Source organism: Sus scrofa, chromosome 2, assembly GCF_054392235.1.
Source record: "Sus scrofa isolate SSC_HxYL_T2T_F1_AM1 chromosome 2, Sscrofa_HxYL_maternal_Yorkshire_Landrace_v2.0, whole genome shotgun sequence".
Classification (NCBI taxonomy): domain Eukaryota; kingdom Metazoa; phylum Chordata; class Mammalia; order Artiodactyla; family Suidae; genus Sus; species Sus scrofa.
Genome location: NC_139384.1, coordinates 161,594,859 through 161,729,983, shown reverse-complemented (window position 1 = coordinate 161,729,983; position 135,125 = coordinate 161,594,859). Strand labels below are relative to the sequence as shown.

At 63.1% G+C, this 135,125-nt stretch overlaps 4 protein-coding genes, 2 long non-coding RNA genes and 1 other non-coding gene across 22 annotated transcripts; 4 read left to right on the top strand and 3 right to left on the bottom strand.

Annotated features, from left to right (window-relative positions):
- The first annotated feature begins 14,994 nt into the window (after positions 1–14,994).
- Positions 14,995–20,905, top strand: ARSI (arylsulfatase family member I). 2 transcript variants are annotated; one of them, NM_001444364.1, is given in 2 exon segments: positions 14,995–15,086; positions 18,684–20,905. In NM_001444364.1, a coding segment is annotated over 1 exon segment (1,287 nt). In that variant the 5' UTR covers positions 14,995–15,086; positions 18,684–18,801; the 3' UTR covers positions 20,089–20,905.
- Positions 20,906–26,939: 6,034 nt separating this feature from the next.
- Positions 26,940–87,367, top strand: CAMK2A (calcium/calmodulin dependent protein kinase II alpha). Of its 13 annotated transcripts, XR_014836415.1 has the most exons (20): positions 26,950–27,159; positions 40,795–40,889; positions 47,313–47,372; positions 53,262–53,316; positions 54,453–54,518; positions 54,627–54,699; positions 57,404–57,506; positions 59,056–59,139; positions 59,338–59,432; positions 60,464–60,586; positions 60,929–61,012; positions 62,697–62,739; positions 65,307–65,347; positions 68,315–68,423; positions 70,104–70,136; positions 71,077–71,125; positions 77,843–77,918; positions 80,332–80,426; positions 83,971–84,199; positions 84,456–87,367. XR_014836415.1 is itself a non-coding variant. In NM_001444365.1 (19 exon segments), coding segments are annotated over 19 exon segments (1,470 nt in total). In that variant the 5' UTR covers positions 26,940–27,097; the 3' UTR covers positions 84,460–87,367.
- Positions 87,368–93,255: 5,888 nt separating this feature from the next.
- Positions 93,256–97,065, top strand: LOC102162290 (uncharacterized). Its single transcript, XR_001305428.3, has 3 exons — positions 93,256–93,369; positions 95,731–95,833; positions 96,916–97,065. It is a non-coding gene; the product is annotated as an uncharacterized LOC102162290 (long non-coding RNA).
- Positions 93,707–112,794, bottom strand: SLC6A7 (solute carrier family 6 member 7). Of its 3 annotated transcripts, XM_003124097.7 has the most exons (14): positions 112,507–112,794; positions 107,484–107,664; positions 105,837–105,968; positions 105,498–105,732; positions 103,802–103,940; positions 102,351–102,485; positions 101,468–101,571; positions 101,222–101,346; positions 100,502–100,614; positions 100,166–100,297; positions 99,673–99,772; positions 99,440–99,540; positions 98,697–98,864; positions 93,707–94,947 (listed from the first exon to the last, which is right to left on the bottom strand). In XM_003124097.7, exons 1-14 carry the CDS (start codon positions 112,537–112,539, stop codon positions 94,732–94,734), a joined length of 1,914 nt encoding a protein of 637 aa, XP_003124145.4. In that variant the 5' UTR covers positions 112,540–112,794; the 3' UTR covers positions 93,707–94,731. The 3 variants fall into 3 exon arrangements, with proteins under 3 accessions (XP_003124145.4, XP_084871244.1, XP_084871243.1); XM_085015118.1 differs by lacking the exons at positions 107,484–107,664; positions 112,507–112,794 and adding an exon at positions 106,715–107,037; XM_085015117.1 differs by lacking the exons at positions 107,484–107,664; positions 112,507–112,794 and adding an exon at positions 106,427–106,708.
- LOC146405838 (U1 spliceosomal RNA) lies at positions 96,913–97,073 on the bottom strand. Its single transcript, XR_014839237.1, has one exon. It is a non-coding gene; the product is annotated as a U1 spliceosomal RNA (small nuclear RNA).
- On the top strand, positions 106,637–115,392 carry LOC110259540 (uncharacterized). Its single transcript, XR_002342023.2, has 4 exons — positions 106,637–107,157; positions 108,476–108,611; positions 109,185–110,423; positions 114,251–115,392. It is a non-coding gene; the product is annotated as an uncharacterized LOC110259540 (long non-coding RNA).
- A 3,227-nt stretch (positions 115,393–118,619) lies between these two features.
- Positions 118,620–132,979, bottom strand: CDX1 (caudal type homeobox 1). The gene is made up of 3 exons (XM_003354358.4): positions 132,416–132,979; positions 119,492–119,637; positions 118,620–118,977 (listed from the first exon to the last, which is right to left on the bottom strand). The coding sequence occupies exons 1-3, from the start codon at positions 132,852–132,854 to the stop codon at positions 118,771–118,773; spliced, it is 792 nt and encodes a 263-aa protein (XP_003354406.3). The 5' UTR covers positions 132,855–132,979; the 3' UTR covers positions 118,620–118,770.
- Positions 132,980–135,125: the final 2,146 nt, after the last annotated feature.

Sequence of the window (135,125 nt, the reverse complement as noted above, 5' to 3'; positions counted from 1 at the left end):
ACCTGCTTGCCTGTTTACCTGCCAGGAGCCTCTTTAGAATGTCGGCCCGCAAGGGTGGAGATCACGCCCGTCCCCGTGCCTGAACCTGTCCCCGTCCCCGTCCTGGTCCCTGTTTTCTCTGCTCAGTCCGGGCCTCAGCCATGAATTTCAGCATCGAGGTGACTTCCCATCTTGGAAAGCCCTCTTCCCAGCTCTGTGCCACCTGGTGAGGGCTCAGTAAGTCGTGGTGACGTGGACGAATGGGCGCATGCATAAAAGAAGAAAGCCCGGCCAGAGCCGGGGTAATGCTTCCTGTAACACTCGATTCTTAAGAGCGTCCCCTCGGCCAAGGGGCCGTGAGCTTCCAGGCCTGCGCAGCTCTGCGAGGTGGGTACTGAGAAGTCAGTGACTTGCCAAGGTCACATGGAGGCAGGCAGAGCTGTGCCTCCAATGGCAGACCGGGTTTGTCTCGTGGAAAACTCGGGGTGTTTTGTCCCCACCCCGGCACTCAGAAGTGGGGAGCGCCTCGCTCAAGAGACGACGAGGGGAGGTCGGAGGACTTTCTCACCGACCCCTCCTCTCCCAGTCCAGGCAGTTGCCAGGGCCTCCCCCTCCAGGCCCCTCCACAGAGGGCGCCCAGGGTCAGCGCCCAGCGTCCGGGCAGCACAGAGGCAGCTGCGGTTTCTGAGTCATCCAAACGCCAGAGGCCCCACAGGTCAGCTACCAGGCGGTCAGGCCACGACCCGAGGCCCCAGCTGGCTGACTCTCGAACATGCAGCGCAGCTGGAGGACGTGCCAGGCTCACCGAGGCACAGGGCAGGGCCCTGTGGCCGCGCGGTGCTCTCAGCCCCGAAGAATGCCGCTGACTCACAGCAGACAGGCTGGCCTCTGTGCCTCGGGGGTGGTGCAGGCGCGGCTCTCAGGATGGAGACAGGGTCTCCGGGTGGGGCCAGGCCAACCCTGGCGTGGGCCCGACTGCCATGTGGTTCTCTGCACGGGAGCCATGGAACCCTCCGGCTCCGCGGCCTCGGGCAGCCCTTCCCTCCGTGGGCCTCGGCGTCCCCGTCCCCGTCTGGGCACGAAGCAGGGGGCAGAGTATAATCCGCGACCGGCCATCCCCCAGGGAAGGCTACCACCGTGGATGAGAACTGGGTGACACAGGGCCTCAAGGGCCGGCGCGAGGAGCCCACAGCCTGCGCTGGGGCTGGGGCCCGGGGTTCAAGTCTCCCCCTCCACACCGACTCATTGCCTGCCTTCCGCAAAATTACCCGCCCTCTCTGGTGGCCTCAGCCGTCAAGGCCGGCTCCTAGTGGGCAGACGGGACAGTCGTTGACCCACCGTTTGTCCGCACTGCCCCATCTGCTGCAGAAGCCCTGGCCTCCGTCTGCCTCGTGATCCTTCAAGGCCTGTTCAAGTGCCACTTCATCGAAGGAGCCTTTCCGAACCTTCCACTCAAAAGTCATCTCTCACAGGTATTAGAACGATGGAAGATGATGGCGTGGAATCTACATCTGATGACATAAAATATCCAAAATAGATTAAGCGAGAAAACAACAGGAGACAGAATAAAATGCATTAAAGGCATTTTTATCCATGTGTATGTGTCTATAACCGGAATTATATTTTTTAAAGTCTCCTAGGACACTATCTATCTATAAAACGTTAACCGGGGTAATCTCTGAGTCACGACAGTCCTGGTGGCATTTATTCTTTCTTACTATTTGTCAAGCTTTTCTAAACTGTGTGCCCCAAGCGTGTTGCCTTTACAAATGGAACGGCATTCGAGCTTCTGTCCAATTCTCTTTGAGCTCCGATCTTTGAAGAGTCTCTTATTTATTAAAGTTCCATTTTCTCAGAAGAGCAGCCCATCTCCTGTCTCTGCAGGAAATGCGACTTCCCCCACCTGCAGCCATGTGACCGCCGAGGGAGCTGCTGTCTCTGCAGAGCCGCCGCTCGTCCCTGAGGCTCGGCCAGAGTGGGCTCCTGACGCGAGCTGGGCCAATCACGGCTCTTCTGTGGGACGTTTAAATCGCCTTGTGGTGAAATCCACATCAGCGGCGTTAACCTTTTAGCAGGGAGTGAACAGGGCCACTCTGTGGGGTGCAACTACCACCTCTATCCAGTTCCACCCTTTCATCGTCTCCAAAGCAAATCCACACCAGTTGCAGCCTTGCTCCTGACTTCCCCTCTCCGGTGCCCTGCCAACCACCCATCTGCATTCTTCTTTTTTGTCTTTTTAGGGCCACACCTGCGGCACATGGAGGTTCCCAGGCTAGGGGTCTAATCAGAGCTGCAGCTTCCGACCTACACCACAGCCACAGCAAAGCGGGATCTGAGCCACCTCTGTGACCTACCCCACAGCTCACAGCAGCGCCGGATCCTTAACCCACTGAGTGAGGCCAGGGATCGAACCCACGTCCTCACGGATGCTAGTCGGGTTTGTTAACTGCTGCGTCACGACGGGAGCCCCCCATCTGCCTCTGTGGATTTCCCTCGTCTGGATTTTTCACATCAATGGAGTCAGGTCATGCAAACTTTGCGGTCTAGCTTCTTGCACTTGGCACTTCAGTTCTGAGGTCATCTGCACGGCAGTGGGTCCGTGCTGTCCTCTTTTTCATGGCTTAGTCGTATTCCGCTGCGTGTGTCCCCTGCAACGTGTGTATCCATTCACCCCTCGGAGGTGCCCTGGGCCGTGCCACCTTTTGGCTCTCGTGAGCCGCGCGTGACGAGCGTCCACGTCCAAGTGCAGGTCTTCAGTTCTTTGGGTGCAGAGCTGGGAGCGGAGCTGCCGGGTCACATGGTGATTCTGTCTTGCTTTTTGTTCTCCGCAGTGGCTGTGCCATTTTACCTTCCTCGCCACAACATGTTTGCAAAGTCTCCGGGGGTTGTTAACCTGGCCCCTAGAAAGAGTGGCTCTGAGCTTCCTTCTGGGGAATCTGGGGGGTACACTTGCCTGGAAAGATGAACATGACACCCACAGAGAGAAGAACCCAAAGATGACGAGAACAGCAGTCACCCCGGAGCTCCCGTCTGCCTCCCCGCCCTTGGTCGTGGTTGCACAAGGAGGAAAGTCCCCTTTGGCCTAAGCTGCCGGCTTGGGTTTCTCGGCCCCGTGGGTTTGGACAGGTCCCCTCCTCTCCGTGCTGAGTTCAGAGCCTTGACGCTCAAGCTGGGTTGGAGGCTGCAGACACCGCCCTTCACATGGGAGCCACCGCAGCCCGCCTGGACCCTGCAGCCCGGCCGCTCACCCCAAACGTCCCTCTGCGGCTCCCCAGGTCCTTGTCCCAGAGCCCAGAGAGCTCCTGAGGAAAACGGACCCCTGGCTGGTCCTCCGATGGGAGAGTCCGCCAAGGAGCCTGGTGATCAGGCGGGGTGGGAGGTGGGTGACAGGGAGAGAGCAGGGCAGGTGCCCTGAGGACACAGGGGCAGGAACGGAGGCTGGAGGCCAGGCGGGGCCGGAGGTGGGGGGAGAACCGTGGAAAGAAAAACCCAGTGGAATCGCCAATGTTTAGATGGCCTTTCACAGGGTAATTGAGGCAGCGCGTCTGTGGCCAAACAGGAAGGCAGCGTTTCTTCAGGTTCTTCTTCTTGTTTTTTTTAAGTTTGGTTGATTTACAATGTTGTGCCAATTTCTGCAGGACGGCCAAGTGACTCAGTCATACATATATACACATTCCTTTTTTAAACATTCCTTCAGGTTCTAAGAGGCAGCAGCTCCGATCTTGTTTTCTGGGTGGGGGCGGCAGGGAAAGCGGGGGAGAGGCCGCTGTTGGCGAGGGGGTCTGGGGCCACGCTGAGCCCTCCGTTCCCCGGAATCTCAGATCTGGGATCTGGGCCCGTGGGAACAGAGCCCAGCCCGTTGCTTGTCTAAACAGGGTCTGGGAAGCCCATGCTGGCCCCCGGGATGGGGGCTCAGGGCTCGAGGTGGGGGAGGCCTCGCCGTGGACAGAGGGAGAAAGTTCGGGGCGGTCGGAGCGGTGGCCCCAGGGGCCGAGGCAGGTCCCTGGTGCCATCGTAGTTCACTCTGGGTAGAAAACCGATTTGTTTGTTTTCTATTTTCAACTTTATTTCATGTTCCAGTTTTACTGAAGCGCCCGTGATTTGCGGGGTTGTGTTCATCTCCGCTGTAGAGCGAAGTGACGCAGTCACACACACACACACACACCCACACACACCCCCCTTCTTTTTCTCCTGTTGATCCGCCGCCTTCCACCCCCGAGATGGGCCGGGCGTCCCCGGCTGGGCAGCAGCACCGCCTCCCTTGTGCATTCTAAAGGTCCCGGGGCGCCTCTCGGAAGAAGATTGGGTGACCGTTTTCTCTGGAGACGGTAGAAAGGTAACCCCCCCTCCGTCTGGCAGGGTTGGTTGCCGTTTTCTTTCTAGCTTCCGACGGCGGGAACGCACACGACCCGGTTCGGGGGGGGGGGGGGCCTCGCACAGGAGGCAGCACCGCTCATGGGGCTGCTGGGCTTCGTGGCACAGACGCAGGGCTGCTGGTGAATCCTCTTCCCCGGTGCATTTGTCCACCGGGGCCGCCGGAGCAAAGGCGCACAAGCCGGTGGCTGGAACACCGGCCGCGGATAACGGTCTCCCATCTCCGGGGGCCTGAGGTCTGCCATCAGGGCGATTTCTGAGGCCCACGAGGGCGGGTGTGCCCCAGGCCTGTCCCCAGCTCCCCGGGCTTTGTGACAAAGGCTGGTGGTCCTGGGCTTCCGGAGGCCTCAGTCCGTCCTCTGCCTTCACCTTCTCTGGAGCCCTCCCCGTGCGCCTCTGCGTCCACCTGCCCCTTTTCATCAGGACGCGGTCGTGTTGGGGGAGGCCCCGTCCTACGACCTAATTTCGACCTGAGAGCCTCACTAAAGACCCTTTTCTCAAATGGGGTCACGTTCTGAGGAACCACAGGTCAGGGCTTCGACGTATCTTTCTGAAGGGCGCAATTCAACCACTGACACCATGATGCTCATCAAAAGCGGGAAAGAAGCTTCTGGAGCCTCCCGGCTGAAGGAGCTGGGTTGCAGGTGACATTCCTGCCCAGAGCGAGCCTCCACTTTGTCTCAGCATCTCTAAGCACCAAGTCCTCCCCTCACCACTGGACGAGCCTGATAATTGGAAGAATTTTCCAAAGCCTGGTTTCTGGCTCCTTAAATTTCAAGTGGTCTTTCCTCTCCAAGACACACAGTTCTGTTGGCAGACAGACACCACCGTGGGAGTTCCGAGCCTGTTCTTTGTGCAGGTTCGTCGGCTTGGGGGACAGAAAGAGGCGCCTGTAAGGCGGTTCTCTACCAACACAGCCGACGTAACGAGACACGGAACCGGCACAGCCACCAAAAGCAAACTAGCCGTTTCCCCAACTCACTTTCCCCTCAGCCAGACCCCGCCATGCTCTAACGCCATCTGACACCAGGAAAACATGCAGCCGGGAAGGAGGTCAGCGTGGAGGCAGTGATCACAGCCATGGGCGTTCAAAGGACGCGCACAGATTTCCCAGAAGCTGTGCCCATGTGAACACATGGGCCGGGCCCCTCCCGGGGACCAGGGCAGGACCTGTGCCAGCCAGCGATCCTGACGCTCAGGTCATGCTGGTTTCGGGGTCAGTCTGCCCGGGGATGGGCGCCCCTCTCCATCCTAGCCCCACAGACATCCTGGGGAGAAAAGCTTGCTCATGTATCGTCTGCCAGCCCCCGAGCCAGACGCGGATGAGGCCGAGGCAGGCCAAGCCCGCTGAGCGCGAGTCACCTTCCAGACATCGCAGCCGCCCCGAGGGCCCGGCCGCAGAGGCTGGGCTTTGCCGGCACGAGTCATCGAACGGCGCTGAGTCATCGAACGGCGCAGAAGAAGTAGCCTCAGCCCAGGCTGGAGAGAGGGCCCCTTCCTCTGAGAAGGGTGCTGAAAGCTCCCGGGAGAAGAGGCCTCCTCCTGGATTCAGGCTCCCAGGCCCATCTTGGCGCTGGAGAGACTTACGAATCAGAGCTCCAGCTCAGAAGGAGAGGCTGTCCATGAAGCCAGCAGCATGGGACTTAAATCCCCCCAGGCAGGTCTCAGAGCCACGCCACCCCCAGGGCAGGTCTCGCGCCTGGCGTCTGAACCCGGGGACCAGAGCCTCAGCCTCTGCATTCGACCCTCAGCCTGGGCCCACATGCTTCCTGCTCTGATCTGGGATGAGCAGAAATTCAGGAACCCCTAAACCAGGGCTTCCCACCCGTGCCCAGCCAGGCCCACCTGCCTGCCTCGGCTCCTGCCCAGCTCTGCTCGGACCTTGGCCTCTGTGTCCTCTGCAGGGGCCGTGCTCCAGGGGGTCCCTTTCCCGCTCCGGGGCTCGGTCTCTGCGGGGGAAGGGGGATGAGCCTGTGGAGGGACACCTGCAAGCTGGCAGGGTCTGTCTTGTCCCGTGGCTCGGGCCGGGCGAGCAGGGCACACAGTCCATGCTCAAGAGGTGTGCACTGCGGGAAGGAACAGGGTAGGAGGGCCTGGACTTCTGCGGGAGGCGCGACAGTGGCCCTTGTGCAGGCGCCAGGGACAGACGTCCATGCGGAGGGGCTGAGACCGCTGCCACGGTTCCCCCCACGCACGTCCAGGGGGCTGGGTCTGGCCTCAAGGGCCTCGCCTTCTAGCGAGGTTGTTGTGGATCCCGTGTCTCCGCCTCAGCACTTTGCTTTCCTGTCAGGGTTAATCCCAGCAGATCCACGCTTAGAGCCCAGCAGAAACGAGATAATCCTGTTCTCAAAAACCGAAGCAGAGATCTTAGAGTCGAGTCTCATTGGACAGACGTAACCCCCTGGCCCTCCCTGCCCTCCTCGCTGGGCCGGGGGGACACCTGCGACGCTCCTATGGACAGAGCCTGTCCCCGGGGTTGTCCCCCCGGTGGGGAGGAGCCGTTCTGTGACGGAAAATCTGGGTTCTGTCACCAGGAAAGGGGCAAGGGCGCCGAGCCAGACAGCAGGTGCCCCCTCAGCACTGATGGAGTTGGAGCAGGTGGGCCTCGCCCCTCTCCGGGCCCAGGCTCTCGTGTGCCGCTGATGACAACGCTGACAAGAGCCCTGCCCTTCCTCGTACCCTAGAGCTCTGGTGGGGCCCCCGTGAGACCATGGGTTATGGTTCAGCCGCCTCTGATGGAGGCCTCTTGAGGCACCGGGCCCTGTGCTAAGCCAACCTTTTCCACGTTTATTTTCACATGTCCAGCGATCCGCTTGACGGAGGAGTTGCAGGTAGGAGCCGTTCCGTTCCGAGGCTTGCAGGCTGTCACACAGTGAGCGAGGGTGGAGCTGGAGTTGAAAGCAGTGCCCTCAAGCATGAAGCTATATATAAACTGTAAATAATTTTACAAGCATAAGGGATTATTAGTAATGGGCTGTACTGTTAATAATAGTAATTTTTTAAAACCCTGAAAGGGAAATTGAAATAAATTCAAACAAATGTTTGTTTAGCACCTACTATGGGCTGATCACTCACCAGGGGCTCAGAAGGAGACGCATAAATACCTTGGAAACAGGCAGACTGTGATCGAATACAGTCGTAAACACGCCCCAGGGGAGCGTGGGGAGTCAGAGGCCGCCTCCCCCCGGGGCAGGGGATGTGGCGAGGTCTCTTTGTAAAGGGTGGGGTTTGAGCTGAGCTTTCAAGATCAAAGGACTTCAATGAAGGGAGAAAGGAGAAAACTCGGCTTTACAAGGACCTAGAAGGGTCTGAGGACCCGGGGCAGAGTTTCTGGATGCGAGTTAAGCCTTTCTTTGCAGGATAACTTTCACACCAGCAGGAGCTTCCAAAAGTGATTGGCTAAGTGAGCGCAGCAGTTGCCATGGGAACAGAGGCACATGCGCGCCTGTCATTCCCCAGCATCACTGCCTTGGAGCTGTCTAGCCAAGGCCAGGAGGCGGCGGGGGCTGGGCTGTGCTGCCCCCGAGAAGAAAAAGCCCAGTGAAATCGCCGCCCAGGGAGGCTGACTCTTGTTTCACAGGCAAACTGAGCAGACGGGTGACATCTGGGTCTGAGAAGATAGACACCCAGGGACACCTCTGCTGTGAAGGGCTCTGGGACCCTGAAGTCACTGGAGCAGACAGAAGGGCCTCAGGGTTGGGAGTCTGAGGACAGGGGCCAGGCTCGAGAGCAGGCTTCCCAGGTGGCTCCTTTCCCCTTGGGGCCTGCGGGGCGAAGCGGTGTGAGAGGCGGCTCTCGGGGTGACATTTCTAGGCCCATTCAGACCTGCCAGGGTCCCTGGGACTGGACCTCGGGGGCATTCCACGGCACTGGGAGAGCTGGCATTTCACCGCTCACGTGCAGGGGGGAACAGATGTGAAGACACCACTGGTGGCTAAGGGTCCCTAACGGGAGGGAGAACAATGCGCTATGTAACACAGCAGGGGTTCGTCTCAGACCTAGGTTCAAATCCTAGCGCCGACACGTCCCAGCTTCCTAGTTTTTCCCTCTGTAAGATGCAGGTGATATAAATAATTTTACCTGCGTCACGGGACAGACAGCTGTGAGAGAATGGCTGCAAGGAGTCCTGCACGCTACCAGGCATGTGCAGATCTAGTCTTTTATCACCGTGACTTTTGAATTTCCATTTGGTATCGACTCAGGCTTTCCCCACCAGCTTTTGGTGCTAAAAGCCAGGTTATGCAAGGGGCACAGTGGATGATGCCAACAACAGCCCTAGCGTCGTGATGGGACCCGGTTACCTTCCAGTGACCGCTGTGAAGGAGGAAGGCAACGTCCCAGCCCTGGTGCTGGGCCCGGCGAGCCAGATTTTCTACGGCAGGTCAAGTCTGGTAACCACGAGCGTTTTGGAGGAACAGCGTGGCTTGATCGGGGTGCAGATTTCTGTTGCTGAGGCTGTACCCTTGCAGGAACAGACTCTGAGGATAATGACAACAGAGTCTAAGTATAGCCACAATAATAACAAGAGCTCTCCGTTTGCTAGAGCTTCTTCTGTACCAGGCACTGTGCTCAGCGTTCCACTTGCCTCGCGCTGGTTCCCAGTCTTGGGAGGTGGGTACTCTCACGCCTTGCATTTGACAAAACGAAAACGGGGGTATCGAGAGGTTAATCCAGACGACTAAGCTACGCGGCTCGCAAGTGGCAGAGCTGGGCTGAACGCAGGCCGCCTGGCTCTGGGACCTCACGTTTGACCTGAACACTCTTGCTGTCCCCGACCCCGAGGGGCGTGGGGCCCCGGGCTGGGGAGGGCCGGCCGTGCCGGGGGTGGGGTGGGGTGGGGGGGCCACTGGCCATGCTCCCGATGAGAAGCGCCTCCGTTTGTCTGGATCTCAGCGCCCCGGTCTCCATCTGATTCCCTGACCTTCTCCGCTCGGTCTGAGAGGTGCTCGCGTGTGTGCGTGCGCAGGGGCATGTGTGAAAAGAGAAATGCGAGCCGCTCGGGGCAGACAGGAGCCTCTGGACATCAGAGTGGGCAGAGCCTCGGATGGACGGATGGATGGGCTGGAGGCGGGCCTGGGCCCGCGGGGCTGACTCCTCGCCAGGCCGGCAGAGGCCGTGGCCGGGACTTCTGGGAAGGCGGGGAACCAGCCCGGGACACGGGCTCCCTTTGAGCTGGGCTCCAGGTGGGGCCGGGGTCGGGCGCTGGAGGGTGGGGCATGTGCGGAGAGGCGAGGCCGCAGTCGGGCTGGGCAAACAGATTGGGCAGCGGCTGTGAGCACAGAGCACCCATTGTGTACCCAGAGCTCTGCTTTCAATAATCTCCTCGGAAGAATGTTTCACGGCGCGCCAGAAAAAGGAGCCATTGAAATGCCCAGGGCCGGGGCCCCGGGAAGGGTTAAAGGCGAGGGGCTGGTGGTGCCCAGGCTCTCGCCACCCCAGGCTCAGATGTCGGATGTGGCGATCCGGACAGGCCAGGGGCACCGAGACCACCAGGAGGGCCTGGAAGCAAGGGTCGGGGGTCGGGGGGCTGTCTCCCTCAGAAGTGCTCGGAGGGACCCCGGGGTCCAGGACAAAAGCATTTTCCCTCCCCAAACCACTTTGCCCAAACAGAGCAAATCCAGCAGGAACTGGGCCTCAGCGGCCCTCAGCCTGCCCACCGGTTGCTCCCTGGACTCCTAACTCACCGCGAGCTAAGGCCCAGGTGCTGTATTCCTCAGGGGGCAGCCAGCACGCCCTTCTTAAACAGCCCCCTAACCAGGAGTTAGCCACGCTCACCCGGTGTGGGCAGCAATCGTGGACGGTGCGCCACGTGAGAGCATGGGCTCAACGCCAGAACCAGGGTCCCCAGGCCAGGTGACCAAGGCGCAGAAGTCTCCGCGGCTCACCGGGGACGCACACTCGTGTCGGGAAGGGCACCAGCCATGGCATCTGTGCTTGGGTCCGTCACCCCTTTTCCCTGAGTGCCACTCTGCCCTTCCAGCCGCAGAGGCCACGGGGCTGGAAGAGCAGGGAGTAGAAGGCCAGCAGCGAGTGCGGGAGCGGGACCTACCTCTGTGGAGCGTGGGGCGGCCGCTCCACCCTCCAGCATCACGGCAGTGTGGCCTCGCCCTCCACACGGCCCGCCACAGAGGGTGCTGCCGCCCTCAGGGAGAAGGTTTCACAACCGCCACGCACTTGTCATAATAACCACTGTGGATGGAAAGAGTTGCTGTTGTCCCCAGCCTTCTCGAAAAGAGGCTTCTGCACAGGATTTCAACTCAGGAGGGCGACCCGCTGTCCCCTTCGGTGCTGGCCTGTGATTTGGTGATGGCCTCGTTCCCGCTCGGGTGGGTACGGCTCTTTGCTCCTGCACCACGTGGCCCCAAGCTCGCAGGCGTTAGGGATTCTTCAGTCTGATTTTGTGTTTGCTGCTCTGTTTCTCCCTAGTGTTTCCACCTGAAACCGTCAAACGGTTGCTACAAAACAGGCCGGCCCCTCAAGCCACCTTCTCACGGAGGCCGGCTGAGATGCTTCCACGGCTCTTGGGCTGGGAGGCGAGGTCGGCAGGCTTGTAGGAGTCGTGTGCCAAGGAGGAGGCAGCAGGCGTGGAGGGAGGAAGGCCTGTGCTCCCCGCAGGCGAAGGGGTGAATCCGTGACGGTCCCATCCGTTCGGAGACCTTCTGTGCTTTCCTTCCGGTCCTCGATTTGGTCCAGCCTGGACTCCCTGACTCCCAGAGGGAGCACGGCCTGCCTGGTCTGGGCACAAGATCTCTGCCAAGGGCAACGAAGGCAGAAGGAAATAATATCCTTACTAAGATGATTTTAGCTCAAAGATGGCCACACACACACACACACACCCCTACACAAATACACACACACACACACACCACACACAGCCACCAAAAAAGACTCACCCGTTTTTCACTGTTCTCTCTGCGTGTCCTCAAAGATTTTCTGGGGATAAAGAATTGGAACCATACATTTTTATGTTGGGAAGACCTTTCTGAGGCCTTTAGCTCTGCCTCCACTTCAGCTCAGGATCTTGCCGGTCGCCCCTGGACAGAAGGCCCTTTTTCCCTTCTTGCCTAGTTCTAGAAATGACAGGTTCAGGGCTTCACGAAGTCTGATTGCATCAATGGGAATCGCGGGCAGGAAGTGGCACTCTACCTGGCCACGGCCCGTGGCGTTTCCTGTGCGGTGTTAGGCTTCTTGCAGGGCTTTCGTTCACGGTCCTTGGCGGTTACGGGGTGAGTGTGCACCTGTTGGGGGGACGGATCTGGCGGCTACTCCCCATGTCAACCATCCTGGAGACAGGTGGGTCCTGAGACAGAAACTGCAAGGCTGGTGTAGCTGGAGAGGGCCCTTCTGTCTCCCTGAGCTTCCTGGATCTGAACTTGAGACACCTTGGAGTTGTTGAGAGTCTACTGGATGCGGCAGGGCGGACGGACCTGGTCTCAGGGGAGGGGACAGGGAGCCGTGCGGTGGAAAACACAAAGGGAAGACGAGCGAAGCCACATCTTGAAAGGGACACAGCCAGGATTCACGTCACTCTTTGTGTTTCCTCCCCCTTGTCCACCCCGAGCCCTTGGAAAGTCCAGCCCCGCCGTGCGCCGGCTGTAAAGGCAGGGCTGAGGGCAGTGTTTGCTGCCCTAGAGCCTTAGAAGCGGTGGAGCCTCTGAAGCCACTGCGGGTTTCCATGATCAACCGAGGGACTTGTAAACGAAGCGTGGGTATGGGGACAGGGGTCCCCCCACGGTGACTCACCCGTCACTGCCGTCCATTTACTGAGCGAGCCGCCAGGTCTCCTGCAAAAGGAACCCCTTAAATTGGACTGAAACCTGTTTCCTGGTAACTTTGCACCCACAGGGCTGAGTCTTTTCTCTCCAAGCCCAGAGAACAGTCACCCAGCGGCTCACATGCCCTGAGTGCTTCCCGCGTGCTGGGCCCCTCCTGAGCGCCTGGTCTATCATGTGTGTGGCGACCCCCATTTCCACATGAGGGCATTGAGGCCGAGGCCCTAACTTGCCCAAGGCCTAAACTCTAGGAAGGGGCAGTATGTGAACTCAGGCAGGCCGATGTCAGAGCCCACGGTCTCGAGCTCGCGGAGCGTCTGCTTGTCTCGTCGGCACAGCCATCTGGCTCCATGGCCCTGCTTCTTCCAGCCTGCCTCCCCACCCTGTCCCCTTCTGCCGGCTGTCCTTGTGCTGGTTCTCCAGCTCGTGCGGACCACGGTCTGGGACAATGCAAAGACTACAAAGCCCACGTCCCTCCGACCTCCTGGGACCTGTCCCCCTTGGGCCCCCAGGGACAGCCTCAGGCTGCAGCCTCCGGAAGCAGCGCTTAGCAGCCTTCCACCCCGAGAGGCTGTATTTTTCCTGTCTGTGCTCAGCGTTTCTTCTGCCAGAACAACAGGCTCAGTTTTCCCTTCCGATAAATCTGGCCGTCCTAAATATGGGGGCTCTGAGCAAGCGGGAGCGGCCGGCCCCACGCAGCCTCATTTCACAATGCAGATTCACCCGGGCTGCTATTTTGGTGGTCCAGTTTCTTTCCCCACACACAGTGGTTTTAAGGAAAAGGGAGGGATCATGGCAGAATGTTGGCAGGGAAAAGATGCCGGGCGAGAAGACCCACCTGGGCAGCCTCTGTTTTTCAAAGTTCCCCAAACAGTAGCCTCCCCCTGCCCCCGCCGCCCAAGCTCTGGGAAAGCGAGGTTCCTTGGTCCCTGTAAGCCTGAGAAGGACGGCTTTCGCGCCCCCACTTCGGGAGATGGGCGTGTTAACGACCGAAGCTCTGGTGGTAAAAGCGTAACTGGTTTCGCTTATTTCAGTTTCCCATGAAAAAAACACAGCCTAGTTAACATCGCGAAAACAATGGTGCAGGGGGCAGCTGGAAACGGGCGCCCGGCGGGCCAAAACCTTCCTCAGAGAGGGCCGCTGTGGCCTGCACCGAGCTGCAGTTTTGCTGTAAATTAGTTAGCAGCTCTTAAGGACGGGACTCTTTCTCACAGCAATCTGGAGTTGGGTGTTCCCGTTAGATCAGAAGATCTGGACGCGCTGGTCCACCCCCCGCTCGACGGTGGATGGTCAGGACTCAAGGCTGACCGAGGTCTCTGGTTCCACGCAGGCCCTGCCTCTTCCTCGGTCAACAGAGCGGCTCCCGCCTCACTCATTTGCGATTCTTGCCTGGTCGAGGGTCCCCCAAGCTTGCCTCCCCTGCGGTGGAAGATTTCCTTGGGTGGGTGTTGGCCCGTGTGACCTCGGAGGCTCACTTCATCCATTCATGACCACAGGACATGTGGCTTGGGCGTCTGGATGCCATGGATACCGTGATGGGTACAACAGCTTCTGCCCTGTGGATTCCAGCGGAATCGGCCTAAGATGCTAGCCTCGAGGTGCAGCATGAGGACGGGGAGGGGGTGGGGAGAGCGGCAAGGCCAGAACCTGGTTGCCTGATTTCTAGCCCAGGGGAAAGCCTTGCCAACGTCTTCCTTCTCCTCCACTGCTGCCTCTGCTGCCACCCGACCGGCCCCTGGGAGCACCCCCCACCCCCCAGAAGCCGCTAACTTGTTCTGTGCTTTAGAGGGGGGCTGGGCCATCTCGGGGCCTCAGTTTCTTCAGCTGTACAATGACCCGGTTGGAAGAGAAAATTATGCGCGACGCCTCCAGGCCTGGCACTCAGAGAGGCGAACACTCCATCATCAAGGAATGTCTGACCCGGCCCTTCCAGAGCGGCTCCATCCCAGTCCAAGCCGCCCCCTCCCTCCTTCCGCGGTCGGGGCGGGGAGGAGGCTGGAGCCGAGGGGCCCCCGGGCCCGGGCTCCCCGCCCGGGGGCGGAGCCGCCGCCGGACGCCCCGCCCCTCCACCTGGGGCTCGGCCGGCAGATGTGACAACTTTCGCTCAGTCTCTGCGGCGTGTCCCGCGCGGACCCGCCCCGGCCGTGCCTCGCTCCGCTTCCCCGCTGGGGTCCTGCCCACTCCCCGAGCCGGAGCCACAGCTCGCGGGACGCCGGGCGGGGCGAGAGGCCGGGCCGGGGGCCGGAGGGTCGGGAGGAGGAGGAGAAAGGGAAGGCAGGGGCGAGAGAAATTAGGAGGCGGGATAAATCGAGGCTTAGAAGGGGAGGCAGAGGATGGTGGCGAGCATCTTCTGGAGGCCGCCACGACGAGTCTCCGGCTGGCCCGGCTGAGCCGGGGAAGGGGGAGCCAGGGCGGCGCAGGGCCGGTGCCCAGGCGGCGGGAGGCAGTTCGGCGCGGGCCTGACCTCCCTGGAGCGCCCCGCCGCGGCCGCGCACGTCCGGCCTCGTCGTCCCTCCCGGCCCGGCTCGGCCCTTGGGCCGCCCCCGGGGACGCCGAGCGCTCTCGTGGCGCGCGGGCCGTGCGCCCTGGGCGCGCGAGGCGAGGAGGCCCTGGCAGCCCTGCGCGCCGGGACGCGCGGGCCCGCATGGCGATGCACGCGCTCGCCGGTGTCTCTCTGCTCAGCCTCCTCAGCTTCGGCTACCTGTCCTGGGACTGGGCCAAGCCCAGCCTGGTAGCCGACGCGCCCGCAGAGGCGGGCGAGCCGCCCGCGGCCGTGCCCTCCCAGCAGCCCCACATCATCTTCATCCTCACCGACGACCAGGGCTACCACGACGTGGGCTACCATGGCTCAGACATCCAAACCCCCACGCTGGACCGGCTGGCGGCCGAGGGTGTCAAGTTGGAGAACTATTACATCCAGCCCATCTGCACACCTTCGCGGAGCCAGCTTCTCACGGGCAGGTAGGCATGGCCCAGGCCGCTGCTGCCGGGGGCCCAAGCCTCAGAAAAACCCCTCTGGGCACCTGGGAAGCCCGCGCGCCAGGCCAGCTCTGTCCCCCCTCCCCCGCCCCCGTGGCCGTGTGATCATCAGGAAGGCCTCGCCCTTCTGGAGCTTCCGGCTCCCCATCTGGGCTCTGAATGAGATGGGCCTCCTTGGGGTCTCGTCCCTCTGATGTCCCCGCACCCGCCCATTCCACAGCACGTGAGGGAGACCTCTGGTCACCCCCGTGTTAGAGGAACATGGCAGCCTCTGACACTTGGGTTGGACCGCGGGTTCTCTGAACACATCCCAAGGCCCCGAGCCAATCATTTAACTTCTCTGAGTCTCAGGCGTCCTGTCTATAAACTGGGATGAAAAGTTTTTAATCTTGAAAAGAGACGGTGAGGCTGGAACAAGTTGCATGTAATCTGCTTGGCTGCCAGTGTACGGCAGCCTCTGTGTCACTGGAGGGATTTGGTCCCCGCATTGCTGGATGACAACGTCAGGAGGAAACCGAGGAGTTGATAGGTGGAGAAGCACACACGGGAGGCCGTGACCTGTGTGGCCTCAAGCGAGCTCTCTTCCCCAAGCCCCTGTTTTTTCATCTGTGAAAGGCTCCCGAGTTGGCCGGGAGCCCCAAGGAGACAGACATGCTGCTGTCTCCGTGCAGCGTTGTCCACGGCAGGGTGGTAGGACTGCAGGATTAAAAGAGCAGGGAACAGGAGGGGGGTGTGGAAGGCAAACTCTGGCCACTTAGGGGAAAATCCTTTGGCGAGGCTGAAGCTAATCCTCCTTGGATGGGGTCCAAGGCCTGCTTTCTCCCAAGTTCCACCCAGAAGCCGTTGGCGTGACGTCAGAAGCCGGAGGCATGGCCTGCGGGTCTCGTGGAGAGACGGAGGCCCAGAGCGAGGGAGGGCCGGCCTTTGCAGGCTCTCTGGGAGGGGCTGGGAGGCCAGGTGCTCCGTGGGGTCCCGGAGCCGGGCGTCACAGAGGTCCCTTTGCTGCCTTCAGCTTGGCGCTCGGCGTGTAGCTCGAGGAACTGGGAGAGAGAGAGCAGGAGAGAGGAGGGAGAGTCCGTGTGTGTTGGGGCTGGGGTCCGAGGGCAAAGACCCCCTGTCGACCCCCCTGCAGAACAGCGAGGGGGAATCTGCCTTCCTAGACTTGCGCCCAGGTTAGTGTTTTGAGGGGTGGCTTTTGGTTTAAGTGGGGGAGCGAGCCGCCTGCGGGGCCGCGTTCCAGCCCCAGATCTGCAGGGTGAGCTGAGCGTGGCCGTGGCCGGGCGGCATCTGCCCTCGGCCCCTGCAGCTGGCTCCCTCAGACGATGCTGCCGGCTCTCATTAGTGCTTGTTGGTGCACCCAGTCGTGTCCGGTGCAGCCGGAGAGAGCCCGGTCCCCTGTTACTCACTTGCAGACGGGCTGCGGCGGCTCGTAGCTGGTGCATCCCCCGTACAAAGCAGCTCCGTGGCGCGCAGCCCTGATGTGGAGAGGCTCGCTGCATCTTGGGGGCCTAGGGTACTTCTTGTATCAAATCGAATCGACCATTCGCTTGACAGGGGTCTGCCGAGGCTGCAGCCCCGAGAGCTGAGCCCGAGTTGCATCCACCTGGGTTCTCAGCTCAGTTCCATGGGCTGGGCAGTGGTCTGAGCGCGCGGGCCCGTTGCTGTACTTTTGGGAGCCTCAGTTTCATCCCCTGTAGACTGGGGATAATAATAGCCTTCCCTGTAGACTTTTTATGCAGATGAAATAAAATAGGAGATGCAGGTATACTATTAAAAATGGAGGCAGGAGCTAATGATAGCTGACAACCAAAACAGCTTTAAGTCAAAGAACCCGAAATAGAAAAAGCCCCGCCGGTACTCGGCTTACAGGTGTCAGGGATTTAGGTCCTGGCTTAACCCGTTCTCTCCCTTGGGGGAGAGGAAGGGGTGGGGTTCTAACGCCGTGTGGAGATGAGGTCTGCTGCTCCAGTCCAGGACTCGTAAGAGCTGAGCGAGGGCCAGATGCCCGAAGCAGACCGCGGGGCTCAGACCACGGGAGGAGGAGCCGGTGTGACTGAGGAAATGGGGCGGAGACGCCACTGACCCCTTGCTCCTGCCTCAGGGCCGAGCCTGTGTGACCCACTTGGATCCAGAGGCCACATCGGCCTGTGGGCAGGCACGTGAGAACGGGCCTCATGCAGGCTGGGGATTGGAAGGTTTTTAAAGTGTCCCGTTCCAGGCGACTCACGGCTCCCGCGAGCAGACCGAGGTCTCCGTGGGGGAAGGGAAGCGGGCCTCATCTGCCAGCAGTGTGCCTGAACTTGAACCTGGTTGGATTCATGTTCAAACACAGCTCTGTTCCTGACCGCTGGGTGACCGCAGGCCAGGTCTTTCTCCTCCTGCAGACATTGGTTTTTTTTAAGTCAAGACGAATAAAGCAGAAAATGACTTGGGTCCCTTCTGGCTCTAAAATCCTTGAGTGTCCTTCTTCATTCATTCATTCATTTCATAAGTAATCAAATGTCCTTGAAACACCGCCTGAGTGCTGGGAACACAGGCACGAGTGAGGGACAGCCACTGGGCCCCAGAGCACGCGCGTCCACCTGCGCAGACCCTCTGGCCTGGCTGGACCAGCGAAGGTTTGTTTTATCCTAAATGCTACGGAAACCCAGCAGCAAACGTGCCTCCTTCTTCCATAGAGCTGTGAGGAACTTTGCACTGAGGGTCACATTTGGGTTGGACTTTTAAGACCGAATAGGAGTTTTCCTGGGACGGTGGGACTTGCTGCAGGTCCCGTGGCCCGTTAGTGGCTTGGAGTGTGGGGAGTGTGACATCAGCAGTCAGACTGCTCGGGGAACAAATCCCAATTCCAGTGACTGATGGCGCGAATCTTTGGGCAAATCATTTCATTTCCAGAGCCTCAGTGTCCTTAGCGGGGAGATGGGCCTGATGATAAGGACATGACCCCCCCGCCCCGGCTGTGGTGGGGATTTAGTGAGATAATTCACACAGGGGGCTTAGGTTCCGCTGAGCACAAGCAGCGAGTGCTTCCCGTCAGCTGTTGGTGTCATTGTCACGACTCGCCTGTGTTTTTCTTTTTTACAGCTGCACCTGCGGCATCTGGAGGTTCCCAGCTAGGGGTTGAACGGGAGCTGCTGCTGCCGGCCTCCACCCCAGCCACAGCCACGCGGGACTCAAGCCACGTCTGCGACCTACACCACGGCTCAGGGCAACGGCGGATTCTTAACCCACTGAGCGAGGCCAGGGATCGAGCCCGCATCCTCATGGGTACTAGTCAGGTTCTTCACCCACCGAGCCACAGCGGGAACTCCTGTGTTCACCTCTTCGCCCCCCACCTTCCTAGCTGTGTGATTGTGCGCGAGCGGCTTAACCATGCTGAGCTTCAGGCTCACGTGTGAGAGAATGGGAATTCCTGCTTCAGGCGACTTGGAAGGTCGGTCGGTGGAGCATTTGCAGTGGACCGTACCTCCTGGTCACTGTCCTTTGCTGGCCGGTAGTGCTGGGGCCAGGGGCGGGCCTGGGGGGCTGGAGCCGGGGATCATAGCTCACCGGTGCCTTCTGCACCCCCCTTCCCCCCAGATACCAGATCCACACGGGCCTTCAGCACTCCATCATCCGCCCTCGGCAGCCCAACTGCCTGCCCCTGGACCAGGTGACGCTGCCGCAGAGGCTGCAGCAGCTGGGTTACGCCACGCACATGGTGGGCAAGTGGCACCTGGGCTTCTACCGGAAGGAGTGCCTGCCCACGCGCCGGGGCTTCGACACCTTCCTGGGCTCCCTCACCGGCAACGTGGACTACTACACCTACGACAACTGCGACGGCCCGGGGGTGTGCGGCTTCGACCTGCACGAGGGCGAGAGCGTGGCCTGGGGGCTCAGCGGCCAGTACTCCACCCTGCTCTATGCCCAGCGCGTCAGCCGCATCCTAGCCGGCCACAGCCCCCGGCGGCCGCTCTTCCTCTACGTGGCCTTCCAGGCCGTGCACACGCCCCTGCAGTCCCCGCGCGAGTACCTGTACCGCTACCGCGGCATGGGCAACGTGGCGCGGCGCAAGTACGCGGCCATGGTCACCTGCATGGACGAGGCCGTGCGCAACATCACGGGCGCCCTCAAGCGCTACGGCTTCTACAACAACAGCGTCATCATCTTCTCCAGTGACAACGGGGGCCAGACCTTCTCGGGGGGCAGCAACTGGCCGCTGCGAGGGCGCAAGGGCACCTACTGGGAAGGGGGCGTGCGGGGCCTGGGCTTCGTGCACAGCCCCCTGCTCAAGCGCACGCGACGGACCAGCCGCGCGCTGCTGCACATCACCGACTGGTACCCGACCCTGGTGGGCCTGGCAGGCGGCACTGCCTCGGCGGCCGACGGGCTGGACGGCTATGACGTGTGGCCCGCCATCAGCGAGGGCCGGGCCTCGCCACGCACGGAGATCCTGCACAACATCGACCCCCTCTACAACCACGCCCGGCACGGCTCCCTGGAGGGCGGCTTCGGCATCTGGAACACTGCGGTGCAGGCCGCCATCCGAGTGGGCGAGTGGAAGCTGCTGACCGGAGACCCCGGCTACGGGGACTGGATCCCGCCGCAGACGCTGGCCGCCTTCCCCGGCAGCTGGTGGAACCTGGAGCGGATGGCCAGCGCCCGCCAGGCCGTGTGGCTCTTCAACATCAGCGCCGACCCCTACGAACGGGAGGACCTCGCGGGCCAGCGGCCGGATGTGGTCCGGGCCCTGCTGGCCCGCCTGGTGGACTATAACCGCACTGCCATCCCTGTCCGCTACCCGGCTGAGAACCCCCGGGCCCATCCGGACTTTAACGGGGGCGCCTGGGGGCCCTGGGCCAGCGACGAGGACGAAGACGAAGAGGAGGGGGCGGGCAGGGCGCGGAGCCTCTCCCGGGGGCGCCGCAAGAAAAAATGCAAGATTTGCAAGCTGCGATCCTTTTTTCGTAAACTCAACACCAGACTGATGTCCCAGCGGATCTGACGGCGGCGGCGGCGGCGGCCGGGGGTGGGGGGACGTCCCCCTGCGAGCCTGGCCCTGCTCTTCTCCAGGGAAGGGCCCCAGCTCACGCTCTCATCTGCAGGGAGGTGAAGGGCGCAGAGCTCCTCCGTTGGAGGGTGGGGGGCCGGTTTGGGATCGGGGGAGAATAAACTGAACTGGGGGTGCCTGGGTCCCCGGCTCGCCTCCACTGACTTGCTCTGTGACCGCCTGGGACCTGCGTGAGCTCTCCGGGCCTCAGTCCCTCGGCTGGAGAGGGAGCTCTGTGGTCCAGACGTGGTGCCTGCGGCCGTGCTGGTGTTCCCACCGCCTTCGTTACCTCCCAGCTGGTTGAAGGTCTTGCGCCGGAGCCCTGGCCCTGCCCCGGAGAGCTTCGTGGCTAAGGGGACCACCCAGAGGCGGTTCCAGGCCTGGACCCCAGCGGAGGCGCAGTGCTCTGGCCACTCTCTGAGGGGGGCCTGTGTTCTGAGTGCGGAGGTGCCAGGCCCCCGGGCGACCTTCCTGGATCTGATCCCCACATGGCCTGGGCCAGTCCTGGGGCCAGGCTGGTGGGGCAGGGGGCAGTGGAGACGAGCGCCCCGCCCTGCAGAGGGAGCTCCGCACCGGCCACCAGGCCATCGGCCATCAGGGCTCTGCTCCGACCTTGGCTCAGTCCTTTTCCTCTTGGCCTCCATGTCCTGCCTGCAAATGGGGTGCGGGCCCTGGCCCTGCCTGCTCGCCGGCCTGTAAAGGACCAGCCGAGGTAGCGGTTGGTTGTGGGGGAGCCCGTGAACGCGATTAAAACACGGTGATGCACAAGCGAGGCCTGCAGTGCTGTTGGGAGCCCACGGAGGGTGTGCGCCTGTGTCCTGGGCCCGTGTGAGTGGCCTTCGGCCCCGTGAGCCGGTGGGGAGCGGGCCTGGATGGAGGCAGAGCGTAGGGTCTGGCCTGGCCCTTCCATAGATCCACCCTGTGGCCCGGGGCCCATTCCAGCCCCCTGGCCCCTGTCCCCCTGTCGCCCTGTGTACAGCGGGTGAGCTAGGAGCCCCTAGGCTCTGGTAGGTGTGTGCTGGGGCCACAGGCAGGGCGGTGGGGAGAGGGTCGTGGGCTCCGGGCGCGGGCTGGTGGCGGGCCTCTCCCCACACCGCGTTCTGCTGCTCTCCCTCTGGCTTCCAGTCGGTGCGGCGTGTGTAGGCGAAAGCCCTGCTGTGAATTTTGAAAATAGTTATTTTTGTCTCCGGCAAAGGAGGCCTGTTAGGACTCGTCAGCTTGTGGATGAGCGGGATGGGATGGGATGGGTGGGGTGGGTGGGGTGCGGTGTGGGGGCCGGGGGGGAGGTTCCAGAATTGGTTGCAGAGCTGCCTGCCTGTTGCCCAGGCGGCTGCGCCCAGCCCTGAGGGTCTGGCCTGGGGCTGCACGCAGAGGGGACCCTTGCGTCCTGGGCCCCGCTTCATCCCAGCCCTGCCCTCTTCACCTCCCCCCAGCTGGAGCCTTTCTCTGCCTCCAGGGTAGGGATGCCTGGGTCCTGTTGCGGCCAGGAGACGCTGGTGGGCCCCAGGCCCGACATTCCCTGGGGGCTCACTCCCAGTCTGCTGTCACCAGCGTACGCCAGGTCTGCCAGGTCCTGGCCCGGCTCTGGGCTCGGCCCTCCAAGGAGCAGGGTGCCCGCCGGTCCACGCTGACACAAGTTACATGGGGGCCTCTTCGGAGCCTGCTGCGCTGCCCTGCCCGGGGTGGCCCAGCCTGCGGCCCCAACCCTGCCTCTCTTCCCGGGTCCCTGCCTTTTGGGGCCACCAGTGTGGGACCATAAAAGGCCTATTTCTGCTCTTTCTCAGGCACCAAGGCCTCACCCTCTGTGGCCAACTGGGGCCCAAACACAGAATCCAGCTGGGGCCGGGGCTGGGGCAGGTGCCCTGAGAAGGAGGCACCATCTAATCTTGAGCCCGCAGCCTCGAGCACATCTGCCTCAGTCCTGCCTGACCCAGAACTCAGCCAGCAGCCCAGGGCCCACTCCAGCTTCAGCCTGTGATGCTGTCCATGGCCCTGGAATCCTCCTAACGGGTGCTGGCGGCTGGGTGGGCCTGGGGTGGGTGGGAGGTCTCAGAATGAGGGGCAGCTCCGGGCACGGCGCGTTGTGACAGGAGGCTCAGCCTGCTCATGCGGCTTCTGCTGTGCCCCTTCGTCACTGTGCTCCTGCCCCCTCCTTCCACCTCCTGTGGCTCCTGCCTTCCTCCCCAAACCGCGCCCCTGGCCCCCGAGCCAGGGCACCTGGTCTGGACTCTGGGTCAGGCCCCCAGGGGCATCACGAGGCAGGTGCTTGCACCCCCTTTGGCGAGGCGGGATGGAAAGAAGGGCATGTCAGGGGCAGATCTGGGCTCTCGGGGCACGGATCTGCAGGAGGGGAGGCCGCAGGTGCTGCAGGCCCCCACTTTCCCCCTTGCCTGGACCAGATGGGTTCCAGCCAGGGGCAGCCCTGCCCAAGCTGGGCCCTGTCTGGAGTCCTGGCAGGGATGGCAGGTGCTCTAGAAACAGCCCTGCTCCGGCTGCAGGAGCACGCTCTGAGCCCCCAGTTCCTCCTCTCCCTTGGTGCCTGCTGGGAGCCCCGGGACCTGGGCTGGTGGCCCTGAGTGCGGGGTCGGGAGGGAGCCCTGCTGGGGAGCCAGCCCCTGCAGAGGTCATCCTGTCTGCCTGAGACTTGGGCTCCTGTGGGAGGGCAGCTGTGTCCCCCAGGGCCTCCGCGGCCCGTCTCTGAGGGGTCTTCCAGCCCTAGCGGGGGCCAGAGAACACACAGCAGGGGTGCCGACATCCCGCAGACCCTGGATGGGCGAGTCCTGCCCCCTCTCTGCCAGTCGGGCGCTGGCGGTACCTCTCTCACGGACATTTGCTGGGAGGTATAAATAGGACGATACGGAAAGTGCTTAGCACAGGGCTTGGCTCTGAAGTGGAAAGAACTATTTCTCGCGTCCTTGGAGTCAGTGAGGGAACATCTTGTCTTTACATTTCTCAGGAAGCAGTGGGGGCCCCGGGGGAGGACCTGCCATAAGCATTCCCAACGGCAGGTCTGGAACGGAGGCCCTTGAGCTGCGGGTGGCGCTGTGCCGACGGGGGCCAGGCCGCTGGTGCCCTGGGCCCCTGGGCCCCTGCTTCCCTCTCCCCCGTGTGGGAACCTCAGGGGACAGAGCTGCTCCCCGACCCCCGAGCTGTCTCCCTTCGGAGTGGGAGCCTGGCCTTCCTCCCCGCAGTTGACGAAGCGAGTGGCCGTCCGCCGAGACCCTTTGCCGGATGCTGCTGTCTTGGCCCACTTTCCGCCCGCTCTGCCCCCGTGCTCGCTGCCCTTAATGGAACAGGCCTCGTGGGGACCGTGCTGCTGGCACGTGTTCTGTGGTGCCTGCCCAGGCCCTGCAGGACCCTGAGCCCTCGGGCACGTGCGTGTGAGCCTGTGTGTAAGCTGGGGAAGGTGGGACTTCAGTTGGCTGTCCCCCCCCCCCCCCACCGCCGTGGCCCAGGAAGTTGGCCCTGCTCCCGGTTCGTCCCCCCAGCTCTGTGGGGTGGAGCCTGTGTCCTGTTCCTTCTCCTAGCGTCTCAGAGCCGGCCCGGCTCAGTGCCCTCCCTGGCCCCGCCCGCGGCCACCGGCTATTGAGCACCCCAACTGGGGGCACAGTGCTGGCTCTCCTGCCTGCCACCTCCCCAGGGAGCAGGGCGTCTGGTGGGAACAGCCCCCAGTGCAATCAGAGGCTCATGCTCTCAGCGCCGTGGAGGCAGGGCCAGCTCTTCACTGCCGCCGCCACTGGGCCCAGCTGCCAGCCTCCTGGGCACAGGGGAAGCAGTGAATTAGTGGTTGTGCCTCCTTGGCAGGGTGGCTGTTACAGCCAGGATGGGATGCTCGTCTGAGGCAGCGCTCACACCCCTGTGCTGGGCTCTTGAAGGTTGGGAGGGGCGTGTGTGTGTGTGTGTGTGTGTGTGTGTGTGTGTGTGTGTGTGTAAGAGGGTTGCCAAGGAGACCTTGTCCTCGTCCCCCTCGTCGCTCTCCCTCTCGCCTCTCCAGGCCTCTCTGCACTGATCCTGCAGCCCCGGGTCCTGCCCAGCCCCAGGACCGCGCGCACAGGGTCCAGAGAGGCACGGGGACGAGAGAAGAGTGACTAAGGCTGAGAGAGTGAGGAAGGAGGTGGAAGAGAAAGGGGGTGAGAGGGGCCAAGGATGGGGGTGCCTTCGAAGGAAGGGCTCTGGGGGGAGGAGCCGGGCGAGGGCAGAGCTGCAGGCAAAGCTCCAGGCCTGCAGGACCATCACCTCCTTTGTTCAGAACATTAGACCCCTCTGAATACAGCCCCAGGGCACCCTGGCGCGGTGCGGTGTTGAATGTCCTGGATGAGCTGGCGCCCTTGTGACCCTGTCCTCAAGCCGCAGTCCTTCCTTCTGCAGGAATCCTGCAGACCAGGCCCGGGCAAACTGATGTTCAACCTCGGCGAGCTCAGCGCCACTGGGGACACAGAGCACGGCACCCGGAGCGTGGGACTTGGAGATGGTGACGCCGCGCACGTCACGTTCAGAGAGTGCGTCGGCAGGAGCCAGGGATGTCTAGTCCTTTAATGAGAATCACTGCCCGTTTATGAGCCCCCAGAGCACGTCAGCCGCTGAGCTCATCCCCGGAGCCCTGGAGCCCGGCCCCGGAGCCAGGGAAGCTCTGACTCCCTTTTGCAGACCAGGAAGCGGAGACGCAGAGGAGCTAGGATGCCCAGCCAAGGCACACGGCTGCTTGGTCTTGGAGCCACGGTGCCACTGCCCAGCACCGCCTCGCCTCCCCTCTTGGCGATGCCTGTGGTGGCCCCGGGGCCCCTAAGGACTGTTCCAGTGCTTCCCTGTGCAGGAGGCATGCCCTCCTGGGCATGGGGCAGTGGTGGTGCCCCCCTTCCTCCACTCACTGCCTTCACCTCTAGCCTCGGGCACTGCTCCTGCCCTGCCCACTGCCCACTGGCTGTGCAGCCCCCAGCAAAGGCCTCTCTTCTCTGCCTCGGAATTGCAACGTTGGCGGCAGAAGCGGGAAGCATATTGTGCACAGAAACAAAACTGAGTGGTTTTTCCTTTTTCTGAAGGTGGTAATGGTGCAATTAGTGGCTAAGCCACCCCCCGCCCCCCACCGGCTCGCCTCCCTCCCTTCTCTCTGCCTCCCCCTGTTTCTTTCCTGGGAAGAAGTGGCAGCATCACAGTACCAACCCCATCATCCGCTCCCGCTCCCAACTCCCAGGAGGACGGGCAGAATTGGGGGGCTGTCCCCAGGTTTCTCCAGGGGGCTCCTGGACCCAAGACAGTGAGGCAGGGATCTGCTGGGGTCGGAGAGCCCCAGCAAGCAGACGAGCCCAGCCAGTGGAGGAGCCAGTAATGCAGACCCGAGGCTCTGGAGGTTCAGCAGGGCCGGGCAGGAAACCCAGAGGGTCTGGGTCCCGGATCCTTCGATCCTGTCCTCGTTGTGGACAAGCGCTGGCCCGAGACCTCAGCCTGGTGGGTGGTGGTGAGCTTGACTGGAGCAGGTGAGGGGCTGAGCCTCCAAGTTCAGGTTTGAGTGAGCGATGGGGGTGGTCATGGGCCCGCTGTAGACCTTCCTTTTCCTTTTCTAGAAACTAAAAAAGGCCTCGTGTTTACACACTTCCCAAAGGCCTCCACCGTCCTCAGCCTACTCTGTCTTCGCAGCCTTCCTCTGCACCAGCAGCTGCGTTCTATTTTGTAGAAAAGAAGCTGGCGGCCCAGAGAGGGGCTGTGACTTTCCCAGGGGCACACAGCTAATGTATGCCAGGACTGGAACCGAATTCAGAGCTTTAAATGCCAGTCCTGCTGCTTCTTACCCCCCCGACCCCAGGCCTTGGGGTGAGATATGGAGGCTATAGACACGGCTGCTGCCCTGGAGGGCAAGTGCCCGCGAAATTTGGGGGTGAGGATTTCAGGGCAGGTCCATGGCCGCTCCCCTCCAGGCCAGGCCATGGTCCCCTTCCCACCGCCACCTCTGCCTCTTTCACCTTGACTCCAAGTAGAAACTGGGACATGAGCCCCGGGAGACCAGATCTCCGTGGCCCCTGTGGGGGCCTGGGGGAAAGGAGTGGATGTGGAAGAGACTTCAGGAGGGACCGGCTGTCATTGGGAGGGGTGAGGGGTGAGTGGGCAGCCAGGGATGTTCCTTCCAGAATCCCGGTAGCTCCCGGTACCTGTCCTCCGAGCAAGAGCCAGCGAGATGGACCAGGTGGCAAAGAACAGAGAGAGAGCAAAACAAGGAAGAGAGAAGCAGAGGCAAACAGAGAAGCAGAGAGAGAGTTGGAGGCTGCCGTGATCCGCCGAGAGAGATCCCCGTGAATTAGCCGTCGTATCCCTGTAAACCTCAGAACCTGGCAGTTGCCAGGGCAACGGGGCAATACCTGTCTCTCCAGAAGGGAGGAAGTTGCCAGGGTAACTGCATCCTGTCTTTCCTGGGGACTATCCCGGAACGTGGCCCCCACTGGCCGTTGCCATGGCAACTGCCTTTTGGCCCCACTTAGTCCCATCGTGTCTGTTAAAAGGGCCCCACCGTTGGAAGTGGGGGAGGTGGGAAGCTGAAGCTCACTTGTCAGCGAAGTTTGTTCTCCTCCCCCTCCTGCAGCCCCTCCCTCAGTCCACCACCTCGGTGGGGGGCTGGGTCCACCGCCCCCAGGCCCACACAGGCCTGCAGTATTGTGAGCGGCAGGGCCAGGGCGTCCGGGAGCAGGTTTCGCAGTGGAAGGCAGGCAGGTGTTGGGGAGGCAGTTACCGAGGCAACGGGAACAGGGCGTTTCGGAGGTGGTTGCCATGGGGACCTGGATGCTGACGAAGGCTCGCGAGGCTGTGAGCAGCCCCAGTGCTCTGCTCAGAAACCCCGGGCTCGTCACTCAAGCCGGTTCTCAGTTCGCACTTGGCAGCACCGGCAGGAGGCTGGCTGCTAGGTCTGGGAGCAGAGCAGCAGCGCCCCAGTCCTGGTCCCGCAGCCCCAAGCCGCACCTGCTCGCCCGGTGCCAGGATGGCCACCATCACCTGCACCCGCTTCACGGAAGAGTACCAGCTCTTCGAGGAACTGGGAAAGTGAGTTGCACTTCAGAGAGTCCCGGAGGGCTCAGGGGGTCGGTGTCGTGGCTCAGGGGTCTGCACCTACGGTGCTTCCAGGGCGCACATGGGGCGCTCGTGTGTGCAGAGTGCCCAGAGCTGGGTGCAGGCATGTTTGCCAAGGCCAGCCGGGCGAGTGTGTGTGCAGGGGAAGGGTGGAGAGTGTGTGCACACACACACGTACACACATACTTGAGTGCATATGACCTGGGTGCACACAGCTTCTTAGAAACTCAGGATTAAAAAGGGATCTTCCTAGTCAGCTGAGTCCAAGGCTGGAATCCCCTGTTGAGTTTCTCTGAGGTGGCCGTCTGGCCTCAGTTGGTTACTTCTGGTGGCAGAGGGCTCACCACCTCTCGGGTAATCCTTCCTGACTTTGGGTACCTATGACGGCTGTGCAGAGCCAACTTCTCCCGGTAAATATGTCCCCTCCCTGCCTTCTTCTTGCCAGCTCCCGCCAGGGGTGAGAGCACCGGTGTGGCAGGGGTTAATGACTGAGCCACTGGTGAGGCTTCCTGAGTGTTGGGAGGAGGGGAGGGCTCTCAGGCGAGCTGTGGGGGGCATTGCTGTTGCAGGGGCTGGTGATGTGCAGGTGTGCCGGCTCTGGTCCCCTGGCAAAGTTGTCCAGCTCCAGAGCTCGCTTCCTGCTTCTGATGCCTGTGCAGGGAAGGGCGGGAGGGTGCGGGGAGCAGAGAGCCCCTGGGGGCAGCCCCATAGGTCATGGGGTGTCAGGCAAGTGTTCCCGGATGCTGCCAACCAGGTCTGTGGGGTACAGTTTGGAGGCAGAGCTGGCCTCATGGGCAAAGCAGCTCCAAGCCCTGGGTGGTCCCCTCCGTAGCAGCAGGAGTGGCAGGGAGAGAGCCCTGCAAGCAGGGACGTGCTGGTGCCAGGTCTGGATGCGTTTCGACGTGTGTTGTGTGAGGACTGACGCTGTTGTGTTGCGGCACGCTTGTGTCTACTGAACAGGTGTGCAAAGTGTTCACGTGTGTGCACGGGGGAGACGGGGAGGTATGCTTCGTGTGTCAGGCCTGAGAACTGCAGGTGTGCCCTGCAAGGTGGAAGGATGCAAGGACTCAGGGGGTAGGTGCTTTGCAGGTGTGCTCCTGCGTCACTGGGTGTACACACGTGTGGCTGGTCAGAGCCGTGTGCACATATATGTCTGTGTCGGGTTGCACATGTGCGACTTGGGCTCCGTGGTGCTCCTAGGAGGTCTGGACACACACAGCTGGGAGGGCTGGGGGGCATGCCTGCGGGAAGGGGTGTGTGTGTGTGTGCGCGCGCGCGTGCATGTGCGCCAGGCCTGGGCCCGCGGGCTCGGCTGGGAGTGTGGGTGGTGAAGGCATGTGTGAGCTCAGGCTGGTGTCTGCATGTGTGTGGGAGGTGGGCCAGTGGCTGTGCACCAGCAGGCTGCCTGGGCACACACACACTCAGGCACTTGCATACAGGCTGTCCTGGCCCCTACAGGCGCAGACCCATGTGCAGACGTGTGCTCACACCGGTCTGCAGGCCTCCTGTCTTGCCGAGTGTGTCTGCCCTGGGGTTGGGGCTGGGGGTCAGGGGACCACAGGAAGGAAGCGTTTAGGGCTGTGCCCGAGGACCGAGGCTGGCTGCGGCCCGTGTGCCGGGACCCTTCCCAGCTGGGTCCAGTGCCCACTGGAACCCAGGCCTCCCCGATCAGCTGGGAGCTGCCTTGCAGCGGCAGCCAGGGTCCGTGCTGGGAGGACTGCATCACAGGGTGCCGTGAAATGGAGTCAGATGTGACTCGGGCACTCAAAGTGACAGGAAAAGGGCTATCTTGCCCCAGGAGGGGATGGGGACCGCCAAGACGGTGCCGTGGAGGCGACTCGGCAGAGAGAGCCCTCCTGAGCCTTCCTGGCCCTGCCGTCAGCCAGGGCACTTGGAGGGACCCGAACGCAAGCAGAATCTGAGGGCGACAGGGAGCCCTTTTGTGGCCACGGCAGGAAAACTGAGGGTGACAGGCATGGCCAGGCTGATGCAGTCACTCTCAGCCCTCTTCCTTCCACTGGGGCTCTTAACCTTTTTTGGGTCACGTGTTCCTCCGGGAATCTGCTGGAAGGCTCCGTCTACCTCCCCTAGAAAAATGCACGAGCCAGTGGCATGCTGCGGGCAGTCAGGACTCGCAGGATGTCAGGAAGGCTAGGGGTGGACCTGGGTTCAGGATGCTGGAAATGCAGAGGAGGGCCTGAGGCCCCACCCCTCTGATGCCTGGGTTTAAAAGGCCAAGGTGCCCAGGAGGAGGCAGGGCTCCCCTGCTCTGCACGCAGCTGCAGCCCAGGTGCCCCCTGGGGCAGATAGCGGCAGCGCCTAGCGCAGGGCACAGGGTCTGGACCTCACCGCCCCGAGCACTGTGACGCTGCGCGGGCTGTGGCACCTCTTTCCCTGCCTGTGACTCGGAGATGGGAAAGGGCCTGGAGGTGCAATGGGATCGTTCTCACGAAGAAAAACCTAGTGACAAGCCTAACGCCGGGGTCATCGTGGCTCTCAAAAGCCAGAAGGGCTGCCCCCCCAGCCCGGCTGGCGGGGATGCAGCAGCTCCCGTTCTGTTCGGATGAGCCAGGAAGATGCCCGCAGGGCCAATCCTTCTGTTGGTGACCCCCAGGTCCCTGCCAGCTGGGGCACTGCTGTCGCCACCCAGAAGCTGAGCCCCGGTTCCGGGAACCCACTCCAGATCACTGGCACAGTGGCAGCCAGAGGCAGCTGAGCTGGACCTACCAGGGCACCTGGGGTCTTTGGACCTCCTTCTGCAGGGCCCTGGCCGCCCAGCTGCAGAGGAGGGCACGCACCTTGCAAGGGCTTCCTGGCGTCCTGCCCAGTGAGGCCGGGCTCCTGACTGCAGGCCTTCGAGGGGCCCCGTGAGGCCTGGCTCTGAGGGGACCTGTCCTCCCAGCCCAGTGGGCGGCCAGCTGAGGGCTGTGGGCTGGAATCAGGGCGCTCGAGCCTCCCGCTGCTGCTTCTGGACGAGGGTTCCACTGCCGTATATGATTCAACAAGCCTGGAACCTGATTCCAGTTCCCCTCGAGGCCTGACGGTGGTGGGGGTGGGGGTGTCTTCTGCTCCCTTCCTTCTCCCTTGACCCCAGCCCTGCCTCCTCCCAGGGCTGAGAGACGTGGGAGCCCAGCCCTTAGAAGTGCAGGAGCCCATATGGAGACAGGAGGCAGGCTGCAGCGAAGCCAGCTCCAGGATCAGAGTGGCTCCGGGAGAGCAGGGTCAGAGGACAAGGTCAAGTTCCAGGAGCTGGAGAAGGAGCCCCTCCTCCGGCCTCTGTCGTTTTCCCAGCTTTGATCCCCGTCCCAGGAGGGGTTCCGGCAGAAGGCCCCTGCTGCACAGAAAAAGCTTTGGAAGAAGGAGCTTTTGCTGGAGGGAGGGGAGGGAGGGAAGGGAGGAGGCTGGAGACAACTGCAACCCACTCGCTCTGCTCTAGAAACAGATCTGAAACTGACTCCAGGGTGGAGTTGGCGCCGTGGGCGGGGCTGCAGGGGCCAGAAAGGTTACTCCAGGGAGGGGGAGCCGGCTCTGGAGGGCCCTCCCTTCACCTCCTCAGCTTTGTGTGATGCACCCCGCTTGGGCTGGCCTGATCACCAGGGGGCACTGGGGCCCAGAGGCAGCTCCCCACTCTGGGTGGGTGGGGGAGGGTGGTCCAGGGTCCTGGGTGCTCAGGTTCCCTCTTGGGACCCAAGCGGGAGCATCTGCCAAGCGTGTTGCGAGAGCCCGCCTTTTGCTGGCAGAGCTGTTAAGAGGATTGGTGGATGGTGTGGTGTTGGAGGGGGAGCAGCCGGGCACTGACGCGCCCCAAAGACGGGTGTTGTGCGTCTGTTTTGCTTCTGATAACCTCTGGGGTTCGCAGCCCTTTGGGAGGCAGGGGATCAGCAGGGGCGGGGGGGGGGGCGGTGGTGCTTGCCCATCTTGCGGAGGAGCAGACGGAGGCTTGGCAAGGTGGGATGTCCGCCCAGGGGACTAGGGGCCATGCTTAGGCTTGCGTGTGGGTCTCCAGCGCCCTGCGTGTGCGGGGAGGGTTGATGACAGGGACCGCTCCTGCCTCCGGGTCTGGGGCCACTGTCAGGATCGAGGGGCCGTGGCCTCCTGGGGAGGGAACTCTGAGCTGTCGCTTGTTTCAGTCATGATTCTGCCTCTAACTTACTGCACCACCCTGAGTGGCTCCTTTGCCCTTTGTCTGCCTTAGCCTTCCCACCTGTGAGATGGGTCAGGACACTCCCGTAGGTGTTGAAATGCGCCTTTGGAGTTGCTTCCCTCTGGCCCCCTCTCCGGACGCACCCAGGGGAAATTGCAGGCTCAGGACACCAGAACTGGGAGCACGGGTCGGGGAGCCAGTGCCCAGGGAGAAATGGTTTGCCCGAGGCCCTGGAGAGAGGCAGTGGCAAAGCCAGGGCAGGGGACCAGATGGTGCGCAGGGGCCGGAGAGCCCGGATAGGAAGCTGAGGACAAATGGGACGAGGGAAGGGGACAGCCTTTCCTCCCTCCACTCCAGGCCACTGGAGCGGAAGGCACGCCCATGTGCTGGTGCCTGTCGCAGCCGCTGCCCCCTCACTGCCGCCCCCGCCCAGGCGGAGACACACTGACACCGCGGAGCCTCCCGCTGCCTGCCCGCCTCCCTGCAGAGGCTCTCGGTGACTGCCGCCAGCGCCCTGCAGTCGGGGCTCCGGCCCTCTCAGGGGGTGAGGGCAGCTCCCACATCCTGCTGCTGGTGCACGCGTGCATGCTCTTGCGTGCTCACGCACGCACAGGCCCGGGCGCCGAAGGATGTGTGTGCACATGCACGTTGGCCCCAACAGGGCATCGAGCAAGAGTCCACCTCCCAGTGCTGGGAGGGCAAGGCGGCACCGGCTGGGCTTCTGGGCCGTCTCAGTCTCTCTGTCTCTCCTTCTGTCTCTCTCTCCCTGTCTCTGTCTGTCTGTCTGTCTCTCCCTCTGTCTCCCTCTCCCTCTCTCTCTGTCTCTGTCTCTCTGCCCCCCTCCCCTCTCTCTTGTGTGGGTCCCTTGGCCACAGTCCACCCTTCCTGCTGGCACATTGCCCCATCACAGGCTCTTCGGAGCCTCCCTGAGCCGTGATAAGAAGCCTGCCCCTTCCCAGCCTGGCACAGCCCCCAGACCATGTCACAGCCTGCCGAGGCCCAGTCCAGGCCGTGGATCTAGGCCCTCTCGGGGCTTGGCTGCCCACCAAGGCGTCAGGTGGGGCTGTGGGACCGGCGGGGCTTCATGTGCCGGGGAGGCTGAAGGTCTTGCTGTCGTGGTGAAACGTGAAAGGAGGAACGTGTCTGGGACTCGTGCATCCGTTCAGCGAGTGTGTCCTGAGCACAGACTCTGTTCCCAGCCCTGGGCTCAACCCAGCAGGTGTCACGTGCCAGACTTGTATCAGACTCTGTCCCCTTGGGGCTCGTGGTCTAGTGGGAGGCTGGCATTAATTAAATCACTTTGGATATTAGTATTTCAATGCAAGTGGATAAGGGCTGTGAGCGCAAACATAGCTCAACTGGTTGGATTGAGGGAGTTATCGTGGAAGGCTCCCCTGAGAAGGTGACACTGGAGAGCTCGAAGCTGCTTAAGAGTCGGTCACAGGGAGGAGGCTGGAAGAGTGTTCTTCAGAGTGGGAACAGCACAGGCAAAGGCTCTGAGGTATGTATTTTTTTTCAGCACCTGTGGCATATGGAAGTTCCCTGGCTGGGAATCGAATCCAAACCGCAATGCCATCTGTACCTCAGCTGTGGCAAATCCAGACTTTAACCCACTGTACCGGGTCAGGGATCAAACTCGTGCCTCTGCAGCTGCCCGAACCACTGTCGTCGGATCCTTAACCCACTGTGCCACGGGGGGAACTCCTGGGGAGTGTATTTTGATGGAGCGTATCAGCCCCTGGGGGTGTGGGGGTCTCACTCTTCTTAGGCCCACTCAGCTTGCCTCCCGCTTTCGGATGCTTAGGGGCTGGAAGGGGTGTTAGCAGACCTGCCACTGTCTTGGAGTTCCCTGGTGGTGCATTGGGTTTAGGATCTAGTGTTGTCCCTGCCGTGGCTTGGGCCTCCAGTGTGGCTCCAGTTCAATCCCTGGCCTCGGAACTTCCTCACGCCACGGGCACGGCCACCGCCCCCAAAAAAAAGCCCAAACAAACAAAAACCTGTAAAGCATCTAGAAGCGGGGGGCAGGCGAGGTGGTCGAGGTCTGGAAGCCACATCGAGTGAGAGCAGCTGGGCAGCTGGGGCCTTTCGCACAGAGAGGGGACACATGGGTCCCGTCCCTCAGCTCTGCAGGGACGTCTAGGGTCCCAGAGACCAGAAAAGCCTGCTCTGCGTGGCTCTGGAGGGCACAGCAGGGCCCAGTGGGTAGAGGGGCCAAGAGGCGGATTTGAGCCCAGAGTAATAAGGAAGAATTTTCTCAGGGCAGGGCCGCTCCTCTGCCCCCGCCCCGGGGACAGGGCCGCAGCCTCCGGAGACGGGATGCGGGCGCTCCCGCTGCCCCTCTTCCCTGCTCGGCCTCCGTGGCCCTCCCGGCCTCGGCCACCTGTGGGCCGCTCTGCTGCCCGCCTGAAGTGGGAGATGGTTTAGGGGCCGGAAGAGCCTCCGTTCTGCACAACACATCAGCGTGAAGAGCCCTCCCTGTCTTACCTGGGGGAAGTAAGGCCTTGCCTGTGGCCACACCAGCCGGTGGCAGGAGCATTGGCATGCCGGTCTCTTGCCAGCCTTTTATCTCTTGCAGCCTCCATCCGAACCCCTGAAACCTTTGGGGTGCATGTGCAGATGGAGCCAGGCAGGAGCTGGCCTGGGGCTGGGGAGGCAGCAGCCCCCGGCGTTTCCCTGCTTTCCCGGCTCTCATCCTCTCGCCAAGCGCGGGGGTATTTTTTAATTTTCCTTTTGTAACCCATTCAAGGAAACCCAGGCACAGCCAAAATAAGAAGTATGTTGGCACTTCTGTGGGCTCAGTGTTCCCTGCAGCAAGCAGAAGCTTCCGGCTCCCAGGCCTTCTGTGTCCCCCACGAGACTTCTGCTGGGTTGGTGTGGGGCAGGCCTGGGGGCTGCGGGGCAGCTGGAAGACAGTGCGTGCCCGTGGCATCGTCTGGAGGTTGGGCGTGGGCGGCGGCAGCTGGCTCAGGAGGAGGGGAGACAGGCGTCCCCCCCCCCACCCCACCCCTGGCAAAGTCCTAGGGTTTTCTGGCTCTCCGTGCTGGAGTTTGTGGAGTTCGGGGCAGAGCTGCTCTGCATAGCTGTGGGCAGAGAGAGGAAACGGGGCACAGGGGTCCTGGGCTCCCAGCCCCTGTATCCTCTGCTCCATCTGCCACCCGGGGACCTGCATAGCTGCGTTTTGTTTGTGTGTTGTCTTGCCGCCCCCGTGGCATAGGGGGGTTCCCAGGCTAGGGGTCGAATGTGCCAGCCTACACCACAGCCACAGCCCCGCCAGATCCGAGCCGCGTCTCTGACCTATACCACCGCTCACAGCAACGCTGGATCCTGAGCCCACTGAACAAGGCCAGGGATGGAACCCACGTCCTCACGGATCCTAGTTGGGTTCATGACCGCTGAGCCAAGACGGGAACTCCCTGATTCCAGCTTTTTAGTCGCTGGAGGGTCTCGGAGCCTCAGAAAATCTCTCGGGGCCACAGCCACTCCCTCCAAACACACCGACTCCAGCTCGCAGAGTGTGGGATATTATTTTCACACATGCCCGACCCTCAGGCCCATCTGTGGAGCCCAGGGCAGGGCCTCTGGCCTGAGGTTGTAGGAGTGGGACGGGGCAGTGGATGGTGGGTCAGGAGTCCCGGGTTCAAAGCCTGACCTCAGTGTCCTTACCTATAGAATGGGGAGGGGGTGGGCTTCGGGGGCAAGACGTCACCGAGCGCAGCGGCTTCTGCTGCAGTGCACGCGGCCCGCACTCCCGTGGGACTGACTCTCTGTCCCTTCTCCCAGACGGCCTAACCCCATCGGCTCTGGGTCGCGTGACCCGGACCTTGCTCTGTGCCCGGGGATCAGACCAGCCAACCTGGGCTGTGCAGGGCTGGCCCCCAAGAGCTGTTGGATGCGAGCCCCTCCCCGACAGCAGCTCTATCCGCCTTTGAGGGGGGGCTTTCTCACCGCAGCCCATCCGGTTGACGTCAGATGCCCAAGTGCAGTAGCTGAGGGGAGACCTGAGGGGGGAGACCAGCCTCTGATTAGGAGGTGCCCATCCCGGAGCAGCCAGGCATGACGGGCAGGAGTTGGACAACTGGGACTAGAATTCTGAAGAGGGAGGGGCTTTACCGGGGCAGGTGTCCGTCCTGGGTGATGGTCCGTGGCTTTCGTCATTTGGGGAGGAGGTCAGAGAATCCTTTGTGAGGCTGTGAACAACTCGCACCCTCTCCCCAGACCCAGCGCGTGGCCCTGGGCAGAGGGATGAGGGAGGTGGTGAGAAGTGGGGACGGGCCAGTGATGGGAGGGGGGCGAAGACATGAAAGCACTGTCGGGGGGGAGGGGGCTGCCGGGGGAGCGCAGCGACCCTGAAACACGAGGGAAGGCGGGTCTCAAAGCTGGGCCATTGATGGGGACAAGTGCCACCTGGAGAGGGGCAGGCGAGGCTGCGGCTCTGGCCCAACAGGGGCTGCAGGGCTGCGGGGGGCACTGGGTGGGCGGGCCTGGCACCGCTTTTCTTCCAGGGAGCCCGGGGGCGGGAACCAGATTGCTGTGGGGGGTGGGGGGGCGGGGAGGTCGGACGCTGGTTCTGGAAGTTTGCAGCAGGGAAGGGGGGCAGGACGCGGCTGCTGGGTCAAGAGAAAGCCTCTTGGTTCTTTGAAGTCTTTCTGTTTGGGGGAAGGGCGGCTGCTCTGTTTCCAGAACGAGGAGACTTGGGTATGTGAGGAGGCAGCCGCTGAAGGGAGCCCTGATGGGCGGTCAGGATGCCCCCGGGGCTCAGAGGGGAAGCGGGGCTCGCGGGTGGCGCTCCGGTCTGCCGACACCCCAGGCCCAGCGGGGAAGGCGGGGAGGGTCCTGTGGCGGAAGCTGTGGCCACCGCCAGGCTGGGCAGCAGGGCCCTCCCCCCAGCGAAGCAGAGGCTCCTCGCCCCACCTTTCCCGTGGAAGCCGAGCTGAGTGAGGACCCCTCGAGCGTGCCTGGTGCTATCGTGTCAGCATCTGGGGGTGTTTTAGGCCAGAGAGGGTGACCGGGTCCTGTGGGCTGGGAGCCAGCGACTCCCAGGACACCATGCCTGCCAGGCAGCCGGAAAGCAATTTCTGGCTTTTCACGGCCCATTAGCACTCTCCCGCATTCTCTGCCACCCCGTGCCCTCCCCGTCTGTCTGTTAGGAGAAGCAGGTGCGGCCTCCCTGCCCGCACACATCCAGGGCAGGTGGCCCGGGGGGCACCCTCACGGTCCCCACACACCTCCTCTCCCAGCCTGATCTTCCCCGAGCCTGGCAAACCAGGTCCATTTTGCTGCTGCTGATGCCAGCTGTTCTCGTCGCTGGGAGATAATGATGCCTATAAAAGGCGCTGTTTGCTGAGCATTGCCGTCCTCCAGGGACGGGGCTGAGCCCACTGCACCCCTTCCTCTCTCACTGAGCCCTTGAAGCGATGGCTCGGGGTGGGTTCCGTTCTCACCACACCTTACAGGGCAAGGGCTGGGCTTGCTGGGGTTAAACAACCTGCTCGTGAGCAGCCAAACCACGGCCGGAGCTCTGCTTGGCCTGGCTCAGGACGGCTGTTCTTATCGCACACACGGCTTCATCGTCCGATGTGATGGTCGCTGCCCACCTCCGATGATTGAAATGACGTCAAATTAAAACTTCAGTTCTCGAAGTCCCCACCGTGGTTCAGCAGGTTAAGGATCCAGCACCGTGTCCCTGAGCCTCGCGGATCCCTGGCCTCGCTCCGTGGATGGGGGGTCCCGTGTCGCTGTGGCTGTGGTGCCGGCCGGCAGCTGCAACGCTGCATCGACCCCCCAGCCCCGGAACTTCCCTCTGCCCCAGGCGCAGCCCCAAAGAGGCTCTTCCGTCCCACGAGCCACATTCCAGTGCCTGTGGCCGTGTGAGGCTGGCCACTGTCCCAGTGGCCAGCACAGGATGTGTCCATCGTCACAGAAAGTTCTGCGGGACAGCCCCGCTCTAGAGTGTTCGCGGGCAGAAAGTCCTCTGTGCCACTTAGCCCCGCATGCCCGCCCGCGCGCCCGCTGCACTCGAGGGGCTGAGGCCTGCGCGGGGTAGACCCTGCCCCGGTCCGCCGACTGGGCTGAGGCCCGGGTCCTCCCGCCCGCGTTCCGCGAGCCTCTCCGGGCGAGGGTACGCGCTTCACACCCAGGGCGCCCTGTGTGTGCTTTGTCACACCTAGAGCCTCTTGGTGCCACGTGCCCCAGGGCCCTGAGAGGTGGCTGACGCACCCCCGCGGGCAGCCCGGCCCTGAGCCCGTGGCACCCCGCAGGCCATCGCAGGCAGGCCTCATCCCTCCCTCCGACCGTCACTCCCTCCGCCCCTGCCCCCGCCCCGGGCCTCCTCCCCTCTCTGCCCGGTCCTGTACCCAGGCTCCCGCCCACCACCCACTGGCCACCTGCTCAGCTCAGGGCCGTGGGAGGCGTGGGCTGGCTCTTCCTTTTGCCAAGGCTGCTGGGCTGTGGCCACTCGCTCACGCAGGACGAGAATGTAGGAACATGCCTTTTTTAAAACAAAAGATGAGAGAGGGAGGAAGTCGGGGCTGCAGGCTCGCTGCCCACGCTCAGCCCTGCTGGAGACACTCCTCGGGCCTCGTCTTCCTGATCCCCAGCCCCGGGGGGGCAGGCGGGCAGGGAGCCGCCTTTCCGCGGTGGACGGGAACCCGGGGCCGCATAGGGACAGCGAGGCTCCTGGCCTGGCCCTTCCCTCGCGCGTCCGCGGATCTCTGTGCCGGCTCCGCACGTGTTACCGCTCGGAACCTCCCCGTGACGCGACGCGGATGTAATTACTGCCCCGTTTTACGGGAGGGAACGGGTGAAGCGCCACGTTCAGTACCACCCAGTTGGGGCTCGGTCGTGATCAGACCACAAGGCTTCGGGAGCCCAGAGCCCCTGCTTTCAAGAGTCACACTCTCCTGCCTTTGGCGGGGTCGGAAGGACACGGGCAGGTGACGGGGTTCTCTGCGCGCCTCCAGGGGATACACCTGCTCACTTGAGGCATCGCGGTCGCCCGAGCTGTGAAGGGGGGGATCGTGACCCCCGCCCCGCAGGGCTGCCGTCAGGGTCAGGGAGCTCGGCGGTGAAACCGCCTTTGGAGGAAGGGCCCACCTGCATGTGAGAGAGGCCAGGGTCCGTGGCCTTGCCCTGGCCTGGGGAGACGCCTCCTTCCGAGCCCCTGCCGAGGTCCATGCATCCTTTTGCCCCAGAGAAAAGGGCACGTGGCTTCGTCCTGAGGCACAGGCTACCCTTCCGGGGAGACAGGGTTCCTGCAGCTGCTCTGCCGTGACGTCCACCCCTGGGTAGAACCTGGGTCTTTGCAAAAGCCTGGCCCTGGCTTCTGAGGAGGAGGTGCGGCAAGCATGCTCTCTCTTGTTTGACGGACAAGGCTCTCAGGTCCTCGGCTCCTGGGACAGAGCCCAGGGTCACGTGGCCTGCCCAGCGTCTCTGCCCAGAGCCCCACCTGAGGGCCCGTGGGCGCTGATTCCAGGTGGGCATCTAGCAGGACTCATTCCCAGAAGCGGGCAGGGCAGTACCCAGCTGGCTGGGAAACCATATCCTGGGCAGCGTGTTAAAGGAAAATACAGATTGCCGGACTCACACCAGAAATTCTGGTTTGGTGGGTCTGGGTAGAGCCTAGGAATATGCATTTTTCAAAGATCCCCAAAGGGGATCCCCAAAGGGGTCCTGAAACAGCCAGTGTGACCCTCATTGATCCAAAGCCTTTCCGTAGATTGTTCTCCGCTGGAGAAACGATGCACCTCCCCCCTCCCTCCCCTCTTCCTCCCTCCCCCCTTCCTCCTCCCTCCCCCCCCACCCCCCACCCCCGCCCCTGCAGTTCTCAGCACCTTTCCTGGAAATGGCCCCTCGAGACCTCCTCTCCCTGGGGCTTCTGAGCATCGAGGCCTCCCCTGGGCAGGGACCTGAGGGTCCTTGCCTGGGTAGGGTGGGCACCTCTGGGAGGCCCTGTGATTTGGGCCTGCCTGTGTGCTTATGGAAGAGGCCCCGGGAGGCGGGAGGACCTGATGGCTCGTGGCCGTGGTGGGCCCCCGACGTGCAGGCCGGGAAGCAGCAGGCTTGCTGGGCGGCGGCAAAGCCACAGCCCTGGGGGTGCAAATGTCGGAGTTGTAGGCGCGGCACAGCCTGTAACTGGCTGCGTGACCTTGAGCTGCACGGAAGCCATAGTCTTGGCTCCGCTTCACACTTAAGGAATCAGAAGCTGCCTTCTAGCCAGAGGCCTGGGTGATTGCCACGCACATGAAGATTGGGGAGGCTCCCAGGGGACCTGGCCTTGCCACTGGCCTGCGGGGAGGGTGCTTAGGGCGGAAGCCCCGGTCCGCGTCTGATCGGGACCTCCTCTGGGACACGAAGGGGTCGCATCAGATGACCCCTGTGGTAGAGGATGTGACCCTGCATCTGGGTGGCAGAGCGTGACCTCAGACTAGTTCCGTTTGGCAAAATACTAGGTTTAAATTTTTTGGAATAAAGTGCCAGTATTTAAAAATTGGAAATGTGGGAGTTCCCATCGTGGCTCAGCAGTCGACAGACCCGGCCAGTAACCATGAGGATGCCGGTTCGATCCCTGGCCTCGCTCCGTGGGTTCAGGATCCGGCGTTGCCATGAGCTGTGCTGTAGGTGGCAGACGCGGCTCAGATCTGGCGTGGCTGTGGCTGTGGTGTAGGCCGGCGGCTACAGCTCCAACTCGACCCCTAGCCTGGAAATCTCCAAATGCCGCGGGTGTGGCCCTCAAAAGACAAAAAAGACCAAAAAACAAAACAAAACAAAACGAGTCCTCGAGTTTACCTGCGGGCACTGCACAGCTGGGCAGTGTAACGCGGGGCCGTAGGAGGGCCTGTGGGCAGCGCTGGCCGTGAGCAGCAGCGGGGAACGGCTGGGGCCGTTGCGGGACAGCCACAGGACGGAGGAGCAAGGACCCCCTTGCGCTGGATGTGGAAGAGGGTCTCTAAACACGTTTCGGCAAAGGGAGGGCGCCGAAGAGCAGAGGCAAGGCCGGTCCCCGCCTGCGCTGGGGAGACTGGCCGTGCCAAGCGCTCTGGGAAGGGGCTTGGCATAGGGTCTTTCACTGCCGATACTTTTGGATCTTTTGAAGTTTGCACCATGCCCGTGTGTTCCCTACTCAAAGAATTTCCAGGGACCCAGTTTCTGTGATTCTCACAGGGCCTGATGCTAACGTTTCAGAAGCTGGTGAACGTACCTGACTGCGACTCTGAAGGCGCGTCTCTCACGAGGCCTAAAGCGCCTCACACTTAGCCCCCGGCTTCCCCTGGGTCCCGGGCCTGGTCTGTCCCCAGGTCCCGCCAGTGCGGCTCTGACGGGCGCCATGGGCTCTAGAGGAGGCTCCTCCCGGTGCGGTGCTGCTGCGGGGCACGCGGCGTCTGCTGGGGTCTCCGCACAATGTCACGTCTTTTTTGGAAGAAGTTCGATGCAGCCCTCCCTCACCGCCTCTGCCTCCTCTGCCCTAGGGGAGCCTTCTCCGTGGTGCGCAGGTGCGTGAAGGTGCTGGCTGGCCAGGAATATGCTGCCAAGATCATCAACACTAAGAAGCTCTCGGCCAGAGGTAGGTGGCGGGTCCCTGCCTGGGCCCCCACCCCCGGCCCCCCTCCTGTCACCCTCCCTCTGCCCCTTGGGTTGGACCCAGGACCTGGGTTTGCCCCCCGCCAGGGCGATGCGGCCGCCAGAGGCGGGGGCTCTTCTCCCCGTGGGTGGGTGCTGGGTGCTCACAAAGCCAGGCACACCCTTGGGAGTCAAGGCTGGGCCCACGGCCTCCTCGCAGGCCAGGCTCTCTGCAGCCCCCCCGCCCCAGGGGGAGACCGAGGTCCCGGGTGGGCTTCCTCCCCCTGCTCTTCGGCCCCGCGCCTCCGCTCGCAGCGCCAGGCCTCTGCACCTCCCGTTCACTCGGGCCGGGTGCCCTGACCCCGCTCCTTCCAGGATTGGCTCTTTCATCAGCCTTTAGGCCTCAGCTCAATGTCACAGCCCTTTTTTTTTTTTTTGTAATAATTCGATGAATTCTATTATACTTATAACTACAGCCATCATCACAGCCTAATTTTCCAGCGTTTCCATCCCAAACCCCCGTCCATCCCTCCCAGCCCCCCGCCTGTCCCCTTCGGTAACCGTGAGTCTTTCAATGTCTGTGAGTCTGTTTCTGCTCCACAAGTAAGTTTATTTCGACCCCTTTTGTTAAGACTCCACACAGACGTGAGAGCACGTGGTGTTTGTCGGTCACACCCCTTGAGAGCCTCTCCGGACCTGCAGGTCTGAGGGGCTCCCATGTGGCAGCGTCTTCCTTTGCTGCGGCTTCTCCCCTCCTGGTCTTATCCCATGTGCCGGCTGGGGGCCTTGTTCACCACCCGTCTCCCTCTGGCGCACGAGCACCAAGAGGAGGGGACGCGTCGAAGGTGCCCTCTGCTTCGGCCAAACCTGTCCACCCTGTGGTCCCTAAGACCCGCCTGAACAGGGGCTTCCTAGCCAGTCCTCGTCCTGGAGTCTCCTGGCTTCAGATGCGCGCCGGGCCTGGATCCCACACCCAACCTCGGGATTTGGCACGTCTGCGCCGTGACCTGGGCGTGGGAACCACTTCTAGGTGATTCCAATTAGGAAGTGGTTGGCGATCAGCGGTGCCGGTGGCCCCCGCAGGTGGTTGCAAGGGTAGGCTGTGACTCCCCGTGGAAGGAATCGGGGGGGGGGGTGTCCTCAGTGAGGCGCTGGCCGTGCGCTAAAACGTGGGTCGCCTGCCCAGGAGCGCCGCCTCTTGCCCTGAGCGCGGGGTTCGGGCGGTGGTGCTGGTGGCCGTGGTCGGCGGGTGGGGAAGGGTGGTCTTCGAAGGTCCCGCTCTGCACGGTGGGTCTGAGCTGCCTTGGGGTCCCCCGGGGCGGACGGGAGCCACTCTGATGGGCGAGGTGGGGACCGAGCGGCCCGTGGCGTGGGCGGCATGGGAGAGGCCGGGCGGGGGCCCAGCAGGTTCCGTGTCGGCCGTGCGCTTCTGCTTTGCTGTGTCTCGCTCGGCGTGGCCGGGAGCCTGGAGCACGGGCTAGTTAGCCGGTGCCGCACGAGGCAGACCAGCGTCCTGCGAGGAGAGCCGGGGCTGGGGCTGGGGGCGCTCTGGTGGGGAGGGCGAGAGGGGCCCAGCCGGGGCAGCGGGCAGGGTGGGCAGGAGGGCCGCCTCCCCTTTGCCGTTGCTGTGTGACTGGTGGTCTCTGGTCTCCCCTCTCTGTACTTAGAGTCCCTGGTCATCAAATGAGGTGATGACCACAGCCTGGGGTGACAGCTTGGGTCCCCCCAGACGAAAGGACAGGAGCCAAGGTCCTCCCTGGATGCGGGGCCAGTTCCCCAGACAGCACCACATCCACACACGCACGCGACGGACAGACAGGCTTTTGGGGGCAGGGGAGCGGAAGGGGCATTGGGTCTTTTCTAGAAGGTTCCCCAGGGTGGTGTAGACTCTGGGAGATGCCGGGCAGTGCCTCTGGCCATTTGTGGCCCTTTGACCCCCTGGGAGGAAGTGCCAGGCCCAGGTGAATGTGAGGGTGGCAGTGGGGAGGTTCTCAGGGGAAACTGCCAGCTGCCAAGGCGCTTCTCCCCCGCGGGGGAGGAGGGTAGAGCTGCTGTGAGCAGAGTCTTTGTTTGCCACTCACGGGGCCTGGGGGGGCGAGCGGTTTGATGTTGAATATTTGGCAACACACTCGGAGCTTCTCCTGCTGGCACCCCCGGTGCCTTCGGCAGCTCCCGGCAGGCATCCGCGCCCCCCGCAGAGAGCTGTGGCTTCCCCTTCCCCACGGGCCCAAACCCAGGAGATATTTTGTGTATGTATTTTTAACTTACTCTTTTATATAAAATGCTCAGAGTATAAACAACTCCGAGAAGCCATAAAGACATGAAATGAAAGGTGAAAATATTTTCCTGCCCAATCCCTGCCCAATCCCCCCAGGAGCCTTTGAAAGATGCAGCCGCCCCAGTTTTAGCCTGAGGGTGGGGGACTCAGTGGGTGAGGCCCAAGCGCCTGCGTTTATAGAAGTCCTGTGTCAGCAGGCACAGCAGCGAGTACACACTCCCTGCCAGGGGCTCTGGATGCTTCCGAGCCTCAGCCTCACCAAGCGGCCCACACACAGGCTTCATCAACATTTCAGGGCATGCGGGCGCCTGGACGTGGCTGCTGCCACCAGAGGGGACGGGCCCCATGTGGCGACCTCCATGGCTCCCACTGTCCATCCCAGCTTGGAGGGGTCACCTCCTCGGCTCCCTGGCCCCAGCCCCCAGGACCCCGGGTGCCTCTGCGCTTCCGGTCCGTCCAAGGGAGCCCGGGAGGAGGCGGGGAGACACATCTTCTCCGTCTTTCTCGTCTCCCTCTCCAGCCGGCCTGGCGCTCTGGGTCGTCGAGCTGACTTCCCCAAAGCCTCCCGACGCCGCGGACGCTGAGTAGCCAAAGCCCTGTGGGGAAGGGGCAGTTCCTGTCCCGAGACTCAGGGTCTCTTTTCTGCCCGGGTTCCTGTGCTCCCAGCCAATATTCTGCTGCCCGCCCGCCTGCTGGAGCCCACCTCCCCGCAGGCAGGGCCCTCGGGCTGCCTGGCTGCCCTTGCCCAGGCCCTGCCCTGCCCGGCCGCCCGGCCCACCCCCGGGACCAGGCTCCCCAGGATTTCCACCCGCCCGTTGCCTGTCGAGCCCTGGGCAGGGCCGACCCCTGAACCCCAGCAGCCAGGAGGCCGGCCCCAGGGAGGGAGGGAGACGTTTCACAGGCTTCCCTCCTTAAGGGCGCTGGGAGCAGGCCCCCGGTCCCCGGGCGGCTCGGCGTCGCGGGGCTCCCCTGGCCTGGCCGGACTGACCCACCCGTCACCAGGACAGGAGGCGAGGTAGCGCGCTCATTGCGACTGCGGCTGCGATCCCAGCTTGCGGCTCCAGGGCCGCGGGAACTTGGACAAGCCGCTGGGTGGCTGCAGGCCGTGGGAACACGGTGGAGACCAACGGACAAGGTCTTGCTCTCGCGGCACTGTTTGCTCGGGGAGCCTGAAAAACACATTAAATACCCAGGTAGTCTGGGTAACCTCAGGTGGTGATGAGCGTTACACAGAAAATCAGGAGTTCCTGTTGTGGCGCAGCAGAAACAAACCCAACTAGTAGCCATGAGGACACAGGTTTGATCCCTGGCCTCGCTCAGGGGGTTAAGGATCCAGCGTTGCCCTGAGCCGTGTGTCGGTCACAGATGCAGCTCAGATCCCGCGTGGCGGTGGCTGTGGTATAGGCTGGTGGCTGCAGCTCTGATTTGATTCCTAGTCTGGGAACCTCCGCATGTCAGGGGTGCGGCCCTTAAAAAAAAGTCAGAGCGGGTAACAGGGAAATGATGGGGCTGGAGGGACTTTCAGAAAAGGCAGCCGGGAAAACTCTCTGAGAAGGTGGCCTTGTGTCAGGACCCTCCTTGTCTGGGGGTGGGTGCATAGCCCTGAGACGGTGAGGAGTAAGGGGTTTCGGGCAGAGGACACGCGAGTGTGAAGGCCCAGGGCTAGGAACGGCTCTCGGGGCACCGAGGGGCCTGTGCGGCTGGAGCTTCCGGCCGAGACGAGGCAGGACCCCGACGGTGTTGCTGGCTGGCTGGGGAGCCCGGACGGTGTTCTGTGCACATTAGGAAGCTGGCGAAAGTTTGGGGGTGACGGGATCTGATTTACATTTTAACAAGCGGCCGCGGGCTGTGGGGAGCCTTCAGCAGCGCCTCCTCCGCGCGCTGAGCTGAAAGAAGCCTTCTGCCCACCTGGGTTTTGGTAGAGAGATGGGTCCTTCCTCACTGGGCTCGGGCTCCCCGTCTGTGGGACGGAGCGCGTCCTCCACGGCCGAGAGGAGCTCAGGCCTATGTTTCTTGAGGTTCCTTGGATATTAGAAAATGAAAACACTTCAGCGTTACAAAAATTCATGTATAAAGTATGTTTACTTCCAACAGATGAACGCTTTGCACAGGGGAAGTTGCCGTGCAGTATCATTGCACGGACACGATTATAAGGTTTAGAAAGACGATGAGTTCGGAGCCTTTGCAGCCGCGAGGTCTGGAACCAGCTGCGCGCCCGACGCCCTGGGGCGGTTTGCGTCCCTCAATCCTGTCAGTGTGACTCTGCCCCCGGCGACCTCATGGGGAGAAAACGTCCGCCTTCCGGGTGTAGGTGCTCGGCCCCCTGAGTGTGCAGCCTGGGCCAGGAGGCTCCCAGCCCCCTCTGCCAGGCCCCGCTTTGAGCTGCCTGGTGTCTGGTTCTGCTGGGGATGTGTGGCGGTGGGGACACGGTATGGTACGGGGGGCCCTTGGGCCGCTCTTGCTGGGGATCCCCCCTCTTCGCTCAGGATGCCCCCCCCCATGCCTGGGAGGACAGGGAAGGAGGCAGAGAGCGAGGGAGAAGCAGGGGAAGCCCCCCAACCCGCACCAGCCTCCCCGCCGCTGCCCTGCGGCCGCCTTCAGCCTGGGAGTGGGGCTTGCCTTCTGCAAAAGAGGGTCATGCTTAATTGCTTTGCTGGTCGGAAAGCCACGTCTCAGCATTGATCTTGGCGTCTGCAGCCCCCGGAGGACAGCTAGTGATGCTGTAATGGAGGCTGGCTGCCTGGGGACAGGCTGGAACGTCCACCAGCCTCATCGCCCTCCCTGTACCCACCTGCTCTGGAGGAGCCATTCAGAGATCGGGGCTCCAGGCCTGCGCTGCCTCTGAGCGCCTGTGTGCCTTCCCTCCTGTGAGCCCTGACTGGGGAGGGTGGTGCTGAGTCGGGGCAGCGCAGGGTTTTAAAGCTCCCCCTGCCTGGGTACAAACGCAGCTCCACTGCTGGCCACAGGGTGACCGGGCACCTAACCTCTCTGAGCCTCCGTTTCCTGCCCCCACCCGCCCCTGCCAAAAGCCAGCACAGTGGGAGCTCCACCCTCGGAGGCTGGTGGGCAGGGCTTGAGAGGCATATAAAGTGCTCTGCAGACCGCGTGGCACAGTCAGCATTCTGCATTTGTGACTGGCCCCTTTGGTTACATTAAAACAAAACAAAACAAAAACCAAGGCATTCAATACCGAATTAAAGCACCAAAAAGGGAGTTGAGGAAAGCATAAGTGGGTGCGGTGATGCCCACAGGCCAGGCACATTAGGGGACTGAAGGGTCGTAGGCAGGACTGCTCCCCGCAGCCCCAGAGACAGAGACCGTGGTGTTGGAGGGCGGGGGAACCAGAGGGTTCGGGCAGGAGTCTGGGAAACAGGTGGAGGGCCCAGGGAGCCCCCGGGCGGCTGCAAGTTAAACCCTCAGGGTCTTTGGGGCGCTCTGCGTCCTGGCCCCGCGTCCTCTCAAGGGAGCCAGCTTGTGTGAATTAACGCAGTGCTTCTCCTGCAGAGAACGCCCCTGACTTAGAAAGCTTCACTCAGTCGACTGGTCGTCTGTTCAGTTATGTATTCGGCACCTACCACGTGCCAGGCATGTGGGTCGGCGCCAGGGCTGTAAGGGAGACTGAGTCCTTGCCCTCAGGACCGCAGCATTCCTGAGACAGAGTGGGGCGTGCTGTCCGGGGCCCCTGCCCATGTGGCCGTCAGGGCGGGCGCCGCGGCAGGATGGCAGGTGAAGGGCAGGCGCGAAGGCCCTGGGGTGCGGGCTGAGCAGAGGGTGCCTGCAGAACTGAGGTTCAGCATTTGGGTCCAGCTGGGGTGCAGCGTGAGGGGCAAGGCTGCAGGGGGTGCGGCCGGAGCCCCATGTGGGGTGGGGGTATCCCAGGCCGCTCGGAGCTTGGCTCTAATGCCCCTCCTTTGAGAGCCCTGGAAGCTGAGGCCCAGAGGAGGGGGGGTCGTCTGAGGCACCACGACCCCTGCCCTTCTCTCCCCTGCATCCACACCTTTGCAGAGAGCCCCGGGTTCTCCCAAGAGGCCAGTGTGCCCAGGCCCGGGGCCGTCCTGGGAGGTGGTGGCCACCTGGGGCTGCCAGGAGGGAGAGGTGGGGCGGCTGGAGGTCCCCTCGCCTGGGCTCAGCTGGGCATCTGCGTTTCAGATCACCAGAAGCTGGAGCGGGAAGCCCGCATCTGCCGCCTGCTGAAGCACCCCAACATTGGTGAGTGGGGGATGGGCGAGGGTGCGGGGGGCTGGCGGGTGTTTGCGGGGTGTGGGGGGCAGCTGCTCTCTTTCAGGCCTGGGCAGCAGCAGAGGGGGGAGAGGGGTGTTGGTGCGGCTTCCACACCCCACAGCGAGCAGCTGGGTTGCGGGGAAGGTGAAGAGGGGCCCCTCCTCCCCGCTCACGCAGCCGGCAGCCTCCTTCAGAAAAGCTGTTTCTGGAAAGCTCCCGAAGCTCTGAGAGCTGAAAATAGGCCAAGCTTGGCCTTGACCAGTGCAGCCCACTCCCCAGGCCCACCCCCATGCTGAGTCAGCCTGGCACCATGGCCATGCCCGCCTGCCTAGACTTGTGGCACCAGCCTCGGCCTCTCTGAGACAAGCCTCAAGGCAGCCCCTGCCCCCGGGTGGACCGAGCCCAGGCTGCGTGGAGAGGCTGAGCCAGAGTGGGTGGCGTGGTGCCCCCTCCCCCGCCCCGCCCCACTGAGGGTGCATCCCTGCCTGGCGGGTTCTGAGTCATGGAGCCGAGGGGATGCAGGTTCCAGATGCGGCTTGTCAGGGAATGGCTGCGTGACCTGGGGTAGGAGCAGGGCCCCTCGGAGCCCCCTGTCCCCATCCTCACACGGAGAGGGACCAGCCGGGCAGCTCGCTCAAAGGCAGGTGCTAGTTGAACAGGTCTGGCTGGGGCCTGAGGTTTTGTGTGTCTGACACACTCCAGGGTGGTGCCAAGGCAGCTGGCTCCCTGCCCACCTAAGGAGCGAGGTCCCAGGGCCTCTGAGAAATCACACTCCGACTCCGAGAGCCCCACGCCTTCCCCCACAGGAGACACGCATCTGCCAGGGCCCCAAGGGTTAATTCTCCTTCTGGAGAGAGGCATCTCTGTCTGCTATTTATACCCAGAAGGCACCTCCTAGTCCCTGTGCCTGGGAGGCGGGCAGAGCGGCACACACAGCCGCCGAGGCTCCAGGGCCAGAATCAGAGAGGGGCGCAAGGCAGCTGGAGGAGAGCAACCCTGGGTGGCCCCAGCCCTGCCCCGCAGTGGCCTTAGGAAGCTTCTCCCCTGGGCCTCCCCTCCCCCAGACGCACAAGGCGGGGGTGGGGGCGTTGGGAGCGCCCTCTGACTCTCAAATCCCGTGGTTCTTAGAAAGGCCTTCAGCCCTGGAGGTAGGAGTGTGTGTGTGCGTGTGTGTGGCATGTATGCGTGTGCACAGGGCTCTCTCAGGTCAGAGCTGCCGTCTCCTTCTGCTCATTCCCAGCTCCGACGGGGCGCAGTAAGGGGCCGAGAGACTGCAGCTCAAATCCTGGGTTTGCTGCTTCAGGACTGAGTGGCTGAGGACAGGCTGCTTCACTGCTCTGCAGCTCAGCTTCTCCTCTGGAAAAATGGAAATGATACACCTTGTCGGGCTGCGATGGTCAAATCAAGCGCAGTTCAGTGTGTGCCCCTGTAACTGCTGCATGATCACGAGGCTGCGCCCCTTTTCTCAGCCCGCACGCCCCCCAGAACATTACCTGACGGCTTAGCCTCCTGCCTGGGTCTTCACGTAATTCTCGTTCCTCTGAGCCTTCAGGATTTGGGGTCCTCAGTTTGGGGTGCTACAGGTAACACGGTAGTTAAGATAGTCAGGGCACCCAGGTTCAAATGCCAGCTCTGCCTTCTACTCGCTGCTCGAGCTTGGGCGGGCTGTGTGCCTGTCAGACTCCACATCCTCCTCCGTGAAATAAGCACATACGCATGGTACCCGCTTTGTAGAACTGTTGGGAGGGTTGAATGAACTATTGCAAGCACAGCCCTTGGCACAGGCCTGGCTCGTGGTGACATCTCAGAAAAGGCACCCATGGTTGAGTCTTTTACGCTTTCGTTGGTCCGTCTAATGTCAAGGGCATCTGAGGCCCTATCGTGTGCCAGCGCCTCTGCTGGTCTCTGAGGATGTTCAGAGGAAATGAGACCGAGGGGCTGGTGAGGTGGCCAGCGGACGGGGCGTGGGGAGCAGAGCCGAAACCCGGAACGGGAAGGTGCCTGGGCAAGCCTGAAGCCGTTGTCAGGGCTGGAACGGTCCTTCCAGGGTTCCGTTTCCTGAGCCTCCAAGTTCCTCCGTTCAAAGCAGACTGTAATTTGCCCAAAGGCGGGCAAAGAGGTCCAGATGTGTCTACAGAACCTGAGAGGTGGGTCAGAACCCAGAGAAACCAGGCTGAGTCCTACTCAGCCTGCTTGGAAAGTCCAGCCAGATCACTGGCTGCTGCCTGCGTGTGGCCACTGCCCAGTCCCCAGGGCCCTGATCCCAGAGGTCCCTGCCTCAGCAGAGGTGGGTCCAGCTGGGAGCCCAAAGCATTGACTTCCTAGATCCTGTACTGGGGAGACAGTGGCCCACCCTCTGCATCATTAGCACCTGCTGATAAGGCAGACCCGCCCACCCCCACCCCACACCACCCCGGGGGGCAGGAGCCGAGCTGAAAGCTTAGCAGGTGACTTGGGGCATCCAGGGCAAGTGAGGCTGGTTGAGGGTGAGGATGAGAGTGTGCTGGTCTCTGAGGTTCTTCCCAGCGCCGGGCGCTGCGCTGCATGCCTCGCGAGCATCCTCGCGGTACCCACAGCGGTCCGGTGCCACCGGGAGAAGAGGCTCACGGAGGTCACGTCACTTGCTCCAGGTTACACAGCAGCTGAGAGGTGGAGCTGGAAGGGAAACCCAGCGAGGCTGACTGCAGACAGAGCCCAGGTTCTCTGTCCTTGTGTGAACGTCAGGGGCAGTGGCCGGGGGACAATAGGACCCTTCCGTTTCCAGGGAGAAAACGGTGACTGCTGGAAATGTGACGGGAGGTCAGAACTTCCCGACTCCAGCCCCACAGATGAAAACTAGGTTGCAGATGTGTTTGTTCTAGGACACGTGTTCAAATGTCAGGCAGCGACAGCATAAATCACGGAGCCCAGGGCGCCGAGTCTCCACAGGGCGAGACTCTCACGGCCCACGGCCTTTGACTCCTTCCCTCTTGGGTTCTAGGCTGCGTTTTTCCACCGGTGGGAGGGGAGGTTTTGTGGGTGGAACGGCACTGAGAGAAGCCTGCCTCCTGGGCTGGGAGCCCTGATGCAGCCACCTCTGGCGGACTGAAGCCAACGCGAGCACCGTCCCGCAGGTGGGGGCTGGAGTCCAGCGCACAGGCCCTTCGCCTGGACGCTCAGAGGGCCGGCTTTCAGGCTTTCACAGTCCGCACAAAGGCACCAGCTGACTAGACTCAGCTCTGCAGACACCACCCCCACACCCATTCTGTCCACTTCCCTGGGTCCTGAGGAGCTTCTCCAGAAGGGGCTGAGGCTCCTGCAGGCTGGGCCTTGGCCCCAGTCTTCAAGGAGCGCCTCCCAGATGGCTGTGACCCGGTTCTGAAAGCCCTCTGATGGTCAGGATGCAGCCTGGCTTCTCAGGGCTCCTCGCAGTCAGGAAAGAGCCATTAAAGGCTCAAACGCCTGAGCGGGCAGGCAAGGCGGGCTCTGCGCCCTAAGGATGCTCTGGGAGTAAGGGGTCTTTTCCACACCTTGACTGGGATACCCGAGGGTGCAAGTCTGCAGCGGGCAAGTGAGGAGACAAGCATCTCCTCTGAGCTCAGCAAATAGAGCCAACATGGGTGGCCCAGGCTCCCGGGTGCTATTTGATGCCCTCCCACGTGCACCTTCTCAGGTCAGGTTTCTATAAGCGGAGCCCGAGGCAGGGATTCCGCTGCCTGTGGTTTGCTGAGGGCCTGAAAGCTTAGCAGGTGACTTGGGGCGTCCAGGGCAAGTGAGGCTGGTTGAGGGGGGAGGGGGCGCTGTGAGGGAAGAGAGCCAGGGAGGAACTGAGCAGGAATGTAGCCGCCAGTCGAGTCCAATTGTGACCTGATCCCGGGGTGGGTGGGGAGTGGGGCGACTCCTGGACCATAAACCCCATCCTGGAGTTGCCCCTCCTGGGGGCAAGGAGACTGGCTCTTTGCAGGGACCCCGTCTCCCCACGTTACTCCATCGTCGTCTGGAGGCTGGAGCCAACCTTGGGGGCAGAGTGGCTCCGTCAGCAGCAGGCCGTTCTCCAGAGAGCTGTTAGCCCACCTGCCGCAGCTGCAGGATGGCTGTGCCAACTTGGTAAAGAGGACCTGGGCAGGACACCAGTGCAGGGATGTCAGATTCTGCACCCAAGACATGCAGGGTGCCCAGTTCAGAGCACCTGTACGTTTCCAAAGGCAGGCCTGGCTTTGCTTTGAAATGCATTATAAATTGAAACAGATTAAAGACGGAGGCCATAGGAGTTCCCGTCGTGGCTCAGTGGTTAACGAATCCGACTAGGAACCATGAGGTTGCGGGTTGGATCCCTGGCCTCGCTCAGCAGGTTAAGGATCTGTGAGCTGTGGTGTAGGTCGAAGACGAGGCTCCGATCCTGGGTGGCTGTGGCTGTGGTGCAGGCCGGCAGCTACACCTCCGATTCAACCCCTAGCCTGGGAACCTCCATATGCTGCGGGTGCTGCCCTAAACCCCCCCCCCCAAATATATATATCATTTAAGATTTAAAATTTTTTAAAACCATAAACTTCTTTTTTTCTTTTTGTCTGCTCCACTGCCCCACTGGAGTTCCCTGGCCAGGTTTCAGATCCAAGCTGCAGCTGCGACCTACACTGCAGCTGCAGCAATGCTGGAGCCTTCACCCCCTGTGCAGGGCTGGGCATTGAAACACTCCAGGAACACCACTGATCCCGGGGTACCACAGCAGGAACTCCTAACAATTTTTAAAAATTTAAATAGGTGCCCCCTTCACCCACCATCTCGGGCCCCCATCTCCCCTCCCCCAAGGTGGGTACCCCTCCGGGGTATTGGATGCCTGCCTCTCCAAACCGTATGTGAGATACTAGCGCCATAAGCTAGGGGGCTCGGTACTGGGTCAGAAATAGACCCGCGGCAGGAACTTGGAGGGCTCCAGGGCTCAGAGTGAGACGTCTCGCCAACCCACAGCCCCGCTGCCCCAGTACCCTCCTCGGCGCGCCGTCAAGGCGCACAGCTCTATACCCGGCCGGAGCGGTTTGTGCCACACACAAGCTGAGATACGTCCTTTTGAAAGAGGACCGTGCACGCTGCCTTGCCCTTTGCTTTTCCACCAAACCACAGAATTTCCAGATGATTCCGAGCCAGTGGATACAAAACTGCCGCCTTATGGTAACGGCTGGGTCGCTGTCCGTTGTGCGACGTCGCATAAATGTGCCAGCCCTCGCCCTCCACGGACATTTTAGGTTGTGGCGAAGGGAGGCAGGCCCTGGGCGGGCAGGCCTCGGGCTCCTCCTCCCAGAGGCTCAGAGGGTAATCTCGGCAGCTCGGGGCTCCGGGGGCTTTGCCTCTGTTGCTGGTGGATGAGGTGCGCAGAGTCTCCAGCGCGCCAGAGGGCAGGGGCCGCGGGCAGGCCCTCCTCCACCGGCGCTGTCCCCAACTCAGGCCTGGACCCTCAGGGCCAGCCGGAGCCGGCGCCGACCGCGCGCCCCAGGGAGTTCTCACCACGAGCCTGCAAGGCCAGGAGGTTAGTCCTCCTGGGGCAGACAAAGAACGCACGGCTCAGAAAGGTGTAGCCCCTCGGCCAAAGTCACACAGCGAGCAGGTGGCTGCTATTTGGGCCGCAGGCTGTTTCCGTGGCCGGCCTGCCCCGCAGGGAAGCCGAGGGTTGAAGGGGAGGGGACCCACCTGGAGCAGAGCCGGGGTCTTTAGTCCTGAAGCCGGGCCTCTTCCGGGGATGCCGGAGGTCAGGGAGCCTCGGCTCGGCTGTACGTGTCAGAGCGCCCGGTGACGGGCCGTGCTCAGCGATTCTCCGCGGGGGCATCGCTGGCCATGGGGGCGAGCGGGGGGCTGGGCGGGGGCGCGTGTGCTGTGTAACCGGTGGCCTTGGCCCTCCTGCAGTCCGGCTTCATGACAGCATCTCCGAGGAGGGGCACCACTACCTGATCTTCGACCTGTGAGTCTGCCCCCCGCCCCCAGAGGTGCAGAGGGTGGGGACGGCCTTGGGGGGGGGGGTCTCGCTGGGTCCCGGCCCTCTTCTGAGACGGAGTCTCCCCAGATGCGGCAGGCCCGCCCCCCGCGCGGGGCAGGCGGTTTCCTGACACACCAGCAAACGCTTTTAACTTTCGTCCCCATATATTTAGTTGTGTTTCTATTCGCGGCTGGTGGTGGTGGTGTTCCATTTCTGGTGGGGATAGAAAGTTTCCTTTTGGAATAAATTTAAAGTTTTTGAAGTTAGTCCATTGAATGAAAAGCAGTCACGCACTGACAGGGCTCAGCGCCTCCGGTCTCATCTGTGACAAACAGCACTCGGGACCACAGGGGAGCAACGCTCCCCGTGGGGGCAGCGGGTTTGTGGGAAACTGGGTCCCTTCTGCTCGATTTTGCTGTAAACCTAGAGCTACTCTAAAAAGTAACCGTCTCCGAGTCCCCGTTGTGGCGCAGCAGAAACGAATCTGACGGGTACCGGCAAGGACGCGGGTTCGATCCCTGGCCTCGTGCAGTGGGTTAAAGATCTGGTGTTGCTGCGGCTGTGGTGTAGGCCGGCAGCTGTACCTCCAACTCGACCCCTAGCCTGGGAACCTACATAGGCCATGGGTGTGGCCCTAAAAAGCAAATTAATTAATTAATGACATAAAAAGAAACAGTCTCTTAAAAAGAAGAAAGGAGTTCCCTGGTGGCTCAGCTGGTTAAGGATCCGGCCTTGTCACTCTTGTGGCTTGGGTTGCTGCTGTGTCATGTGTTCGATCCCTGGCCCTGGAATTTCTGCATGCCGCAGGCACCGCCAAAACATAAATAAAAGCAAAAGAAAAACAAAAAAGCCCCAGCCCTTGGGTTTCCAGGAGCCTAATGAGTTTCAGTGTCGTGTTCTCTTGTCTCACCCCCAGTCCCATCCTCAGCCCCGCTCTGGCTCCGAAGAGGGCTCGGGAGGGGAGCGGAAGGCTGGGCCGGCCGGCAGTTGTGGCGGGAACAGTGGCCTTTGGGGCTGAGGTTCTGAGGTCCCTGGGCTCCATCCTTAGCTTTCTGGAGACTTTTCCAGAAGACGCAGCCCCTGGGGCCTCTGTCGGAGGGTGACTCTGCCTGTCTCTGTAGGGTCACCGGCGGGGAGCTGTTTGAGGACATTGTGGCCCGCGAGTATTACAGTGAGGCCGATGCCAGGTAAGCGCCGGGTGTGGCCTGGCAGTGGTGCCCGAGGGGCCGGGCACTCCCTCCTGCTACCCCCGTGGAGGCCCGCTCTCATCTCCCGGCCTTCCTCTCTCTCCCCAGTCACTGTATCCAGCAGATCCTGGAGGCCGTGCTCCACTGCCACCAGATGGGGGTGGTACACAGGGACCTGAAGGTGAGCGACCCAGCCGAGGGTGCCGCCCCGTTGGCGTCCCTGAGTGGGGCTGGGGGAGGGGTGCCCCCTACTGTCCAGATGAGGGAACCAGGCTCAGGGAGGCCGAGCAACTGAGCTCGGGGCCCGGGTCTCCCAACTCCCAGGCTCAGGTGCCCTGTGCCAGGCCGGGTGAGGGGCAGCTGGGCCACAGGGCTGCTCTGGCGCGGTCCAGATCCCAGCTGGGCCACTTTCTAGCTGCCCAGCCTCAGCTTCATTGCAGTGCGGTTGCCATAGCAACCTTGGTTCGGGCGGGGAGGCGGTCCGAGGAGACGGCTTGGGGCCTGCTGCCCAGCGCGTTGTTCCTCTTGCCTCTGGGTCTCTGGAGGGCATCGGGGTGGGGAGGTAGACAGGCTCGGGGGCCTCCGAGTCCCCCTCCTCCCATCTGAAGGAGACGGATAGGACTAAGCTCGCGTGGGGTGGAGGCTCGGCACCAGCCGCCCGGCCTTGCCCAGCCAGCACGTACTTCAGGCCCTCTCTGGGCCTCCTGGCATCCGTGGCGGCACAGATCGCCCCCATTTGGCAGAGCGCGAAACGAAGGCCTCAGGAGTCCAAGGGATTTGCCCGAGAGCATGCATCGCGGTTGCGCCTGGGCTAGGATGGCAGCCCCGGCCTTCCGACCCCAGATCCGGTGCCCCTGTTGAGCTGGAGGCAAAAGCCACTCCCTGCACCTCTTGTTTGTGCAGCAGCCCCTTCTGGGCGACGCCGCCGGTCACCTCTGCCCTCTGACCTTCAGAGGCTGCAGACGCACTTCTGCAGGTCGCCCCTGGAACTGTTAGCAGATGTTCCTTCAATCTTTCCCACCGTGGGGGCTTCACCTGTGAGCCCCGGTCCTACCCTTTGGGGCTACAGGGAGGGCGCGTCTGCAGCTCAGAGCAGCCCTGGCTTTGGAGCAGCTCCTAAGATTTCCGCAGGCGCTTCTCCCCCGTTAGCCCCGGGATGGGATCTCCAGGCCTTCCTCATCCTGGGCGCCCTCCGGTCCGTCTAGGTCCCCATCTGGGGTACAGTACTCTGAGCGCGTGCTTCCCTCTGACTGTCACGAGCCTTCGCTGGCTCCACACCTGAGCCCAGGTGAGCTCTCTGTGGCTCAGTCTAGACCCGCAGACAAGTGCAGACACGGAGAAGGTCTCTGGCCAGCCTGCAGGCGGCGCTCCCCGAGGGCCTGCTCCCATTAGAACCACAGCCCCGCGCGGGAGGAGCGACCGTGAGAGGCGGCGCAGATTTAGGCCACTCTGGGTAGATTAATTAGTGGCACATTCATCAAATCAGGGCAGAACAGCTACTGGGACCCAGGACACGTGGGGTGCACCGTCCCCAGAGGCCTTAACAAAGGAGCAGGTGGTGCTTGCATCCTGCCCAGCTTTGGGCAGTGAAAGGTCACGTGTGGGACCCTCTCCCAAGCCTCAGTTGGGAAGGGGGGTCCCCGGAAACCAGCCGACTCCAGAGACTGGAGCGCCCCCTCCCCTGAGTCCTGAGGCCGACCAAGCACTGCGGGCCACCGCGTGCGGGCTTTGCGGTGACTCTCACAGGGGGACCACAGCCACCCACGATGGAGGCATCCCCCCCTTCTGAGAGGAAACTGAAGTTCGGGGGGGCGTATTTGACCCAAGTCCCACAGCGCCGAGGTGGCAGCAGGGGGACCAGAAGCTGGGCCTTTCTCACGGGCGCATTTACACTCTTACCACCCTCTGTCCCAAGGAGGGGACTTCCTGTCCCCCAGACCTGGCTCAAGCCGGCGCCTTGCGGCAGGCCAGGTAGCACCTGGGGGCGTCACATCTGTCAGCCTAGAGTGGGTTCAGAACACGGCTCTGGCGCCAGACTCTGTCTCGATGCCGCCTGTGTGACGTGCTGAGGCACTTAACGCTCGGAGCCTCAGTCCCCTTGCCTTGTACATGTGACGGATGCCACGTGCTGCTCAGTCTTAGTGACACAGTGGTGCACACGGCACGTCAGCAGCTCCCGTGCTTCAGGGGTGACAGATAATGGACAAGGACACAGAGCAGCGGGGAGAGACATGACACTGCGAGGAGGTCTGTGAAAGTGACAGCAAGGAGCTAAGGCCGGATGCCCGGGGCTCTGCCTTTAGCCCGCGCAGTCGGGGAGGGCTTCTTGGAGTCGGTGCGGGGCAGCTGAGCGCTGGATGCTGCGCAGGAGCCAGATCTGGGAGGCTCGGAGGGAGAGCCCGTCAGGTGGGAGAGCAGGAGGTGCGAGGACCCCGCTGGGAGTAAACGTGCCAGTTTCAGGGGCTGCAAGGAGGCCCCCCTGGAGCAGGGGGCTAACCAGGCTTTACCCCAAAGGGCTGTGCGGTGATAAATGGAAGGGTGTGTGCCAACCCTTTAGCCCGGTGGCTGGCACGTGTTAGGGGCCCCAGAAACGCTGCTTCTTTTTCCCTACTGTGGCGGCTCCTCCCTCTGGCCCCCGCACCCTGTCTCAGCCCAGCCCCTGAAGGAAGGAAGGAGTGCTTGCTGGGTGGAAGGGCTTTGGCAGAAGTCGGAGCACCAAGTCGGGGGGTCCCCTCTCTGAGGAGCTCAGGGTCCCGTGCTTGGGGTTGGCGGGGCGGGCAGGGCGCCTCTGCGTCGCTCAGCCCCTCCTCCCATAAGCCCAGGACCCCCGGCCCCGAATCTGCTGACTGTCCCCTCTGGCCTCTCCTCTTCTCTCGTCCTGGCAGCCGGAGAATCTGCTGCTGGCCTCCAAGCTCAAGGGCGCCGCGGTGAAGCTGGCGGACTTTGGCCTGGCCATAGAGGTGGAGGGGGAGCAGCAGGCATGGTTTGGTGAGTGGGGACGGGGGGCAGGGGTGTCGGGGGCCAGCCTCACGTGGACACACGGGGCTCTAGAAGCCGTCTGCCCGAGCGGGGGCGGGTCAGAGACGGCCGTGTAGCAGCCAGGGCGTGGGGGGCAGAGGCCCCACCCAGCCAGCGGGTGTCACCCAGGTGAGCTCTCTGGCGGCCAGGTGCGGGGACGTGGGTGCGGCTTTTTCACACGCACACCCAGATTGCAGGTGGCGAGGGGCCACCACGTGTCCCCTAAGAGCCTGGGTGCTGGGGGCCATTGCCCCGTTTTGCCGGTGAGGAGCAGGGGCTACGAAGCTGAGAAAAGTTCCAGGGAGATTAAAGCCAGGATTTAAGCTCAGATGACCAGGGAGCGCTGAGGTCTTGGCGTCAACGCATCCTTTCAGCTGTCTGGGGATACTTTCTGGGGGTGACACTGATCTGTCGTTAAGAGCCAGAGTTCCGGGTTCAAATCCCAGCTCTGCTGCTCACAAGGTGTGTGGCTCTGGGTGAGTTGTCTCCCTGCGCCTCGTTTGCTCCTCTGTAAGATGGGGTGAGATGTGTGTGGTGTGGGGGTGCTCACAGTACGTCCCTCGGGGCTGTGACGAGATCAGAGGAGATCGGGCCTGGGGCGTGCTCAGCCCTGCTCAGCGCAAACACCCAACTAGTCCCGCAGTGACTCGTTCAAACACTCTGAGTCCCTTATTTCACCTGCTCCTCCCAGGGCTGCTGGGAGGTATGAGGACACGAGTCCCTGAGCCCATAATTGACAAACGTGGAAACTGAGGCCTAGAAGGAAAAGAGACTCAGGGCGAAGCCAGAACGATGGACAGGCCTCCTGCCGTCCCTTGACTGGCTCTCGGAAGGGGTGGGCGGCGGGCAAGGGTCCAGCACAGCCTGGAGCCGACAGGCAAGGACTTGGCACCTCAGGGCCGCCGGCATCTGACCGGAAGTGGTTGCAGGGAGGGGAGGTTGGTCACGGACTCAGAGTCTGTGGGACGGACCCTGGGTTGGATCGAGGGTTCTGCCGAGGGGCGGGGGTGACGGGCGGCCTCTGTCCTTGTGCCCTGTTCCAGAGGCCTTGCTGGCTTTCCAGGCTGGGGTTCTGGCTCTTGGCAGGCTCTGGGGGGCAGGGGGCATCGTCTCTGTCTCTAGCGACCCTCGTCCCTCCCCCAGCAGGACTCGTCCCAGGTTGCTTACATGCCAACCTCTGTGTGTGTGTCTTGTGTGTGTGTCTGCCTGTGTGTATCTGTCTGTGTGTCTGCCTGTCTGTGTGTCTCTCTGCCTGTCTGTGTGTCTGTCTGTGTCTGTCTGCCTGTCTGAGTGTCTCTGTGTCTGCCTGTCTGTGTGTCTGCCTCTCTGTGCGTCTGCCTGTATCTCTCTGTCTGTCTGTGCCTGTCTGTCTGCCTGTCTGTGTGTCTGTGTGTCTGCCTGTCTGTCTGTGCCTGTCTGTGTGCCTATCTGTGTGTCTGTGTGTCTGCCTGTCTGTGTGCCTGTCTGTGTGTCTGTGTGTCTGCCTGTCTGTGTGCCTGTCTGTGTGTCTGGGGAGCAGGCTTCGCAGGGACACCCGGATACCTCTCCCCGGAAGTGCTGCGCAAGGACCCGTACGGGAAGCCTGTGGACCTGTGGGCCTGCGGTGAGTCCACCCAGGGCCCCAGCTCCCTTGCCACTGCCCCTCGGGTGCCCACTCTCTTTGCTGTCGCTCTTCTCCTGCCCCCGTCTCTCCTGCCCGTGGGGTTGAAGGCCCTTCTGGTCCCCCCCCTCCCAGGGGTCCATCCTCTTCATCCTGCTGGGGGGGGGGTGTTGAAGGCCCTTCTGGTCCCCCCCCTCCCAGGGGTCATCCTCTACATCCTGCTGGTGGGGTACCCCCCGTTCTGGGATGAGGACCAGCACCGCCTGTACCAGCAGATCAAAGCCGGCGCCTATGACGTGAGTGCCGCCCCTGTCTGCAGCCTCCCTGTGGTCCCCGGGGCCCCTCCAGTGGGAGCCAAGTCTCGGTGAGGAGGGCTCCCTCCCTCCCTCCAGCCCATTCGGGGGCCCTGCCCCTCCCTGGTCACGGCTGAAGAGCAGGTGGAGCCTGAGGGCTGACGGGGCCCGGCGATGAGCTGGCCGGGCTGGGGACCAGGCCTCTCAGGGGTGGCGTTGGGTCCCCAGGGCCCCCCGGGCAGAAGCAGCACCGAAGTGGGGTGAGGGGTGCAGGGTGGGTGTCAGGAGCCAGGTTCTCTGCACACATCCATGGACGGTGGATTCACAGCCGCGCCTGTTACGTATCTCTCTCACACACACACACACACACACACACACACACACACACACATATGCCCACACACGTGCGCGCGAGGAGCAGACCCTCACGTCACTGCGGTTCAGCCGCCTCACGCCCGTCGGGACGCAGGCATTGTTGCTGCTCTCTTTTACACAGCGGAAGCTGAGGCTCAGAGGTTAACTTGCTGCCCGTCGGCTTAGCTAGAAGTGGCAGCGGTGCGATGTGGCCCAGGCGCTCGGGACCCCAGCGTCCGTGGCTCTAATTCCCGGGCTCCCCTGCTTCTCTCCCAGCTGACTCCTCCAGGCTGTGTGTCCTACCTTCATGTCATACTGAGGCCTCACAAGCTCTCTAGGCACCGCTCAAGGGGTCGTGTGACACACCCAAGGTCACACAGCCCAGGAGGCCGAGCTGGGGCCTGAACCGACCCTCTGATGCTGCCGTCTGGGCTCTGAGCTGGGGTGGCTGCTCTCCGGAGAAGGCGCAGCCTCGGGGAGCAGGGGGAGGCCCCTCTGGTCCTGGCCATTGTTCTGCTTTGTCCCGGGCGCCAAAGGCCGAATCGCAGGTCCTCCTGGTGGGGGGCACCCGCGGGGATGGGCAGTGGGACCCCTGCCTGCTCCCCTGCCAGACAGGGGCTGGGGGATCGCAGGGGTGGTCCGGAGCAGGCTGGGCAAACCTGGCCCCCTGCCCCTTCCAGTTCCCTTCGCCGGAATGGGACACCGTCACCCCGGAAGCCAAGGACCTGATCAACAAGATGCTCACCATCAACCCCTCCAAGCGCATCACGGCCGCCGAGGCCCTCAAGCATCCCTGGATCTCGGTGAGGCTTTCTCGGCGAGGCCCCTCCCAGGAGCCCCCCCGGCCCCCGGGTCAAGCCCCCGACGGGGCCCTGGCCCCGCCTCTGGCCCCTCGGGCCCACGAGGCCAAGGAGGCTTCATCCGGAGACACCGCCCCTGGTGCAGGTCCTCACGGGGCCAGCGGTGACGGGAGGTCTGTGGGGTTGGCCTCGTGACGGGGGACGCCGCTGGCACAGAAGGCCAGTGCCAGGACGCTCACGACACCCCCTAGACCCAAGACCCCCCAACCCCAGAGACAGGCTCCTCTGTGGGGCGGGGCTGGGGCTGTCTGCCTTCGGTGTACCGACGTCTGTCCCCTCCCCCAGCACCGGTCCACCGTGGCCTCCTGCATGCACAGACAGGAGACCGTGGACTGCCTGAAGAAGTTCAACGCCAGGAGGAAACTGAAGGTAATGGCGGGCCCTCGCCCCGGGCCCCGGCCGTGGGAGGGGCTTGCCTGGGGTCTCCCCGGCGGCCAAGACACCTGCTGGTGGCTAGGTCTTTCCCGCGTCAACAAGCATTACTGGGAGTTCCCGTCGTGGCGCAGTGGTTAACGACTCCGACTAGGAACCGTGAGGTTGCGGATTCAATCCCTGGCCTTGCTTCGTGGGTTAAGGATCCGGCATTGCCGTGAGCTGTGGTGTAGGTTGCAGACGCGGCTCGGATCCCGTGTGGCTGTGACTCTGGTGTGGGCCAGTGGCTACAGCTCTGATTTGACCCCTAGCCTGGGAACCTCCATGTGCCGCAGGAACGGCCCTAGAAAAGGCCAAAAAGACAAAACAAAAACAAAAACAAAAAAAACCCACAAAAAAACAAGCATTACTGATGCGGCTCTCTGGGCTGGGCGGTGAGTGGTGGGAGGACAGACAAGTGACCGGGCCATTACGGGGCAGTGGTGGGTGCCTAGCAGGGCCACGGAGCCAGTCTGGACCGACCAGGGAAGGGTCCCAGAGGCCTTCCTGGGGACCTGGCCCTTGAGCTGGGATCCCGAGGGGCAAGCAGGCATTGGCCTCGTGGAGTCAGACCAGGCGCCTGTGCCAGACACAGGGAGGCTGCGCCCCCATCTGGGAGCGTGACCTTGACCCCTGGGGACTGCAGGTATTCCAGAGTGGCCGGGAGAGGTTTCGGGGTGACGGTGACGGGGCGAGAGACCCCAGCTGCCGAGCGCGGGAGGGGAATGGCCCCAAGGAAGCCACATGGCCATGACAGCCCCCTGCCTGGAGCTGGCAGGGGACATCACGAGCAGGTGGGAAGAGCTGGAGGGTCCCCCGCTGGTCAGAACAGAGAAGCCATCACACGCTGAGTGGCGGCTGCTGGGTGATGGCTCCTTCTCACTGACTGCGCCCAGGCCTGGCGCGGTGGCTCAGGACGGGGACATGGGCCAAGGGGGTGGGGGCCAGGAGACCTGAGTCCCCTGCAGCCCCTGGTGGGAGCTGTCACAGAAGAAGCCTCAAATTGTCAGAATTAGGGAAGCTTAAAATCAGGAACTGTTGGGCTCAGAGTCCGAAGCAGACAGCGTCGGAACCAGAAGGGCCCCAGCCAGGCGCCGGTAGAGGGGCCTTCTCCTCATGGAGCCTCCAGGGGTCCGAGCTCAGCAACCGCGCGGGGCTGACCTCGTTTTGGACTGAGGAGCTGAGCGCCCCGCTCAGAGGGTGGGGGCAGGGGGGCACGAGGGGCACATCCTCACCCAGCAGGAACCGTCCTTGGCCTTTACGAGCCCCCACGGACAGCTGTCCCCGAGCTCACCCCCAGCTCTGGCCGAGCCAGTGGCACCTATTAATATCTGCTCCTGGGATGGCCCCGTCCCCAGAGCCGTGCCCTCTAAGACCCAGCTCACCCCGACCTCTCCAGGGAGGGGTGGTCTCTGGGCTGCAGGGGTGGGAGAAGTGGAGGCCCGGCGGAAGGCTTTGGCTTTGTGTCAGAACGGAGCCCCGCCTCTCCTCCCCCGACTTCTCTGCCTCCCCCCATTCCTCTGCCTCTCCTGCCCCCTCCCCTCCCATTTCTGCCTCTCCTGCCCCCTCCCCTCCCATTTCTGCCTCTCTTCTCCCCCCACCTCCGGCCTCCTCTCCCCAAACCCCCTCTTCTCTGTTGCAGGGAGCTATCCTCACCACCATGCTGGCCACCAGGAACTTCTCTGGTAGGTGGCAGGACCTCACGCTGCCCTCACATCCTGCAGGAGTGGGGACCTTGCTCTGTGGGACACCTGGTGCCCTCAGGCCGCCGGGGAGAGTGGGGGCTGTGGAGGACCTGTGGCTGGAGGCTTCGCTCATCTGATGCAGACCTCGGAAGCAGAGGAAGCCCATTGAGCCGAGGGCCCACCCGGAAGGGTTCGAGGATGTGGCTGCCTCGTCACCTCTCACTGGGTTCTCGGGCTGGGCTGGCCTGGGCGAAAGGCCTCCCGTCCTTGGCTGTGGACTCAGGAGGAGCCGAGCCAGGCCCAGGGACTAGCCAGCCCCGACGCCCTCGCTTAGGTGGCCTTTGCGACCAGGCCATGGCCACCTGTTCTCTGAGTGAGGAAGCAGAGGCTCGGGCAGGTTTAAACCCTGATTAGCCCCAGGTCACACTGCCTGAGGGATGCATGCAGGGCAGGGTTTTTTGTTTGTTGGTTTATTTGTTTGTTTTTGCTGCTTAGGGCTGCACCTGTGGCATATGGAGGTTCCCAGGATAGGAGTCGAATCTAAGCTGCTGGCCTACACCACAGCCACAGCCAGGTGGGATCTGAGCCGGGTCAACGACCTACCCCACAGCTCGCGGCAATGCAGGATCCTTTAACCCACTGAGCAAGGCCAGGGATCGAACACACGTCCTCATGGATACTAGTCAGGTTCTTCACCCGATGAGCCACAGCGAGAACTCCGCAGTGCAGGTTTGACCAGCCCCAGAGCAAGTGCCCTTCCTAGGCTGGGTCACCGATGCGTCCAAGGCGGGAGCCTTCGGCCTTGGCCTGTTAAGGCGGGGCGTCCTTGCGCCCGCAGCATGTGGCCCCGAAGAGAGAAGGGGAAGGGTTTAGCGCTGGGGCTTAGCGAGAAGCTCCCCTGGCATGGTGGCGAGTGCCGGGGCCAATGCCCGCCAGAGGCTTGGCTCTCGGGAGCCTGGGGAGGCTGACAGGGCAGCCGAGCAGATATAGCCAAGCTCACCCGAGGGGCCCTTGGGCTACCGTGGGCACAGGGCCCGTCCCACCACCAGGCCTGGCCTCTGGGAAGCTCCGGCCCTGGCTTTGCCGAGAGGGTCCATCTGCCCGTTTTACCAGCTGGGACAAGACCCGGGGCCAGGAAACTGCTGGAAGCTGGGCTTGGTGCTCTCTCCCCGACCCCTGCCCTGCCTTCCCGCCCCCCACCCCCAGACCAGGATCCTGCAGTTCCTTCAGCTGAAAGATGAGCCGCCCGGCAGGCAGAGGCTTTTTTTAACAACTGAAGCGCCTGGAGAACTCCAGTCCAGAGCTCACACCATGGGGTGTCTGGGTAGCTCCCCTCCCACCATGTGCCGGGGGGGCCAGTGGTGGTTAAAAAAATCATGGGGGGCAAGCGCTTAAAAGCCAGGAGATTTCATAGCAACTCCCAGATTTCTGACTTCTCCTGAAAGTCAGAATGTGTGGCCTCACGGGCCCCGCAGTGCCGGAGCAGCGGGCTGGGGCCCCTTGGAGGCCGGAGGGGCAGGGAGGTCCCGAACTGGCCCACAGAGCCCGGGGGGGGGACAGCCGTTCCTCTCGGCCTCGGGACCCAGGGGCACTCACTGCCCCCCGCCCCCAACTGCTTTGCAAGAGGGAACCTCGGTCTGAGAGGCCGAGGGGGCCCAGAGGTGGGAATGTGGTGACGGCCGGGGGGCTGAGCCCCGTCCTTCCACGCCTCGGGGGCGCCGACGCCCCGGGCCCCTCTCCTCCCCGGCTCGCCCTCCCCGGGCTGCCGGGACGAGGACCTTCCGTGGCGGCCGTTGACTGAGCATCTGCTGCGTACGCATCGGGAGCCGTGTCGGGAGCCGTGTCAGGCGCTTCGGAGATACGGTTGCGTTTCTCTCGAGGCCGTTTGCTTGGGGTCTGAAGCAGCCGGGGGCCCGGGCCCGGGCTGGGCATTCCTGCCCTTTCCCCCAAGGGCTCAGGCCGGGGGCGACCGGGAGGGCAGGGCAAGGAGGGCAAGTGTGGCCTCCCCGAGAGCTGTTGCTCGGCCGCCCCCGCGTGGGGCTCGGGGCTGGAGGCAGGGAGGCCTCTGCAGGGGAGGCTGCTCTGCAGGGGAGGCCCCAGACAGGGGGCACCTGCTTCTTCTCACGGGCGAAATGCGGCTCGCAGCTGTCGAGAGCGAGTGGGCAGGGCTGACACATGACCCGCAGCAGCATGGGGCTAAAATTAGAGCGGGCCGGAGGGGAGGGAGCCGCCAGCCCCGGGCCGGGCAGCCGGGCCTCCGGGTTGGCCTCCAACAGCTCGGGGGGCGACCGGGCTCTAGAGGGAAACCCCAGACTGAAAGAGCAGCTCCACGGCCCCGGGACAGGCCGAGCACCCACCGCGGCCCATGGGGCCCGAGGGTCACACTTGAGATCGCTGCCAAGGCGGAGCCCAGCCCACCCGGGAAGGAAGAGGGCCCAGGAGGAGGCGTCCCCACGTTGCCGGCCGGCCCCGTGCCTTCCGCTGCCCGTGGATGCTGCTCTTCCTGGCCCTGTGGGCCCTGGTGCCCTGCCTGGTGTTGCTAAGCCTCTACTTTTACTCCTCTGCAGGTGGGAAGAGTGGCGGAAACAAGAAGAATGACGGCGTGAAGGTAAGGCCCGGAGAGCTGGCAGGGCCTGCCTCCGGGGGCGCTTCCGCCCTCAGGGCCCGGCTGGCAGGGCCAGGGGCAGAGCCAGGCCTTGCTCGCGGTGTTCTGGGCAGGTTGGTCGCCCGGGCAGACCGGCGTCCCCAGACCCAGAGACCCGGGCTTCCGGGCCCCCGTTCCCGCCAGGATCGGGGCAGGGGGAGGGGAGGGCTGAGGAGCGGGGGAGAGGCAGGTGGCCTGGGGTTGGGGTGGCCCTAAGGACGGAGGCCGAAGGAGACTCTGTGGTTCTCCAGGGCTAGAGGGCTGGGGAGCTAGGGTGCAGAGAGGGCTGGGTGCCGGGAGCCGTGCCTCCCTCTTCCCGAGTGGGGGCTGGCGGCCCGGGGCCCCTGACCCGAGGCACGGCCTGTCCAGCCTACGAGCCCACAGAGGATGGGCAGCCCAGCCTCTCGGCTTTGACATCCAGAGGCACCCATCCCCACGGAGGCCTGCCAGTTCAGCGCCAAGAATTCCGCCCCTCCCCGGACCCAGGCCGCCCTGTCCCACGCCTGCTGCCCGAGCCCCTTGCTCCACACCCGCCTGACATCCGTCCCCTCCCTCCGCTCGCCCTGCCCTCTGGGGCCTGGTCCCCGCTCTCCGCAGCTCCCTCCTCCCCTGCCACTGGCTCGCCTTGTGGGTTCTCCTCTCTTGAGACGCTGCCTTTTGCTGGGCTCGGACCCTGCCCAGCCAGGGCCCCAGGGCAAGGCTGTGCCCGGGACACTGAAAGCTGTGGCACGCTGTCCAAACACAGCCACCCAGGTGGGCCGGTGGCTTCATGGCTTGGTTTGTAGTGGTGTTTAGAGTCTCAGGCCCCTGTCTTGGTCTGCCGGGGCTTGGAGGGAGGGGAGCCGGGCTGTCTGCCTGAGGCCGGGATCTGGGCCCTGCTACTCTTAGGGCTTGAGGTTCCCCGTGGGTACAGTGGTGTGAAAGGGGGGTGAACCCATGACTTCCAAGATTTTGGCTTAAAGAAACAAGAATGAAATGGGGGCAGGCTCGTTCTTTAAGGCCTTAGCCTGCTGTGGCCCTCTTGGGCTGGCCAAGCAATAAAGCTCTTTTTCTCCTTAAAAAAAAAAAAAAAAGTTTGGAGTTCCCATTGTGGCTCAGCAGAAAGGAATCTGACGAGCATCCATGAGGACGCAGATTCGATCCCTGGCCTCGCTCCGTGGGTTAAGGATCCCGTGTTGTCGTGAGCTGTGGTGTAGGTTGCAACACCTGGCTTGGACCTGGCATGGCTGTGGCATAGGCCAGCAGCTGCAGCTCTGATTAGACCCCTAGCCTGACAACCTCCATCTGCCGTGGGTGTGGCCCTAAAAAGACAAAAAAAAAAAAAAAAGTTTTCCCTTCTCATCTTGGGTGCTTGAGGAGTCTGTAACTGTTCGGTTATGGGCCAAAGCTCGTGGTTTTCCAGTGGACTCCTGGGTCTGGGGAGGCGCCTCTGGCAGCAGGTGGGGACGATGGGAGAGGGGGCGGCCCAGGAGAGAAGGTTTGGGGCGTCTCCCGCCCACTGCAGACAAACAGCTCCGTGGACCATGGCAGTGGCGGAGAGCCTGGGTGAGCGGACAGCGGTTTTCCGCCCCCCACCCCCGAGCCTGTACCCCTCATCGTGCGCTGGGAGGAGAGGGGCTCCGGCCTGCCAGGGCCGTCGTGAGGCGGCGCTGAGAGGCCGCGCGTGGAGGCCGGTGCTGGCGTGTGGCATGTGCCCTCCAGGTGCCAGTCAGTGGCATATGATCTTTTCCGCTTTGTGAGTTGGGCTTGTGGGTAGGAGTTCTCGTGAAAGCTCAAGGGAACTTTGGGACCACAGCTCTAAAGCCAGCCTTGCATGTGAGCTGAACGGGCATCCATCCCGAAGGCTGTAAGGGAGTCCAGCTTGGGCTTGCGCTGTTTGGGGTTCCCTGTGAGTCCCCTCTGAAAGGGCGGCGGAGGGACGAGCCGTGTGCTGGGGCCAGGCGTGGAGCAGCGGGGGCCCAAGCTGGCCCCAGTGGTAGGTCGTTTCTGGGGGAAACTCGTGCTGGGGGCTACGGGGCAGAGGCCACGGACGCTGGCGGGCGCTGGCCCAGGTCGGTTCCTGGAGGAGGGGTGTCTGAGGGAGGCGACTGGGGTCCTCTTGGCCCTCGGCTGTGACCCTGGCCAAGGCTGCCGCCAGGGGCGGGGTCAGGGCCTCCCTCAGGCCAGGTCTTGGGACGAAGCTCTCGTCTGGCTCCGGGTGAGGCTGCCTGAGAGCGAGAACATCTCGCAGCGTGGCGGGGCTCTGGCTGGTCCCCGCGGGGCCCCCAGTGGGCACAGGCGAAGAAAGAGCCGCTGCTTCCTGTGGTGCAGGAGGGGCTGTGCCTTCCCGGGGGCCCTGTGTGAAGAGGAGACCCTCCGAGGCCCTCCCTGGCCCGACCTTCTCTCTGCAGCTCGGCCTCCTCCCCTTCCTTGGGGTGGGCGGCGGGGGTTGGGGGGGCATCAGGAAGGTGAGAGTAACCCAGAGGCTTTGCCCGGGATGTGGGGAACCTGGCCTGCAAGGTGTCGTCATTGTCGGGGCGGGGGGGGGGTTCCACTCGCGTTTCTGCTGTGACTGAAGCTGGATGTCAACCCAAGAACTGAGGGTCTGAGCCTGGGCCCCCTGTGCCATCCTTGGGGCCCCCGGCCATCAGTTCTGCCGTCTGCGCGAGAGGGGAGAGGCGTTGTTTTCGGGGGGTCTGCTGGAGCCGCCTCATGATGTGCGCGGGTCCCGCCCAAGCGGGAAATGCCTTCTCTTCTGCACCCTGGTCCTTGGAGACAGGCCCCTGAGTCGTCTGGGGCTTATTGAGAAGCCGTGATTGGGTCCAGCGCTGGAGGAAAAGCGGGCCAGTTGGGGTTAAAGACACAACACAGTGCTGAGCTTTGTGGGTTTTAAGGGCTCTCTGAGGCTCGTTTTGACCACATTGCGTTTCTGTCGTCCTTGCCGACCTCAAGGTCTCCCGGTGGTTGTAAGAGCTATGATTCTACTTTTGGTGACAAAATGAAACCTGCCGATCGGCGGAGGGTCTAACTAGCGTCACCACCCCTTTCCGAGTCAGGCAAAGTGAGTCTTTCTCTCACCCAGAAGCACCGCCCACCCCACCCGCCCCGCCCTGCCAGGCTCTCATCTACGAAGCCTTCCCGCCCCTCAGCCGCACTCACTGCCCCTGTTGGTGTCCCATCCGTGCTGCGTCGTGCCCCTCTTCCCCATGTCCCATCCTGTCACTGTGCGTCCGAATCTGATGCGGTCTCTGCTCTATGTTCCCTCCTCGTGTCCGCCTGGAACCTCCGGCCCCCGCAGGGCTCCTCGGGCATCACACCGCGCCTGGCCAGCCGGGGTGAGGGGAGGGGAGCCGGGCAGGCTGCCGGCAGCCACGCCCCGGGGCCAGCTGGGCAGAGGCAGGGGGCTCGGCTTCCCGCCGCAAACGCCCCCTGAGCCAGCCAGCCGGGCCGGCCCTGGATGGAGAGCACAGGATTTGAGGCTCCGGGATGCGGTGTCAGAAAGCCCAGCATTAGACCCTCAGAGAATAGCCAGGGCCGCCCCCTCCCCCAGGCGAAGGCTACCCAGACGGCATCTGAGGCCCCTCCTTGGCTCCCCGCACAGGGCAGTGAGGGGAGTGGCCTCCCGGCCTCTCAGATGTGCATGCTTCCAGGTGCAGCTTGGAGGAGCCGTCAGGCTGTCGGTGCCCCGACCCCCGGACAGAGGAGAGGGCCCGGCCCAGGGCTTTCGGCCTCCCTTTTGCTGGCATCTGGCTGAGCGGCCCTGGGCGGATGCTGGCCATCCGCGGGGTCTCTAGGCGCCGGGGGCCGGGCAGGTACCAGCGTGGGTCTGCACCCATCTCTGAGTGCATCTTTAGGATGCTGGCTTGGAGCTGGAAGAAGGAGGAGGGCACCTGCGTGCCCCTCCTTCCGTCTCTCCTTCCCTCGGCCCCCAGCCCATAGGACGGGGCGCGCCAGGCCCCCAAAGCCAGAGCAGGCCGAGTGGCAGGGCCCAGACACACGAACCCTGGCTCAGCTGTGTGTCTGCCTGTGCCCCCGTCTCTCCATCAGCATAAAGGAGCCGAAGGCCGGCCCCTGGGGCAGTGCGGACACAGGCAGGCTCCCCGAGGCCGCCTGGAGGCCGGGTTCTCAGGGCTGAACCTGCTTTGGACCCACCTGGGGGTGTCGTTTAGAAAAAAGACACCTCGGCCCCAGCCCAGACCTAGTTATCACCTCTTTGCAGGGCCTGGTCATGTCTCTCTTGGACCAGTTCCCCGAGGGACCGTGACACTCAGCCAGACCAGGAGCGGGGTCCTTCCAGCAGAGCGGCCCGGGGAGGGCAGGAGGAGACCTCGGGCCTCGCCTCCCGGCCTGGGCAGCTCTGGTCCTTCCGGAGCTTTGGATTCCGGGGGCCTTAGACAGCCGCAGGACCCAGGATTTGCTCGCTCCGTCGGAGCTTGGCGTAGGGCTGCCCTCGCCCAGGAGAGCCTTGGCCTGGAGCTTGGTGCTTGGCTTGCTGAGTCCCCGGCAGCTGCGCCCCAGGCCCCAGACCTCTGAGCTGGGCAGCTGCGCCCCAGGCCCCAGACCTCTGAGCTGAGCGACCAGGGCCCGATTCCTTGTCCCGAGGTTGCTGGCGGCAAAGGGTCCACCGAGGTGTGACCCCGAGGCCTGTCCCCCTTCCAAGCCTCCCTGTCGTCCGTGCTCTGCTCCTCCCGTTTTCATGCCGTGTCTTTTCCTGTCCCATCTCTTCTCCTTGTTTTTCCAGAAAAGAAAGTCCAGTTCCAGCGTTCAGTTAATGGTGAGTGTCTGCCGTCTCCCAAACGCCGGTAAATCCTGGGCCTCCAACCCTCGCCCCCGCCTCCCTCCTGCAGGCTGCTCTGGGCACCCGGGGCGGGGAGAGGGCGCTCAGGGCGTGCTTGGTACGTGTGCCTCGTGTGACAACATGTGTGTTGTGTGTGCGTGTTGTTGGCGTGTTTCTGTTGACACCTCCAACTCCACGGCCCGGGCCAGCAGCCCGACGGGAGACCCCAACTCCCCCGGAGGCGCAGGTCGATTTGAACCCCATCCCACCGCCCACCGTGGCTTCTCGCTCCCCCCACCCTCTGCTCTGGAACTCAGCTCAGGGCTTGGTTTGTGCCGGCTGTGGCCACTGGGGGGCTTGGTTTGGCCCAAGCGGTGGACGCCGCTGGCTGTCGAGGCCCTTCTTGAGCTTCTGCAAGGCTACCCAGGGCGTGCCGGTGGCAGAGGAGCCACCAGCCGCTGCTTCTGTTGAGGGGTTCCCGCAGGGGCTCGGGCGCCCTCTCCGGACTCCATCGCTGTCTCCCTCGGTTGTGGGGATTTTCTCCCTGACAAGCCCAGCCTCTCTCACCCTGGGCCTCCCCGCTCTGTGCTCGCCTCCTCTCCCGCCGGTGTGCGTCCCGCCCCATCCTGCGGCCGCCACCTGCCTCTCTGTCGTCCGCACCCTCTCTGCCCCTCCAGCGACAGGGCCCAGGGCCCCTCCCAGCCCTCGCGGGAAGCGTCTGCCTCCCCCTCGCCACCCCTCCCCACCAGCCACCTGCTTAGCTGGGCCCTGCCCTCCGTAGGCCCCCAGGTCCGGCAGGGTTTGCAGCGCAGCATCTGGATGGCAGCGCCGATGAGGCTTCGGATGCTTCGGATCGGGGCCGCAGCGCCAGGCAGCCGGGGCAGCCCGCACGTGGCCTCGGGCCAGGCGGCCTCACCGCCACCCTCTTCCTTTGCAGGAATCTTCTGAGAGCACCAACACCACCATCGAGGACGAAGACACCAAAGGTAGGAGGGCCTCGGGCTCCGGCAGCCCCTTCCCCGACAGCCCCCGCCTGAAGGGGCCGCTGGGCCGACCTCATGCCCCATCTCGCCGCTTTAACTCCCTATAGACGGTTCATGGCACTGTGGCCCCATGTGGGGTGCCTGGCTCCCGGGCGGTACCCAGAAGGACTTTTCTGCCTGTAGAGGCGACGTGTTCGCTAGAGTATTATTAGAAAAAAATTAATGTAACGCAGTCGAGTCGTAACGTACTGAGGAGTCTAAGTTTTCCTTTTGACATGGTTTTGAATTTTTTTGGAAAAGGAGTTGATTTAAAAAACTTGAGGCAATAATAGGAAAGGAAGGGAAAAAAGCCAAAATATAGAAAGTTCAGGAGCTCCCATCATGGCTCAGTGGTTAACGAATCCAGAATCCGACTAGGAAGCATGAGGTTGCGGGTTCGATCCCTGGCCTTGCTCAGTGGGTTAAGGATCTGGCGTTGCCGTGAGCTGGGGTGTAGGTTGCAGACGCAGCTCGGATCCCGCTTTGCTGTGGCTCTGGTGTAGGCCGGCAGCTCCAGCTCTGATGTGACCCTTAGCCTGGGAACCTCCATATGCTGCGGGTGCGGCCCTAGAAAAGGCAAAAAGACAAAAAAAAAAAACAAAACAAAACTGGGATGTGGGAAGCACTGCCTAAGACCAACCCGGACGCCGGGGCTCCCGCGGGCAGTGGTTAAATCTTCAGGTGGAAGAGGGAGAGCCACCGAGACCCGACAGCAGACGGGGAAGCAGCAGGACGGGGGCGGGCAGAGCGGCTGCCCTCAGGGGGCGCGTGTGCCATCGACCCTCCGCCAGAGCGGCCTGTTCATCTCCGCCTCGCGAGAGCCCGGCAGGCGGCGCCGCCCTCAGCCCCACGCTCCGGCCCAGGAGCGCGTCAAAGGCCCAGCCAGGATGGGAACCCGGGCAGTGTGGCTCCAGGGACTGGCTCGTAACCATGGGTGGGGAGGCCTCGGTGTGGGCCAGGCCTTGGGGCTTTGGAGGGCGAGGGTGGAGCACCCGCGTGTGCCCAGGGTGCTGTGTTCCTGCTGTCCCGCCTGTACCCTGCCGTCCTTGTTCCCCCAGGAAGGGAGGCTGCCAAGGGTGGGGGCTCCCACACCCCCAGACCCCTGGGCAGCCTCTGGGGTCTAGAAAAACAGCTCTGGCCTGGAGAGAGCACGGCTGTGCTGGCTTAGCCATGTCCCGGGGCTCAGGGATGCGCCTCCGGCAGAGCAGACCGCGGGCTGGAGCTTGGCATGACGCGTCTCTGTGTACCCCTGCCATTCGGTTTACTTACGGCCGTTCTGACACACGCCGTGCCTGGCGCTGTCGGCGTGCTTGGAAGGCCAGCCCACTCTGCATGGGCGCTTGTCTGGCCATTCCCAGCTGGGCAGGCGAGAACCACTCCGTCCCCGGGCCTGGCGCTAGAGCCAGTCGAGGTTCTGCGATGGATGGCACGAGGGGCGGCCTCCCAAAGGCATTAGCTGGAAGAATTCCCCTGGGACCCGGGCGGCAGGCCAAGACGTGGGCATCTGATTTTCTGACTGAATTCCCGGCCCTGCCCCTGCGGTGGCCGAGTCCTGGTGTTTCTGTTGCCGGAATTTGGCCTCTGTCTGCCGGTGCCGAACGGAAATGCAGAGACAGAGTTTTGGGGTAAAGGAGAGGAAAACAGCTTTATTGCTTTGCCAGGCAACGGAGGGCCACAGCAGGCTAGTGCCCCAAAGACCGCGCCACACCCCGACCCTTAAGAGGAATGGCGAGGAGTTTCATAGTAAAAAGGAGAAAAAAAGTTTCCAGATGGGAGTCAGGATTCGGACGGACACGCGTTCTCCTTTCTTTGGAGGACTCGTAGCCAGCAAAGCCGCGTCAGGAGATCTCGGCCGCCGCTGGTGGCGGTCGGCTGGTTATCGCCTAGAGCAACAGCACTTGTGACACGGGGACAGGGGCGTATTGGTCAGAGATTAGAGCAAACAGGAGAGTCCCGGAAAACCTGTTGAGCTCATCACCTTTAACCCACAGGCAGTTGTCCCCAGGGGGCCGAATCTTCAGCTTGGGGGCGATGGGGTTTAGGGTGTAACTAAGAGGAAGGACTCTGAGCTGTGCCGTTTCAAAGTATTCATTTCAAAAAGAAGCGTAGGGAATGTCACGTCTCTCGGGTACGAGGCACCGGCATCATTTCGGAGCCACGTCCCACGTTTCAGCCTCGCTCTCCCCGCGCTCGCAGTCAGGTGCTGGGGTTTGGACGGGACGCATTGCGGGCTTATGATCCTGGTCTCCGAGGAGACAGGGTCTGTGGAGGCGGCGTAGCGCTGGGCTTCTTCAGGGAGGCCTTTTGCTGGGCGACCTTCGGCCATCCACTCGACCTCTCTGAGCCTCAGTCTCCTCAACGGCAGAGAGGCGATGGCGGTAGTACCAGGCTCCGAGGACTGCTGGGCAGACGGACTGAGAGGCTGTGTCTGAAGTGCCTGCTCAGGGTTTGGCATTTGCCACTGTTTAATAGAAATCTTCATTTTTTTTCTTTCAAACCGGAGCTTACAGTGGAAGGACAGGAAGCCATAAGTGTCCGTTTTACTCCAAGATTATTTTAAGACAAATGTTCGTGTTACACAGAGAACTGTTTGGAATAGAATGTAAAGTGTCTGTGCCGCGTTCCTACAGAAGATGACCTGCCAAAGCCACTTTCCACCTGGGCCAACAGCTCCGGGTGGCACCTCGGAGGCCCGTGCCCTTCGCCGCCGTGAACTTTAGAGATACCGGGATCGGGGCGGGAGCGCGTGCAGAGCTGAGCCTCTGCCCTTCTCAACAGGGGCCTGGGGCTCAGGGAAGAGAAAGACCGCGTCCAGTTACTGACGGAAGAGCCGGGGCCCTGCTCCCTGCGCCGGTTCCCTCCTGCTGGGGGAGGAGCCTCCGCGTCTGTGTGGGCCTCCCCCAGCTTCTCAGCCTCCGAGAAAATTTCCCAAGAACCATTTGCCGGCGTTAATTTGTAAAGTCTTCCTACCAAGTGAGAATCGTGGTGACGGGGTGGGTTCTGACCTAACAGTAAGGTCAATTAGAAATGCCACCGTACAGGGGACGCTTCCCCTGAGCAAAGGAGGGGCCTTAATATTTCAGAGCCCCTCGGGCTCAATGCATGGGCCTCTCTCCCTCTGAGCTCACGGGCTTCTGCCACCGCCCCAACCTCCTCCCGTTCAGCTCCGTGAAACGGAATTTCCTCTCCAACCCAAAGTGCTGCCTCAGAATCTGGCCCGAGACATCCTGGGCAATATCAGTCAGGAATGCCGATCCTTCCTCAGCCCCAGCGTGTTGTGCGGCCTCCGGAGAGTGCCTTAACCTCTCTGGCGCTTCGACTGCCTATCCACAGACGAGCGCTCCTCGTTGTCTGGATGGATGCCTGGCAGATGAGAAACCCCAGAGGTTGCTCCTGAGCAGCTGCTGGCCGAACCTGTCATAGAGCAACGAGTCGGACAGGGGCCTGGGCTTAGAAGCAGGGAGAATTTCTCGAGATCTAAGTTGCATGAGACCCCCGGATCCTCGGTTCCAGAGACGGAAGCTGGGAAGATTCCTGCCTGCTAGGCTTCACCTATTGACAAACTTGGAGTCCTTAGTGGCTGGAGGCCGAGTTAGATGCTGTCTTGGGTTGCATTAATAGAGGAATAGTGTCCAAAATTGGGGAGGGGATAGAGAGTGCTCCCTTAGTCCTGGGATTTATGCAGCATGCAAGTCACATCAGGGATTGCGTGCTCCTACTCAGCCATCTGAACAGCTTCAGTGTCCTCAAAGCAGCGCCGGTCAGCTTGAGTCAGATCCTGCAAACCCTACCCTGGAGGCCGTGAGTCCTGCGGAGAAAAGGCTTGAGGGGAGAGCATGGCGTCCAGGGAGCAGGTGCGCACTGCACGCCCCCAAAGACAGAAGGGCCACCAGAACTGTGACTGGGGGCGGGGGAGAATTCAACGTGACAGAGGGAGATGGGTGCACGCGGCAAAAGCCGTCGGCGGTGTGGTGGCCTCCTCGGCCAGCTGCAAGTCCCAAAGTTCTAACCAAGCCGGAGGCATACCCTGTGTCAGGCTGCCGGGAAGTGTCCCTGCTGGGCCAGAGGCGAGAGGCCGTCCTTGGGGGAAGCTTCCAATGCAGAGAGTTCCAGGGAAGGTGAGCAGAGCTCTCGCTTCGGAGCGCCAGGCACGGCTCTGCGTGCTTTCCATGACGCATCCTTATTTACACAGGAAGGGCTGGAATGGTTGCTGCTCGGAGTTAGGGCCTTCCGTGTGTGTGTTAGTTTTACTGATATGTTCTTAGCTCAGTCCTTGAACCTACCTCTGAGGTGAGAGCCATTAGCTGCTCCATCGTCCATACGGGGACTGAGACGGGAAGGACGTGGCTCCGGGGCCGTTATTAAGCCATGGGGCCAGGATCCAAAGTCAGGGCGTCTGGCCCCAGAATCCATGCCCTTGACCGCCTGACGAGCCTCTGGGCGCCGTGAGAAGTGGCCCAGGGAGGCAGGGCGTTAAGCCCAGGCGCTTGGAACGCCGAGCTGGACGCGTCCTTAAAGTTGTGCGGGGAAGGCAGGGGGCGGCACGGGTCCCACGGCCCGCCTGGGGCACCTCCCTGACTCCGCGTGGGAGCGGCTGGAAAGGAGCTGGCCGTTCCCCTCCTCAGTCTGTGGCTTCCAGGAAAGGGTCAGGCTGCTGGACTCCTAGGGACAGAGGCCGCCAGGCAACCTGGGCAGTTCCAGGGAACGGGGCAAAGACGGCAGCCCAGGCCCTGGTCTGGCCCATCCGTGCCTTCATTCCTGCCTTCACGCCGCCTCTGTCCTGGCCCCGGGTGACCGGCCGAGCTCCCGGTCTAAGACTGGCCCCCTGCCCCGGTGAATGGTCGTGGAGCCAGACGGTAAAGAGCGCGAGCTCCGGGTGGTGAGAATGCCGAGCTGTGCTCGTTCCACGGAGCACCCGCCTCGGGCGCAGAGCTGTGCTGCGGGGGAGTTGGCTTGGGGCCCTTGGTCCCCTGGAGCAGACTCTGTCCCCTGTCGCCTCCAGCGTGCCTGGAGCTCAGCTCTGACGTGGGGCTGAGAACCACGTGACGCTGCGCCAGGCGCTTTCAGGACTCACAGGCTGAGCGCAGAGCTGGGCGCCTGGGCTCCTCACTCACTGGGTGATGAACGCCTGGCCGGCCGCTCCCGCTCCAGCCCGCAGGGATCAGGGAGCCGGCCTTGGGGAACAGCCGAGCATGCGGGCCGAGCACTGCAGGGAGGCTGCGGGAGCTGCTGAGTTCGGTAGAGAAGGCCCTGAGCTGGGAGCCCACTCGGCCCCCAAGTCCTGCATCCTCAGGGGCTCACACCCCTTGCCAGGCTCCGTTTCCCGTAGCCGGACAAGGAGGCTGAGTCCCTGGTCGCCAAGGGTTCTGGCAGCCTGGATGTCCCATGCTTCTGTGTCCTGTGGGCCTGAGGGGCGCTCCCGCGGGAGTTGGCTTGGGTGGCACCTGCAGTTGCTGAGGAAAGGGCCTCTGCCAGGACTGGTCTCGCTCCCACGCTCCCACCCTGAGAAGTGGGCAACGTGTCCTCCCATTGCAACCAAGGCTGCTCCGCAGGCCAGCTGACCGACCGGGCGTGGGGCGAAGCCTGAGCCTGCGGCGGCGGGGGGGCGGGGGGGGGCGCCCCGGGCACTTCGTGTGACACTTCCGGTGTGACAGTCCTGCTGGGAGCATGACACCTGGCTTCAAACGCTGAGGCTTGGCCTCCTCATGTATCAGGTGGGGAAACTGGCCTCCAAGTGCAGCAGCGGGCAGAGGCAGGAGGTGGCATTTACGATGTGTGCCTGCCACATGCCAGGCTCTGGTCCAAGTGCTGTGGACACGTGAGCTCCCTGGGAGGGAGGCACTGTCGCCGTGCGATGGACCAGAAAACACCCGCGGCCCACGGCCCTGCTCGGGAGGACCCGGGCCGGGATCTCAATGATGAAGCCTGGCTGGTACCGAAGCCTGGGCTCTGCCCATGGCCTGCTCGGCACTAAAGGTGTGAGAGGCAGTGGTGTCCCCGTTTCACAGCGAGGAAAACAGGGGCTCGGAACTTCACAGACCTAGTAAGAAAACTGATGTCTAATCCGCTACCAGAGAGACAGCAGCAGTTCTTAGGGTTTCAGGGCAGACGGGGGAGGCCGGGTCTCAGCAGTTGGGGTTCATCATGCCTAGAAAGTTCTAGAAAGCTCAGGGCCTGATGCCTACAGGCACCCAAACGGAGCAAGACCTTACCGAGACCTAAGGGGTGAATACACCCCAAGCCCTTCCTTAGCGACCCCTGTTCAGAGCAGAGGGAGCCCCGGTTGGGGCTGCTGGTAACACAACGGTCACAGGGAAAGACGCTGGGGTTCCAGTGGCAGAGCGAGGTGACGGGGAAGCCCTGGGGTCAGGACCTGGGTTCCAATGGAGCCAGAGTCACAACGTCCACCACGCATGCTCTCCGGAGGCCGAGGCTGCCAGCCCGGCCCCTGGCCCCACCCTTGGAGGTGGAGGAGCTTCCGATCGGTTCACCTCCTGGGCCTGTTTCTTGCGCCCTGAGGTGGGGGCGATGGGTGTCAGGGACTGTGCGAGGCGAGACGAGACCGTCTGTCGGAGGCCCCGGTGCCTGGAGCGGGTCTGGGCGTGGTCAGGGCTCGGGGCGGGTGGCTGGCGCTCCGTCCCCACCGCTGTCACTGTTTTCTCTCTGCCCCCTGCCTTGCAGTGCGGAAACAGGAGATTATCAAGGTGACAGAGCAGCTGATTGAAGCCATAAGCAATGGAGATTTTGAGTCCTACACGTGAGTCGGCCGGGCCCGTGCTGCATGTCCTGCCCGGATCGCTGATCGGGGCGCTGAGGGCTGGCGTTGGGGGTCCTCGCCGCTGGCCCTCCTCCTCCCGCTCTGCATGTGCCGCGACCTGGGCTGAGCTCCTGTTTCTGGTTTGCATTCTGACTTTATGCTTCCACTAAGCGGTCTGCCCACAGCCCGGGTCTGTTCTCCTGTTCTCAGCCCTGCTCCCCCTCCTCCTGTCTCGCTCCCTGGGAGGAGCCCCCACGAAGCCTCCGCTTCCCCCGGGAACCAGGGGGTGGGCTCTGCCACAGCCTGGGCCTCCTCAGAGACTGAGCTGGGAAGGAGCGAGGGAGCCGGGCCCCTCCTGGGTCCTGCCACACGACCCTTGACCTCAGGTGGTGGGAGCAGGCGGGTACCACAGGGTGCCGCAAAAGAACCGCGAATCCTCTGCGGGACGGGGGAAGGCAGAGTGCACAGAAATAACAGTATGAAACAGGTGCCCCACATGCCCTGCACACCTGTCCTGCTGCTGGAGGGGCTGCAGCGCGCAAAGGCTGGGCTGGAGCGTCCCCTGGTGGTCACCCTCACCCTGGTGGGTCCGGCGGGTCCGGCCCAGAGGCAGGCTCTCCTCTGGCTCCTGGGCGGGCAGGGATTCTGGGCTGAGGCCTCACTGTCTCCCGCAGAGCGGACGAGGCCTGGGCCAGAAGACCCCACACACGCTTGTGTGTGTGCGTGTGTGTGTGTGTGTGTGCGCGCGCGTGTGTGTGTGTGTACAAAAGCTGCCAGTTAGGGTCAGAGTGACCCTCGCCTGTCAAGTTCAGGACGCGGGGGGGGTGCCCTGGCCGGGCCCTGCTCCTGGGGCGGCCTGTTCTGCTTTCCATGGTGCTCAGGCGCTGAAGTTCGGATGGGGGGCGGGCGGGGCAGCAGGTGGCAGGGCCTCGGCCGCGACGGATCGTCTCTGGAGGAGAGTGCGGGTGCGGGACCGAGGCTGCATGTGCCCGGGAGTGTGATGTGCTAGTCCACACCTGTGCATTTGCGACTGCGTGCACGAGGGGTGTGCGCGGTTGATGTGCACGCGTGCTCCAGGGGGCCTGAAAGCATGGAAACGCCCTGTCACGTGGGTCTCGCGTCCGGCCCCGGGGGGCGGTAGGTCAGCCCTGGGCGAGCCCAAGAGTGACTCTGGAGGACACAGCCGGGGGCAGGAGGCGGGGGTGCAGAAAGGGAGGGGGCTCCCTTGGCCCCGAGCCTCCCACCTCTGTGGTGCCACTTCTGGAACTGCAGCCTGATCTGGGCTCAGACCCCTGGCCGTGACCCCTGGGGCCTGTGGTGCCGAGCCTGGCCCTGCGTCTCACTGAGCCTCAGTTTCCCGACGTGTCCGATGGATCTGGCGCCGAGTCCCTTCAGAGGCAGGGAGGCCCAGCGGCCTCCTGGAGGGGCGCCCCCCGCAGGGTGGGGCTTGGTGTTCCAGACCATCGGGGCTGAGACCAGCCCTGGAGGATTCGGAGCTCGAAGGTGCCGGGCCTCCCCTGTGGTCCCAGTAGAGCCCCCGGCCCCAGGCTGATCCCTCTGGAGGACGTGAGGTCCCGAGTGGGGACGGGCGTTGTCTGGAGCCCCGCGGCCCCAACAGGACCCAGCAAGGACAGCGAGCCCTGTGCTCGCCGGGCGCCCAGATCGGACCACGCTGGGCCCTTCGCCCTCCTCCCCGGTTCAGCCCCTCCTCACGTCGGGATCTTTGCTTGTCCCTGGCTTCACTGTCACTGTCACGGGGTCCATGTTGGGTCACAGACGATCCCAGAGACCCAGGGGTGGAGGAGACAGCTTTGCCTTCCGTCGTCTGGCTGTCAGGGTCCCCTGGGTGGGAGCGCGGCGCCGAAGCTGCAGCGCAGAGGCCCCTCGGCCACAGCCCTGCTCCTTCCTTCTCAGAGTGCGGTTGTCCTCCTCTGACGGGGGGAACTGCCGCCCGGGGACGGCCTTTGTTCAGCGCAGCAAAACGTACCCTCCAGGGTCACAGCTGCTTGGTGAGCAGTGCCCGCTGCAGGGACACAGCTCAGGACAGGCTCCCCTGGTGACCGGCCACCGCTGGGCGATGCAGTTGGGAGACGGGCTGGCGGGCAGGCCACACCCGGCAGCGCCTTAGGGCAGCGCACAGAGCACCACGCGACCTCCATGTCGCTCTTGCTGAGGGACGTTAGCCACTCGCTGGGGGTCTCCTGACCTGCAAGGGGCAGAGCCAGGACCCGGACCCAGGCTTCCTGGCTCTCGGGGGCACCCACACTGTGGCTGCACCAGCCCCTTCCCCTCGCCAATCTGTCCGATCTGTGAGGTCTCACAGGCTTGCCTGCTGGGGGCCCAGGCCCCTGCAGTTAGACGGGGCACCCGAGAGGCCACCCCAGCCCCCTTTTCCTCTGACTTCCTCCCCCAGGAAGATGTGTGACCCCGGGATGACGGCTTTCGAACCCGAGGCCCTGGGGAACCTGGTCGAGGGCCTGGACTTCCACCGATTCTATTTTGAAAACCGTGAGCAACCCCTTCTCTCCGGGCTGCCTGTTGTCTGCTCTGTTCCGTGTCCTGCCTGATGGCACAGCAGGGTGACGGGCAGGGCCCCGGCCCAGAGGCCTTCCCATGTGGACAGCGCTGGGTGCCCTCTCGTTCCAGCTCCTAAGCCTGGCCCGTCTGACCGCCGTGGCTGGGGGTGGGCACCTGGATACAGGCGACGCGCCCTCCCAGGCCCCCCACCCACCCGTGGATCCGGGAGGGTCCGGGAAGGACCTTGCTTCCCGCCCCACAGAGAAGGGAGCCTTCCCGCCCGCACACCACACGTTCCTGACTCCGTAGAGCCTGCGGCCACCGCAGCCACCCAGCCAGCGGGCGCAGGGGACCCGGGGGGCGGCGGGCGGTCCGGGGAGAGGAGAGGACCAAGCTCACGCTGCTGTGCCCTGCCTGTTTGTCGAGGTCTCTGTCCGCATGTCTGTCCTTTCTGGGTCTCGCCGTGGCAGGAGAGACCCTGGCAGCTTTGAAACCCGGGGCTGGCAGGGGGCTGAGGCTGGGCCTGACCCAGGGCGCTTTCGGCCTGTGTCTGCGTCTCGCCTTGGCCAGGGGCCAGACAGGGATAAACCAAAGCACACACAGGACGCACGCAGGCAGCTCAGACCCGGAGGAAGCTCCTGAGAAGTGGCACGTCGGGCCAGCCAGAGGGAAGGCAGGCACCCGAGGCCCTGCTAGGGCATTGCCCGTGCGGGCGGGCACCAGCCGAAGCAGCAGAGGCTCGCACCGTGAAAAGGCTGGTCCTTTTCTAAATTCTCTTTCAACACATCCAGCTCCACCAAGGGGAGAGGCTCGGTCTAGTGTTTGTCTGGAACGCCTACCCCTCTCCACCTGGCCTCGTGGTCAGAGGGAGCGCGGTCTCCGGCTCAGGTCCCTGGCAGGCAAGAGCGTGGAGCTAGGCTCACCGAACTTGCCTTCATTCTCACTGGACTTACTCTTAAGACTCTGCTCTGCGAGACTGGCCATTCATTGGTGATTGTGCCCGAACGTTTTAAAATAAGTTTATGTAAACGAAGTGGATGGATTGGAGGAAGTACTCTCATGGGAGTACAGGTGGCAGATGGTGAAAATAAAGGCTCCCCCCGGGGACCAGAGCTGGATCCGGTCGTCTCCTCATCACGCACCAGGGGAGACCGGGGTCCAGAGAAGCAGAGGGACTTGTCCAGAGGAACCCAGAAAGCGGCCGTCAGAACCCAGTCCTGACTCGCTACAGCCCCCACTTCTTCCCTGGGCTCCTCCTCTCGCCGGGGCATCGGTGCCCCCTGGCTGGACCCGCCCCCCGTCCCCTGTCCCCGCCTGCACTTAGGCTGGCGGGATCTTCCAGAGCACCAGGGCTCCGGAGCCACACCCCCCCGCCCTGTGAAGACGAAAGTTGCACTTTCCTTGGACACACCAAACCCTGCGCTTCCAAGGCCAGCCGTGGGGGTCGAGGGTGAGGAGTGGTGGCCTGACCCCACCGGCTCCATCGCTCTGGAGCTCGCCGGCGGATCACCGTGGCCCAGACGATACTGCTCTGTCCTCAGGGGGGCGCTGGTTCCCCAGAGTGAACTGCAGTCCCCACAGAGCAGAGCAGACACCAGGCTGAGCTCGCTCGGAAGGCGCAGGGATGGGAAAGGGAAGAGGACCCAGGAGGCTGTGCCGGCCCTTGGCCTTCATCCCGGCAGCCCCGCCCCAGACTCTGGGCTTGCGCACCTGTCACATCAAGAGACCCACGGGAGCAAGACCCAGAGTACCCGCCAGGGGCCACGTCCCACCCTCCCGCTGGAGGACCTGGCCCGCCTGCCGTGTCATCCACGAGCGAAGATGTTGGAAGCCCACAGACTGTTCAGGAGACGCCATGCTAGGGCGGCCAGTGCTGTTCCTTGCAGACAGCGGGAAAGCCCGGTGCCCTCAACGGTGCTCAGCGCTGCCGCTTTGGGGACGGCCCCAGATTGTCCCAATTCAGTCCCGCCTGAAGACTTACTTTGAGGCTCTGCTGCATTCCTTTCAGAAACCGGCCCGCCCAGCTTTGGACAAATCCGATCGCTTCTCTGGACCTCAGTTTCCAGGTCTGCTAAACGGATGCCTTGCACCAGGCGGTGCTGAGCGCCTCCAGCCCCGGGGCCGTGGAGGACGCGCACAGAGGCCTCCTTGCCTCCTGTGGGAGGGCCACTGGGTGACCTCTGGCCTCTGAGGTCAATCCCATGCCTAGAAGGCAAAAACTCTGCCCTTCGTCCAAGAGCCCAGAATTGTAAGAATTTCAGTCTGCATCTCTGAGACTCAGAGATTTTTGAATCATTGATCCAAAGCCCGGGTACCATGCGATCGGAACGTTTGGGAGTGAGAATACCCCCGGATGCTTTCTGCAGTCCTGAAGAAAATAAGTTTCACATTTTCCAGGAACTCGGTGGCTCGCAAACCGGGCTGGGCATCAGAGTCAGAGGAGGGGGTGGGGGAGGGGGAGGGAGCTTTCTCATATCCCAGCTTCCGGAACGGGCAGCCACGGCTCTCCACGGGATTCGGATGTGTTTGGGCTACACTAGGGGAGACACGCGAGTTGCTCTGAAGCCCAAGATCCTGCTGACCCCTGTCCAGCCCCTCCCTAGGTCATTGTCTCTCTGTGCTTCTGTTTTCTCTCTTGCTGAAAAAACCCGGTTCCCAGCACCAAGGTGAGGGTAGCGTGGCTCCTGTGTCTCATGGCATTGGTTTTGGATGTTCTTGATGGTTCTAGCGTGATGACGGGAGCCGTGCATTGCCCCTAGCTCGGAAAGCTCCGCGACCTCCCCGCCCCGTGATCACCCATACCGTCCTTCTCACCCCAGGATTCCCAGGTGGCTTAATTTTAGCATTCTCCACCTGTCCCGCATTCTGTATGTTGCGAACAGAGGTGGCCAATGAGGGACCCGTTGGACCGCAATATGGGTCACGTGGTCTGCATGCTGTTTAAACTTTGAATTCGATTCTAACAATGAAAAATGAGGCGTTTTCAACATAAAAATCCCGATGCCGAGATTCTCTCGAAAAGTCAGAAGGGGTGGCCAACACCGGGGAGTCTGTGCACAAGGCGCCTGCGTAGAAGGGAGCCGGTGCGTCCTGACCGCGGTGTCCGCCACTCCCCATCGTCCCCCTGCCCCGAGACAAAGGCTCGGTCGTCTTAGACGCAGCACAGCCCCCCTGTCTGCGTCCTCTCCTGGCCTCTGCAGGGATCGGGCTTGAGGCCCTGGTCAGAGCTCATGGGATTCTACGTATATTCACCTGCATGTCTGAGATGCCTTGATTCTTAAATTTCCCTCCCCTGAGTTTGAAGGTCTCGGCTTGTCTTGACGTCCGTCCACTGTATCTCAGCGGGGATGTGCTCTAGTCAGCTCCGAGTTCTGCCTCGACTCCGGGCGGCCGAGCCCTGTCCCAGAGGCCCCCTCCCCTGGCAGCAAGGCCGGCAGAGGGGCCCCTGCGGAGGGGGTGCCGAGCTCTGGGGACGTGAAGGAGCGAGGCCGGAGGCCCCAGGTGCAAGTGCTCTGCCCTCCCGCCCCGCCCGCAGTGTGGTCCCGGAACAGCAAGCCGGTGCACACCACCATCCTGAACCCCCACATCCACCTGATGGGTGACGAGTCAGCCTGCATCGCCTACATCCGCATCACCCAGTACCTGGACGCCGGCGGCATCCCCCGCACGGCCCAGTCGGAGGAGACCCGTGTCTGGCACCGCCGGGATGGCAAATGGCAGATCGTGCACTTCCACCGATCGGGGGCGCCCTCCGTCCTGCCCCAGTAAGCACCCCCTTCTGGGCCTCTCCTTCAGGACGGTCTGGAGGAATGGGCTCTTTTCCATCAGGAGGTGGGACCACGACGGAAACCGGCGCTGGGAGGTGGCATGGGGACGGGGGGGTGGGGGTGGGGGGAGAGCTGGGTGGAACCCATGGAAGGCAGCTTGAACCCCAGCCAAGGACGTGGGCAGGGTGACTGCCCGAGGGAAGCGGGGCCTCCGGAGCCGCCCCGTGACCCAGCCCACGGCTCTGCCTTACAGCTGAGGGGCCGGGCAGGCCCCGCATCGCAGAGGCCTGCCCCTCGTGTGTGGAATACGCGGCTGCTGGTTCTCCCACTTGGATTTTGCTGGAGTCCTCATCACATCACACCCGCCACCACCATGATGTCACCTTCATTCCCGCGTCAAGAAAACCTGCCTGTTTGCAAACGCCATCCCGCCTTCGGAGCAAAGGGCCGCGTCTCCCGCCCCTACCTGTCACTCTGGCTCTCGGTCCCCTGCAGGGCGGGGCTTCCTCAGGCCCAGGTGCCCGGGTGCCCGGGTGCTGCCCCCCCGGCCCCCCGCGGTCGCTGGCCTGGTCTTGCCTTGGCTCTAGGCCAGAGCTGTGTGTTCACGGGGGCTGGGGAGGGACGTGGCCCCCGCCAGCCCCTCTCCCTGAGCCTTCCTCTTCCAGAGCCCCCCCACCACCACCGGGAAAGCAGACGGACGGCCCACCCGCCCCCGGCGGCCCGCCTTTGGGAGAGGGTGTGCGAGCCTCCTGCCTTCCTCACTCTTCTGTCCTGCCTGCCTCCCGCTCAGGGAGGGCGTGTGGCCCCCGTGCGGTCCCCCGGGCCCCGCTTCCCCCGTCTGCCTTCTCCAGTGTTTACCCCCCAGCGCCAACGGCCCAGCCCACCCTTCCATCAGGCCCAGAGAAACCCGGCTTGGTCACATCCCAGGGAGAGAATCTGACTGCTCTGGGGTAAAAGAAACCGGCGCGGAGGCCCTTCTGGGCCGGCAGGCCTCCTACCGCCGAACTCCTACGCGTGTCATTAACGGGTGTCGTGTTGACGCCATCGCGTGACAACCGGGCCTCTCAAGTTAGGCGAGAAGGGCCGGGGGAGGAGGAGTGGGGGTAGGTTTTGTTCTTTTTTTCATTCTAGGTCATTTTTTTTGGGTCATCTCTGAGATGGACTTTGTCACCTGGGGTTACCTGGGGCCGAGGCGGCCCCAGAGGAAGGACCTCTGGCGTTTCAGTCCTAAGGGCCCCTCAGGCCCGGAGATGGCCTGGATGTCAGTGCTGACGCGGCAATGGCCAATCAGGGCAGAGTGCGTGGGGAGGTGGTCAGGATGGCAATATCTGGATCTTCCTTGCTTGCCTCCCAAACCGGGGTCCTTACCACCACGCTTCCGAGGGTCTCATCCCCCCCACTCCGTGGGCCGCCCACCCACCCCTCCCCCGCCCAGCATGTGTCTTCGTGCGGGTCCAACAGCACTGGCATCTCTGCTCTCAGCCTCCTCCCGCAGCCCTGGGTTTGCATCTCTCTTTTCCCCTCTCGAGCCCTCTGCCCTCGGGGTCCCCGCTGCCGTGGCTGCCCTGGTGGCTATTCTCTAGGCGCCACTGTCTGCACTGTTTTCTTTGCATGACTCTATATGCAGTAAGTATGCTGAAAACAAAAGAAAAGAAGAAAAAGCACTCAACAAAACCAATCTACATGTTTTGGATAAAAAAAAAATAGAGGTTGTATTTTCAGTGTCCGACTCGGGATTACGTTGCTGCCTCTCTGTGCTTTTGGCCTCTGTGTGGCCGTGTTTGCCAGCATGAGATACTGTCCCCTCTGGAGGATTTTAGGGGAGGAAGAGCCGCATCCCCAGAGCTTTGAAGGAGGCTCTGGCTCCCCAGAACCTCTGGGGAGTCCTGGGTTGAGCAGAGCAGGACAGATGGGGTTGGGACCCAGGACGCCCTGAGTTCCCCGATTGTGAGCTGTCTGCTGGGCCCCTGCCTGCAGCACGGGGGATGCAGGCTGGGCGGGGGCTGCCCAGCCCGCCTGGCCTCCAAACTGGTCGATCAACTGGCCTCTATCCTTGGCAGAGACCCTGCTGCCAAGGCCCACGGTGGGCTCTTGGCCCGCCCCAGGTCCAGAGGGCTTCCCAGTAAGGCCCAGTGATCCCAGTGCCCCAGCTGCAAAACTGCCTGCCTTCCCGGTGAGCTGCCAGCTCCCACAGCCATCCCCCGGCCTAAGGTGAGGGGCTGCTGCAATTACCAAGGCAAAGTCTGGTCCCTTCTTCAGCCTCAGTTTCCCCCTCTGTTAAAGGGGTTTAATCTTCCAGCCTAGCCTATTGGCAGGGCTGATGGGGGAATCAAACAGGATGGAGAAGCGAAGCCCATCCGCCCACCCGTGGGAGCTGACAGGGTGAGTCACTGGCTGAACCGCTGTTCCTTTCCGCGCCTGGCCAGTCCCCCTCCCCTGCCCCGCCTGCCCCTCCCTCTCCTTGGTGCCTGTCCACTGCTGATCAGCAGGGACTGCGGGGAGGGTGGGTGCGAGGAGAGCTACCCTTTGCAGGTTATTAGGCTTCCATCCATGGCTCCGACCAGACTTGCTGCATGGATGAGCCCCTTCCCTGCTGTGGTCCTCAGCTCCCACCAGAGGGAGCTGAGCTGGAGGACTCCCACCTCCCGTCCGCCTTACCCCTCTCTGGACGCTAGAGAAGTGGGTCCCTACCCCAGGCCAAGGTGGCCGTGCCTGGCGGTGGGCAGCCAGCCAGTGTGGCCCACAGGCTACTGGCGTGACCTCGAGGTGGAAGGCAGGGTAGGCTGGCAGGCAAAGCGGCCCAGCGCTCACTCTACCAGGCAGGCAAACATCCCGTCGATGCAAAAACTCCAGACTTAAGATGAGTCCGTGACTTAAAAGCACTCGCCTGGAGGTGCGCCCAGCGAGGGCTGGTCCTAACCCACTGCCTCCCGTCTCCCTTCAAAGGGGGACCCTCTGGGGGATGTGTTTGCCAGATTCCCCGTGCTGGTTTCTTTGTTACTATTTGTTTGGGGGTTTGTTTCCGTTCTTTTTTTATAACATGTGGCTGTGAACTTGAATGACCACTGCTCAAACTTTCTGCTATTGTGGGGCTGGGGGGAAGAAGGGGTGTCTGTTTTATTATTGGTGTTTTCAGTGCAATAAAAAGCTACAAACTTCCGTGCACTCGCTGTCTCCTGGGCTAGGTCAAGCAGGTGGCGGGAGGTTTGCCGGGCCTTCCCCGTTGCGAGAGTGAAGTCCAGGGCTTCATTCTGATTGGACCGGCGCAGTCACGTGCTCAAGGCTGAGCCAATCGCTGTGAGATTACGCCCGGCCCAGGTGCCTCCACTTTGGAGGCAGGGGCGCGGCTGGTTTCTTCTCCGCTCATCGCTCATCGGGGGCCCTTAACCGGACGGAGCAAGGGGTGGACGTGCCTTGTCACCCACGGCCAATAGCAGAGCCTCCCCGGGGGCCTGGGACAAGGCTCTCGTCCCGGCCTCGGCTTCCTTGTGTGACACGGGCTTTTCCAGAAAGCCCCTCCTCCCCCACCCTCTTTCCTCCGCTCTACCTCGGAGACCAGCCCCCAGGCCCCGGGCCGGGAGGGGTTTGGAGACGGGGTAGGGGAGGGGGGCTTTGGGCTGGAGAGGGGGAGGGCGGCGGGGCCCCAGCAGGGGAGGGGGGCGTTGCCGCCTTGGAGACTAGTTTGGTCCTCCGGCCCCAGGCCGCCGCGGGGCCGAGCCGGGGTGCTGGTGCGGAGGCTTTGGCCCCTCCTCAGGCTATGACAGGGCCGCCAGCTGTCCTGTGTGTTGACGGGGAATGATCAGTGTGGAACCCAGAGTCCTGGGCGAACCAGAGGGGACGGTCTCAGTAAGCCAGGCCCCAGCTACGAGGCCTGGGCCCGCAGCTTTGGGGGATGTGCCTTTTGGAGCCCAAGGTCCTCTCCAGACCCTGCTCCAAGGTCTGGCTCCAGAATCTGGCCAGCCTCTGAGGCCACCAGGGCGCGTGTCATGGGCCCCTTGCACATGAGAGGACCTTGGCAGCGAGGCGAAAAGGGCAAGGGGTGGAGTCGCAGAGGGACCCCGGAACCTGGCACGGCGTCCCGGGACTGCTTGGACCTGAGCCTTTAAGGGCCCTGGGCTCTCCGACTGCAGAGGAAGGGCTGGAGGACTCGGGCTGCCATTGCAGACACTTGCCAGAAGGTGGCAGCCCAGGAGCACGTTGCGGGAGGTGGGGTCCCTGAGCCTGCGAAGTCAGGGAGCTGGGCCTCCAGAGACAGCCTCTCCTTGGCCACCTCACGGGCGCCATCCTTTACAGCTCGCATAGGGCTTCCACGCCTCTTGTCCAAGTTACACGAGCCCCGAAAGTGAGGCTCAGGGGCCAAGAGGCTTCTCGCAGGACAGAGACTTGCACAGCAGAGCTCTGCTCCCTCCAGGGCCCCCCCAGCGGTGTGTGCCCCCATCTCTGGACGCCATGGCAGTGGCTGGGATTCTCAGGAGCCCCCTCTCTTGACCCCTGACCCTCCTGGCCACTGCCTCACGTCTTCGCTGTCCACACCCCTTGTCCCACCTCCTCACCGCCCTTTTCTCCAAAACCCTGCGCCGGGCTGGCTGGCCTCCAGTTCCTTGCTCGGGCACAGCAAGGCCTCCGCACCCTTTGGGATGCAGTTCCTTCAGGACCGGCTCCGGGAAGGGCCCCCCCCCCATAAGGTCCCTCCATGGGTCGCTTGACCCCCTCCCCACCTCCCCGGGTTCACTGGTTTGAACCTGAGCAAACGTCTGCAAAACCGTGGGCTCCTTGAAGGCGGTGGGCTCGGGGTGCAGCAGGAGGTATTGGTATGCTTCCAGGAGCACACCCCTGACGCGTGTGTGCTGCCAGAGCACGTGGAGCAGCACGGATAACCCACCCGCCAAGGCAATGCCAACGGCAGACCCTGACACCAAGCGCCAGGCCCGCCAACCTCCTTACACCTGCCCTCACCACCGAGTTCACGTCACCCTTTGCTGGGCACCATGACCCTCGGGGACCCTCACTTCACCCTTTGCTGGGCACTACCCTTCTCTTCATTCTACCACCAAGGAGACAGTGGTGCCCAAAGTGAAAGCACCTGCCGAACACGGCCCAGGGAGGGAGGTGAGATTCAGAGTTGGGAGCACCTGTTAGGGCACGCTGCAGCCGCGTTGGGCTCTGAGGGCACGTGGAGGTGAGCCAGCCTGTCTCCTGTCCCCAGGAGTCCCTGAAGCCACCGACAGAGTGAGAACCAGCGCTCGGGGGAGGGAGAGAGAAGGAGCACAAGGGCCATGGCAGCGGCCGGGGGCTCTGGGGTTTTGTGTGGAGGCTCAGTAGTGGGAGGGGTGCGGGACGGGTGCGGGAGGGTGCAGGTGAGAGCTGCGCTGAGAGCTAGAGCCGTGGGCCCGGTGGGGGCTGGGGGAGAAGGAGCCGGAACGCCCCAGGGGCGTGCCTGCCAAGGGCGTGAGCATAGCCTTCCCCAGTCCGGGCTGGAAGTGTTTGCACAGGGCAGAGTGGGGCAGGTCCCATCCTGTGGGAACGGTCCCTCCTCCTTGCCCTTCCTCCTGGGACCAGCCCCACCCTCCCCTCTCCACCTGGGCCGCTGGGGTCTCCCTGGCCCCCCTCCAGGCCCGTCCCTGCCAGGGCCCTGGGCGGGTGTGGGGGGAGTCACCCGGAAGTGGACTACCCCCCCCTCAAGGAAAAGGGATTGTCATCCTTGTCCCAGCGTGATCTTGGCTGAGGCCCCTTCCTCGCTGGGCCTCAGTTTCCTCCTTATCGCAACAGCGGGGGTGGACCTGTGCTCTCCGGTATGGGAACTGGGCTGGCTGCTCAGAGTCGCCCAGGGAATTTGCTGCAAATACAGATCCTTCAGGCCCCACCCTCAGGGCCTAGGAAACGGGGCTGGCCAGGCTCCAGGCGGCCGGACTCGGTTTGGGAATCCTGCGTCACGCGCCCCCACCCCGCCAGGTTCCCACGGTCCCACTTGGAGCTGGAAGGTCCAGTTATCGGCAGGCCCCACCCCGGCCTTCCCGCTTCCCCCTCCCGCTCCCCTGACTCAGCCAGGTCAATATTGACCAGCGGCCCCTCCCGGCCTGACTCCCATCCCCCCAGGCCCCGAAGCTCCCTGAGACCCTGCCCTTGGATCCGCAGAGTCAAGGTCAAAGCCAGGCTCGGGGGCCTAGAGGATTTTATTCCTGTTCCACTCCCCCCCAACCCCATCCCCCTCCCTGCTCACTGGGGAACCGTCAGGGTCCCTCCTTGTGAACCCCATCCCCCACGAGGGCGCAGGCCCTGAGTCTGCCCTGGAGCAGCCGTGCCCCCTGTAGCCTCCATGGCAGGGTCCCTGGCCAAAGGCTGAACGGGGCGGGCGGGGGCAGAGAGCTCCCCCCTGCTGCCCCCAGGACACCAGTGCGGGGCCTGTGCTTCCTGTCCCACTCACTCCTCTTACTGAAGGGGACACTGTCCAGCCTGCCAGTCACCTCCCATGGAGCCAGGAGTTGCCAGAAAGCCCTGGACCCCTGTGTGGGGCTCCAAGGCCCCCACCTCCGCCCTCCTTCCCACCGGGCGGATCAGAGGCAGGCGCTGCGCCTGTCCCTTTGTCTCTACAAGGGACGCACCATGCTTGATGCTAAGCACGCGGATCTTTTTAAAACAATACGCATCCAGCAGCTGTGTTACCTCATTTACTCCCTGGTCAGGGGACTGTTACTCCCCTCCGCTGACATCTGAGGACGTCTGGGCGCAGCAAGGGGAAGGAGACTCAGGTGGCCACACAGCCCGTGAGCGGCGGAGGCCAGCCTGGGCTGACCAGCGGCCCTCCGTCCTCCTGGGCTGCCCCCTGCTGTGATACCTGGAGGGACACAGGTCACAGCCACTTGGGACTTCAGTGGGAAAAGGGTGTTTTTCCCCCAAATAGATGGGGGTGCTGGGGGAGGCTTCCGTGTGGCCCGAGGGGGCGGGCTGCTGCTCCGTCCTGGGGGAGGAGGGCAGGCGGCAGGAAGTTGGGCGGACAAGGAGCAGGGGTGCTGACCAGGGCTCCGCGAGCGGGAGGCGGCCCTGGACGCCCTTCCAGGGCAGGCCCAGCGTCAGGCCCCAGAGGGAGTGGCCTGGGGCTCAAGGAGCCAAACTTTCCATGAGCCACCACCTAAAAATGAGTCTGGAGAACAGTGTCCCCTGCAGATGCAGGGTCACGTGGAATTCGGAGGGGCTGGGACAGTCTTAACTCCTCCCTGGCTGTCCCCAGAGCGCCCAAGAAACTGCTTTCCGATGGATGCTGCAGCGGGCAAAGCTGTGCACTGGCACTGTGGGTCCCCAGGGCTGGGAAGGGCAGAGCCAGGAAGGACCCCAGGTCGTCAGGCGCCCTGCTGCCACCCCCAGCTCTGGGCCGTCCAAGGAGCGTGACATGGGGGCCTGACTGCGTGGAGAGGAAACGGTTGTCTCAGTGAGAGCCTGCGCCAGCTGGGCTGGCTTCTCAGAACTCGGCAGCCGTGGGGCCGAGCCAGAAACCCCGGGAGTCCGTCCCTGGGAGTGTGGGGAGGGGCGGGATGGAGAGCGCGGAGGCAGGACCTGAACAGATGGGTAGGATCCCAGTGGGTGAACAGGGGAGACAGTGTCAGGGAGCCGGGGCTGTGGAGCTGACCCAGGCTGGGGGGTGGGGGGGCACAGCGCCAAACCCTGGAGGAAGCAGGTTGCCTGCTGACCCTCCGCGACCTTGGCGATGGGCTGCCCCGATGGTGCGGCCAGGCTCTCTCCCTCCTCTGCCCCAGCCCCGCCCCAGTGGCGCTCAGGTGTCACCCAGGAAAACGCCTTTGCTGAGTCCCAGAACAGGCATGGCCCCCCGTGCAGGCCTGCACCCCCCCAGCCAGGCACACACCCCGCCTCCAGGGCCCCTGGTTCGGGGTTCAGGAACACAGTGGCCAGGACAGGAGGCAGAGCGCCGAGTAGGGATGCCGACTTCTGCCCTGGGCCAGCCTCGCCCTGGACCCTGAGCAGGGCCAGCCTCTGACTGCTCAGCCCCTGGTCGGCCAAGCACCTGTCCTGAATGGAGCGGCCACAGGAGGCCCCTGTGAGTCCCGCAGTTGTCCATCTTCTGAGTCACCTGCCCACACTTAAGAGTGGGCACTGTGCCTCTTCCCTTAAAGCACCATATCTGGCAAGCTGGACCCACGCTGCTGAGGGCGGCTCCCCCCCAAGAGAGACGCGCCTTCTCGGGCTCACCGCAGTCCCCACCACGCCCTCTTGTCTCCCCAGCACGCACTAGGGGTCAGTTGCCACTTTGCTGGCTGGGGTTCCCTGCCCGGCCCTGAGGGTGGCAGCTGCTGGGACGTTCTCGGGGTCCAGGCTGGGTGCTACTCTGGGCAGGGCTGGTGTCTCCTGCCAGGTGCCAGCTATGCTTCGGGATCCCTCCCGCCACACCTGGGCCCGGCTGGGCTGGGGCAGGGGCAGGGGACCTGGGAGGGGTTCGTGGGGAGGCAGCCTGGGCAGCTGCGGCTGGTGTGGTGGGAAAGGCTGTGGGAGCAGCGGAAATGGGAAAAGCAGGACAGACTGGAGGACAGTCCAGGAAGCACAGCCCAGGGACAGGGCACTGAGGCCGGGGGCGAAGCTGGCAGGGTCCAAGGACACCAGGAACCCGCCGGTCACAGACTCGGGATCTGGGAGAATTGCCTAGACTCTTGGGATCCCCCGGCTCTGACCCTCGGGACACAGGCTTAGAGCCAGGAGGCTGGGCGAGGAGAACCCAGGCCCTTCTGAGCCAGAGCCTCAGCCCAGGAGCGCCTTCCCAGCAAGAGGCAGCCTCGGCCGCCGGGGGCTCGGTGGACCAGGTGGAGCCTGCCGCCAGGTGGGGTGCGTGTGGGAAGAAGCTCCTGGAATTGGGAAGGCCTTTCTTGCATCCTCTGCAAATCAGCAAACCCATCTCGCTTCCCCCACCTAGAGCCCCCAGCCAAGCGTGGTGGGGTGGGGGGCGGGAGGGGGAACTTGATTAATATGCAAAATAGGTGTCGGCCCTTCCTCTCCACCCCACTCAAAGCCTGCAAACACCTGGGCCTGCATCTGAAAGGTCCCAGGGCCTTTTATATTGGCAGGTCCTACAAGAAGCGGGCGGGAGCGTCGGGAAATCCGCCCAGCCTGGGAACTCGTGGCTCCTCCCGGTCCTGGGCTTTGAGCTCCGGCTGCAGCTGCAGGTAAGGCCAGGGAAGAGCTGGGCGGGCGGGAGGACAGCCAGGCCGGGGAAGGAGACTTCGGGCTGCCCTGGCCTGGCCCCAGCTCGCCCGGCTGACCCTGAGCCAGTCCCCTCCCTCGCAGGGCCTCGGTTTGCCCATGTGTATAATGGGAGACTAGGTGGGCCCCAAGCCTTCCCCAGTGTCTTTACCGGCCTTCCTGGGCCCCAGCCGCCCCAGTGCTGGGGAGGAAGCCAGGCGGGCCAGACAGGAGGCAGCTGAGCCTCAGCTTCCTTATCTAATGGGAGCCAGAAAGCCCCGCGGCCCCTCGTGGCTCTCAGTGCTAAGCAGACGAGGTAGGGAAGGGGACTTCACTGGCGTTTATTCACAATAAGACGACAGAGCACAGATGGGCTGGGGAGACCAGGAGAGGGCCCGGTACAGAGGCTGCCCCAGGGGAGCAGGCCGCTCGTGCCCACCTCCCCTCTGGACGGCACGGGGTCCAGCGAGGGAAGCTGTGGGCCCCCTGCTTTCTGTCCCCACCCGACACCCAGGCTCAGGCCCCAGCCCTCGGGGCGGCCCTCTGCAGGCCTCCCGTCTCCACCCCGGGCCCTCCCTCTGTTCCACGCGGCACACTGACCCAGGACGCGCTGTCTAAAGCACGTGATCTCGCACGTGCCTGGCTCTCTCCCCGACCGTCTCCAGCCCGCGGGAGCCCTGCTGGAGCCGGTACCACCTCTCCTCCCCACTCTCCCTGCTCCCTGCCCTTGGACTCGCCCAGGCCGCCTCCTGACCCCAGGGGCGGAGAAGGCAGCGAGGTTCTGACCCCTGCACCTTGGCTGGGTCAGCGCCTTGGCCGGAGGCCGGCCCACCCTGCCCTCCGCGTCCTTTCTCCAGTTCGCCCACCGTCCAGGCCCTCGGGAAGCCTGTCAGCACACGGGCATCTTTCTCTCACCGGGGCTGCGGATCCTGTGGGCCTCGTGACAGCCCAAGTGCCCGCGCCCAGCTCAAGATTCCGGCTTTGTCAACGCGTATGGGAGGGGCTCCCCAGAAGGAGGAGGGGGCTGGGCCCGGAGGAGAGCCCAGGGCTGGAACCAGCTGCCCCGTGAGAAAGGGAGCTGCCTGGCCAGGGGACCTGGGGTCTGGTCCCCTCTGCCACGTAACTGGGGGGCGAGTGCCCCCCAGTGTCAGTCTGTCCGTCTGTGAAGGAGGCCTGGGCTGGGGTAGACAGAGGTTCCAGGAGAGGCGGGGGCCCCAAAGAGGGACGTGCTCTGGGGAGCCGCATCGCCGTGGCCACCGCCCACAGCCTCGGGCCCCTGGGGACCCCGGCGGGCGCGCAGCTACCCCCAGGGGCCGGCGGGGCCTGCGGTCCGCGGAGCTCCGGCCTCACATCCTGGACTCCTCCTCCTCCTCCTCGGCGATCTCGCGGTCCACCTCGAGGGCCGTGTTCTCGAAGCTGGTGACGCCTCCGTACCTGCGCATGCGCACCATCAGGGCCCTGGGCGACTGGCTCCCGGCCAGCGTGGCCACGTACATGCCCGTCCGGTTCTCCTCCAGCGACGGGCCCCAGTCCATGGCCGGCCGGCTGGCCTGCTGGAGCCGCTGCGCGGACAAGCACAGCCGTGAGCACCCGGGCCGCCACGGGCTTCTGGGGGCCGGGCGCCGGCAGAACCCCCAACGCTCTGCCCTCCCGGCCGCTCCGTCCCCCCAGGAGTGAGTCCCAGGCCTGGAGAGCCCAGCCCTGCCCCTCGCCAGCTGGGGGGCCTTCGGGCCCAGACTCTAAGTTGGGGCGTCTGTCCCTTGGGCATCTGATGTCTTCAAAGGGGACACACTCAGCAGGGGCCAGGAGCAGGGTCGGCCCCAGGCAGTGGGGGCTGCTGTTATGGTTACGGGCAGCCAGTCCAGGGGTTGACACTGGGTCCCTCCCCGGTAAATGCTGAGCCCTAAAGAGCTGGGCGCTTTGGGGAGAACGCTGTGCCCCGGGAGGGCGGGATGGGCCCGCGTCCCACCTTCCCCCTTGGCGTCTCCAGGGAAGGGGAACTAAGACGATGACGAAGCCCAGCCACTCGCAGGTTCCGCGCCCCTCAAACCACCTTCCCAAAGCCCTCCGCTTGCCCTGCCAGGGAGGCTCTTGGCGAAGGAACACAGTGACGCCAAGAGGGGCCCCGGGCAGTGGCTCTCAGGGGCGGGGAGTGTGTGATGCCCAGGGCCCAGCGCAGCTCCGCACTCAGCACGTGATGCCCATTGAAATGCATCGGGAGCTCAGACACCCGCCAAAGGCCCGTAGTCCCACTCGGAATGGGGTCCAAGGGGCTCGCCTTGCCTCCACCTCCGGGCCCCCGTCTGTCTACGGCATCCTGGCTTCTGCCTTTCTCTCTCCACCAGCTCTGATGCTGTCTCGCTGACGGCCCTGCCGGACTCAGACACGCCAGCCCCTCCTGCCCCAGGACCTTTGCGCTGATGGTCCTTCTGCCCGAATGCGCTCCAGGTAGGCATCCAAACCAATCACCTTGGCCATTTGGTCAGATCTCTGTCGCCTCCTCGGAGAGGTCACCCTGGTCAGCCTGGCGGGGACCTGTCCAGTACCCTCACTCTGACCTGTTATTAAGCATTGTACTTAGCACTACCGCCGTGCATTTACTGGCTTATTGTCTGTCTCCTGCATGAAAATACAAGTTCCCTGAGGGCAAGGATGCAGACTGTACCAGCTGAACCCTGGTGCCTCAAGCAAGGTTCCTCAACCGCAGAGTGCAACTGACTGGCCTGAAGGGGCCCGGCGTGGAGCTGTTCTGCCCACCGAGAGGGCTGAGCAGGGTCCCTCACCTCTAGGTGCCAGGAGTGTCCCCCCGCTTCCCTCTCAGGACAGTCACATGTCTCCAAACATTGCACATGTCCTCTGAGGGCAAAATCACCCTGATTTTGAGCGAAGGACCCCTGGCTTAGAACTGAGTGCTCGTTGGCTCACAGTTCTGGGCTAAGTAGGGGCTTGTTTAATCCTCACAGCATCCCTGTGAGAGGAGTGTTATCTGTAGGGGTATTATTATACCTCCATCTCCACAGATATTTTCTGAAAATAAGGTTCAGAGATGTTAATTAAGTTAGCCAAGGTCACACAGTGGGGAAATCGTGGTCCTGGCATTTGAACCCCGGCAGGCTTAGCCCCATCCTGAACTTTAAAAAGACTCTGCTTTGGGAGTTCCTGTTGTGGCTCAGCAGTAGCAAACCCGACGGGGGGGCATGAGGATGCGGGTTTGACCTCTGACGTCACTTAGTGTGTAAGGACCTGGTGTTGCCGTGAGCCATGGTGTAGGTCACAGATGTGGCTCGGATCTGGTGTGGCTGCGGCTGTGGCTGTGGTGCAAGCTGGCAGCTGTAGCTCTGATGCGACCCCTGGCCTGGGAACCTCCTTAGGCCATAGGTGTGGCCCCAAAAAGCAGAGAAACCACCGCCTCCGCTTTCTGCCTCTCGCAGGACAGCTACGCAGCTGCGTCGACAAGCTTTTCTCCTTCTCGTAGAAACCCTATCGGCTGGTGTCACTGTCTTCTTCTTCTTTTTTTTTTTTTTTTTTAGGGGAAAAAGCAAACACGATCCCCCACGACCACAGACGATGCAGGCGAGGTTCCCACGTCTGGGGAGACCGCAGGCTCAGCACATCTGGAGCAATGGACGAGCCCCACCCTGGGAGAGCCGCCTTCGTGATCGTGGGCTCTCCTCTGCCAGGTAAGTGTCACTGTCCTCATTTTTTTCTGAGGGGGCGAGAAGGGGGGTGCGGCCCCGTGGCATGTGGTAGTTCCTGGGAGCAAACCCAGGCCACTGCAGTGACAGTGCCGGGTCCTTAACGCTCTGAGTCCCAAGAGCACTCCTCCCTGTCCTCAGTTTAAGGGCAGAGGGGTGCAGTCACTTGCTTAGGGTCTCAAAGCCCGCAGGCGGCAGACCCAGGACTCCTGTCCCAGTGTGTCACGCTGGGAACCCTATTCACCGAGGTGACACTCCTGAGCTGGACAGTGACACCTCTGCGGGCTCACCAGTCCTCCCCCGACAAGCCGCCCCCTCCTCCTGGCTGTGGGCAGTGGCAGCAGGACAGGAGGGAAGCAAAGCAGGGCTCTCCCTGGGCAACCCCTTCCCCCTCCCTCTGCAGACACCAGGCTCTGGCTGGGGCACAAGGTTCCTGTAGCAGCAGGTGGGCTCCAGAGGCTGAAAAGGGAAGGGGGAGGGTTGCCGCGAGTCACGTAACAGATGTGGCGTGGTGGCTGAATGCCAGGACTCGTCTGTGGCCTGTGCCCTGTGACCACAAAGCCCTGCTGCCAGGGAGGGGCTCCTCCAGGAGCTGGAAGGTGGGCTGGGTCAGTGGAGGAGCGGGGAGGGGCCGCACTGGGGGGGGCACATGAGGTTTGATTTGTAGCTGATCATGTGATTTTTCCCACCCTTGTCAATGTCAAGCTCCCTGACAGGGCGAGCACTTAGCTCCCGGGAAGCAGAGGAAGGCCCAGCGAGGGCCCAGCGACCTCTAATAGAGAGGGAGGGAGGGAGGGAGGGAGGGAGTGTGTGTGTGTGTGTGTGTGTCCCAGGCAGCAGAGGAGGGCCCAGCGTCCTCTGATGGAGCGCGCGCGCGCGTGTGTGTGCGCGCGCGCGCGCGCAGTCTCTGGCCCTCGCAGGCTCACTCAGCTCCGTGCTTCATGACAACCCCTTGCCACCCCAGGACTCTGCACTCGGGGCCCCAGAAGTGGAGGGTTCCGTGTGCAGAGGGCGCCCGGAGGCTCAGAGGGAGGCAGGCTCTCCAGGGGCCGCAGGGCATCTCAGCAAGTCACCCAGGGTCCCCCCTCCCCTCTTCCGAGCCGGCACATCCCGGGCCAGGTGGCCTGCACGCCGCACGCTTTCTGGGTCTCTCCCAAAGCCCTGGCTGTGGGCAGGGCTCCTGTCATAGGAGGAGGGCGACAGCCCCTCCCCAACCCCGGGGTCCCTCGGTGTTGCCGCTGGCCACCAGTGTTCAAGTCCTGACCTCTGCCTGACCCCCATGGGATCTTGGGCAAGTCCTTTGTCCTTTCCGGTTCCCCCGAGACATGTGGGCACCGGCCACTGGTCATTGGAGTGTGCTGCCACCCCGGAGGCCACAGGGCAGGACTCGAGCCCCGGAGCCCCCTCCCCAGAGGCTACAGGGCAAGGCTCGAACCCCAGAGCCTGCTATAGCCCAAGCAGATCCGAGCCGACTCATAGCTCAGACTCATGGTGAGGGAAAAACGGGCTCCTCCCAGTTGAGAGACTCCTGCAGGCCCTGGAGGAGGTGTTGGTGCGAAGGTCTCCAGCTCTGGGGGGCGGGGGGGGGCGCAGGGCGGCGCTGCGGGCGGACTCACCTCCCAGAGCGAGCCCTCCTCTCGCAGCACAGCCACCAGCATGCCCGCTGGGATCAGGAGGCAGGACAGCAGGCCCATGAGGATGCCCAGCAGCTCCGCCCAGGCCGGGAAGCGGTAGCTGCCGTACTCCGAGGGCTGGTACTTGACGATGCTGTAGACCAGCAGGGCCTGCGGGCAGGGAGCTCCCAGCATCACCGGGGGCCTCGGGCAGGCCCCGGACTGGGGAGAGCCAGGTCTGGGCTCCCTTAAAGCCCAGGGCCACCCCAAGGCCTGAGGGCGCCCCGCCCAGAGCCACCCCGTCTCTGACGTCGGCCAGTCCCAGGCCGGGCCAGAGCCCGAGACGGCCCATCTCTGCAGACTCTGCTGTCCTGGCAGAGACAGCCCGGCTCTGAAGCACCCTCATTCCTGAAGTGGCCTATCCCGGGGCCGTCCCAACGCCAAGGCCAAGAAGCTCAGCCTCGAGACCCCAGTCCTAAGGCCCTGAGGCCAACCACATGCAGGGCAGGCTGCAGAGACTGAGCACACCAGGGGCAGGGGAGTGGATCCGGTGCCCGCCCAGCCCTCAGCCCCGACAGAGCCTCCCTCGGGGCCCGGGCAGCCCTACCACACGGAGGTGCCCGGGCGGGCCCCGCCCCCCGCCCTCTGCCCTCCGCCCCCCGCCCTCGGCCCCGAGCCAGCAGCGCTCCCTCCCACCCCCCGCCCCCCGCCCCGAACCAGCAGCGCTCCCTCCCGCCCCCAGTTACCAGGAGCGTGGCCGGGGACAGGAACAGCCAGCAGGCCCTAAAGTAGAGGCCCGGCTTGAAGCCCAGCATCATGTGGATGTCCCGGCAGAACCTCTGGATGCCTGCGCGGGGGAGGGCGAGAGTGGCCCACCCGCCGGCCCGCCTCCAGCCCGGCTGCCCCCCACCCCCGGACACCGTGGCCCCTGGGACCAGGGACCCAGGGCAGACGGCCGCCCTCCCTCCCGGCCTCTCACCGTACACCCGCGTGACCGCCAGGCACGTGGTGACCACCACCACCATCAGCCCGAAGCTGGCGCTGTAGTCGTCCAGGAGCACCAGCCAGTACATGCCCCCCTGGAAGACAGGCGACGCGGCTCGGGGTCCCCTCGGCCCAGCCTCGCTCCCCGAGGCCACCCCTCCTCCAGGCAGGAAGGGAGCAGCCAGGCCAGTGAGGAGGGGGCGATGCTGACCAGGTGACGGTCGCCAGGCCTCTGGCGCATCACCGGAGGTGAGTCTCACCACCCGCTCGCATGGAGACCCCGTGTCATCACGGGGAAGACAGGGGCGCGGGCGCGAGGCCGCTTGTCCTGGCAAGGCTGGAGCCCGGGTCTTTCAGGCTCCAGAGCCAGGCCTTTGGGTTATGGGTCAAGCGGCCCCTTGGGGAAGAGGGCTTGGGCGCTCAGGGGCGCTGCAGGTGTCTGCCCGGCCCTGCCCACCCGCCGCCCACCCGCCCTGCGCGCCACTCACGTCGGTGGTGAGCACCAGCCCCATCAGGTACATGGCCACGCAAACGAGCCCCGAGAACACAGCCTTCTTGGGCCGCAGGTAGTACGGGAACTCATCCGTCACCGCCGTCACGATGGTCTCCAGGAAGGCAAACTGGGGAGCGGGCGTCAGAGCTCTGCCCCAGCCGCACACGGATACACACACTGATGACACACACAGCACGGGCGAATCCCACGGAGACGCGCACGATACGCAGCCACGCATCCCACACAGAGACACACGCGGACAGCAGCGTCACGTGCACGCAGGGGCTCAGACACGCGCACGAGACACACCCCCTGGCAAGCACCAGCTCACCTGGCTGTCCAGGCCGAGCGTGAGCAGCATGAAGAAGAAGAGAAAGGACCAGAAGGGCGAGAGGGGCAGCATGGTCATGGCCTGTGGGTAGACGACGAAGGCCAGGCCAGGGCCTGGGCCCAGGGCACCGGGTCAGCCGCCGGGGGTGCGAGGGACCCCCCCCTCGCACACGCAGTCACTTACACGCCCCAGGGCACACCCGTTCGGCCAAACCCAGAGGCGTACACGCACTGCTCGCTTCCGACACTTTCTTAAGTCCCAGGACACAGGCCAGCACCTCGTGGGTGCTGCAGAACCACAGGCTGATGGGACAAATGGATGCACCGCAAGCACACGAGGGAGCACGAGACCCCAGGCAGGACCTCGTCTGAAGACACTCCTGCACACAATCATTTGCACAAACAGTTCCAGGCACACACATCCTCCGGTCCACATCCTTGAGGCCCTTGCACGATGTCTCAGTCAGGATGTGACTCATCGGGACACACACGTTCCTAAGACGTGACCTAACGGACAATCCCCTCCAGAAAGCCACCTCCCTCCAGGCCCATGCTGACACACACTCATGCGCACACCCAGCCTTTTGCACGTGGACACCCAGACGGCAGCTAAAACAGGTGCGTCTGTGTGTGCACCACACCCACACCCCCTACCCCTCACCGCCTCACTGGTCCAGCCCAGCCGCACCGCCCCCGCCACCAGCGCCGGGCAGCCACATACCTGCTTTGGCCACTTGGTCCACGGGCACCCCCAGCTCCTGAGACATGTAGCCCAGCACGGAGAAGATGGCAAAACCGGCCAGGATGCTGGTGACGGCGTTGCCCAGAGTGACGATGAAGGTGTCCCTGGCGGGAGAGGTCCAGGCGCAGCCGCAGGCCGGCGTGAGCGGGTCCCGCCCCCATCCCCGAGGCCCCGCCCCGCTCGCCCCGCCCCCCGCCGGGGGTCGGGGCCGGGAGGCAGACTGACCTGTAGATGTTCTGGTGGAATGTGTTGTAGGAGGCAAAGGTGAGGAGCCCCCCGAAGCCCACGCCCAGGGAGTAGAAGATCTGAAGAGCGGCTTCTACCCACACCTGTCGGGGGGCAGGGGCGGCCGGCACATCTGGCTGCGCGTCCGGAGGCCCAGGCGGCAGGTGCCGGGATGCTGCGCCGCTGAGCCCGGCACTTACACTGTGGGGCCCGGGCAAGTCCCCTCCCCGCCTGGGCCTCAGAGCCCCCATCTGGATCTAGACGGCGCTCTCTAAGCTTGGTCCGGTTCTGAGGGAATTGTCCGTAGATGCCCGCCGACAGCGAGCCCCTGTTAGCCCCTTCACTCCCTCCCTGGAGTCGGAGGGACCTGGGTTGGAGTCCCCGCTCCACCACTTGCTGGCTGTGGAGCTCAGGCAAAGCCACGCGACCTCTCTGGGCCTCGGGGCCCTCGTCGGTACCGAGGGCACAGAACAGCAGCCCCGCCCACGGGTGGCGGTAAGGACTGCTCACGAGCACACATGCTAAGTGCTGAGCAGCGGGGTCAGGGAGTCACCCATGAGCAAACAAGGGGGACAGCTGCCCCTCCCACTGTTTCCGTTATTATTACTAATGGCCCCTTGGGGGTTGGAGTCAGACAGATCTGGGCGGGAGCCCTGACCCTGCCAGTGCCCAGCCGGCTGACCTGAAGCTGGTCCCTAACTCTTTGGGGCTCGGTTTCTCCAGCTGGGGAGTTTTTGGGAGAATCACCTCCAGCTCATGGGATGGTGAATCACACTCCGGGAAAAGACCCTCAGGGCCACGCGGGGTCGCCGGGGCGGGGGCTCCGCACGCGGGGCTGCCTCCCCCCCCCCGCCCTCCCCCACACCCGGCCTCCAGGCCTCACCTTGGAGGCCAACAGGTGGTGGAACTGGGGCGTGAGGTAGAACTGGATGCCCTTCCAGGCCCCCGGGAGCGTGACTCCGCGGACCAGCAGCATGAGCAGGATGAGGTAGGGGAACGTGGCCGTGAAATACACCACCTGAGACACAGGGCGGAGGGGCCGCTTGTCCCCCGCTCCTCCCACAAACCCCGCTGACCAACTGCCCTTGCCCCGCCTCCGGGGAGCCCGAGCTGGGGACAGCCACCCTCCGTGAAGCTCCCCCCCCGCCCCCGCCCCACAGCATCCCGTCAGCAAGGCGCCGTCCCGCTTCCCAAGGCCGCCCCCACCCCGCACCCTCTCCAGCTCCATTGCGCCCTGGTCCGGGTCGCCCGCAAACCCAGCCCGCCTGGTCATCAGACATGGGACATGCCCACGCTCCCCTCTGCCCCCCCACCGCCTGTCCCCCAACCCCCAGCCTCGCCCTCCCACAGACACCAAGTCTCAAGCTCCTCGCTGCCTTGGCTGGTGCTGCGATGACCCCCTCCTGGCTTTCTGACTGGTCTCGCCACTAGCTTTCTAGTCTTTGTGCCAATGGCCCTCTTCCTCATGGGCAGATCTCTCAGTGCTTCGCAGAGGGACCACGTCTAACTTATAAATAATCGAGGAAACCACTCAGAAGGCTTCCAGGTCCTTCTGAGGTTTATGGCCTTCCTGCCTCTCACAAGCTGAAGTCACTATCTGTGGCTTTGACCTCCCAGCACCTAGCTGGCCTTCTTCAGATAACAGCCAGCCTGTGCCACCTGGGGCTGACTCCATCCCCAGCTCCAGAGGCAGGCACGTGACCCAGGCCCAGCCAAGAACTCCTGTCCACAGTGACTGGTTCGGGGGTGGGACCAAGACCCAGTCTACCCACTGAGACTCAGTTCTAGGATTTCTGAAACTCGGGGCAAGGGGAACCCTTCATTAAGTCGGTGAGATACAACCCTAGCCCTGCTAGGGGCAACCTCATGAAGCATGAAGCCCGAGAAGCATGCCAATCTAGAGGAAAGCACTGCTGAGAACCAAGAGAATGACATTCTGGTAACTCCAACTGAAGCCCTAGATCCAGCCATGCCTGAAGCAGACACTCTGGACCTCCCAGTTCAGTGTGACACCTGGGTTCTAGTCCTTGCATTTCAAAGGGCCCTGATTCATACCCATCCTCCAGGCATTCAACAAGCACGTGCTGCGCTTCTTCCAAGGGTCAAGCGCTGGGTAAGGGCACAAACTCGAACAACAGGCCCCCTGCCCTTGGCACACTTCTAGTCTTGAGAACCAGCCTAGCCACCATCCAGCCTCACTGCCACGCCTTCCTCCAGGCAGTGCCTGCCTCCCCGCCTCCCAGCTGAAGTCCATTCATCCTCTCAGGCTCAGTCCATGCCCCACCTCCTCCAGGAAGCCCTTGCCCTTGCCGGCCTCTCAGGCCCCTGCTTCACCTTGCCCGAGGACTTCACGCCCTTGAGGATACAGAGAAACACGATGACCCAGGCGAGCAGCAGGCAGAGGCAGAGGTTCCAGCGGATCTGCCCCGGGCTGCCGATGCCCCGGCTGCCTTGGATGTGGAGAACATAGCGGCTGTGGAGACAAGGTATGAGTGTCCTCTGGTCACAGACGTGGAGTAAAGCTGTGGCCAGCCTGCCAGGCTATATGCCCGTCTCGGTCTGCGTTCTCTCCGTCCTTCTCTGACCAGCTCTGCACCCAGGAGGTGGACCCCTACACACCCACCCCCAGGCAGCCTTCCTCTCCGGGCTCCATGGGGGACTGGCGAGTGGGAGGCCACGGCAGATGGGACCTGGGTTGCGGTGTTTGCATGTACACGCGCTTATACACCACACGCATGTGCTCACACATGCACACGCTCCATACGGGGTCTAGCTGTGGCTGCCTCTTCTGCAGCACAGCTCTGCGGGCAGCCCTCCCTCCGATGCCTGAAGTCCCGGTGCCGGGAACTCTGGGCGCTCCACTCCTCCCTGGCTTGGGGTGGGGTGGGGGGTGTGGGGGGTGCTGCCACGCCTCTGGCTAGTCCCCTTCCATGTGAAGTTCCTCCACTAGCCCCCTACAGGGAGGCCTTGCGAGAGGGCCATCTGCTTCCTGCCTGCTCCCCAACTGATGCAGTGGGCCAGTGGCGTTGCCATGGAGGCCCCTGGCAGCTGCCAGTGACCGTGTCATGTTCTTTGGCTTTTCATCGCAGGCCCGCGCCCGTCCCTCCCCGGGTCAGACGTACCCCTCAGCAGGTGCAGGCACTTTGGATGGACTCTGAATGGACAAACGGATGAACCGTGTGTCAGGAGTGTGGGGGGGAGAGCAAAACGTGTCCAGCCCTGGGGCTGGTTTTGGGGGGAACATCCCTAAGAGCAGCCTTTCACAGGTAAAGGGTTGGGGGACCTCATCTGTGTCCTCTGGCTAGAGAATGGTCCCTACCTGGGGACAAGGCTACTCGGGAATGCTCTGGTCCTGCCTCTGCCAGGCAGCCCTGAGCCGCCTCTGGGCCTTGTTTTCTCAGCAGTCAAGTGGGGCTCTGGGTGGGCCAGTGGGCGGCAAGGTCCTTCTGACACCCGCCGTTCACCGGGTCGCGGTGTGCCTGGCACCGTGGCCAGGAGCTTACCTGCCATACCTCGGTACTTGGCATGGCCGTGCCCTCCTCTGCCAGGCTTCTCCCTCCCGCCAGACAGACCCGAGTGCTCCCTACTCTCTAGGACCGTGGCCTCTACTAAGTGCTCCCCCAGCTAGTACTGTTGGTGCTCAATAAACGCTGATGGAAAGAACGACTGACGGACGACCTCCTATGAGAGGGGGACTCAGTCCCCCTTGGACAGAGGAGGAGACGAGGCGCCCAGCGGCGACGCCTGCTGTTGCCCTCAGCATCAGCGCGGTCGGCTAGCATTTATTGAGCACCGCGTGTCCCCCGGGCCGGGCGGCACAGTCCACAGGCCTTCTTTCCTCTAATGCTCACGCTGTTCAAATGTCCCGCCCTCGTCCAAGATAAAGCTCCGCAGCCTGATGACCTGGCCCGGGTCACACAGCTGCTCGGGGGAGTCCCCCGCCCCCAGCGCTGAGCTCGACCTTGCCGGGGGCCCCGCACGTCCCTGCCCTCGGACCCTCCCCGACGGCTGCGCGGCCGCGGGGCCCGACCTCCAGTACTCCTCGCTGGGGCTCACGGTGCTGCTGAGGTTGAGGGCCAGGGCCCCGTTGCCGTCCTTGGGGCCGCGGTGCTCCCGGCAGAGGGCCGTGTTCCACCAGTTGCCGCAGTGCTCCCAGGGCAGGCTGCTGGCGAGGGAGGCCAGGAGGTAGAAGAGCACGTAGGCGATGATCATGTTGTAGTAGACGGCCACCAGCCCCACGATGAGCAGCATGGCCGCGCCGGCGCCTGCGCGGAGGGGCTGCCCTCAGGCCGGAGCGCCCGCTCCGGGTCCCCTCCCTCTCGGCCGGAGGGCGGGGCGGGCGCCCCCCCCTCCCCGGCTGCGTCCTCACCTTTGAAGAGGGGGCTGATCTTCCAGACGGCCAGCGGCCCCAGGCTGGAGAACTGGCCCAGGGACAGCTCGAGGAAGAAGAGGGGGATCCCGCAGACGGCCAGCATGAAGAAGTAGGGCACGAGGAAGGCGCCTGCCAGGAGGAGGGGGTCAGGCCCCGGCAGCCCCGCTCAGGTGGCCTCGGCCCGGGCCCCGCAGGACCATCCTGGCAGGCCAGGAGGCCACCGAGGGCCAAGGGGTCAGGCCAGGGGAGGGGGGGCTCCCTCACGTCCACGGCCCCAGGGCCCAGACCAGGGCCGGGCTCAGCGCAGACACCGCGACCGAGTGGACGAATGAACGGATGAAGGAGAGAATGCCTGCCCAAGAGAGGGCAAACCCTCAGGGGGGAACGGGCGCCCTTGGGAGCCGGGCTCCCGGTTACCTGCCCCTCCCCCGGCGCCCTCCGGAAGCTGTGGCTGCCGCCTGCCGTCACGCGGGCCCAGCGTCCCGTCCCCTTGTCTTCTCTTATCGGCCGCCAGCCCCCTTACGGCACTGCCCACCCGTGTCGGGCTCTGGAGGGGCTGCCGGTCCCACCAGCCAGCCCCTGCCCACCTCCTCCTGGGCACACGTCCCAAGCCAGGCTGGTGAGACACCTGACCCCCGATGCTCGACAGACTCCTTCAGAGAGAGCAGCTCTGGGGAGGAGGTCAGTCTGCAGTCGTCCGCGGCCTCCCCGGACCCGCCTACAAGGAGGGAGTGGGGCCCCCGGGGGGACGAGATCCGGCCCCGAGAGAGAAAAAGCAGCTGGAACCAGGGAGAGGAGGGCAGAGAAGTGGGGCGGCCGTGGCTTCCTGCTCATCCCAGTTCATCTCATTCTCTCCTGGCTTCATTCTGTTTTACCTGGATGTCGTGTCCCTGCCAAAACCTGCATTTCTGGCAGGAGTTGGGGAGAGACGGGAGGAGACCCAGGAGCAGGGCGAGCGCAGGGCTGGAGGCGCGAGTCTGGCTGGCTCTGGAGAAGCGAGCACAGGGCTGGCGGGCTGGGTCACCACCGTGACCTGGGGCCGGGAACCTGGCCTCTCCACGCCCCTCTGCCTCAGCAAGACCCAGCCAGGCGCTTGTCATCAGGCCGAATGGGACAGAGGTGGAGAGAGCACCGGGCAAGGGCCGGGCAGGTGCTGAGTGTTAAGGCACCTGGAACGGCCGGCACGTGATGGAGCAGCGGGGGAGGGAACTCAAGGGGGAGGAGAGGGTGTCTGCAGCCTGAGTGGAAGGAGCCGAGGGAGGAAGTTCCGTGGAAGATTCCAGAGCGGGAATGAGGCTCGAGAGAGCTTCTGGAAGAGGTGAGGAGGGGGAGGTGGAACTACCGAGAGCGCGGGGACCACCGACAAGAACGAACGGCCCTTCAGCACGGAGCAGAGGCGGCCCCTCCGCCCGTCGCAGGGCCCAGGAGGTGCCACAGCTCCTGGGGAGGATCCATGGTGAGGGCTTGGGCCACGGGAAGGGACGAGGCAGGCCGAGTGCCCTCCTTCGAGCCCCACGTCACCACTTTCAACTAACGCAGCCAGGGGCACATAGGAGGCGGCGGCCAGGGCCGCGCGAAAGCTCAGACCGCCCCCGCCTTGGCCCACGGGCCCAGACGGCCCAGAGCAGGGCAGCAGGCGCCCACCTCCTCCGTTGGTGTAGGCCCGGTACGGGAAACGCCAGACGTTGCCCAGGCCCACGCAGTAGCCGATGCAGGACAGCAGGAAGTCCAGCTTGCCCGTCCAGTTGCCCCGGTCTGCGGCGAAGTCCACGTCCAGGTCGACATCGCCCTGGTCACTGGGGGTCAGCAGGTCTGGGGTGATGGGCTGCCGGTACGAGAGACCAAGGGGTGAGGGGAAGAGGAGGCCAGGCCGGACCTGGGGCCCCCACCCCCCAAAAACAAAACAAGCGTATGGTGTCAAACAGGGCTAAATGCAAACAGCTGTGATGCTTCAGAAAATCACCTGCTGTCACCTGGGCTGACAGGTGAAGAGGCAGGAGCTTGTCAAGATCTCAGGTGAAGGCGGACTTAGGAGACAGCGGGGCGGCCCGGGTGCTAAGAAAGCGCCTTGATCTCGGTCGGGCTGACGCAGAGGTCAAATCAAGGGATGGTCTTATTTTGCTTTTTAGGTTTTTTGTTTTGTTTTGTTTGTTTTTTTTTTGTTTGTTTTTTGCTTTTTTAGGGCCACCCTGGTGGCATAGGGAAGTTCCCAGGCTGGGGGTCACATTGGAGCAACAGCTGCCGGCCTACACCCCAGCCACAGCCACAGCAACGCCAGAGCTGAGCCGCGTCTGCCACCCACACCACAGCTCATGGCAACGCGGGATCCTTAACCCACCAGGGGAGGCCAGGGTTCAAACTCACATCCTCATGGATACCCATTGGGTTCTTCACCCGCTGAGCCACGACGGAACCCCAGGGATGGCCCTGTTTTGACGCTCTGGTATCGATGACTGTCCCTGGGGCCCTTCCAATGCACCAAGCGCTCCCTCTGCGCCCGCCGCCCTACACGCTTCCCTCCCACTGCCGGATCCACTCCCAAAGGGTCCCTAAGCGCGCGCCCTCCCCTCGGGGAGACTGAGGCTCAAAGCGCCATCCCGACGCACCCACAGCATTTTTTTTTTTTTTTCCACAAGACTGATCATTGGGAGAAGGCGGTTTCCCGCCCGGAGCATCCTGATCCCAGAGCCCAGGGCCTCGACCACCAGGGCTGCAGTTCCACCACTCCGTTCTGGGGACCATCTTTTAAGAGGCACAGGCAGTTTGAAGCAGGTGCACAGCGCGGGTGGCCAGACCAGAGGGGGTTTAGGGATAGCGGTTACAGGACGAGAGGAAGAAGCCGGGCTCTTAGCACAGAAAGAAGGGGACGTGGAGGGTGCGTGGGCCCCGGGCTTAGCTTCGGGTCATTTGGCGCAAGGAGGCCTCCTGAGGACGGCGCGTTTGACTTCACAACACGGGAAGAGGCCACCAAGGCCCGGATCTGCTGTCCCAGAGAGTCGTGGTCTTCCGGTCCCTGGAGGAGCCCGCGGTCCCCAAGGCCCCCTCTCATGACTTAAGGCGGGGGGGAGGACGGCCCCTGGGTGATCTCCCTTCAGGCTGGGGCCGGAGCTGGGAGCCCGTCCAGCTGCTTGGAGATGCAAGTTAGGCATCCACGAGCTGTCGGGCCTCAGGGCCCAGAAGGGAGTCCAAAGCCACCGGGGTGACTGTGGGAAATTCAGACAACTGTTCCGGGAGTGACTCCAGGAATAGGGCAGCAGAGGGGGTGGCTGTGCCTTTCCTGCTGGCCCCTGAAAGCCACGTCACACGGCGGAGGGCTCTTTACCAAATAACGTTCATGCTTTTCAGAGAGAAGAAGGAACAGGCCTGCTTCCTGCCGAGGGACGGCGTGGGGAAGCAGCGATTCTGCGGGACTGCGAGTCAGGAGACGGTGAGGTGCACCTCAGGTCTGTTCCAATTCACTGCGCAGTTTTAGGAAAGATTCTTCGGAGCCGCGCTTGCCCCAACTGGACACTGAAGGGACTGCCTAGAGCACGGGTTTGCAAAAACACACCCCTTGCAATGTTCGTAGGTATTTGGTGGAACAAAGGAGGCTTGAATCAAAAAAGTTTGGGAAAAGCTGCGTTATCACCAGCTAAAACAGGTTTCTTTGCTGCAGGACTTCTCAGATCCTTTAATGAACCATCATGCCCTGTGACTCTCCAAACAGGGACTAGAACAGTCTCTAGTTCTGTTTACAAAGAGGGTTTCCGGGAGCTGGCGCGCCGGGCTGGGTAGAGTGGGTGGACATGCAGGTCTGGATGATCTTGAGCTAAGAGTCTCCAGGCTCTGATGTTCCGTGAGGCAAGCTTCCCCCAGGCGCCTTCACCGCAGCGGCCGAGGACAGGATCTGGGCTGAGCACAGAGACGCGACACGGAGCCACCACGCACGTGTTTTAACCTCTGAGGTTGCCCTTGCTGGCACCAGCCCAAGTAGGTCACTACACACGAAGCAGGTGGGGACAGAGAGCAAACTTCTCTGGGACGTTTCTGTCCGAGCGTGAAGTGTCACGTGTCACGGGACGGGCAGTGTCTGCGGGCTGCGCTGACAGGGTTGGGCCAGTGCGCTCGGGGGCAGAAATGTAACAGCACGGGGTTGACTCTCGGTGACAACGACAACCACGGTGGGGATCCTGCCCGAGGCGGTGGTGACGGGGCAGCCTGGCGTGATCATGAGCGGCGGGGACAATGACCAAGACCATGAAAAAGCTGCTTTTCCAGTAAGTGGGCTCCCAGGATTGAAACAAGCATGTGGCTGGCGGTGCTTCTGCTGTGATCCCAGACGGGCTGGGGTGAGGGCGGCAGCTCCCAGACCCGTCGAAACCCACCCCTTCCCTCTGGTGCCCCTTTGCCAAGGCTCCCTCTCTAGCTGGGTGAACTTCAGCCCTCTGGAGCCACTGCCTCCCAGGGGAGCTCTGAGAGGGAGGTGGGAGCAGCCTGTTGACACTGGCCCCCGGTATTGGGTGGGGAGGCAGGCCTGTCACCCTGTGACACACACACCCCCCCCCCGCCGGTTCAGGCCAACTGGCAGGGGGGCCCAATAATGAGGTTCCTCTGATCCCTCCGAGAAGCTGCTGCCCTTTCTCTGTGCACAGAGTGGTCCTGGCTCTCTGTTTCCATGGCGACAAGAGTTCCAAGAGCAGGATGCTGCCAGCTCTTCCGTTCCCCTCCTCCCCCAATCAGAGAGAAGCCTCCTCCTGCTCTGGGGACAAGGCAGGGGTCCTCCAAAGCTGAGCCAATCCAAAGCCCACCTGGAGCCCCCAACCCCGCCCCCCACCTCCTGAGTAAATCCCAGGAGGCTGGCACGGAGAGGATGAAATGAATGGAGAGACACAGGAAAGCTGCCAAGTCACCGGGGCAGGCTTGGAAGCTTAATGAGGTGCTTCGCACTTGTGCCCGAGGGTGAGGCTCGACACCCCGATCCCTGCGCCACACCCAGAGTCACGGGAACGCACCCCCTTTCAGGGCCCAGCAGGTGCGGGTCCCAGCAGCAGCACGGCTGGGAGAGGTAGGATGCCCAAGCCCAAGCTCTCGTACCTTCTTCAGGATGAGAGGGACAATTGGAATCGAGTCTGACTTGATCATTGTGCAGGTGACAAAGGTGACTTTCAAAGAGGGAAGGGGACAGCCCAAGGTCAAACAGGGCAGAGCCAAACCGGGGCTCAGACCCCGACGCCCAGTCCCACGCTCGTCTCTGAACAACGCTGCTCCTTTGCGGTACCCGGGTCTTTCTCACCTCCTGCCCCCTCTCCTACAGCCCAAGGGAGGGGACCCTGAGGCCAGGGGGCCCCATCCCTGCCCTGTTGGTCCTCGGCGGCTCAGCCCACCTTCAGGAAAGCAATAAGCCGTACCCCTCTGGGCCTCAGTTTCTCTGTCTATAAATTGGGGATAATGAGACCTAGGCCCCAGGATGGTTGGACAATGACAAGAGGCACCCCATGGCTATTTGCATAATGAGAGGCCTGTGCCCCTGAGGGGCGGGGGCTCTTGTGGGAAGGGACAGGACGGGGGAGAAAGTAAAGCCGAAGAGAACAGGGGCCGGACTCAAGAAGACCCAAAAGACCCACACATGACTGCAGGTCACTCATGTCATCGAATAAAAAGGACCCACTTATCTCAGCTGCCCAAGGGCAGAGCTTGAGTGAGTGTGTGATGGGGCTGGAGGGGGCGGGGGCCTCTGGGGGGAGGGACGGTCAACACCACCAGCCGCTGTTTGTTCAGGGCACCCCCCCCCCCCAGGACAGTGAGGCTGCTGCCCTGAGGATGGGCAGGCCATGGTCTGGGTTAGAGAATGGACTTGCCCACTCATAGGGTACGTGGCATCTGCAGAAACAGCACCCAGGAGTTCTGACTCCTTGGTTTAGACTTTTAAGGCAAAGGCTGGAAGACTTCTCCCAAGAATCTCCCTCTCCCGGCACAGGCAACTTGCTGAGAGGTCCAGCCCCACAGGCCAGACATGTGGAGGGGCTGAGGTCTGCCCCCGGCCCCCGCGAGCGCTGCGCTTCGGGAACACAGACTCGGCCTCCTGTCCTACCAGCTCCACCCCCGCCCCTGGGATCGCCCATTTCCTCCCTTCTTGCCTTTGCCCTCTTTGTGCCCCGCCGCTGCCTGGGGGCCTTAGCCGGGAAGCCAAGCCAGGAGAAAGAAAGGGCGGGGCGAAGCAGGTGCTGGGGGTGGGGGGTGGGGAAGCGCGGTCAGGAAACCAGGGCGCTCTGCTGGCTGGCAGAAGTCGCGTCCAGTGCCGCGGGCACGGATGAGGACCTGGTTCAAGCCCCCACCCGCAGCAGGCCCCTGCAAGGCTGTCTCGGCTCTCAAAGTGGCCGTGGGGAGCAGGGAGGGGCAGGTGCCTGGCCCCAGCGCCCCTACCTGGCATCTCCTGCGGCTCCCGACACCTGTTCGCAGAACCTGCCCAGAGAACCTGGGTCGCCATCACCCTGCGTCCCGCCCCCACGTGGAAGGCCCCCGCGACCCGCGCGGCCGAGACCCCGCCCCTCCCTGCCAGCTGCGGTCCCCCGAGCCCGAGCCCGAGCCCGAGCCGGGCAGACTAGGGGAGCCCTCCAGTCCTCTAAGGGGGCTGGAAGGCGGGCGGCCGCCGCACCCCGCCCTCGGGGCCCCCGCCCTCGTGCCCCACCTTGCGGAGGTGAGCTCCCTGGAGCTTCTTCATCCTGGAGGGCGGGCTGCAGGCGCCTCCCGGCTGGGCTTTTCCTGAGCGCAGAGAGCGGGGATGCGGCTGCCGGCGACTCCCGCGCACCGGCTGGGGGGCCGCGGGCGCAGGCGCTGCCGCCTTCCGTCGGCGGCGGGCGTGGGGCGCGGGCCGGGCGCTGCGAACGCCCTGCCTCTCCCTGCGCAGCGCCCCAGGCTGGGTGGGGGGTGCACGGCTGCGCCCGCCTAGACGCCCAGACAGACCGGCTGACGGACTGACAGGGCGGGGGGGGTGCGCCCCCGCACGCAGAGCTGCCGATTGGAGGGGCCGGAGCGCGTGGGGAGGGGGGGTCCGCGCCGGAAACCCTCAGAGATCTAGAGGCCTCCGCCACCGTCTCCTGCGTGACCTTGGGCAAGTCACCTGCTCCCTGTGGGCCTCCCTTTCCCCAGCTGGGCAGTGAGGGAGCCGGCCATGCACGTGGGCGCTCACAGCCCTGCCTTGGGTTCCGGCACCCGGGTGGCCTCTCTTTGCTGTGTGACTCCGCCCACATTTCATTTCCGAACCCCTCTGTGCTGCGGCTTCTGTATCTGGAAAATGGGGGCACGTATCTTAACCGCCCTTTCAAGGACGGGAGGAATCCAGGGAGATTGTGCAGAGAAAAGATTCAGCACAGGGCCTGGCACGTGCTAGGGGCTCAGTTAATGGGTCCATGGGTCACTGTGGGTGGTCCACTCCTGCCACCAAATGAACAGCCACTCTCCCCGCATTTATTCAATCATCCAACCAACCAGTGTTTAAGGAGCGCCCAACGTGTGCCAGAGCCTGGGCTAGGTCTTAGTTCCTCAACACAGGGACCCAGAGAAGATGTGATGAAACTAACGCACAGAGAGGGTAAGTTTCTGGCCCAAGGTCACAGAGCTAGGAGGGACACCAGTGATGGAGGCCGGCCTGATGCGCATCCCAGGCTATGAGTGGTGCAGACCAAGCCTTTTTTCCTTGGGATGAAAGCAAAGCCTGGAAGCCTGGGTGAGGGGAAGGGACAGGGCAGATGCCGCCGAGCTAGCGGGACAGGACGTGACAGCGCACGAGCACCCGGGCTCCTTTCTACCAGCACAACGGCCTTGGTGTGATTTCGCATCCAGCAAGCGGGCCACCGGCCAGTGTGGGCCCGGCTGAGCCCATGCAGTGTTGCGAGGCTCCCCTGAGCCCATGCTAGGCTGGGAACTATTAGCCAGAGTGATCGTATGCATTGGTTTGTGGAACATGCGAGTGGACCTGGCGTATCCATCACCAGTCCTGCTCCTTTCCCTCTCAAAAGGGTCCCAGTTCAGACACTCAGAGGGTCGCCGGACCAGCAGCCGACACTGGGAGGCCTTTGGGGAGAGTGAGGTTAGGTGTCAGCTGCCTCTCCCATCCCTGCAGCAGGAGGCAGGAAGGGTTTCAGTCAGAGCCTAGGCTTGGCTAAAGGGCCTGGCCAGGTCCCAGGCCCCCCCCTCCCCAGGCCCCACCTAGCTGCTCCTTCCCTTAAGCCTGGCCTCGTGGGCCAGGCAGGGGCTCTCAGATCCAAGAGGGAGGAGCCCCTTGGCCTTGAACGTGGAGGGAAGAGGCATCCACTGCGCCCTTCCTTGTGCATCGCATGAGCTCACATCCAGCATCGAAAGTTTATTTTATTTTATTTTAATTTTTTTTGCCTTTTTAGCTATTTCTTGGGCCGCTCCCGCAGCATATGGAGGTTCCCAGGCTAGGGATCTGAGCCGCGTCTGCAACCTACACCACAGCTCACGGCAACGCCGGATCGTTAACCCACTAAGCAAGGGCAGGGACCGAACCTGCAACCTCATGGTTCCTAGTCGGATTCTTTAACCACTGCGCCACGACAGGAACTCCGAAAGTTTAGTTCTTTGCAACTGCGTGGAAGACAAGTCTGTGATTCCCATTGGATCCGAGGACATTGTCTTGCAGAGTGAAGTTGTGTGCCCGACATGGTGTGGGCTCTCCGGCTTGGAGATCAAGCCACAGGGCCATGGGCGGGGCCTGGGGAGAGGCCTAACCAGGCAGGACCCACCCCTCCCCACCAGTGGCTGTCCCCACCCCTCTTCCAGGGCCCAAGGCAGCTTTGCTGAGCCACTCACTCCCATTGGCTGGGAGGGTTTAGCAGATGCTGCGGAGGCCTGGAGAGCCAGGGCAGCAGGGAGCAGGGCTCAGCAGCCCTGAGGCCTGGCCTGGGAAGGGGCAGGGACAGCACTGGGACTTCAGCCTTTCTCGAACAAACATGTCATGTCACGGGGTGCCCACTGAACTCAGCAGCAGGCACTGGGGCTGAGACTGCAAATGGGTCTCTGCCGTGCCTCTCAGATGGGGAAACTGAGGCCAGAGGAGGCAGAACTTGCAAAGTCACTCTGTGAAATGGAGGCGGGGTGAGGCCTGGGATCCAGGAGTCTGATCCCACCCGGGCTCTGCCGTCCTCTCCGCCATCAGCACAGCCCTCGTTGGACTGGTCTGTACCTGGTTTCTAGAAGACACTGTCCACGTGAATCCGTGTCCCCCCCGAGTCCCCAGTTTTCTGATCACACGCTTGGCAATTGCTGATTCCACCATCCTCTCGCCCCCGTCCCGGAGGAAGCCGGGGTACCACTTGGCAAAAGAACTGCTCAGGAACCCAAACCCAAACCCAGTAAATCCTCAGTCTCTCTCCCCACCCCCCCTCCCCGTTCTCTTCATTTCTCCTGGTTTTATGTTAAACCAGGAGTGAAACGGGGATGGGTGCTGACTTAAAGAAAATGTGAGATGAAAATGTACTTCCTTTTATTATGTACGGAGATATTTTTAAATGCATATAAATAAACATTTTTAATTTGTTAAACGTTCAGACAGTATTGCTGAAGAGCCTATGTTTTGTTCCACCCGCCAGTGGCTGGGAAGGGAGCGGCTCCAGACTGCAAGTCCATCTGGTGATTCAGAGAAAGCGGTTCTGGAGCGGCCGTGTTGCGACAGGCCTGCCCTCCCAGGCCGCCCTGACCCTGCCCCCGTTCTGCTCCCAGGGTCTGCGTCCCTCTGGCTGGGCCGCCTGTCCCCTCGGAGCCAGGCTGGTTCCCTTGCTGGATGCCTCCTCGTAAGGACAAGTCAGTCCCAACCCCGAGTCCCTCCCCGGTCTTGAGCTGGGCCCTCTCCGCTCGGCCCACACCAGCCTCCTGGCAAAAGCGGCAGCGGCCCCTCCACGACTCTGGTCCTCAGCGTGGCATCAGGGGAACGCAGTAGGGATATGCTGAAGGCCATGGCCAGGTCCCAGGCCTTCCGCGCCGCCAGGCCGGGCCTCGCTTCCCCGGGGTGCCTTCCTCCAGCACCGGCACGGGGCCTGCCGCTCAGCAGGGGAAGCACAGACGCGCTGTCAGAGCACAAGCAGCCTCGGCCGCTCCTCATGGGAACCCGGGGCACCTCTCAGCCCTGGGGTGGCTGCAGGGACTGGCAGGAGCCACGAGAACGTCCCCCACCTCTGGCGGGGCGCGCTGCGTGACGGGAGCGCCCTGCCTCCCGCGGTCGCCCAGGCCCCGCTGGGAAGTTGTCTTCGAGAAAAGACTCCTTTCCATGGAGTCAACACCAATTGACAGGTGAGAGCCGACCCAACCCGGCCCGCCCACTCCCCCGACCGCCCTGGGGCAGCAGCCGCAGCTCAGCCAGCCTCCCAGGCCTGGCCGCTGATCTCCTGCTGGGCGGTGGTCCTCCTGAGGCTGGGGACAGGCACGTCCTGCCTCAGATCTTCCCAGCCTCCATCTGTCCTCGGCGCTGGTGGCGGGGGTAGGGAAGACGACAGTCAGGCCTGCCAGCATCCCACGCCAGGCTGCAGCCGCCCCGTGAGCAGGTGGCTGAAGCACGCTCGAAGATCCGGAATGCACGCTGGGCCCGGTGCTAAACACAGCTCCGAGGTAGGTGACAGTGTTTTATTTCCACTTGACAAACAGGGAGAATGAGGCTCCGGGAAGCTAAGTCGCTTGCCTGAAGTCTCACAGCTTGCAAGTCGCCAAGCCATGTGACACCACGGAGTCACAGCTGAGGCTGGCCCTCCAGCCCACAGCACCCCCCACTCCAGGATTTAACAGGGTGCTGGTAGGTGCTCGTAGGGGGCTCCCGGGTCGTGAAGCATTGGGGAACGGGGGATTAAAGAAAATTCATGGGATTTCTTTGCTGTGGGATTTGCCAGAGCCTTCAATGTGTTAATGCACCACTGAGACTCTTCTAGAAGGGTTGAGTCGGCAGGACTTCCCACACTTACTTGACCACAGCCATTTCTTCCTGGCAAACAAGCTCCCCAGCTTTACCTACGGGGAAGTGAGGCTCAGAGAGGGGAAGCCATTACCCCAGGGTCACACAGCCAATGTTTCTGAAGATCAGAAAACTATATCCACTCGCTGCCAGCCACCGGGCCACCAACCCTCCCTCTGCCCCAGGAACCCTGGTGCTTCCCCGTGGTCCCCACGCCTCAGGTGGCCACGCTCCTCGGTGGAGCCACGCCGTCTCCCAGGCCACCAGCAGGAGGAGAGAGAGAGGTGCCTCTGCTTCTAGGGGCTGGTGTGGGCACCGGATCCACCCCACACACCGGGGTCCTGTGCCCTGGGAGCAAAGGGCAGGCAGGCAGGCTGCACACACTTTTTATGGCTGGGCCACCTCCCAGAACAGTAAACAGAGGGCAGGCAGCTGGCACCAGAGCCCCCTAGGGAGCAAGGCCCCAGGGAGCTGACCCCGGCCCACTTCGGGAAGGGAGCAGTTTTTCTTCGAAATTTAAAAAAATTGCACCGAAGATCATACTGCTTTAATCTTTTTTGTTTTTTTGTTTTTTTCCTTTTTAGAGCCGCACCCACGGCATTTGGAAGTTCCCAGGCCAGGGGTTGACTTAGAGCTTCAGCTGCCGGCTTGCACCACAGCCAGAGCAACGCAGGATCCGAGCCGCGTCTGTGACCTACGCCGCAGCTTGCGGCAATGCCGGATCCTCAACCCACTGAGCGAGGCCGGGGATCAAACCCGCGTCCTCATGGATGCTGGTCAGGTTCTTACCCCTGAGTCCCTCGTAAGCTTTTCTATCATTCCTCTTTCTTGGCCCCACAGCACCCACAAGGCCTTTAAGCCTCCGTTCAAGCATCACCTCCTCCAGGAAGCCTTCCAGACCTCAAGGATGAGCTGGGAGCTTGCTCTGGTCTCCCTGGGTGCTCCGCTCCCCTGACAGCTAGAACGTAGCTCGGACTGGCAACTGCTGGGGGCAAGGACTGTGTATCCCAGGGCCCAGCCAGGCCTGGCACGTGGGGACCTAACCCATGTCGCCTTTTGGAAGCAAACCCCGAGGTGAGAGTGTCTGAAAACTTCCAAAGACGGACAGGCGGAAGCTGATGACTCTGTTTACAAAACGGACCTAAAACTTTGCCCCTCGTCCCAGGCTGACATTTTAAAGGTGACCCTGTGCCAGGCCTCCAGGGGCCGAGAGGGGCGACTCCTTACACTTCTGGAACACTTTTCGTGCGTGTCTAATGATGTTTAAATACATTTTTAAAAAGAAAACAATGTTTATTCTTGGAGCTGCAGCTAAGAGACGCCACTCCTGCTGCAACCCTTGGGCAACCGTGAGGTCTGCTGGTCGGGCAAGTCCTCTGGGGACGCCCTGGGGCCTGGGCCCTGAGGGACAGCCAGCTGGGTGGGGGGGTTGGAATCGTGGCAGGATGGACTCTGCCCCCCTGGCCCCCTTCAGGGGCGTCCCCCTAATCTGGAGCCCCCACTGAGAATGGGAGTCGGGGGTAGGACGCTGCGGCCCAGCAGGGCCGGTCATCAGAGCCTCTGGCTCCGGCCCAGTTCTGTGGCCTGGAGCAGGGTGGGGCCCGTTGTGATGGGGCAGGTGGAGGTGAGGCTGTGGGGGGGGGAAGGCAGGGGGGAAGGCAGGTGTGAGCTAACGCCTGCCCTCAGGGGGGTCCCCCCGCCTCAGGTCACCGGCTACAAGCCCTCCATCCTCCGTAGGTCTGTCTCTGGTCGGGAGTCGACAGCCTGTGGTGGGGGGGAGCCGGGGGGGGGGGGCGCCTCCCGGCCCCGGGCTCTGAGGCCTGGAACACGGGAGCTGGAAGAGGTCCTCAGGCAGCAGCTCGTGCACAGACGGGCGGGGGACGAGGGGCTCGGTGGGGGGTTGTCCATGGTGACCTAGAAGGTGGCAGGGCCGAGACGCGCGCCTCCTGGGCCCCAGGGGCACCAGCTTCCAGCCCACGCAGCTGGTGGGGACTAGGCCCGATACTCCTCTTTGACAGGCACTGGGGAGGAGGCGCCCAGGAGGCTGGCGGAGTTGGGGCACAGGCCCCCCAGGGGTGGCCCAGCTGGAGAGGGGGTGACATCGTGGGCTGCTGGGGGTGGCTGTGGAGGCGGCGGCGGCTGCTGCTTCTTGTTCACTTTGCGCTCCTTTGCCCGCCGGTTTTGGAACCAGATCTTCACCTGTGGGGTCAGAGGACAGAGATGGGGTGGGGGCGACCCGACGACAGCCAGCGGAAGGCCGGGCCGGCAGTGGGGCTCTTGTTTCTCGATGGGGCTCCTGGGCCCCCTCCCACTCCGCTGCCCCAACCGGCCAGGGACCCGAGCACGACCCCCCCAGAACTTGCTCCCCGACTCCTAAGACAACTTTCTCTGCAACCCTCTTCCTCCTCATCTCCCAAAGCCATGTCCCTCCTCCTCCAGGAAGCCTTCCCCCTTCCCCCGGGACTCCGCTCCCTCCTCTGGGCGGAAAGGCGCTGATTAAAGCTAATCAGCCCCAGGCCCCTGCTGGCGTCAGGGATCCTGGGTTTCTTGGTCGGGGGATTTGGCAGCAGCTCAGGGGCTCTCGTGTTGGGTGCCGTGGCCGGGAGACGCAAGCTCCGTCTTCGCCCCGCTCCCCTGGGCTCCGCAGTGGGCCTGGCAGCCCGGGCCCGCCTCCCGGCGCTGCTCCTGGGCCTGAGGCGGGGGCCCTGCACACCTGACGTTCGGTGAGCCCCAGATTGGCGGCCAGCTCCGACTTCCGCCGGATGGTGATATAGCGGCTGTAGTGGAATTCCTTCTCCAGCTCCAGGCGCTGGTGGTCGGTGTAGACCACGCGGTACTTGTCCTTGGTCCGGGTCTTACCTGAGAAGCAGAGGGGCCGGGAGAAGAGGTGAGCAGGGCGCCCGGGAGGAAGGGCCGTGGGGGAGGGGGACAGGCTTGGAGACACCCAGCCTCGGGGCGAGCATCGCTCTGATGCCTGCTGGGGCGGGGGAGGACGCTGCGGCTCAGCGGGCAAGCCCAGTGTTACCCAGCAAGCTGCTGGCAAAGCGGGGGTTTCAGCCCGGGTCTCCTGACCCAGGGCCCCAGCCCCACCTGCTCAGAGGTGACAATCCCCAGGTGTAGCCGCACCTGAGACCCTCGGGGGAGCCTGTGAAACCACAGCTCCCAGGGCGTTACTGAGCATGTGAATCAGGACGCCGGGTGGGGGGCGGAATCGGCGTGAGCCACCCGCTTCCAGGTGGTTCTGATCCAGGGCCCTCAGACCACGGGCACCGGAGGCCTGGAGGGGCACCTGGGGAGAGAGGGCAGCCAGAGCCTAACGAGGCCTCAGCTGCTTTTCTCCGCGCGAGAGGGAGAAGGGAGGGCCGCCGCCGAGGGACGCTTGGGGACCTGTCCTGGGGTGCCTGATCCTCAGCTGCAGTCAAATGCCTGGTGGTTGCGGACCCCAAAATCAAACAGAAAGGATGGGGGCTTCCCCAGGCCCAGTCAGTTCCTCCACCAGCCCTGGTGCCAGACACCAAGCCCTGAGCCGGAGCTGCAGCGGGGGCTGCTTTGCCGGGAGCCGCCCCATCCCAGGCACCGGGGGGGTCCTCAGAGCAGAGCCCACCAGTATTTGCTGAGCTCTTGCTGCCGAGCGCTGCCGAACAGCCGTGAGCGACCCACAGCCTCTGCCCTCATGAAGCTTAGCTTCTAGTGGAGGGAGATGGGCAGAAGTAAAAGAAATATGGAAATTATCTGATACGTTCAGTGATGAGACGTATTTCAGAGAAAAAGGTCAGGAAGGAGGCCTGGGAATTTCGGGAGGAGCGTGCTCGTGATTGGAAACAGAATGTCCGTGAAGGCCCCGCCGCAGAGGGGAGTCTGAGCAGAGATCAAAGAAGGCGAGGGAAGAGCAAGGCAGCTCTCTGGGGAGGGGCGGCAGGTGCAAAGGCCCTGCGGTAGGAGTGGATCTGCCGCGTGCGCTGTGAGGATCAGGGTGGAGGCTGGTGCCCCACGGGGCAGTGAGTGGCGCCTCCGGCCTAAATGGACAGGAGCTGTGGCTGGTTCTGAGCAGAGGAGAGGCGAGGTCTGAGGTCGGCTTTTGAGGCTGTTCTGGCGGCTGCGCGGAGTACAGACTGGCGAGAGGGGCGCGCAGGGACAGCGCCACCACCCGGGAGAGAAGGCGACAGGCGGGCTTCCGCGCGAGGCTCGCCTGGGCCACGGACTGGATTTGAGGACCGGCCGGGTTCCTGTCGGGACCACTTTGGGCTGGGATCAGAGGTCTGTCTGCAGAGAGTACTGAGCCAAGCTGGGCCTGGGTGGGCGCGGCGGCCACTCAGCACCCCTCTCCTCCTGTAAGAGGCCGAGCCCACGGCTGCGAACCAGAGGCGCTCGCAGAGGTGTCTAGATGCACCCGGCGTCCCACTGGGTCACAGCAGGTCATTCTTCACCCAAGTGCCCCCAGGTCTCCACCACCCCGGGCCCGCCCCTGGCCCTGCGCTAAGCACCCACCGCCGGTCCGCCGCGCACTTGGCAGGACAGCTCTGGGCGCCCGGGAGCCCATTGGTTTGTGGAGAATGAGAGGCATCCCTGGGCTCCTTCGCTGGGTTTCCTGCCGGAGTAGCAGAACCACGCCGGCCTCCTCCACAGGCGCTGACCTCAGCCGCTGCCCGACACGCACAGGACAGACTCGGCCCCCGGCCAGGCCGAGCCCAGGAAAGAAGCCAGGGAGTGGCTGCCGAGGCCTGGGCTCCAGATGGGGCTCCTCCCTGTCCCAGAAAGTTCAGCACCGGCTCAAAAACAATTCCGCCTAATGCCACCACCACAGGAACCTGGCAGAGCCCTAAACCCACAGTCCCGGGGTTCCCTGGGCCCACGCCAGAGGGGTCACGGGGGTTTGGTCTCCTCCCACTGGACAGATGGAGAGGCCGAGGTTCGGGATGGTTCTGCAGCAGCCAGAGGCCCGAGTAAGGGAGGCTCTGTGAGTCTCTCTGGTCCGAGCTCGCTGTGCACTCAGGGTCACCGAAGCCGCAGGCAGGCGTGGACTCTCCCGAGGCCGTGTCACCAGGCCTGGAGCTCTCACTCCCACTCCAGTGCACAGCGCCTCATGCCGCCACTCTGAGGGCCCACGGAACCTGTCCTGGGCCCCCCAAGCACAGGCGGCCAAAGCTCGAGCAGCAGACCACACACCTGCTTTTACTTCTGGGAAGGGAGGGGCAGAACACGGGCTGCGGCCGAGGGGCCCACAGGTTGCAAATGCCCAGAAGACGTGCAGTCTGAGGTGGGGGGGGCGGCTCCCTGCCCCCTTAAACCTCGTCCTGAGACTTTAAACAGATCATGGAGAGAGCCTTCCCAGTGGGTGCCTGGCCCTCGTCCCCATCCTTTCTGATGAGCAGGTGGGGGTCTTTGCACCCATTTCACAGAGGGGGAAACTGAGGCTCAGGAAGGGGGACTGCTGAGGTGACCCTGCCTCCGGGGGCAGCCCCGGCGGGGGCTGGAGTATGTGGCAGATGGGGCTCCAGCTCCACGATGCGTCCTCCCTGGTTGAGCGAGGCCGCCAGAGAAGACCCAGCCCACAGGTCCTGTCACCCCTCTCTGGGATCAGGAACCAAAAAGCCAGCTTCCAGCTGGTGGAGCTGCTCGCAGCACACAGCATTACTGCTAAGAAACGGCTCTGCCAGAAAACAAAATGTTTTCTAAGGCACTGTGCAGTCCCGGGACGGGGCGTGCCCTCTGCTGTCCTGGGAGTGACACCTACCCCTCTCCCTGGAGCCCAGCTTGGTGATTTCACACTCAGTTAATGTGCACATGCCCTTTGACCTATTAATCCCCCTTCCTGAGAGCTGTCCCACCGACAAATGCCCCAAGTGGTAGCTCTTTCAAATAGCAGCACTGACATTTGTGAGCCGGCCTGGTTATTAATAAGACAGCACATCCATGGAGAGAAGCATTACGCAGTCAGTAAAAAGGAATCACAAAGCTCCGTAGGTGCCAATATGGAACAATTTCTAAAAATATATTATTAAGTTAAAAAAAAGCAAGACAGAGTGTTCTGAACATGGTGTTACTATTTTTGTATAAAAATGGAACACACCCCCACCAAGCACGTGTGTGCCTGGGGGGTTCTCTCGGTGGACCGTGAAGGCTGCCTTGGAGAGGGGACGGGAGGCTGGGGACCACGAGGAGGACGGCGTCTCTGGGATGTTTAGACGTCAGCCACGTGCAGATGCGACCTGTCTTTTTAATGACAGCTGGGAGCCCTGCTCCAGCCCCGCCTCTGGACCAACGCCCCGCCTCCTGAGCAGCCCTCCTTCCCTCCTGTGAAGGCCTGTGCCACCGGGGAGCCCAGGAGGGAGGGGACAGAGAGGTGCGTGACAGCAGTGAGGTGGGGGGAAGGCCTGAGATGAATGATTTACAGGCCCCGGGGACGCTGGGACTCGGGGAAGTCCGGGCTCCCGTAACAGGTGTCTGATGGGGGCCTGGCCGCTCCCAGCCACCTAGTGACTAAGCCTCTGGGCTGGAAGCCAGGGCAGGTGGGCAAGGGCAGGGCGGGAGCGCCCCCAGCTCTGGCCGGCTGAGCTCCTGGATATGAATATAACACGGGAGGCCGCCCCGCTCTGGCTTTGGGACAGAGTGGCCCCCCCATGTGCCTCAGGCTGCCGGGGGCAGGGGGGGTGGGCGCTAACTCCCCATCCCCAAAGCACGTGAGGACGTGGGAAGGGCTAAGGGTCCCAAACACCCCACCAGCAGCCTCAGAACTGCCTGGGGAGCTTTTCAAAAGCACAGATTCTGGCCCAGAAATTCAGATTCAGTGGGGCTGAAATGGGGCTCTGGGATTTGACTCTGGACCAGCTCCCCAGGTGACCCTGGAGTGTGCGGCGGCTGCTGGGGCAAGCGGACCTCCAGGGCCGGGCTGTGTGGCTTCTCCCGGGCCAGGGGCTCTAGGGGAGACCGCACCTCTCAGAGCCTCGTGTCTGTATTTATAAAACGGGGTACTTATCCTTCTAACACTGGCCGGCGCGTCCCCGCTGCAGGCGCTTCGCTTGCGTCTCCCAACAACCCATGAAGCCGGGCAAACACTGCCCCGATTTTACAGATGAGAAAACTGAGGTTCAGCAAGGTCCAGGCCTTTTGAGCCTGAGAAAGAAGGTGAGGTCTCCTATGGTCAGCTCCGGCCCTCGGAGGCCAGGGGATCCCTTGAGACGGGCGGCTGAACGGTGCCTCGCACACAGTAGGTGCTCAGGGCAGGGCAGCGCTTCCTCGCCTCCAAGAGCAGTAAATAAGCGTCTGGCAGGGATGCTGGGAAATGGATCTGAGCAATGGGTTGTGTGTTGGATGAGACGGTTTATTTATAAGGTCCCGTCCAACTTGGAAACGTGAAGCTCCCAGTGTTTGTTGATTCTCTGATTCTGTTTGTTATTATTGCTGAAAGAATCCTAAGGCTGCTCTCCCTGTCTGAGTCGCAAACGGGGCCGCCCAGCTGGGGAGAGGGGGCAAGGGACTGGCCGTCTGCAGCAGGGCCTGGCTGGGGCAGGGTTCGGCCTCTGCTCCCAGGGAGGGTAGGCGGCTCCAGGAAAATCAAGCGGCTCTGGGTCAGCACTTCCTTTGACCTCTTCCCGCTGGGCTTGTGGCCCTGAGGGGCGACAATGCCAGCTCTGGCCCTTGGGGCTTGGAACACAAACCTGTGACCCCTCTCTGTGTGGTCCAGCCCCACTGGCTGAACCTCAAAATCCCTCCCACCCAGACCAACGTGCGTGCATGCGCGCGCGCGCTCACACACACACACACACACACACACGGATGCGTGCGAAGCCATATCCCCAAGCCCCCCGATCGGCAACACCCTGGCCTCCTGGCCGTCATCAACCAGCCCACCGCCGGGAACCATCAGCGGGAGTCTCGGGTCCTGGTCCCAGTTCTGTGCCGTTTGTGCGGCCCAGTATGTCCCTCCTCCTCTGGGCCTGTTTCTCCTGAGCCTCGGAAGAGGGTTGGGGGTCGGCTCCAAGGACCCCATTGAGCCTGAAGTTCTGTGCAGCTCTGAGCCCAAGCTTACGGCCCCGGGCCCAGGTCTGCATCCTAGCTGAAGCCCTTGACGAGGGACTTGCTTCGGCTCTCGTCCCCCTGGGGCCAGCACGGCCGGAAGGCGGTCTGCAGAGGCCAGAGCCCGGGGATGGCGAGGACGGAGCTATTTGCAGACGCGGAAGCGGAGGGTCCCTTGGGAGAGGAGGGAGGCTGCCTGATGGGAGCTGAGGGCGAAGAACCCCCTGGCCTGGGGGCGGGGACGTCTGGCCGGGCCACCAGCTGGATGTGTGACATTCGGCTTGGACCTGATTCCCCATCCGCACCACCCGTGGGTGTGACTTCTGCTGCCTCGGGCCTGACCCGCCCAGTTCGGTGCTGGCTGTCTGGCCTCCCTGGGCTCTGGATGGGTCCTTGTTCCCTTTGGTTTGGCAGCCCCGGGCTGTTCTAGCAGCCCTCGTTCACCCCTGTGCATTCCTGGAGCAGGGGTGAGGCTGGCATGGAGGGGGGCGGCCCGGCCAGCCCCCCCCCGGAGCCCACGTCTGCACTCCTCTGTCCCCTCCTCCTGGGCCGCTCCCCCCCCCATCTTCATGGAGGCCCACAAGCTGACTTGACTAAGGGAGGTGGCCCGGGGGACAGAGACTCCAGGGTCAGGCAGACCCAGGCTGTGAACCCAAGGAAGTCACCGAACCTCTCTGAACCCCAGTGTATCATCCATGAACTAGCAGCTCTCCTTCAGATCTGGTGCCTCTGGAGATTCCATGTGGTCATTTGTTCCACACGGTCGTAATGAATCGGGGCTGCCGTGAGGAGGAGCACGGAAGGTGGTAACGGCAGGCATGCAGAGACCGAAGAGGCGGGAGAGGAGTTCCCTGCTGGCCTCGCGGGCTAAGGAGCTGGTGGTGCTGCTGCTGTGGGGTGGGTTTGATCCCTGGCCCACGAACTGCGCATGCCAAAGGTACGGTCCAAGAAGAAAAAGAAAACAGAGGCAGAAGAGACTCCTCCCGGAGAAAAAGCGGTCCGCCTGGAGAGGATTACAATCCCGGAACTCTCGAGAGGGTTTTCCTACGACTTCCAGCCGCATGTGGCTCTTTAAGCTAAAGTTAAATAGAATTAAAAATTCAGTTCTTGAGTCACACGGGCCACACAGCAAGCGCTCCGCAGACGCAGGTGGCGGGTGGCTGGTGCCCCGGGGAAGCCCGGACGTGGCGCCTGCCCATCGTCACAGAACCTTCTCCTGGACAACACGGCCAGACCATGCCAGGGCCATGCCCACTCCTGCCCAGCACACCTGAGCCTCCTGCAGAGCAGCCTCTTGTCTCCACCACCTATTTATACTCTTCCTCGCATTTCCCACAGGGGGCCCCAGAAGTAAGGGCTGCCTTGCCCTAAAACAGCCCTCAGAGCTGCAAGCAGCAACCGCAACCTTCAAATCTTCTGCGCTGGACACTTGGGGCCTCTCAGCTGTTGCGGGCGGGCTTTCTAGGCCTCTGGCCACCCTCCTCTGGCCTGGAGGCGAAGGCCCCGCATAGGCACCTGCAGGGGTGGGTCCTGAAGAGCCACACTTGGGGCGGAGATGCAGGGAGGGGCTCTGGACCCCCGCCCTGTTCAAGCTCCTTGTGGGACCTTGGCACCTGCCCTTCGCTCCCTGCCCTCCCTGTGTGCGCTGCAGGGCAGGGGGACAGTGCCCACACCTGCAGCGAGCACGGGACGAAGCCTCACTGACGAGAACACAGACCTGCTGCTTCCCTCGCATCCGCCAGCCGATCAGGCCAAAGCTGCCCACGTCTCGTCCGCCAGCTCAGCCTCCAAGGGGCAGCCTCTGTCCAGACCCACTGCTCCCACACACTTAGGCAAAGCCACCCACCTAGAGAAACACCCTGTTCTGGGGTCAAAAGTACCTGCATCTGAAAAAATCCTGAGCCCTCGACGGCTGCTCCTTCGTCTCGTTATTACTAATATTGCTATTGATTATTGGCTAAATGGTTCACTCCTGCTTTCATGAGGCCAGAGATGAAAAACAAACAAACAAATGAAATAATTACCAACGGATCAGCGTGACGGGAAGCAGTCACGGAGCTGAGAGCTAGATGAGGTGGCGGGGGACAGGGAATGGATCTACTTTCTCCAGCTTGGGGGAGGCCTCCTGGAAGAGACAACCTTTAAGCCAAGCTAGGAGGGTTGGGGAGGTTTCCGTGTCACCAAGGAGGAAGAACGTTCTAGAAAGCCAGAACAGCACGTGCACCAGCCCCAGGGCTGAGAGGAGCAGCAGAGTAGCTGCCCCAAGGACCCCGTCTGTCTCATCTGGCCGGAATCCCCAGCACCCAGTGCAATGTTTGGTGCCGAAGAGAGATTCTGAAGCTCTGCCGCCTGCCCGCCTGCATGAATGGATGGGGGAGGCTGGCGATGCGGCGGGAGCCGCCGGCAGAGCTGTGAGCCCTGGGAGGCGGGCTTTAGATTTGACTTTCAGGGCGATGGGGCATCGTCCAGGGTGTGGAGCCCAGAGAGTGCGCCTTGGCTTTTCTCTGACACCTGCTCCCTCTCTCTGTGGATGCCAAGGGATCTCTGTGGGCACCCCTGTAAGCTTGATGGGCGAGGACCCCGTGGAGAAGGCGCAGCATCTCCACACGGGGGTGGACCTGACCCCAGATGGGAACGTCGCTGCTAAAGCCCAGGAGCTCCGGGCCAGAAGCCCGAGGGGTCGGCCCACGGAGAGAACCCCTCCGGCCCACCTGCCCTGCTGCTCACGTCGCCGTGGGGGTCTCTTCAGAGCAAGTCCCCACGCTCTCAGCAGCAATAACTGCCACACAGGGGTGGGGACACACTTAACCAAAAAAAGCCTCTGCCACCTTCGAACTGGGTCAGTCCCCCCTTCCCAGCTGCATCCGAGAGACGAGGTGTCACACGGAGCTTCTGCTTGAGAGCCGGTGTGAAGCAGCTGGGCCACCCTCCCCCTGCGGCTGCTTAGAGCTCAGCTCCGGCCTCCTGTTCCCCACCCGGGGTGCCAGGCACACGAGACGGGGGCTCGGGCCCCCATTCTGGGGGGGTTGCTCCAATCAAAAGACGCTCCTTGGGCTGGAGAGTCTAGGTTTGCACCCTGTGCGGCCCTGTCCCGGGTGTGCGAGGGGACAAGCCACCTCACCGGCTCTGAGCCTCCTTATCAACACTGTCTGCGAAACCAAAGCTAATGATAGATCTTCACGCCTCTTGGGACGATGACGAGCCGTCCGTGAGCTCGCCCACGTGAAGTTATTGGCACAGTGCCTGGCACGTGGTCAGCCCAGCCGATGCCGCAGTTGATAGCTGTATCGTGAGCTCCTGCTGCGTGCAAGGCACGGCGACAAGGCCAGGACTGTTCGTTCTGGTCCCTGAGGGGCTAAGGGATGGTAGATGGCAGGGACACCAAGACAGCGAGCAATGTCCTGACACAGCGCTTGGACGGGGGGAATCAGGGAGGGCTTCCCAAAGGAGGTGGCCTCGGAAGAGAGGCAGCCCTGGACCTGGGGAAGACGCAGGAGAGGGAAGTTCAGGTTAAGGGCCCACCTTAGAGAGGCAGGGACGGGGAGGTGTGTGCTCGCATCACCTGCTAAGGACTGGCCGGGAGGGTCACGGCACCAGGGCACGAGCGCCTCCGGCGTGCCAGGCTCAGGGCTGCACTTCACAGGCGTCATTGCTTCGCGGTTTAAACCTGCTCCTGTCATAATGTTACAGCGGAAGAAGCTGGAGCTCAGAGACATGATCCGGAGTCACTTGCCCGAGGCTGACGCAGCGTCTAACAGAAGTGCCGTCCCAGGTCTGAGGTTCCCGAGCCGGACTCTTACCTGTCCCAGGTAAGCATCTCCGTATCAGGCGAACTAATGGGAGACTGGCTTCCAGAGGGGGTCGGGGCCAGTTCTCCGGAGGGCGGTGCAATGGGGCTGGATCGACAGCCCCCACCTGGCCTGAAATGAAAGGACAGCTCCACGGTGGCGGGGGCCCTGCCTGCGCTCGAGCAGGTGATGTGTGTGGAGAGAACCGGTCGCAGTTTAGACGACGACCAGGGCCTCAGAGAGAGGCTGCAGGTGAGAGGCCAGGCTGGGGGCTGTGGCGATAGGCTGAGGCAGCCGCAGTGGCACATGGTGCCAACGGGAGGCCTCACCCCTCGGGGGCCTCGTTTCTCCATCTCAAGGCGGAAGGGGTCGGACCGGGGTCTAAACCTGCCGCTCAGCCGTCGCCCGGCCCCGGGAGCATTTCTTCACGCGGGTGGGACCTCGGCCGCCTCAGTGGGCCATTCACCTGCGAGGAGCAATTTCCTCGCAAGGCAACGCCAGCTGAACCTTCACCCCAAGGATGATTCGTGTGCTTGCAAGACGCGGGTATTTGCAGACGGAAACAGGGCAGACCAAGAGAAAAATAGAGCCCCTTTCAGTATGTCCTGTTCTGGCCTCGGTCAAGTGACAGTCCTTCCTCGGAAGGGGCTACTGCTCTGTGTCCGGACAGCAGAACGGCCTCTCCTGCGGCACCCCCACCCTCACGGCCCCTCCTCAGCTGGGGCTGGCGTCTCCGGCCCAGCTCCACCACGCCAGGCCACGGGTGAGGACGGAGCCCTGTCCCCGAGGGAGAAGGGAGACAACCAGACCCCACCCGCGGCGCGAGCTGCTCGCTAGGCCGTCGTGGGCCCCGTCTCCGGGCAGGCCCGCGTCTCTGCCCTCTTCTCCCGGGGTCTTACGGCCCTGCACGCCTGTCCTGCTCATTCCTGCCATACAATGTATCGAGCACCTACCAATGCCCCACACGGAGCTGGGTGCCTGGGAGGTACAGTCGTGGCTCAAATAGATGTGGTTCTGGACATCATGGGGTCTTACCCTGGCGGGCAGGCACGGGTGGAGACAACACACCAGCACACAGATCAGTGAGTAAGTGGAAACTGGGGGAAGTGCGCTGGGGAAAACACTGATAAACTCCCTTTGCCAGTGGAGCTAGAGGGAGTCGCCTTTGGAAAATCACGGAGGGCCTCTCTGAGGAGGCGGCCATTAAGCTAAGGCCGGAAGGATGAGAAGGCGCCTGCGAGAAGTCTGGGGCAAGAGTTTCCAGGAGAAAGGAATAGCATATGCAGGAGACCTGCAGGGCCATCTACAGCTTTGCAGACCTCAGGAAGTACAGATTTTGTCCTTAACGCAACAGGAAACCACTGGAAAATTTGAACCTGACTCATCCAACATACACCCCAGCCCAGGCTCCTCCTGGGGACAACCAGATCATTCCTGACAGTCTCTAGGCTTCAGTGTCCCACCTGCATGTCTGGTCTCTAACTGTCCAGCTCAGATATTCTAGAATGTGAGAGGCACAGAAGGGGAAGCAGGGGCCTGGCCAAGAATGGTATCGTAAGGGGTTGGGGGTTTGGGGCGCAGCCTTATCCAGGAGACGCCTGCAGAGGCCCCGTGGTCACTGCCCACAGGGAGAAACTGGGGCCAAAAAGGGGGGCTCTTGGCCTCTCTCAGGGCGGGTCTGTGAGCTCACCCCAATTCTGTCCCCACTCCAAGGGCACTGGTCAGAGTCAGGTGCCCCCTGAGCACACAGGCAGCGGCTTCTAGCTTCAGGGAGGCCTGGGCTCCTACACCCTCGGGCAGAACGGCTCTCATGGGGCTCCCGGGGGCCCCTTTGCTCTGGAGCCCCCAAGCCTCTGTTGGCCCTTCCTTTCATTTGCTGGGAGGGAGGGTGGAAAGGACTGCAGCCTCTGGGCAGAGTTACTCCGGGGTGCCCAGGAGGCCAAGGGCCAAGAGGTTCCAGGTGACCTTCGAGACTGGAGCGGGGCTCCAGAGCCCAGAGAGAGGACGGGATTGCCCGACACCGCACAGCCCGGAGGCTCCCCAGTGCCAGTCCTCCGACCCTCGCTGGCCACGCGCCCCTCACGCAGGGACGGCCTCTCTCCAAGGCCCCAGGGGAACCTCCCCATGCGTCTCCAAGCCACCTGAGCCGCAGGAAGTGGCACTTGGGAGAAGGGAGCAGGGCAGGTGGCTTCTGTCTCTGGGCGACAGACACAGCCCGGCAGGACCCTGGGGGCCCGGCTAATCTCATTCAAGTTCTCAGCCGAGGTTTGTGGATAAAGCTGCTGGGGCCTCTAGAACCTCCGAAACTGTCTGCCCAATTAGGCGACACCTTTTTCGAGGGTGGAGATGGGCACTTTCCCCCAGATTTTGCGAAGGGGTCCTTTCGTAACTCGAACGAAGGTACAAGGCCCTCCCTCTCAGGTGGCGGGTGGTGAAACTGAGCCCCAGGAAGGTGGCTGAGGTAAGGGACGCTGTCCAGGGATCAGGCTTGGTGGCCAGTAAGCCTGGGTTCGGATCTCAGCACCTCCATTTCGTGGCGACGCAAGTGTTTAACCTCTCCCTGGCTGAGTTTCTTCGTCCTGCAAATAGGGTGCTGCTAGTTCTGTGATAAAGTCGTAAGAACGAAAAGAGCTTAGGTCAGGGCCTGCTCCGACAGTAAGCGTGCATTAGCATGAGCTGGTGTTGAGCCAGCGTGGCAGAGCCTAGCGGCACAGCTGGCGCCTAAACCCCAGGGCTCTGAGGCCTCTGGAAGCACAGAGGGGGCTCTGCTTCCTGGGCCCCCAAGAAGGTGGTACCGTTACAGACAGACCTGTAGCTGCCGATCGATCGCCGTGCCCCCAGCATATCCCCCGCCTCACTGCCCCCCCCGACCAGCTGGGCGTGTGTGGGGACACGGGGTGAAGAGAGGGCGGAGGTGGGGGCAGTCCCAGGCTTGATCCCAGCCGGGGGAGGGGGAGGGCTGGACATCAAAAGGTGGGCAGGCCAGTGTCCCGCCCCGAAGGCCAGGTGGCCTTTGTCAGGACAGGCAGACGCAGTCAGGACAGTGGGGTATCCTGCTCCCTTTCCGGCCGACAGGAGTCACTAGCGAGCCAAGGCCCGGCCTGTTACATGACAAAGGCGGTCCGGCCGCCCCTCATCAAAGCTGAGCCTTTGTCCTGCCCCCTCTGCTGCCTTTGAAGGCGGTGGATGCAGAGGGGCCTGCCTGGGGGCCGGAGGTTCACAGGCTCAGGAGCCAAACAGTAGCCACCTTCCCACCGCAGCTCCCCTCCCCTCCCCCAGGGTCAAGAGTTCAGGGCGGGTCCCGGGTGAGGTAGGAACCGGCCACCATCGCCCGTCTGACCAGAGGGCTCTTCCACCCCGAGGATGTGACCCACCAACCTCTTCCCACACGGATGGGACTGAGACCGGGAAGGCCGGTGGCCCGGGGCGTCCACACCCATCAATGCGTGACCCTTCCGGGGTGGGGGCGGCAGGTCTGCTCGGAGCCGGGACTGGGTGCACCAAACAGACGGCCCCCAGGGCCAGTGTTGCTAAAAGTTGGGCTGGGAACCTGCACGCAGGTCCCGGCCTGGCCCGGCCATCCCAGCATGTCTTCCCTCACTTCCGGGGCCTCGGTTTCCCTGTCTACACAGAAGGCCAGTTGTGCTCGCCAAAGCGGGTCGGCTTCAGGAGGGGGAAGCTGAAGGAACAGCTCCCAGGGAGACAGTGGGGGCAGGGGGCACACCCTGGAAGCCCAGCAGGGCCTGGGCAGAGGTCAGATGGGGTGGCCGAGGCCTCGCCCTAGCACCTGCCGGCTCCCAGAGGGAGGCGCGGGGCGAGAGAAGGGTCCTTACCGCTGCCACCGCCGCTTCCAGCCGCCACACTGCGTCGCATCCACTCGTAGGGCGTCCGCCTCTGCGCTCCGGGCGACGGCGGTGCGCCGGGGCCGCCCAGGGGCTGCGCCAGGAGGCCTGGGCCGGGCCCCGGGGGCGCGGGCACTGCGCTCAAGTCCGGAGGGGGCCCGAATGCCAGCGGGGCCGGGCTGGCGGTGGGGGCTGCGGGGCCCGGGCCGTAGGCGGCGGCCCAGTCGTCCTTGGGCGCGGAGAAGGGCGCGCTCCAGGCCGCAGGGGGCCCGGGGCCCGGGTCCACGTGCGAGTAGCCGGTGAAGTCGGGGTACTGCGGGGGCCCCGGGGGCGGGGGGCCGTAGGCTGGCGGGCCCAGGCCGAGACCGGCGGGCCTGGTGGGGCCGGGATACCCGGGGGCATCCTTGTCCAGCACATAGCCCATGTACATGGTGGCCGCGGGGGCCCCCCGCGCATGCTGGGCCCTGGGGCCGCCCGGCCGCCCCGATGAGCAGCTGCTCACCTGAAGTCCCGGCCCTGCCGCCGCCCGCCCCACCCAGGCCTTTTATAGCTCCGGGCTGCCCAGGGCCCCGGCCGAGGCGGGTTTGCATTTCAAAGCGGGGGGAGCCTCTAGGCCGCGAATCAAAGGGGGAAGCCCGTCAGGGGCGGGGGGTTCAAAAGGAGACAAATTGCCGCCCCAAGCGGGAGGTGGACCGGCGGGCGGGAAGCGGCGGGGGCGCAGAGGGTGCCTCTCGGGCCAGCATCAGGCCTCGCTGGCTGGGGGAGCCTGGTGCGAGGCCCGGCCCAGGGACCCAAAGCCCTCGGCCTTCCCTGCGGCCGCTCGGCCGGCCCCGCAACCCCCTTTACAGGTAAGAAAAGGTGTCACACAGCCGCAGGGACCAGGGGCCAGCTGGAGGTGAAGGGGAGGAAAGGCTGCTTCAAACAGGGTTCCATCTCTAGGTGGCGGGTCCTTAATCTTTGGGGGGAGGAGGGGTCACGACCCCTCGGGGTCTCCCAGGAAAGCTGTGGGTGTTCCCCCCCCCCCCGGGAAATGCACATATGCACATACAGGCGTCTGCAAACAGTTGGGGAGTCCACCTGAGCCAAGCCTCTGGGGAGAGTCCTTCCAGCGGAGGGCTAGGGTCATTCTTTCAGAGAACGAACGTCTGGGAACTTTGCTCGGTTTTCCTGACACCGCCCCCCCCAACCCCAACCCCCACCCCCACCCCTCAACCCTCACCTTTTTATTTTTTTTTAATGATTTTAATTTTTTCCATTATTAGCCTTTTTTTGTTTTAAATGAGAAGTTTCCAAGAGACGCAAAAGCAGAACTGCCGTGTTCACCACTGCATGCTCAGCCGCATCCATCCCTGTGCGGTTTGGCCATGCTCCTATAACTGCCTCCCTCCCTTCTCTTGCGAAAACGTTTTAAAGCAAATCTCAAACTTCGTGTCTTTTACGCACTTCAGCACGTGCCTCTCGAAAACCCATGCACGTTTTCTTACCTGATATGCCGTTGTTGTCGAGTCCAACACAATTAACACAAATTCCCAGGTGTGATCAAACGCCCAGTTCATATTCAAAGCGCTTCGGTTGATTCAAAACGTCTTTTTCATTGTGGCTTTATCCCAAAGCCCTGACCCATTTATTATAGCTAGGGCCCGCTTGGATTTTTTTAAAAGTTTTTTCATATGATGTGGAGCTTTTATTTTTAATTTTCTTTTTAAGGTCACCCCCCACGGCCTATGGAATTTCCCAGGCTAGGGGGCGAATCGGAGCTACAGCTGCCGGCCTGCACCTTGCAGCAAGGCTGGATTCTTATCTCACAGAGCGAGGCCAGGGATCGAACCCGCATCCTCACTGACACTATGTCAGGCTCTTAACGCGCTGAGCCACAGTGGGAACTCCCTTCTTGGGTTTTCATGTGTCCTGCTGCATCTCCCCCACTCCGCCCAGTTAAAGACTGCCAGGCAATCCACAGCTACCCAGGAAGGATTGGTTGGTAACCGGTTGAGGGGCTGTCAGTGAGCTGGCAGTGGGCGCACAGTTGAGGGGTTTGGGGAATGAGTCCCAAAGCACAGGGCTCTGGCTCAGGAGGCCTCGTGGAAATGGGTTCCCTTCCCATGGCAGGTCCAGCACCAAGGAGCTGCACAGAAGCCCCGTATGGGGTTTGATCCTCCACCTTTCCTGGGGGCCTCTAAATGTGCAGGGCCGTGTGGCCCCCAGAAGGGGGACAGCCTCAGGGTAGGTAGCCAGGGTAGGTCAGCATCACCTGGGCTAGACAGCCGTGGCGGGGTCGGGACACAGCGTACGGGGCACCCCTTTTGCAACAACGATCACTTTCAAGATGGCCAAGCCGAGCATCCAACCCCACCCGAGGCCGTTCCCAGCGCCGGCAGTGCCCCACTCATGAGGCTGGTCTCGGTCAGAATCTCGTCCTTCTGGGGCCCAGATGGATGCTGCAACCGAGTAGGTCAGTGAGCCCGGGGGGCCCCGCCCTGCTTGCCGGAATTCTTTGCATGGTACAGGTGAGAGCACGGAGAGGAAGGGGTGTGGCCAGTGTATATGCAGCAAAGTGAATGCCCTTCGTGGGAGACAGGGCTGCCTGGGCTGAGACCCACACGGGGGAAAACGTCACTGCCTCAGCAGGGCGGGGCATGGCCGGGCCGGGCAAAGTGGATGTGCGGGCGTGCGGGGTGCGGGCTCCACTCAGGACCCGGTC

Bases quoted from the DNA above. Each gene is read 5' to 3' on its own strand.
- CDX1 (XM_003354358.4), bottom strand. From the start codon at position 132,854: ATGTACATGGGCTATGTGCTGGACAAGGATGCCCCCGGGTATCCCGGC. The intron at 119,638-132,415 runs GTAAGGACCCTT...TCTGCTTCTCAG, and splicing joins TGGAAGCGGCGGTGGCAGCG to GTAAGACCCGGACCAAGGAC. The intron at 118,978-119,491 runs GTGTGCAGGGCC...CTGACCCCACAG, and splicing joins TGGGGCTCACCGAACGTCAG to GTGAAGATCTGGTTCCAAAA.
- SLC6A7 (XM_085015117.1), bottom strand. From the start codon at position 106,673: ATGAGCAGGAAGCCACGGCCGCCCCACTTCTCTGCCCTCCTCTCCCTG. The intron at 105,969-106,426 runs GTGGGCAGGGGC...TCCTCCTGGCAG, and splicing joins GGACGTGTGCCCAGGAGGAG to GCGCCTTCCTCGTGCCCTAC. The intron at 105,733-105,836 runs GTGAGGACGCAG...CCCTCCGCGCAG, and splicing joins GATCAGCCCCCTCTTCAAAG to GCGCCGGCGCGGCCATGCTG.
- ARSI (XM_085009563.1), top strand. From the start codon at position 18,802: ATGGTGGGCAAGTGGCACCTGGGCTTCTACCGGAAGGAGTGCCTGCCC.
- CAMK2A (XM_085009480.1), top strand. The intron at 57,507-59,055 runs GTGAGTGGGGAC...TCTGGGGAGCAG, and splicing joins GGAGCAGCAGGCATGGTTTG to GCTTCGCAGGGACACCCGGA. The intron at 70,137-71,076 runs GTGAGTGTCTGC...CTTCCTTTGCAG, and splicing joins GTTCCAGCGTTCAGTTAATG to GAATCTTCTGAGAGCACCAA.